Source organism: Arvicanthis niloticus, chromosome 3 (genome assembly GCF_011762505.2).
Source record: "Arvicanthis niloticus isolate mArvNil1 chromosome 3, mArvNil1.pat.X, whole genome shotgun sequence".
In the NCBI taxonomy this organism is placed as follows: Eukaryota; Metazoa; Chordata; class Mammalia; order Rodentia; family Muridae; genus Arvicanthis; species Arvicanthis niloticus.
In genome coordinates, this window is record NC_047660.1 from 77934180 (window position 1) to 78078358 (window position 144179).

At 46.2% G+C, this 144179-nt stretch overlaps 2 long non-coding RNA genes across 6 annotated transcripts; one reads left to right on the top strand and one right to left on the bottom strand.

The window, feature by feature from the left end:
- Positions 1–12204: 12204 nt before the first annotated feature.
- On the top strand, positions 12205–41356 carry LOC143441753 (uncharacterized). Of its 4 annotated transcripts, none has more exons than XR_013109418.1 (5): positions 12205–14373; positions 34310–34777; positions 35184–35881; positions 39137–39234; positions 40769–41356. It is a non-coding gene; the product is annotated as an uncharacterized LOC143441753 (long non-coding RNA). The 4 variants fall into 4 exon arrangements; XR_013109416.1 differs by having other exon boundaries at positions 34310–34436; positions 34628–35881; XR_013109417.1 differs by having other exon boundaries at positions 12205–12766; positions 13766–14373; positions 34310–35881.
- Positions 41357–43240: 1884 nt separating this feature from the next.
- LOC143441754 (uncharacterized) lies at positions 43241–112760 on the bottom strand. 2 transcript variants are annotated; one of them, XR_013109419.1, is made up of 5 exons: positions 112590–112760; positions 104656–104782; positions 99847–100313; positions 47293–47361; positions 43241–43856 (listed from the first exon to the last, which is right to left on the bottom strand). It is a non-coding gene; the product is annotated as an uncharacterized LOC143441754 (long non-coding RNA). The 2 variants fall into 2 exon arrangements; XR_013109420.1 differs by lacking the exons at positions 43241–43856; positions 47293–47361 and adding an exon at positions 74365–79644.
- Between the last annotated feature and the right edge of the window lie 31419 nt (positions 112761–144179).

A 144179-nucleotide genomic window follows, 5' to 3' on the forward strand; every position in this document is an offset into this window, starting at 1 on the left:
TGCTTGCCTGCTTGCTTGCTTACATTAGTCTGTAATTATAAATGCCCAGGCCTATTCAGAGAATGGCATTTTCCATCAGATTTGACCACTCAGTCACCAAGCATGCATGTCAATTTTGTGACTTTGAAGATTCTCTGGAACTGATTAAATGGGAAATTTTACCTGGTGAAGGCCACGAGGAGCTCTGCAAATCACTAACCCAGGAGTTTCTGGAAGTTTTCAAGATATCTAGGTCACCTCTGAACCCCATGCTTGCACTTGACAATTAATGACAGTATAACACTTGGAGATGAATTTTTATATTTTCCAGAACTTACTCTCTCAAGGAGGCTCACCGATTGGTTTCTGAAAATCTGAATCCCCCTCGCCTCAGCACTGAATGGCAGACCATTTTTCTTTTTTTTTCTGTGGAGAGGAAAAAAAGGGAAGTGTAATTTTCAACTCTCAGCACAACGTGCCTTTGATTAATGTATATTGTAATCATCACAGAATACACAGCTGTCTATTAACGATGGAACCAAATGAGTTGAATAGATTATCAAAGAGCAGCAGCCCCGGTTCCACTCGGAGGTACATGCTTGTCTTTAGAACATTAATCTCACAACAGCTTTGGGTTTGATTCTAATTTCCCTGATCATCTGCAAGAAGGAGAGATTGACCAGTGTAGGCAAACTTCCCAAGAGCAATGAGCGCTCATACTTCCATGGGGCCAAAGAATGACAAGGAGAAGGGTTTTCAAGTCACCTCAAGTCAAAGAACCCCCAGCAACCCCACGTATAATTCATAGTCCTCTTTCACATTAAAGCCACTCAGTGTATCAAGTATTCAAACTTCATTGTCCCCAACAGTGTCCCACTGTAATACTGTCAGTCACATCTGTTTGTACCCAGTGCATAAGAGTATGTAGTACAATTGATGGTCAACTTTTTCAGTGACTCATCTTCAGCGTTCTTTCCCGGTTTTCTCTGACTCTACTCACTTTACAGTTTAGACTAATTTTTTTTCTTTTGTCAATATAACAAAGTGCCCGAGACTGTGGGTGAGTTATAAAGAGATAAGATTGATTTAGCTCATGGTTCTAGAGATGGGAAAAACACAAGAGCACCACACTATATCTGTTGAGGGCCCTCTTGCTGCATCAGAATGAGGCAGAGACTATCACATGATTAGAGTAAACGTGCTAGCCTGAATCTCCCTTCCTTGTTTTATAAAGCCATTAATATCATCATGGGGGCCCATTCTCATGACCTTGCCTAATCCCAGGCACTTCCCAAAAGCCCACATTCAAATATATTGATATGTGAGTGTGGGGGTAAGTTTCTAACATGAACTTTTATGAACACATCCAGACCGTAATAGTCACTCTCCTTCCAAATCACACTTTTGTCTTCTGCCATGTCTATATGCAAACTTTCTTCTTAAAGTTCAGTTTAGATATCTTTCAGCAAGACTGTTTTTGATTTTTTGTTAGGCTTACCTATTGCATGTGTATGAATTTGCCTACACACATGTCTATGTACCACACACATGCCTGGTACCCGAGGAGATCAGAAGAGAGTGTCAGATCACCTGGAGGTGGAGTTAAGTATGGTTGTAAAGCACCATGTGGGTACTGAGAACTGAACCAGGGTCCTGTGTAAGAACAGCAACCACTCCTAAGCACTGAGCCATCTCTCCAGCTCCTGCAAGGCCTGTCTTCATTTGTGCAGTAAAGCCCCCACCAAGCCAGGAAGTTGGAGGTCTTTCTGACTGCCTTGCCTCCTTGTCTGCAAGAACACAGAGGGTGGGGACTATGACTTGCCCCTACTGCTTGTCCCACTACTTGCCTCACAGTGAGTTGTGGGAAAGAATTGAAGGTTATCCCCAGCTTCAAAATCATCCCAGGCAACCCCACCTGTCATTCTTATCCACTCTTGGGATGACAGAAAGGCCATCAGACTGAAATAACTATATCTCAGGACAGGCAATAGTATCCCCAAATCAAAGGGCTCAGGGATGTTGGAGATTTCAGCTTGAGCCTCAACTGTCCATGGTCCAACCTCAGGAATAGTCAACGTTCTCAGGCTATAATCCACATATATACACACATAAACATACATGCACACATACATACATACATACACACATACATACCACAGAAACACATGCATGTACACACACACACACACACACACACACACACACAAACAGAAGAACTCATTTTTAAAATAAGATTCCTGAGTAGCTGCTGGCCTGGCATTCTCATTGCCTTCAGGGTGAGCACATGCCTGAACTCTGGGTCTCAACACCCTGGTTCTGACCAAGACAAACACACACAAACATACACACACACACACACACACACACACACACACACACACACACATGGGGTGGGGTATAGTGGCCAAGGGAAGTTTGTCCCACAGATTTCAGAAATGTCTCCTGGTTCAAAGTGTCTCTGTGTTAACTCTGTGTCATGTATTTGGGGCAGAGGGCAAACGGAGAGTCACAGGAAGGTGAAAAGATTCTGAGTGAGGTAGTAGTTCTCAAAGTTAGCATATATACCCAGACCATCTATCCGTGGGCCATCATCAAAAGCAGGGTCCATGACCCTGAATGACAGGTTGTCAAGACTTCTGGGAGTTGCTGTGGTTAGCCAAGGAGAGATAGAGCTCCAGGCTCAGGAAACATCTGGGAAAAAGATAGAGGCAAGAAGACCATCACTCGCTCCGAGAGCCTTGTTTTAAGAAGGCAGGAGGGGGAAAGATGGCAGCAGAGACTGGTGCCAAACCAGTCCCTGTCAGCCTGGGGCAAACAGTGCCAACACTCTGTCTCTGGAGCAACATATGTCCCCAAGCCCAACCAGCCCCATGCCTGAGAGTGGAAATACCTCCCAGGTATCCTGTTCTTTTCTTGGTTTTGAAATGTGCTGGGCCACCCCTAAGGCTCATTTTCCAGCTCCTGTGTTCTGCTGAGGGTTCACAACCATGTCAGACATCGACAGGGGATTCTGGCGAGACACCCCAACTCATAACACCACAGCAGGGCAAGAACTGGCTTTGCAAGACAGTGGCTGGGAAAATCATCACGCAGGGTGGGGGCAGGATGGGCTGTGAACTCCCCCCTCCAGGTTCCTCTGCTCCATCCTCTGCTGTGACCCATAAATTCACCAAGATGAAGTCATTCCCCAGCCGTGGCTGTAAAAAGTCAGCTGCATAGCTGCAGAGTTTGCAGCCGAGTCAGATTATAAAATAAAACCAGGGATTCTAAAGGGGGCTTGGGGGGGGGCAAGCCAGCCAGGCCCTGGGGGGAGGGGAGATGGCTTTTCTGTTGTTTTTAACAAGCACCAGAAGGTTTCAGCTTTGTAAGGTTCCTCACCCTGCTCCCCTACCTTCCCACAACTCCTTTTAAAGTGGGGGATCATGCAACTTCAGGACTTCTTTGGTGTTACAAAAATAAAACCAAAATACAAACTTAAGGAAAAAAAAAAAAAAAAAAAAAAAAAACCAGCCCGAATGTTCCCTTTCCTGCTGTGTTTGAAGCAGACCTCAGACCCTATTCTTCTGAAGTCTCCTGAAATTTGACCAGAATCTGGGGAACTCAGAGAAGTCACAGACCCTGCATCTTTCATCCCCAAAGCTGGTGTGAAAGACAGAACCAGGAAGCAGAAGTGGCCTGGAAGCTGAGCATGCCACCTGCCCAACGCCAGTGGGGCCCAGTGGGGCCCAGTGGGGCAGCTTTCTGATCTACACAGCAGGCTCTTGTCAGTTGCCTGTGCGCCCTCCAGCTCAGCCTTCACCACTTCCTCCATCTGAGTACATTCTTTGTGCAGACACTAGGGATGTTCTGGGGATAAAGCAGTTGACAACACAGACAGAAGACACTTACTTGCCTTTGCTTTCTCTATCTGAGAAGGGCCAGTACCTTTAAAAAATGAGACCACTAATGTCCTTGTCATCCTCCTAGCAAGGATGGCCATGAAGCTCAGGCTGAGACCATCTCACATGTGCAGTAACCTCTTAGCTCACCCATCTAGTCTTTGTACATCATGAGGGAAGAAATGAGCTGTGTAACAAATGACTCCAAGCACACAGATCAGAACAATGAGCATGCATTGTCTGTCTCATGGGATCTCTGGATGCACAAAGTCAAGGATAAGGCTGTGGTGGATCTGCCGGCCTGACTGAGGCAGGTCCTCTCCTCTCCCAAGCATACATGGAGGCTGTTGCAAGGGCCTCTTGAGGAGCTTGTTGGACTGAAGGGCTCAGTTCCACTCTGTTGCCCTGGGAGGAGTCTTTCTCAGTTTGTGGCTACAGAGACCTTGGTGTAGAAGGGCTTCCACCGTGACAGCACCTTTTTTCAGCACGAGAAATGAGTGTGCCTAAGATGGACCATATATACTTTTAATAACATAATCTTTGGTATGGCACTCCTGTATAGCTCTGTGTTGGGTTTGTTAGGAACAAGTTGCTGGGTCCAGTCTATGCTCAAGGGAGAGCATTACACAGCGGCTGAATACTAGGAGGGAGAACAACTGGGGTCCATTTTGGAGGCTATCTAACATAGAATCTAAGCGGTGATTACCATGACTTCAATGTGAATTGAACACTCTCCATGCTCTGGGAGCTGTTTTGAGTGAATTCTATATGAAGTTTTAGTTCATCCTCATTCCAATTCAGGAGATAGTTCCCCCATCTTACAGACAAAAAGTCCGATCCCACGAGAGCTTCAGAAGTGATTAAAGACTACCAACCCATAAGTTAGAAAAGCAAAGTACCCAACAGTTGGTCTCTGCTAGAGCCTCGCACCGTGTCTTGAGGATATCTCTCCTGATAAGTCATCTGGAGGTCAGTTGGTACTCTCTCCTTTGCAAAGATGACAAGTGTAAAACCCAGAGACCCCAGATAACTGGCCAAGGTCACACAGCAAATGAAAAGCAGGGGGAAATGGGTCCTTGTGTCTCTTAGGGCCCTGATTTCTGAAGGGAGACAGATGAGAGAAGCAGCAGATTTGTAAGGTGATATATCACATGAAATGGCGTGTGACATGCAGCCGTGTGGGGTGGAAAACAGCATGTGGCATGAAGCAATGTGGGGTATGATGCCCTGTATAGTGTGAAGCTCCATATGGCATGGAGCAATGAGGGGCATTAAGCACTATATGACACACAGTGTGAAAGCAGTGTGGAGCATGAAGCAGTGTGAAGCATGATGTCATGTGTAGGTAGCATGAAGCCACGTGTAGCTTGAAGCAATGAAGGGCATGCTGCAGCGTGAGCTGTGAAGTAGCGTGGGACTTGCACCAGGATGGGTCATGGAGCAGTGCGTGAACTGACAATGTGCCTAGCTACCTTTCTCCTGACCAGGAAACTCTTGAGACACTCATCCCATCTTTGACCATCAGCTGACCATGAAGCTTGCAGCTTCCCTCTATCCCAGCGTAGACATGAAATCCCTGGTGTCTGCATGTACCTGTGGTTAATCCATGTCCCTTCTCAGGAATATTTCAGCTTGCTTTGGCTGGAAAAAAAATAGGCCCATCACAGACATGAGTGTAATGGACTGGTTTAAGTTTTCCTGGGGGTTTAATAAAAGGTGGTAGTTTGGGTAACAGCTCTGCCATAGGCCCTTCTGTTAATACTTATCTGGCTAATGCATCTTGCAAATGGCCTCATGCAGCTTTGGGGACATTAAGAAGACTTCACAATGTTGTTCTACATATGGTATTTCTGCCTTGGAGTTTTTTTTTTCCTTCTACTTGTATAAATTATTTTACGATGAAGGTGGCGGTGCTGGGGGAGAGGGGCCAGAGGAAGGGTTAGAATTTCACAGGATTCAGCCTGAGGCATATTTTGGAGCCCAGAGGGAGCTCTGCCCCGCATTCCTGAGCACAGGGACCAGGAGGAAAGGAAGCTAAGTGGCTGAGGAACACCAGCTGTGCTCACACGCATCCCATGCTAGCCGGGCAGGCATCTGTTGCTTCAAAATGGCACAGACTTTCAGTAGACTCACCCCAAAAGGACACACCACAAACAGATGAGTGGAATTCCTGCTCTTACACTGGGTCCCAAGACTGAAGCCATCTTCCCTGCCAGGATATCAGGCCAGCCAAGATAGCCAGAGGCAGGGCTATCTAAACACTGAACACAGGGCAAAATTCCACCTTACATATACCAGGCACAGATGTGGACCCAGCACTTGACTGATGTCCTCGTTCCACACAGCTGAAAGTTTCTCTGTGCCAGGAATCATGCCATGCACTCCAACTAGGATGAGTCCAGTCCAGTCAGAGCTGTAAAGAAAAGCCAACCTAATGAGAAGTATAGATCCACTACACTCACTACAAACAGACAGAGTGATGAATGAGTACACGGAAGACAGTGCAGGGAGCCCAGGAGGCTCACAGAACCAACTAGTCAGGAGGGTGGAGGAGATTAGTAGAGGATCCAGCTGCCAGGTATGCTCTGTGAGAAAAATGGAAGGTGGGAAACATGAGGAGAGCCAGAGGGCATGCAAAGTCACAGAGCTCAGATTGTCAGTGCACATGGGATGCTGTCTCTGAGGTTGCATACACTGCTGCATATTCTAAGGGAGGCACAGAGTAAATAGTGTGTGTGTGTGTGTGTGTGTGTGTGTGTGTGTGTGTGTGTGTTGTGTTATAGGCATATCATATGTGGGCACCTACTCTCACTGACCATAACCTGCTGTCTCATCTTCTTCTCTACCTTGTTTGGGACAGTCAGTGTCTCTCATTGAACCCAGAACACAGCAAATCAGAAAGGATGATGCTAGGATTTGCCTGTCTGTCCTCCCAGAGCTGGAGTTCACAAGCTCACAGTACCTGGGTTTTATGTGGATGCTGAACATCTAAACTCAGGTGCTTAGGCTTATATGCTTTACCACTGAGCCATCTTTCCAGCCCGATGACACACAATGTGTATACCTTAAATTCACAAACTAGTTCTAGTTGAATCCTCAAACAATTATAGCAGAGATTCCTGTAACTGTGCACCAGGCTCTCCATTTTTCTGTCCATCTTCTACTGCAGCTGATGTTCTCCAAGTTTCTAGTCAGTTGTGAATAAAGTGGTACCATACCCCCTTCTGCATGGTTTGCTTTCCTCACAGACTGAGCGTGTCTTCAGAGACCTCTTGGCTTTTGAGCCTTTGACAGCGGATTGTCTGTGCATAGCCCTCGTTCATCTCTGTTTTCCTTTATTTCCCTTTATGATCTGTAGGAGTTACATGAACAATTTACTTACTAATCATTTGCTGGTTTCAGATTTGGTTAGTCTGTCCAGATTGTCATGCCTCTGATAAAATTTATTTTGTTTTGGAAAATGGTTTTGTTTGTTTGTCTTTCTTCCTTCCTTCCTTTCTTCCTTCCTTTGTTCCTTCCTTCCTTCCTTCCTTTCTTTTTTTCTTTCTTTCTTTCTTGACAGGGTCTCAAGTATTCCAGACTGGCCTCAAACTTGTTATATAGCCAAGAACGCTACCTTAACTTCTGGTCCTCCTGCCTCTACTTCTCAAGCCCTGGGATTACAGGTATGCCCTGCCACATCTGGGTTTATGGGGTAATAAAATGGAACCTACGATCCTTCCATGTTTGGCAAGCACTCTGCTTACTGGGCTAGATCGCCAGCGTCTTGAATGCTACATTTTGATGAGCATAATTTTCCTTTAATTCTGATACAAACTCACTCATTCATTTTTTCCCCATTTGGTTTGTGCTTCATGGTGGGGAAGTCTTATTAAGAGATATTCCATGATAAGTATTGAGAGATCACTCCACAGTAAGAGCACTGGCTGCTCTTCCAGAGGACCCAAGTTCCATTCCCAACTCTCACAAGGAAGCTCACAAGCATCTGAAACTCCAGTTCCAGGGAATATGAAAACCTTCCTTTGGCCTCTGTGGGGACCAGACATACATGCAGTATGCAGACACATGTGCGGGCAAAACACCCACACGACCATACAACATACAATTGAAATATTTTAAAAATAATCCAAGATTCCACAGTAAAACTACAGCAACATATTTTACCATTGTTAGACGCAGCGTCCACATCCAAATGTTTAAACCATTTGGAGTTTATTACTGTAGCAAGAATAAGACAAAGACTTGACTTGAGTTTTCTCTACACATGAAGCCACTTTTTAAAAAACATGATTTACAGAGCAATCCATCCTTTTCTTACTAGTTTGTGATGGAGGCAGTACTGTATATTGGGGAGATAATTCTTACCTGTCTCTAGCTTTTTTGTACATCCTCAGAGCAGAGACTGTGACAAACAATTTGCAACTATCTTTTTGAAAGTGTACTGCATGGTAAATAGCTGTAGAAAGAGAGACAGTCCCCATGGAGAGAAAGGAGCAAATTCCCCTACTGACTTGTAGAGTATAAACAAAATAACTTTTTTTTTCCCTTGGGGACACAGGCCAATGCTATCATTTGGGAAGATTTAGGTTCCTTAAGCTGAGCGTGTTTAAGATAAAGCCTGTCAATCATTCTCCTTGCACACAGGTGCTGCCCAGAGTCCTCCAAGCCACCGTGTAGTGGCTGAGGCTTGTGGAGCAAATGCGGGCTATTCTGGCTACTGCTACTGTTAAGAGTAATAAACTTCCTTCTCAGATCCAGGAGGCCCATTGCTTTTGCCAGCAGCCATGAACTTGTAGCCTTACTTGGTAGCCTGCAGGTTATATAGTGTGTCAAGCAAGATCAGACAATCTTGAATTCTCATGTGTAAGTGGTACTCTTCTTTTGTAAAGACAACACCAAAGCTATTTTAATTGTCATGATTTTATTAAAATTCTTATGTCTAATAGGAAAAACTTTCAAATTTGGCCCCTGTCACTGTCTGACTCATAATTTAATTATTGACATTCATAATAAGTTAATTTTGGAATAGATTTGTTGAGATGTTCCTTAAAATGTATTTCAGTTTGTTTGGAATTATTTTGAATGTATAGGTTAAGTTGGGGGGGAACTGACATCTTTGTAGCATTCCTCAGTCACAGAAATGTATTACGTATCTTTTCCTTGGGTTAACATTTGTGCATTCATCAATGTCAACACGTTCATTGCTGTTTGTTGTCCTTGTTGTATCTAATTTTCCATCACAGTGTCTTAGTTAATGAAGGCATAGAAGAACATGGTTATCCTCTACATGTTGGTCTTATGCATAGCAAAGTTATTGTTTGTATCTTTTTAGTTCGTGGCATTTTCTGATTTTTGGATTTTCTATGCAAAACTCTGAGTCATCCATGAATGAGGAGAAAGGCATCTTTGTTCCCTCCCCATCTCCATTTTCCCTTTCTTTCTCATCAACACGAACCAGTAGAATCAGCATCACAATAATCAAGAAGCTAGCTCTGCTGTCATATTCCTGACCCGAAAGGAAATTGCTCTTAAGTACAATGCTTTCCTCGGCACACTTAGCATGCAACCTTTGCCGAAATTAAGGATCTTTGCATCTATGCCCCTTTATAAAACCAGTTTTTAACTAAAAATTAGCATTGGACTTTTGGTGGTATTTCAACACTGATAGGTGTGATGGTTTCCACCTCTCTGTCATTAATACTCTCAATCACGTGCGTCGATGTCCCTCACATTTCAGGAGCAAATCCTACATATTCATGATGCATTTTAAAAATACATAGCGTCGTGTTCAGTTGTCATATCACGGGTGTGGGAGGTTTGCATTCACGCAGACACAGGCATGGGTTCTGAATAAAGGAGAGAGCCATCGTAAGGTGGGATGACAGATGGTTCTAGAATGTCCATTCTGGCTGTGGTGTTGAGGCAAGGCAAGCAGACATGTACGAGCAGGAAGAAATATGTTTAGCCCAGAAGCACTGAGAACTCAGATCAGAAGAGAAGTTTTCAAGTTGGGTGTAGCAGGGTAGAGGAAGAGGAGGCAGGGTGCTGGGCTAGCAAGATGATCTGCCAGGTTGGATTTTACAGGGAGACAGGAGTGGGGCTCTGATTTGAGTAAGTGGAAGGTTAGAGTTGCTATTAGGACACCCTGAGGAGCGATGCAGGTGCAGTAGGTGTTGGGTGAAGCACAGGGGCTTACAGCAGCAGTGAAGGATGCTCTGGGAGATATGGCAAGGATACTGAGCATGTAACGAGCTTTTTACAAGCAGCAGAGAGCTTTCCTGGAGAGCAAGCCTTCTATCTGAAACCTTGTTTGAGAAGATGTTTGAGGCAAGAGAGGGGGTATCATACCATAAGTGGCTATCACCATCTTAAACAAGCTACAGTGGAGATTATTTTTGTCACTGACTACATACAGTTGCTATCCGTTCTGTAACCAAACACATCAGTGTCATCCCAACAGCTATTACAATCTAAGACCTCTGAGCCTCTGACCTTACCAGCTAGCAGGCCCCGTTCTGACTTCTTCCAACCAGTTCTGAAGATCTGTGTGAATCCAGTTTTCTCTAACAGGCACAACTGGTGGGTGAAGTCACATGACTGTGCCAAGCCCCAAAGGAGGCTGGGTAGATACATTATCCACTCATAGACAACAGGACTGATAAAACAATATATTTATGAAGCATAGCAAGGATGTTGTAAGGATTCTGAGCGCCTCAAAAACTTTAGATGCCAATAGAGTCCATCTTTTGTCTTTATTTCCCAAATGTCATTGCTTTCCTCTCTCATTTTGGACTTCTTTGTTCAAATCCTATTTTAATGGTTCATCCACCATTTGCCTGTCCTTTTTCGTTGCTGAGTACTGTTCCATTGCTCCACAACTTGGTTTGTGTATTTATGATTCATTTGATTATTTTCCAGTTTGGGGCTGTTATAAAAAAAAAAAGCTCTGTACACATCTCTGTGCAAGTCTTTATTTGGATCTAGTTTTCATATCTTAGAGATAAATAACTGAAAGTGGATGGACTGGGTTAGTCAATTGGTCCTTGTTCAGTTTCATAAGAAAGTCTACAGGCCAGGGAGATGGCTCAATTGGTAAACTGCAAATGGGCGTACTGGTGCTCCCCAGAGCCCACATAACAGCTGGACAAGAGCATTGGCCCTGCCTATCATCAGCCCGACATCCAGGCAGTGACGAGAGCAAGTTAGCTAGCTGCACTAGCTGGAAGGGTGAGTTCTGGGTTCAAAAAACTCTGCCTCAATATGTAAAGTGGAAAGTGATTAAGGAAGCCGCCCAGCCTTGATCTTGAGCCTCCACACACATCTGCACACCTGTGTGTCCCTCCATTTGCCCACATACATAGGAACACACACACATCTGCATGCCTGTGTGTCCCTTCATTTGCCCACATACATAGGAACACAAACACACACACAGCTGACAGACCTATGGAAAGAAAACAAGGGAGGGAGGGAAGGAGGGAGAGAGAGAGGGAGGAAGGGAGAAAAAACCAAGCTCCTTGTGTCATTGTCCCCTCACAGGATGTACAATTGCCTCAGCTGATTTTCTTTCTCCTAAACACTGCTGGTTCCAGATCACATGTATCTGAAGCTGCTACCCGCTCTTGGCCCTTCAAGTGACTCTGGAAAACCTCCTGTTCCTTGGGCCCCTTTCTGCAAACCAGAGGAAGTTTCCTGTGATGTTTCATCCATCCTGACCTCAGCCAAGTCCCTTCCAGTCCTTGCACAGTGTGTTCCCTTGATGACAAGAAGCCTGGAGAAGGTAATGGCTTTGCTTGCTTACAGTGCTAACATTTCTGCCTGAGACTTTCCATTCTTTGTTCTTTCCCGGTTCCCCTTTCCATCTGTCGCTTGACACCATGCGACTGATTACACTTCTTTAACTGCCTTGGAAAACAGCTTGTAGGTTTTTATTTTTATTTATTTATTTATTTATTTATTTATTTATTTATTATTTTTTTTTGCTTTTAAATAAAATAAAGCTCCATTTTTCTAACAAATTTGAGGAGGAAAGTGGAAGGGGGCGTGACAGCCACTGAACACCTACTATGAGCCCATTCCTTGAGGATCTCTTGGTGAGTCCTAGCATACAGCTTGTGGAGCTGTTGTCCTAAGCGATCCTTGGTTTTGGTTTTGGTTTTTTCCCTGTGTTCTATGTTCCTTCCAGTGCTAAATCAGACTGCTTTTCCCCAGGAAGTAGTGGCAAAGGGTTATCCAGAAACAGAAAGTTTTGTTCCTGGAACTGGTATGCATGACTAGGGAGGCCAAGAAGTCACATGACCCTCTGCTCCTCCACTCCCTCCCACCCCCTCACTCTGGAGAAGGGAAAGTGTGAAGATCCAAGGACCTGCTCACTTTGCGAGTCTGCCTCTGCCATGGGGGTCTAAAGCTAGCTTCCCTATACCCAAGGGCTGCTGCCACATGAAGCCTCTCTATGGCCCCCAGAATCAGGGTTGACAGCATTGCCAGCTGGGAACAAGGCAAGGAGTAAGCTCCTCTGAGCCATGAGGCCCTGAGTGTCCCTGGCATGGGGCAGCCACCTGGGAGGGACGTGCACCTCGCTCCTGCTGCACAGGAAGTGAGTGCCTGGGCCATCTGGGTTGTGTTTTCAAGAAAATCTTGAAAGCTGCTGCTCTGGCCAGGGGTAAACAGGATTTCATTAAGTCATGCCTGGCCTGAGGCTTGGGGAGGGCTCCGGTTTCACAAAGCAGCCAAGCTCTGTGTTCCTTTCTGCACTCTCTGTGAAGTAGTCCTGGCAGCCATGTTGGTAAATGCTGACCATCCACAAAGAAGACAAAAAAAAAGAAAGAAAGAAAGAAAGAAAGAAAGAAAGAAAGAAAGAAAGAAAGAAAGAAAAAGGAAAAAAAAGAAAAGACATCTTCAGGGTCAAGGTGAGCTCCTCATTTGATGCCACCCTGCTCTAGTGGGAGGGGGATCCACTGCTGTGCCTGCTGGGCTATTGTCTCCCTGCCATGTGAGCAGGTGAGGTATTTTAAACTTCTAAACTGAGCCACTGGGTGAAGTACTGTTGTGGACTATATGCTGCTGAGTTACAGGACAGTTGTCTCAGGTGGGCACCATCATGCCGTTTGCTCTCTGCCAGCAAGGAAACAGAAAACTAAGAAGGTCCTTTTGCTACTCAGAATCACACAGCTAGACTGTGAAGCCAGTGTTGTCATCAGAATCCAAGCTCAGTGGCTGCTCCTCCGAATTCTGTCACTGGAGAGAGTTCTTCAGCCCAGAGGTGACCATCTGTATCCTAAGTCTTCTTTACCCTCACCCTGTCGCTGAGGGATGAACAGACTTGGCAATGGGCCTCTGGTGCAGACCAGGAAAACAGGGTCAATGTTACTCTGTTACTAGCTCAGGGTCCTAGGAGAACCCCTCTAGCTGCCTGTCATAGACTATTCCCTCCCCCTTGGTGGTGATAGATTAACAGGGTCACATACTTGCCTCAGAAATGCTTCCACTAACTTTTAAACATTCATTCTCCAGTGAAAATTCCTGCTTTCAGACTTGTTGGCAAACACTGCTGTCTCCCTGTCAGACCTTCCCTTCCTGTTTGGGACTGTGGGCTCTGTAGGTAGGCTTCACAGAAGCCTGCGTAGTCCCTAGCCTGAAGCCCAGTCCAGGGGGGGGATCTCCTCATACTGGTAGACAAGACAACACTTCACTCCAGATTGCTTCACCAAGAATCTGTGGCTCTGGTGGCTTTGCTGCTGGCTGAGTGACATGGAGGTGGCCACAACTCCTAGAAAAGCCTCATGACCTTGGAACAGCTACCCCTCTTGCCCAGAAGTGGTAGCTCTGCTGTTAGGAGCAATGCGTGGGCATTACTCTGAACACCCACTGGTTAAGCTCAGGACTAAGATACTGCCTGTCATTTGCAGATTCACACTGCAGTTCTGACTAGCCGCACAAGCTAGCTCAAGTTGTGAAGCTTGGATGGGGTCCAGCAGGATTTGAACTCAGGGTTGTGACACCACAGCTCATGAAAACACCATGGCTCATGAAAACTCAGGCAGCCAGTGAAGAGAAATGATGTGATTTCCTGTTCTATTGTCCGAAGCTGAGCCAGGGAGGCTCCCAGGAGCTACTTCTTCAGCCCTGGAAGTCTGCTGTGAGAAAAGCACTGGGGGTCGTTGCCGAGTCCCTCCCTCTTACCTGTTAAAAGATGGCTGAAGCGTGAGCATGGAGCAGGATCAATCACTGTCACACACTGAGCTGGCTTTGCTCAGACTTTGTATGAACCTGACTGAAAGCTTGCACCTCTCTAAGAAATAACCAAGAAAGACAGAAGCCAGCAAGAGCCTGTGCACTGCCCTCAAGGGCTCTGGAAGGATATGTTCTCAGAAAGGAAGGTGCCACCGAGTCTAGAACACCAGGCTGCTCCTACTGGCATGCTGTCCATTCCCACATGATGCCCACACCTCTACCTGGTCCAGAGCTCCCACCTCCCTGTTGCATGTGGACTCCTCTTCTCTTGGCTCTACTTGAGGTATGGCCTGTTTCTCACTCCCTCCTCTGCTGAAACTCAGTAAAACGAGAAGCTATTTAAGACATCCCAGGGGAGCCGATAATTGAAAGAGTCATCTGATTTAAAAGCTGGGAGCCTGAACTCTACCATTTCAGTAACAGTGGACCCCTATGGTCTTCCTATCAGACCAGCTAGGCTCGGCAGACAGGATCTTTGAGTCTGGAACAAAGCTCTGTGTGGCTGCTCTGGCATCTCTGGAGCTGTGGTGTCACACACCTTCCCTGCTGATTACCAGGACCCTGCAAACTCCAGACTAAAGCATCAAGTGCCATAAGCACAATTGTGACTCCCAGTGTCTCCAGTGCCTCCAGAGCTTCCAGTGCCTCCGTTGGCTCCAGTGCCTCTGGTGTCTCCAGGGTTCCCTTCACAAGGCTCTGGCTGGCTCCATGTCTTCTTTAGCCCTATTTTGAATGTCTGGCAAGACATGGGAAAGATCATTCAAAAGCACTGTGGGCAGGGTGGAGTTGTGGCTCAGTCTGTAGAGTACTTGTCTAGCATGCATGAGGTCCCAGGTTCAAACCCCCAGTACCATACAAACAAGGTATAGTGGTGCATGCTTATAATCTCAGAACTTGGGTGGTAGAGGCAAGAAGATTAGAAATTCAGGATTTTCCTTGGCTATAGAGACTTTAAAGTCATCCTGGATGCTTGGATGAGCCCTGTCTCCAAAGTAGAAGGAAAAAAAAAAAAAAACATTATGAGCCAAGACCATTCCAGAATAGTGTGACAGGTGCACATGTCAGTATGACACCCTAAAAATGGCTGGAGGTGAAGGTCACCAAAGGTATTTGATGGTTCTCCAGCAAAGAATGAACACAGGATGGGCTATCATCTATGATGGCTCTAAGTTTGCTCATTTCTTTCAAGGAGCGTCTCCATGTGTCAGGCAGTGCCTAGGGCTGGGATGAGCACCCAGCAAGGTGCATAGGTACTCACTTGCAGGGAGCAAGCATGCTGAGGAACAAGGAAAAGCAAGGAAGGAGAACACAGGTTAACGGGGGCAAAGGAGGCGGATGGAGAAGCTAAGGGTGGGAAAGGTTGGCAGAGACTTGGAGAGCAGGAACTCTCTTGACAGAGAACATGACTGGGTCAAAGGCCGAGGGACAGGCAGAAGTGTGGTACATTTGGTGAGAAGTACAGGGAGTTGGAACACAGAGAGGTGAGCTGGGGGGTCTGGCACAGCTGGGGATGTACTCTTTCGAGAAGCAGAAGTCATCAGACAGCATGAGTCGGGGAGGACCTGTCTTGAATTTTAGGTAAAGGTCTCTGACAACCTTGTCAGGGGTCGTCAGGTGGGCACAGAGAATGAAGAAAGACCACACCGATTTGGGAAGATTGTCATCATTTATGACAACAGGAGAAAGTGGACACTTGTCCAAGGGATAATGAGCTCTCTTCCTGTTCCTCCTGTCCCCCCAGTGCCCCACACCCCTCTACTGCAGCTCCTGGAGCCATAGCAGGGATTATTTATGCTGGCTATCTAACTTCATCCTGCTTCTGACTCTCTGAAGACAGTCTTAGAGTTAGATCCATTTGGCAGGTGAGGGTTATTGACTGAATTCTCCTCAGTCATGTGACTTGGCTACAGACCCCCACATCTGACTGTCTCACTCACTCCTGAAGATGCAGTGTTTCTAGTCTGTATAATCACAACAACATGGAGTTCCAGTTGCTTCATGCAATCACTAGATTTTTTAATTTTAAGAAATTGTATGTATGTATGTATGTATGTATGTAGTTTATCTGTAATGGTTAGTTTGTCAACTAGACTTGACCTTAAATTACCTGTGTAGGGAGTCTCAGTAAAGAACTCTCTAGATCAGGTTGGCCTGTGGATACATCCTGGAGTGGGTAGAGCGGGCATTGTGTTGGTTACATGTTCACTGATCTGTACAGGCCCAGTCCAAAAGTGAGCAGCACCATTTCCTGGTCTTGGGCACTGGACTAGACAGAAGATTGGGCAAGCTGAGAGGTGCTTTCATGTCTCTCGGCTCTTGACCGTGTAAGCAGCTGTTTTTTTTGTTTGTTTGTTTTTTTGTTTTTTTTTTAAGTTCCTGCTTCCTTGACTTCCTACTATGATGAACTATAACCTTGAATTGAGAGCTAAAGTAACCTCTTCCTCCACTAGATTGCTTTTTGTTGGGGTATTTTATCACTGCAACAGAAAAGAAACCAGAACACCATTCTAACACTTTCTCAGGGAATCTTAAAATAGTTTATTCTGTTTTGAATTCCATGAACTTTATAACCTGTATATCTTTAAGGAAGCATCTGTTCAGATTGCTTTGCCCATTTGGCTATTAGGTTCTTTGATTTTCTTCTGTTGAATTTGAACAATTTTTGTCTGTATCAGACACTAGCACTTCATTGGGTGTGTGGTTAATAAACATTCTCTTTCAGGCCATGAACTGTCTTTCCATTCTCAGTGGTATTTCTCACGGGGAAACAGTTCTTATTCTGATATAGTTTCATCTATGGACTCGTTCTTCCTGTGAACCATGCCACAGCTGTGACATCTAAAAACCACTTGCCTCAAGATGCCTCGTGAATGTTTCACCATGTATATCCCATCAGTCGCTCCTGTTTATCCCACCAGTTGTACCTTTCCAGACAGATCTACAGTTGGTTTTGTGAAAGGTGTGAGAAGTTTTTATTTCCCATGTCTGATGTTATTTGGCTATAGATCTTTTATCATCTCAGGTGGTGTTTGGTAAAAAGATAATCTCATTTTCAATGAGTTTGCCAAAAATCATGCTATGCTGCCTTCTCTGCATCTGTCTGCATCTGGGAGTCTGTTGTGCCCCCACTCCCCACCCCCCAGTTGCCCACTTCACCAATTCCAACACTCTTGGATCCTGCATGCAGAAGCTTTAAAACCGGGTAGTGCAATGCCTCCAGATTCCTTAATCCCCAAATTGTTATGATCACCCCGATTTTGCTTCTTTCTTATACATGAATTGTAGAGCATTGGCTTTTTAAAATCCAGTTTAGTAACTTTATAAGTGTCTATTTGTGTTCATGAGAAATATTTGCTTAGAATTTCTGCTTCTTGTATGATTTTTTTTACATGGTTTTGACTTTGGGATAACAGTAGCCTTATAAGATGTGTTGTGAACTCTTCCCTCTTCCGTGTCTGGAAGCAGTTATACAGAATTGGTGTTATTTCTTCCTTCCATGTTTGACAGAATATGTCCATGCAACCATTGTGACCTAGAGTTTTCCTTTCTGGGAGATTTTCTTTTTAAACTCGAAGCTCTTTCTTTAATAAATGTAGAGCTATTCAGAGTGTCTATTATTTTCCTAAGAGAGTTTTTAATACGTTTCTAAAATAAGTGCTCTGTTTCATTTAAGTTATCAAATGTCTCTATACAAGAGCCATTTGCAGATTGTCCTCAGTGTCCTTTAATATCTACGGGCTCTGTGACTTTGGCATCTGGAGAGCTATTAACTGTGGTATCTCTTTTCACTCTCCTATGACTGGTGGAACAGGCCCCCAGACCTTAGCACAACTCATACCATGTTAGAGGCACCATTATGACCTTAAACTCCAGCATGCAGGCCCCAACACACGCCAACATTCCCTATGCATGGTGAATCTCAAAGCAAAATGAAGGAGGCCATTTTCTAGCTTGCCTTCTGTTGCTGTGGGAAATGCTATGACCAGAAGCAACTAGAGAAGAAATAGCTTTCTTTATTTCATAGCTTACAGTCCATCACTGAAGGAGGCCAAGGCAGGACCAAGGCAGGAGCTTAAAGCAGAAACCTCAGGGGATTTCTGCTTACTGGTGTGCTCTTCTAATTTGCTCAGCTGACTTTCTAAATACATCCCAGAACCACCTTCCTAAGGCTAACACTGCCCATGGCGGGCTGGACCCTTCTGTATCAATTATAAATCAAGAACACCCCCACCCCCCCCCCCACACACAGATGTGCCCACAGGCCAGTCTGATCTAGGCAATTCTTCAGTTGAGTTTCCCTCTTACAAGGTGACCCTATGTTTGTGACCAGTTGACAATGGAAACTAAACAATGCAAAGATTTAAGTCTTTGCACATCTCATTCCCCATTCCACACTGGATATGTAGGGTGGACATCACATAGGGACAGTGTACTGGCAGACGTCCCTCAGCCGAAAAGCAGGAAGCCAGAGAAAAGAGACTCACAGGGAGAATTTTTTTGGCAAGTACACATGAACTATATACTCCAGCAACTTAATAAATAATAGTGTGTGTGTATGTGTGTGTGTGTGTGTGTGTGTGTGTGTGTGTGTGTTCATGCACGTGCATGTTAGCCTTATGTCCTGAAGTGAGGGGTAGTAGCAAAAACCCAATCAATCTCTTATCCTAGCCCTAATGTCGTGCACTGTTAATGTATGACTTGGATGAGACTAACATAGCACATTAAATGCCAGATCCGACAACTACAACAGTGCCATGTTACGATATGGAGTACCAGTAAGGCTTCATGGAAAGATTATGCCTTGTAAAAGTAATGGATAGGGCACCAAGGAGACTGAGACTTGGGGGTCCTGGGTGGGAGGGAGTGGCAGGAGGAGAGAGATGAGTTGGAGTGAGAGGGAGAAGACTTCTGATGTTGGACTGAGATGTGCAGCTCTGCCATTTGGAAAGAGAAACTAGAAAATTATCCACACATCATACTGAGAACCAGGGTGCCACTCACAGGGCCTTTCAAGGCCTCAGCGACAGTGCCCACCTCTCTACCCACTCCAGTGTCCCAGTGCTGGGCCATGGGTAGAGGGAGATGCATGGTCCCTTGGCCCCTGCTTTGGTATTCATTCTGACACCTGTGTATCCTGGTTCTGTCTCTATAGATGAAGTCCAGAAAGTATTTCTCAATAGACAGAAGAACACTCTGGATAAAAGGAGGCCTCAGCCTACGTGAGGGCTGCACATTTGAGCTTTCTGCCTGCGGCCGGTTCATCTGACTGATGGCGGTTATCAGACCTCAGAGAATGGTCCTTGTTAGGATTTAGGAACAAGACCGTAGGATTTCTGTTTACAATAAAGAGAAGCCGCTCCTTGGACCTTGCACCCCCTTTATGTCAAATAAACATCTGTCAAGGAGGAACAAGACAGAATTCCTGTGATCAGATGCTCCGGCTTCTACAGACATTCATCAAAGCCCCACTCATCAATTAGAGAAATATTTGAAAAAGCACACAGCTCCCACCAGAACCTCATGCATAATTCACAGGAGTGCCCACAGTCGAGGGAGGCGGCCATAGGAGCCAGGGTGGGCTTTTGAAGGTAAACCTCCTTATTGTTCCTTTCATCCCCAGCCCAGGAAGAAACTCCGAGCCCTTCAAAAACTGCACAAGCCTTGGATGTGGGAGGTAGAGAGAGCTTGCTACTGAAACTTCCTTAGTCTTCCTTTGGGCCCTCAGTAAGAGCGACCATTTCTCCAGTCTTTGGTACTGGGTGTCCCTGTGAGCTCACGGTGGCAGGATATAGCCCCTCATCTCACTCCGTGTCCTACTTTTATCAGGGCACCCAATGCTGAGTGGTTCCGAAGGGACTGCAAATTAAAACAGGCTGACCGAAGAGATCAAAGGTACTTCAGAAAACACGGTCTTGCTTTGTTTCCTTTACCCCATAGTGTAGTGATGCTAGCCCTGCTCTATAGAGCGGATTGAACCGAGAGGTAGAAACACGTTTTCAGAGTCACACAGCAAATCTACCCTGAATACTTAACCTCAAGAAGCAGACACTCTTTAATAAGCATAAGTCCACGCCAATTTCCCTTCCATTATTCCATTTAAACAACAGAGAAAGTAACAAGTAGAAAATGAGTCGTTGTCAATATTTTTTTTTTATCGATAATTGGTTTGGAACCAAAGTTTCATTTGATAGCCAAATACTTTGTTAGTCATAACAATCGTGTCGCTTTTATCAGTGTATTCTATGCCTGACTTTCATTTCCAAGTTGCACTGCAACAAGATGCCACAGAGAGGAATACAAGGCAAACTCCACCGCACATTTCAACATCGACCTTGGATTCCACCCTAGTTTTTTTCCCTTCCTCTAACTCAGATGAAAGTTGTTTTTGCAAGACAAGGACATTCTTGTGGGGGCAGGATGAGCTCTACGGGGTCCCTGTGCCTGGCATTCAGGGGCAGGTAAATGGGCTCCTCAACTCTAGCATTGTACTGCAGCTAAATAGCAACAGGCATGTGATAGCATGAGTCCTGAGCTCTTCATTTTAGATTCTGAGCAGTGCCAGGCTCTGTACGGAGCATGGAGAGGCCCAAAGATTTGAGGCAACTAGAGGAGGGTCCAAGAGTCTGTATTGATCTAGGCAAAACATATAGGCCTGCACTGCACCACAGCGGCCTCCCTTGTGGTCTAGAGTGTGCAAGCACTCAGCTGGGCAGAAGGAACTCTCAGCATCATCTGCTGATAAAGCCCTCCAAGATATTCAGTGGGAGTAGGGGAGTGACTGCTTCTGAATTCCCATCATGCCTTGTACTTGCTCAGATACTCATATTATGGCATAACAATCTAGTTTCTGGCTTGTTTCCTCCAGGATTTCATTTGCATTCCCAGAATCCTCTGTAGGACATGATGCATATTTAATCCAAAGGAAGGAGGGAAGGAGGCACCGTGGCGAAAGCAATTCACAAATAACTGAGTAAAGACAAGAAACTGGACATTCCTAGCAGTTCCTGCCTTGTAACCCCCATGTTGCTGATGCTGCTGGCTGCTGTTGCATCTCTGAGCCCACACATAGTTTCCCTGCACAGGGCAACTCAGTCCTGCTGTTACTATAAGAACATGAGTGGAATCGCCTCAGAGCCTACCTCTGGCATCATGTTTAACCAGACACTAGCATGCAACATATTTCAGCAGCTTAATATAAACTGTGCAATTAATAAACATGTGAGTGGATGAGTGATTGGGCTATTTGTGGTTCTGTATGGAGGCTCTGGGTGGGAAGCCCACCTGCATGTGCTTCACATGTGTACCAGTCAGGTGGGTAGCCAGCACTGGCAGGAGAGGAATTTAGCCTTGCAGCCCCAGCAGCAGACAGGCTCCTCCCTCAAAGCATTCCACTTCAATGTTAAACAGCACAGGCTATCAGAGCAACGAAAAACCCCGTTGAACTCAGCAGCCTGATCACAGCCTGCCTTTAGAATAGATGTCAGTGCAAGACTGCAGAGAGATTGCCTTGGCATTTGTCATTTTTCCCCACCCATGGTTCCCAGGCTCTGGGACTTTGATAGTCGCACGCAATCTCTGAACTTGAAGGAGATGTGATCAGACGTGAGTTAGTACTTGGTCCCAGAAAAGCAGAGCAGAGACACGTGGTACACTGTCCCTTCTGGGGAGGGAGGCCTCCCTGCTCTGCATGGGATGAGGGAGACACAGCATGCCATACAACGATACCTGAATGAATATTTTCCTTAAGATACTTTGTAGGATGAAAATACACACTGTACTGGAGGCCAGAGAAAGCTGTACCTCCTCCCCCCACCCCCCAAGAAAACAGAAATGAGCTGACATTTACACTGGGTGTGGGTGTTCTTGAGGGTGATGTAGTCCATGGAGTACATTCTGAGGAAAGCCTCTTATTCTATCTAGAATAGAGCCATCCAGGAGGGAGAGCCCTGTCTTAGCAATAACTGGGATCTGCGCTCTGCAGTTCTGCCCTCCTTGCTCTGGATAGCCTTTATATTGCTATCTGTGAAATGGATGGCCAGGCGCCACAGGCCAGGGCTCAATGGCCCCACATATCCAGGTATGGATTAAGCTCAAGGCCATGGTCCTTACTTCCGTGCTTGGAATTAAGTGTGCTCTGAGGGGCGGGTGTCCCAAAGGAACCCAGGACAACTCTCACTCAGTGCCAGTGGCTCCTCCCTAGCACTTCTCACCCCACCCCTTACCCTAAACCTCTCCCCCCCCCCCAGTGGCTGGGCTTCTCTTCCCTCCCCCAACTTTTCGTTTCCTATATAATCTAGTCATTTTAGGCACAGGTTCTCCTGGTTTCCACATGCTCTCTTGGTACTCTTGCCCCACCCCTACCCCTCTTCTCTCCCTACCCCCCTCCCATGACCTGGTCTATTCTGCTGGCCCTGTTCAGTCTGGGCTCCTCTAGATGCCTCTGGCTCTTCTCCTCCCTGTATCTACAACAAAATTCTTCTCGTCAAACACACCTTGGAGCAGTCATGTCCTCATTTTCATTCAGAGGGCTACAGAGCGGAGTTACATCCTTCTCCAGGAACCGAGTTCTTAGGCCTGTAGAGTCCTCAAGTTTCTATAAAGTAACCCAGCCTGACTGTGTTCTATTGGACACGCTGGTAGGATGGAGTCTGGCAGGCCTCTTGTAAATATAAGAGGTGCTCAGACTCTCTCCCAGTTCTGTCTAAGGTGGAGGGATAGTGGGGATTGGGTTCCCATTGGCAATGGAGGCCCCACAAATGCTTCCTTTAAGCCTTTTACAGCGGGCCTTACAGAGACTGGAATTATAGCCTCTCCCACCCCTTTAATTTCTACCAGTTGGAGCCAGTGAGCTGTAACTGGCCTCAACTCTCCTGGCCAGATGCTCTATATGGTCCTGGAGATGGTCCATTATAGCTGTGCTTTTGGTTTTGAAGGAGTGAGTTTATTAAGTATATAGCAAACAAATATGAAAGACCAGATCACAAGCAGCAGGTAGAGAATAGCCATGGATAGACAGAGAGACATCATCAAATCCTGTGTTCAAAATATCCAGAGTTGGCTGGTGTCACCTGACAGGGGCAGCCAGCCAGAGTTACTGGTATACAGTCCCAAACAGAGCATTGTGTGGGTGGGTAAAAGAATAAATGGTAGCGGATAAAGGTAACATCATCAGGGCTGGAGATGTGCTCAGAGGTTAAGAGCACTGGCTGCTCTTCCAGAGGATGGGATTCAATTCCCAGCACCCACAATGACAGCTCACAACTGTCTGTAACTCCAGCTCCAGGGGATCTAGCGCCCTCACACGGACATGCATGCAGGCAAACCACCAAGGCACATAAAATAAATGACTCTTAAAAAAAACAAACAAAAAATCATTGTGTTACAAAAACTGATTAGGAAATCCTGCTAAAACTGCCTAGCTGTTCTAGGGAGAGCTTGGAGCCGGGCAGAGCATCCTGTCCAGGGACGAGCTTCTAGGTCGTCTTTCCCACAGTAGGCGTTTTATATTACAGTTTCCCATCTAGCTCTTCTCAAGGTCACAGTGGACTTGGTCACTTGTTTTTCTTTCTTTGTTAACAGGGGCAGTGGGGTGAGGAGCAGCTTGCCCCAGGACAGAAAGCTCCAGAGGACATAAATAGTCCCTGGGTTCTGATGCAGGAGTGGGCAAGCCCGATTCTAGAACCAGCTTCTCACAACAGCACAAGATTATTTGCCAACATAATGTACATTATATTCTACTAGGACTGAGGCTGACCTCCCATCTGTCAATGCAGCCCTGACAACAAGAGCCCATTCCTCCATCTTCCTCTTCTCTCCTCTGAATGACCCCTCGAGGAAAAGGGAAAAGGCCGTTCATGCAGTAGTGAGACTGAGAAGGACCTTGCCTGAGGTTCTCTGCTTGGTAGAACTTGCTGGTCCTCATGAGTGAGCACGCTCCATCCTTCTGCCCTCACTGGACTCCCTGAGTCTCCTCTTTGCCTTCACCACCCTCATTTCCCTTGCTCTGAGGACTGGAAGCTTCTACTGTAGCTTGCCAAGACGTACATTTGGTACTAGCGAGCCACCCAATTGCGTCAATTGCGCAAATGATCAATTCTGTCAGCCTTACAAGGTGACAGCAGTGCTCGTGGCTTCTGAGGACTAGGCTCCCTTACTCAGGGGCACCCCTGAAGCCTGCACATCCATTTCACCCTGTGTTCATCTTTTCTCCCCCAGAACTCGCAAAGTCTCTGAGGTGAGGCTCAAAGGGATGCAGAGACAGAATGTTAGGGCTAAGAAGTTTATTCAAAGAGTTATTAATGTCATGGACAGACAAACAGACAACAGCACAGAAGACAGAAGTTAGGGGCTCTTCTTCTGAGAGAAGGGGAGGAGGTGATTTCACAGCAGGTTTGTTGCCAGGCTCTCTGATGCCCAGGCCAGGAGGCAAGGATGGGAAAAGGAGGCAGGAAGTCCGTCCATCAATGCTCTTCTTTGATGTAAAGGTAACATCCCCAGGTGAGAAAGCCCTGCACCTGGAAATCTGTTAGCTGGTAGTGTTCAGGCAACAGCCTCAGTGGGGTGCCTGTTGGTGTCTGTCGAGGGAAGTGGGGCAGGCTGCAGCAGATACTGTGGCCCAAGCAGCTGTCTGGTTCAGATTCTAGTGTTTCATTATTACAGAAAGGCCCCCTCCATCCTCTCCACCCTTTTCCTCTGGGGAGTCTTTGTAGACCACCCAGGTGTAAGCCAGTGGGTCCTCCTCTCTCCTCCTGGGCTCCTTCCTCCCTCCTCCTATCTGCAGTCTTCCAAACTGGAGACTGTGGTGGCTGCTCCTGCAGATAGGCATCAGTATGTATGGCCAGTCCATTGGTGACCAGTCTGTGTGCAGGGGGGTGTGGCTACCTGGTTTGAAAAAACAGGCTTAGTGTCTGAGATCCAACAGGGCTCTGCTGTATTTCCCTGCTCAGCCCCCTGTCATGGTATTATTTGCCCTGAGTTGTGTGGGTGCTGTGGTTCTGGGGTCTCCCTTGGAATAGAGGCTGCTGAGCTCCTTGGCCGCCCCCTGGAGCTGTGCACAGAGAGGTCTGCTTAGCCAGTGTCTGAAGTATTGAAGAGCCTCTCTTCCCACACAGTGGTTGGCATTTTCCCTGTACCTAAAGCTGCAGTAATGAAATTTCCACCATATGCTGGGAAGGATTGAAATGTTGAAAATGTCACAACCCGGAGGAAAGCAAGGCTCTTAAAATGTATAAATAAAAGGAGGGCTGCCGGTTACTGAGCCCCTCCTGTGAGGCTGTGTGAGAATTTCTCTCTGGCCCCTGATGATCACCCTGGGAGTGGCTGTATATTCCAGAGGTGTCATGATCGTCACCATGGAGTCTGTGGCTGCCATCAGTTCTGACCCATTAGAGTAGCTACAAGATATCTTAATCCCAAGCCCTCCTAATAGGTCAGAAGATCTCATTACTGACAAGACCAGTCTCACAGGTAAGAGAGGGAAAGCTCAGAGGGAGCTGGACTTTCCCAAAGCTGTGCAGCTGGGTGTCATAGCCCAAGATCGAGGTCTCAGCGGGGACCTCTTAGCCAGCACACTGTTCTGTCAAACAGCCTGGCTCCCCAACCTTGACAAAGCTGTGGTCAGTGTTCACCTGGGCAGCGGGAAGCTGGCTCCTCTACAAAATAGGGAGCTCACTACAACAGTGTGCCTGCTTGACGCCTGTTTTTCCTGAGATGGGGAGAGGCATCCATGCTGTGTGCAGAGAACAGGGTGCCTTAAATGCCGGGTCTTAGGAGGTAAGGAGGGGCAGTAGTCTTGCAGTTAACATTGAAAAGAGAAGCCAGACTAGCTTCCTGGAGAAGCGAATTGTAGCTCATTTTTAGTCTGTACTGATGCCACACAAGGCTAGACCTGAATCTGGGCTGAGAAGCGTGGCTGCCGTGGTTGTATGTGATATTAGTTTTGACCTGGCCTCACCTCTTCATCTGTGACGTCCCCCATGCAGTGCTGTATGGCTGATGCCTCGCTCCCCCAGCCTCCTACTCTGGAGATTATGTGGACTCTGAGCCTAGAGCCAGCCATGGGACAGGGAGGGCTCCCTTGATCTTGTCTGTGTTTTGGCTTCTGCATCTGTCAAATGGGGCAATAACCATAGCAGCTGCCTCGGATGGACACTGCACACGCATGCTTTGATTCAAGCAGTGCATACCTCAAGGCCCAAGTGCTTGCTGGGTGCCTTCTCTGTGGGTATCATTCCCCCCATGCAGAGGTGAAGTAACTTATTCAAAGCCACATGTCAAACACAGGGCCTAGTTCTGGGTCTCCCTGCTATCACCTTCGACGCAGGAAAGATACCAATGAGACAAGTGCCCAGCAACTGAGAGCAGATCTTCTCTAAAGTTAAAATCAGAGCACTTTTCCATGTGGCATCAAGCAGCTTGACACCCACTGCCAGCATGGGGGCAGTGGGGTAGAGAGTGAACCCTCTGTTAGGCAGTGAGATTGTTTCCTTTGCTTACCACCTGTGTGACTTTGGGTAGGTCAGGCAACCTCTCTGGACCTTGCTGTCTCCATCTTTAAAATGAGGAAAATCTACCCTGCCTTTTCCACTCTCCCAGCTGTTATTAACATTAACCACAATACTTCTAAACAAAGCCTCAGTGTGTTCTAGTCCCCCTCAACCTCCCCCCCACCCCCAGGAGCCTCAGGAAACAGCTGGTCTGCTCAGACTTGTCAAGGAGGAGAAGTCCATAGGGGCTGTTGACAAGGGTGGACCCAAACCCTGGGGACAGTAGAGTGTGGAGTGACTGCAAGAACCCTATTATGAATACTGGGCGGGGTGTGATTATAAGGAGGAGAAGTCACATGACAGAGGTTTCAAAGTCTGCAGAGGGTGACCAGATTACAGCAGGAAGGCCAGCCCCTTCCTACCAAGTTTTACTTCATCTGAGCTAGGTAGGTGATAACGGGGTACACTGGAGTTCCTAGCATCATACCCAGCCTGTCAGGGGCTTATTGCAAGAGAAGATTTAACAACTTCTTCTTCTTCTTCTCCTCCTCCTCTTCCTCCTCCTCTTCCTTCTTCTTTTTGCAAGCAAAACAATGAAACCTCCATAATTGTTTCAGGAGAAATAAACATGCCAAAATATTTAAGTACTAATAAAACTTAAGAATTATCTCAGCATATTTAAATATAGATGTAATTTTACAGCAGGCAATGAAGGCAATTGCCAGCAGAAAGCATTTTATCCAGGCCAGTTAGCATCAAACCATCCACCCCTGCTTTGAGGCTCGGGTGAGGAGAGGGTCACGGAGGGGCAGAACCATGGAGGGGATGGAAGAGACTCCTGGGCAGAAATGCGGGTGCCTCCAGGTGTTGAGTGGTACCATCAGTCACAGGCATCTGGCAAGGAGCTAGGCCCTTGCTTGCCACTCCCTGGCTCCTCCCTGCAATTCCCAATACCAACAGAAGCATCTGTGCCCAATGTGGAGGAATCCAAGATGCACTGAGAGGAATTTGCTTGCCCCAGGCTGCACAACTGGCCACTTGCTGTGGCTGGAAAGAGACACATGACCAAGATACCCCTTTGGAACACCGCTCATTACTACCTGGCCCTAGGCTAGGAATGAGGGACGAGGGTTGACAGCAGGCAAAGTGCAGGGCCCTCTTAAGTTTTGCCAGGACATTTGGTACCTTCAGGCAAAAGGTCTCAGAGATGAGTCCCACGTGCCTGCCTACCACCACTACAACACTTTCTGCTGCTGCGATGCTTCTGCTTCAGACTGTATGTGCACTGTATATTTGTCCTTGTATGTACCTTTGTCTCTGAATCGAGTTTCTTCCTTAATACTGAATTTCAGGACAGGACCTGACAGTAGGTGCTTCAGGCAAGTGCAGTCCTGTGTGTGTACAAATGGAGGCCGGACGCCAGTGTCAGGTCCTCAGTCATTCTCTACCTTGGTTTTTAGGTGGGGGTCTTTCACTGAATCTGGAGCTCCCTAATTGACTGGACTGGCTGGCCATCCTGCCCCTAAGATACACTTTCTCATCATCAAGATCACAAGCCTGTGTTACCACACTCAGCTTCTTACTGGGTGCTGGGGAATCTGAACTCAGGTTCTCATGATTTTGCAGCAAGCTCTTTAACTACTAAGCCAGCTCCCTATCCCTCACTGTGTTTTTAATGTGTGTTTCTTCCGTGGTTAGTAGCAGTGAGAGTCTCAGCATGTCATTACTGACCCTTTGTCTCTCTTCCTTGGAAGAATGCCTATCAGAGCCTTCTTTGTCCACTTGTTAATGGAATTGTTTTTCTTTGTTACTGAGTTATAACCTGTGCCATATTTTAGCATCAGATGAGCCGATTCATCATCTTTTCATGAATGACACAGATGTGTGTGTTAATTTCTGGAACACAGGTACATGTGCTTCCTATTTAACTCTTACAGTAACTTAATGTCTATAAAGCTATGAGCTCAAGTGTGTGTGTGTGTGTGTGTGTGTGTGTGTGTGAGAGAGAGAGAGAGAGAGAGAGAGAGAGAGAGAGAGAGAGAGAGAGAGAATCAAGCATCTTACTCAAACTGATCCTGGCATGTCCCTCATGTCAGGCTCACCATGGTCCATCTCCAAACTGATGTAACTTATTTCCTAGGCTGCTTCTCTGCAGAAGCTGAGGCTCCTCGAGCAGAGCCTACAGCCCCTGTGAAGACCGATCCATTATTGTAATCTGTACTGAAGAGACACCCCAAGGTGAATGATGTCACCACGAAGCTCAGAGCAAGGCCCGCCATTAATCTCATGGTTACAAACAATATAGGAAGATTATGCTGGCCTCCAGCCCAGTTAAGTGGACATTTGGATTTCTTCCAAAACAAATGTGGAGACTGTAAATACAGGTCAGCTGGTTTGCAGGAAGCCAGCATGCAGTCGAAACTGCGCCTAACGAGGTTTTTCCAAAGTCCTACTTTAGAGAGCCTGGGAAGGGCCTTTTTTGGAGCGTGTCTCACTTTCTTTCATTGGTGACACACCTGCTGAGGACTGCCAGGTATCTGGTTAGACTCATGGGCTTAGGCTTACAGGTGGGATGCTGAGGGTGAAGGGGCCAGTGAATTATGACTTGGTTATCCAGAATAAAATCTGCCTTTCAATTGTTTTCATTCATTGACAATTTTATACATATATATAATACATTTTTTCATCATATGCATACACCTCCATTACCTACTGTCATCCCCTCCCAGTCTCGTCACCCCCTCTCCATGACCTACTGAGTTTGGTTATGGCTGTGTGCACGAATGTGAGTGTGGGGGTGTTCACTGGAGCATGGGTACCTTATCCATGGCTACACCTCCAAAGAAAAACTAACTTCCTCTCCAACAGCAGCCATCAACTGCTAAAGGAGTCCCTCAGCTTGAAGTATGGTGTTATGAATCTCCTCCCCCATCCATGCTTGAACAAATATGTCCTAATCTGGAAATCAGAACAAAGCAAGGTTTGGGATGGAGAGATGGCTCAGTGGTTAGGAGCACTGGGTGCTCTTATAGAAAACCGTGATTTGGTTCCCAGTACGCACATGGATGCTCACCACTGTCTTTAACTCCAGTTTCAGAAAATTCAAAGTTCTCTTATGGCTTCAAGGGCTCCTTCATGAACATGATCTGCAGTAACCCACACAGGCTACAGACATCCACTAAATGAACACATAGTTTTAAAAACTGCCAAAATGAACATAAATCTAACTGCTTCCTTCTGGATCTAAGCAGGTGGAGGCTACCACTGTACCACTGACCACGGACCCCAGGGAAGGTTAGGAAGCATAAGAGAGGAGCAGAAGTGAGTGCTGGTGGCTCTATTTGATGGAACACCTCAGGACAGGAGCAGACAATGAGTCCTTTTAATCTACTGTCATCTAGGCTGTGAGAGCAGACTTGTCCCTCTGCATTAGCATGACATCCAGGAGGGCTGAGACTTCACTCCAGATCTTCATGGAACTTATTTAAATGCTCCATGGTGTGGGTGTTTGGGGGGAGGGATGGCTTCCCTAGTTCCACCTATCCTGGGCAGTTGCACACCAGGATGGCTGCATTGGCTCTCCTCCTGATATGGCTCTGGTGAGAGATGGATGCCCCCTCCATATATTGGCTTTCTTGTCAAAGGAGCAATCAGACTTGTTTGCCTCAGCATCAACACAGGGGAAGCAGGAGAGTAAATACAGAAGGAGCTAGAAGCATTGTGTCAGCCTTGTTTGGCTACTGCTGACCTCACCTTTAAGCTCTGTCCAAGCCTCATGCTGGAAATTGGCTGTTCATGGCCTAGGACACCATTCTTGAGCTTGGTGTGCTGGGCACTGGGACATCCTCTTAGTAGGAGAAAGAGAGGAAGAAGGAAAATAGAAGGAAAGGGAAGGAAAAAAGAAGGAAGGGGAAGGAGAAGAAAAGGAAAGAAGAAAAGAAGAAAGGGAGAAAGGCAGGGAAGAAGGGAGGGTGGGAAGAAGGAAGACACAGAGTGGAATGCACATACAACTTCCTTTAACAAAACCTACCTTCTCTCTGGTATTTCTACGTGATTTGCCCAGGCTGCCATGGCTGCCAGTGGCTCCTGGCAGCCATAGGAGCTGTTAGTCCTGTTCGCTGAGTGAATGACTATAATGGAGATTCCCAACGTCTTTACTCGAGAGCAGACCTCTCCGGCAGCCTTGTGAATTACCACCACTAAGATCAATACGAAGACTCCAGCTTCAGCTTTAAGTCACAGGGTGACATTGTCACATAGGGAGGGCATTTTGAACTACAAGTAATACAGATTATTCTTGGAACCAAATTTGGTGAGTGTGACTTCTAGTTCACAGTCATCTGAGATTCTCTCCCCCAGGCAAGTGCTCAGTTCTTTGATTTCCAGGGAAAATGGCCTTCAATGAGCACAACTTATGACTTACCTCAATTCTCAACCCAGGACCCAGATTCATTTTAGTGAGCCAAACGGAGGTGAACAGTGGAGAAAGATGGAGGCTGGGGGAGAGCACACACTTATCTAGCTACTGAAAAATACAGGCTGATTCATGCAGGCACAAAAAACAGTTTTTCTCTCTCTCTCTCTCTCTCTCTCTCTCTCTCTCTCTCTCTCTCTCTCTTAGAAAATTTTAATTCAAAGTGATTTCATTCGATGATCTGGTTCTTCTAAATATGGCTTCAACCACCTCCTGAATAATTCTCCTTCCAGGAAATAAAGACCCTCATCCACCTCCCCAGTACCTCTCGGCTCCATGATTCAGAAAATGAGGCTTGAAGAAGATGCCTAAAAATAGCAAAGAGCCCAGCAGCCCAGCAGGGTGGGACCCAACATCTCGCCACATTAACCCTGCGAACTCAGCACAGTAAACGGGGCTGTAGCCATTAAAGCCTAATGATGTTGCATTGTCTTCCAATAACAAACCATCTTACCAGTTGGTTTTATAGGGGACCAGCTGTTGTTAATTGGGGAAGATAAGCATGAAATGGCAGCTTTCACACCTGACCAAGAGAGAGCTGTGGTGTTCTGGGCAAGATGGGTCTCATCTGCTATAAGCAGGAGATTCCTGAGCACTGCCAGGGTAAAAGGAAAAGACAGACCTCAGCTTTCCACCCTTCGTGTTGCCTTAGAAATGGAAAGGACAGAAGAGGGTGTCCAGTTCGCTTCTCATCCCACCATCACTTCCATCAGCCTGATGGGATCCACTTACCATGAGATAGCATCCGGATTATTCTGCCAATCGTGTCTCTGGAAGGCAAGGGTGGTTCAGAGCCAGGGCCTTATACTCCCATAGTCTTCTGCAGATGCTGCTGCTACCAGCTTTGCATTTGAAGTTCTAGCCAGGTTCTCTATCACAGACAGAGGTGAGAGAACCTGGGACAGACATCCAATCCCAGGGACATGGTCTTCAGGCCACCCATAATCGATGACACAAGAGCCTGTCCTCCACGGTGGCTACCTATGAAAGGCATAGGTAGAGGGAGCAGGGCCAGGACCAAGCCTATGGGAAGGATGGTGCACTAGGACAGGAGACTGACACTGAGACTCTTGGTTAAGAACAGAGAATACTTCAAGGCAGAGTGTAGGGTCTGTGAGCCACAGGACTGACTTCCTACCTCAGGACCTGTCTTTGCTATTCCAAGAGAGTTGGCTGTGCCTTACTCTAAAGTTTAGAGTTTAAAATTTAGGGAACTTAGAACTGTTGGCCTCTGTCCTTTGTGGCCCAAAGGATCTCCATAGTTCAAAAGGCAACTCCAAGGAGTCTTCTCAGTTAACCTCACAGCAGAGGTGTGTGTGCAGTGGGGAAAGGTGCTTGTGAGGGCCTCGCCAATGGAGCAGAAATGGCAGAGCTATGCTGTGCAGCGCCTCTGTTGCACGCTCATCAACCTTAGAGTCCCGTGGCTTCCCAAGACACCTGGAAAAATGTTACAATGGTCCCATTTCACAGATAAGGAAGACTCTATGTTTCAAGCAACTGGCTCACCTCTACAAAATGGAAGATCTGGGATCATATGATTCCTTTTGGGTACTCTTGACAGAACTGTACCAATACTGTGGACCCTGAGGGCCTTGGAAGGCCTTTCACACTGGTCACCAGAGGCCAGAAATTTTGTGTCATTCAGGGAGCCCTGCCAACTTGCCTCCATTCCTCCAGACGGGGAAAAGCACATGCCTCTCTCTGCGCCTATATTTGCCTTTCTTTTCAGCTTTGCTGTGGAAGACGGGAATGTGCGGCATTAAAACATGTACTGTAAATAAACCAAATTAAAGTAAAATTGACTCATTTAGCAACCAGCCTCCAATCTTGCATTAGAGGCAATTGAAGAGATTTCACAGATTTTAGTAACCAGATAAGATTATTATATAAACAGACTTCTGCATTAAGTGATGAGCCATATCTGAAGGAGAATATTTGAAATCAATAGCAATACAGGCTGAGAATTAAGTAATGTGGTTAAGCACCTCTGAATGATGCCATTTTTAAGAGCTGATTAGAAATAAATATGCCAATTGCAGCAGGGCTGATAGCTAAAACTGCCTGATGATTAATCAATTTGGGCTAGGGAACTAGGAAAGCCAATTTGGTGAGGATGATGCCAGACCCAGACTTGTGGGAGAAAGATGAGGGTTGATGTGCTGAGACCCAGTGGTGTGGCTTCAGCTCTGGGCGGAGGCTGGGACTCCCGAAGATGTAAAGGATAAGGAAGAAGACATCAGTGTCCTCATGCAGAAACCCAACTCTGCCCACTGAGGGGCTGGCAGCTGTGGTGGGTGAGGAGGGCTGAGGGCTGGAGCAGGATTACCCATAAGCAGATTAAGTCACTCTCCTGTGGTGAGCTAGCAGTGCAGAGGAAGCTGTGCTGGAAGATACCAAGGCCCTGGAGTCTGGAGTGTCCAATTACCATTCAGCTGGGAAGTGATTGGTCATTTGACTGCCCTGTAATCATGTCTCACCTGGATGATCATGAGACTTCCTGGTGAAGCCAGCAGATGCATTTCACACAGACACAGACACACATACCCATGTTCACAGACATACACATGGGGATGCACAGACACATGCTCAGAGACACACACTGACATACGTGGACACACTCATAAAGCTACACACAGAAACATACATACACAGAGATGCAGAATATATACACAACAGAGACACACAGAAAAAGACACACAAGCACAGACATACAAGCACAGACATACATACAGAGATGTGCATGCACACACAGAGCAAGAAAGAGAGAGAGAGAGAGAGAGAGAGAGAGAGAGAGAGAGAGAGAGAGAGAGAGAGATGCATTATCATCTATCATCATAGGGCATCACTTGAAACCAGCCACTCTCATAGAAACCCACTGCAGCCTCCCCTTGCCTTAGACCAATATACAGACACCTTTGCTTAGGGTTCAAGGCTTTTTGTGGTTCAACGGTCTCTAGTGGCTTCCTTTCTCCTTGTCCGCTATTCTTACCCTGAGATGGCAGCATGCAGGCTTGGGGGAGCACCTCCATTGTTTCATGTACATTGTCTATCATGGCTCTGCCTCTGCTCCTGTCAGCTCTCCCCACCTCCTGTCTCCGGAAACTTCACCCTTTCTCTCACCTAATTCCCCTTTCCTCAGGAAAGCCCCACCCCTAGAAGAACTGGCCATGTTGTCTATTGTCACCATACCGGGACATCTTCCTGTTCCACGTAAGTTCATTCATATTCCCCACAATGAAAAGACCCTTTTCACTATGTAGGCACCTTGGCTGTGGCTGGTCCTGAAGATGTAGGGGAGAACACAGATAGAATCACTGCCAACCTGGAGCAGAACTCAGTTTTACCCTACACCGGTTGTACACTATGGTGCCATTCCAGCTCTGAGAGGTAAGATGGGCTCCTATACCTCACTAGACACAGGCATGTGATCAAATGAATGAATAAACGAATAAATGAATGAATGACACAACAAATGAAAGGTAAGGTGTACGAGTGGAAGGTGGCTGCCACAAAGCAACATTTTGCAGAGTAGAAGGAGCTGGGTCTCTGCCCAGAAGCACAGAAGCTGCCTTCCACAGGGCCGGGCTCCCAGGAACTAGAAGCATTCATGCAGAGGGAAGCCATCTGTCAAAAAGGTTCCCGAAAAGACTTAGAATTGGCTGAGGCTCAGGCTGCAGTGCTATCGGCTGATGGCCCAGCCCCATCACCGACCTGATGTACAACCTCAGGTAGACCTTGGGGAGAGGACATAGTAGTCTCTTTGAACCTCAGTTTCCCCATCTGCCCCCTTCTCCCAGTTTCTCTATGAAGACAGTGGATCACAAACAGCCAGTCCTAGAGTGTTTTGTTAGTAGGAGGAAAACCAGCCCCTTCTTCCCGCATGCTGGCTACTGTCAACCATCCCCTCCCACAGCAGATCATGGCTAAAGTACGGATGCAGCCATGGAAGTGCAAAGAGAAGTAGGACACATTTCTGGAGGGGGATGAGAGAAAGCTGAGGGGAGGGGGAAAAGAAACTGGAGGGATAGATATGTGCTTTAGTGAAGGTTGGAGGTTTCCTGGAAGAGACAGTGTGGCAGGGAAGTCCTGGGCAGTTAAGTCCTTGGGAGAAAGGAGAAACTGCTTTGAGTCCAGGTCTGAGTCTGCAAGGCAAAGTCGCCACATCCCCAAGGATGCTTCAGCACAAGGATGCTTCAAGACACCACATGCTCTTCCCTAACCTGGACCAAATGCCTGTTGCTCTTTGGACGGTAAGTGTTCCTCAAATGCCTGTGAGTTGACAGGTTCGTTCCTAGTCTGTGCTATTATTAGGAGACTTTTAAAATGTAGGGACCCAACAGGAGAAGGTGAGGTCCCTAGGAAAGTATCTTTGAAGACATTGGAATCTGGCCTCTCCCTTCTCTTTGTTTTGTTTCTGAGAAGGAAGCAGGCCTCAGACCTCTTTGTCACCATGCTGGTCCTGTGACACCCCAGTCAAAAAGCAACAAGCATGTACCGAAATCTCAGATTTTTTACTCCTTTGAGTTGACTGTGTCAGGTAACTTGTCAGACAGGAAACTGCCTTATACAGCTAGAGACACCTTGGAGTGAGAGGCCACGCTTCCTCAGAGAGAACGGACAGGGGATGCATCCCTGTGGAGGAAGTGCTTTGCTGTTTCTATTCTGGTTTGTTTTCCTTATTTCCTGCCTTCTTTGAGCCTGTATCCTCCAGCTCCTTGGACTCAGAGCCACCCAGACTATGCACAGACATGGAAGCCATAGCTGGTTCCTGGACTGAAGACTGTTACCCTGCTCAGAAGACAAGGATCCCTAGATGGAGCGGATGTACCCAGGTGAGAAGGGAATAAGCGGAGAACACTACTATTTAGGTCATTAACCAGGCTCAGGATCTCCCAGTGGGAGTTTGGGGCAGGGGCTGCGGTTTCTCCAGCAACCATCTTTGCCTAAGCCACTCATCAGTGTGGGGCCACCTGCCTGCGAGCCTGCTTGTCACACTTCTGCTTGATTGTCCACAGGCAGCATTCACATCTCTGTGTCAGCTCTGAATTCTGTAGGACATGGGGACATGAGTGATGGGATCCATTGGCTCTCCCCATCAGCTGCTAAAGAGAAACTAGGTCAGAGAAGGAAACTCAGGGTAGCCTCCCCATAGTTATTTTCTCCCTCTGCCCTCCCTTCTCACCAGGGTAGTAGCCATACACAAACTCTTAAAGGTCAGTAGTGAAATAACTCATAAGAAGTGGGGAAACTGAGACTGGAAAAAGGAAAGAGACCTGCCTGAGACCCCAAGATAGACCATGTAAGGAGGACACACCAGTGTCCCAGTGCCTGTCTTATTAGTCATGCATTAAAGCATAGCATCCTAATGTCATCCTCTGTCCACAGGGCCTCCCTCTGTCAGATACTGATGTCTGGGAAATGGGCCTATGAAAGCTACAGGGAAACCAAGCCCTGCTTCCATGTTCCTTTTGCATAGCCTCTGCCTTCCCTTTCCTAGAGCCTCTCAGCTACACCTTCCAGTATCGTGCCCCTAGCCTGCCTTGATGCATCTCACCCTCCCTCAGCACCCATGGACCCTGAAGTTTTAGGCTGTCAATGAGGGTTTGCATTGAGATAAAGTTCTAAGCATGATCAACATGATCACACACTTATCTCTGCGCTCTCTCTTCTTTTGGTTTCATCCAACAAAAATTTCATCCTAACGTCCTTGTTTGCATCACAATCCTCACATGGGGTTGGAGGAAGAGGGCTACGGAGCACCCCAACCTTGCCACTCTGTCTAAGTCTTTATGGAGACTTCCAGAACTACAGGACAGCTTCTGCTCCATCTGTCACACTCTTCTTACAGGCCCAGAACAAGCAAGCGGCGGACTCCCTTGGAGGAGACGCTAAGCACCCTGAAGGGAGCCACAGATTCAATGTGTGCATCCAGATGCATCCATTGCTTCCATCTCTGCTTTGCCCCTGGGACTCTCTCAGGCTCAAGACTAGAGTCCTGTTAGCACAGCAGTGATGCTTTGAGGATGGCCGCCCTTATGAAAAGTTTGTCTGTGGCGTGATGAGTCCTGGGATTAACAAAAGTGAGCCCAGAGCTTTTCCCCATGGACCTCTATCCAAAGTCTAATTCAGCATGTGAGCTGGACCCTGAAGGACTTTGATGTGAGGATCGCATTGACTGTAATGCATCCAGGCTGTCCCTTTGGGGTGTGTGGTTACAGCTGTGACATGGAATGCAGAGGCATTTTCTGCTCCATTTCTAGCCTCATGAAAGAAGAAATTCAAGCCTGGGAATGTTGTTTAGTTTTGGTGTGTGTGTGTGTGTGTGTGTGTGTGTGTGTGTGTGTATCCATCTACATGTGTATATCAGTAGAAGTCACTGAACAATTTTATTCCCCAGGCACATTACACTCTTTGAGATGTCTCTCCTTGGCCTGAATGCCACCAAGTAGGCTAGGTTATTTGGCCAGTGAGCTTCCAGGAATCTGCCTTTTCCCACCTCTGGCCATAATGGAGATTATAAAAGGACACCACCATGTCAGATGTTTTACATGTACTCTGGATAATTTGGAGCTTGCAGAACAAGCACTTTACAGACCGAGCCACTCTCGCCAACCTGGAAAGCTCCAACTCCAAGAGACAGTTTGATTTTGTTTGTTTGTTTGTTTGTTTGTTTGTTGTATTGTGCTGTTTTACTTTGTTTTTATGGTTTGGATTTAAAACAAGATAGAAGATTTTCTAGCCCCTAGACAAGGCGTTTAGACTTGAAAGGAAAGGCCCATAAGACTGTTAGGACAGGAGATCACTAACCAGCTTTGCTGAATCAGTGAGCTTCACCTTCACAGGAGAAAAGTCTAGCTAAAAACTAATGTAGAAAGTAACTGAAGAAGACACTCAACTTCAACCTCTGGCCTCTATGTGTGTACTACATATGTATGTGCCCATCCTCATGTACATGGGAGCCAGCCCTCCCCATGCATACATGCATATACACATGAGCATGCATGCACACATATCACACACACACATATGTAAAGTAATTTTTTCATTTTTTAAAAATGTTAGTCTTCTACTAACAAACACTTTGCTTCAGGTCAAGTGTTTAGTACATTTCTATAGAGATGAATAAGATGTAGGCCTGTAAGCCCTAGGGAGAAAGGAGGTGCAGAAAGGAGAGAGCAAGAGAGAGAGAGAGAGAGAGGGGGGAGAGAGAGAGAGAGAGAGAGCATGAGAGAGAGAGAGCATGAGGGGGGAGAGGGAAAGAGGGGGAGAGGGGGAGAGGGGGAGAGGGAAAGAGGGGGAGAGGGGGAGAGGGAAAGAGGGGGAGAGGGAAAGAGGGGGAGAGGGGGAGAGGGAAAGAGGGGGAGAGGGGGAGAGGGAAAGAGGGGGGAGGGGGAGGGGGAGGGGGAGGGGGAGGGGGAGGGGGAGGGGGAGGGGGAGGGGGAGGGGGAGGGAGAGGGAGAGGGAGAGGGAGAGGGAGAGGGAGAGGGAGAGGGAGAGGGAGAGGGAGAGGGAGAGGGAGAGGGAGAGGGAGAGGGAGAGGGAGAGGGAGAGAGGGCACTGTGGAGCCAAAACAGGGGAGCCTGTTCTGTGTTGTGTGAGGGGAGGAAAGGATTCAGGATGGCTGGTATCTCTGAAAAGAGTATGTGGGGCCAAGTAAAAAGAACTCAGCTCCATGAAGGGACCTTCCCAGCCATCTATCTCTCCAAGGCTCTTCACAGTGCCTGTGGTTTCCCATCTCCTTTGCTAGCTTTCTTACCTTCCCCAACTGTGCAAACATTCTCCGGTGAGGTGACTGGGCGGAAGTCACCATTTCAGAAATTTACCAAAGTGAGGCCCAGGAGAGGCATTTTGAGTGATGCATATCACCTCAAGTGACAAGGGGCCCCTGTGAGCACTCAGCTGGTCCTCCAGGGGCCATTGCTCAGTAACAGTATGAGCCACACAAACAAAATCACCCTAAGTGATTTTGCCAGATGCTGGCTCTCAGCTATGGCTCACGATAAATAACTATGTCCACCCTCTAACTCAGTGGGGATGGATTAGTGAGTAAAATTACTGTTCAGAGACAGGGATTTTCTCCTTTCCAGAAGCTTCTGTCATCCCCTGAAGTTGCCCCATGAACATACTACAGAAGGCAAGTGGTTACCCAGGATCAAGCAGGCCTGTGTCCCACGCAAGACTACAGGTATGGGACTGAGAAGTCACAAGGGACAGATTCCATATAAGACACATGTCCCATACAAGTGTGAAGCTGAGAAGTCACATAGAACAGAGAACCAAGTGAGGGGTGCCTGCATCCTTTGAGCATTGACATTAGTCCCATATGCACATCTGAGTAGAGAAAGAGTGTTATTGTTTCCTGTTTACATGGTAGGAAGCTGAGGCTGGGGGAGAACCACTCTGCTGTAAGCAGTCAGAGAAAGCCTGAACCTCTAGTGGGACACATCTGTGTACTTCCTACTTGTCCATCACAATGAATCTGCCAAGGAGGCAAAGTCAAAGGTGCAAATGACCCCAAGGTGGGGTCATTTGAGGAAGGGCCTGTACCTCAGCAAAACTCTTCAAATGTCCTTTTTGCCTTTCTAAGCTGGAAATGGCTCCAGGATGTCATCTGGGCCTCCTGCATTGATCCAGGTCTCCTTGAAAGGTCCCCATTTAAGGACATTCTTTTTTTATTTTATTTTATTTTATTTTTTTTACTATTTTTTATTGGATATTTTCTTTATTTACATTTCAAATGTTAGCCCCTTTGCTGATTTCCACCTGGAAACTCCCTCTCCCATCCTCCTTCCCCTTGCTTCTATGAGGGTGTTCCCCCACCCACCCATCCACTCCTGCCTACCCGTCCTTGAATTCCCCTACACTGGGGCGTTGAGCCTTCACAGGACCAAGGGCCTCTCCTCCCACTGATGCCTGACAAGGCCATCCTCTGCTACATATGTGGCTGGATCCATGGGTTCCTCCATGTGTACTCCTTAGTTGGTGATTTAGTCCCTGGGAGCTCTGGATGTGTGTGTGTGTGGGGGGGTGTTGGTTGATATTGTTCTTCTTCCTATGGGGTTGTAAACCCCTTCAGCTCCTTCAGTCCTTTCTCTAACTCCTGTATTGGGGACCCAGTGCTCAGTCCAATGGTTAGCTGTGAGCATCTGCCTCTATACTTGTCAGGCTCTGGCAGAGCCTCACAGGAGACAGCTATACCAGGCTCCTGTCAGCATACACTTCTTGGAATCCACAACAGTGTCTGCGTTTAGTGACTGTATATGGGATGGATCCCCAGGTGAGGCAGTCTCTGTATGGCCTTTCCTTCAGTCTCTGCTCCACACTTTGTCTCCAGATTTCCTCCTGTGAGTATTTTGTTCCCCTTCTAAGTACGACGGAAGCACCCACACTTTGGTCTTCCTTCTTCTTGAGTTTCATATGGTCTGTGAGTTGTATCTTGGGTATTCTGAGCTTTTGGGCTAATATCTACTTATCAGTGAGTGCATACCATGTGTGTTCTTTTGTGATTGGGTTACCTCACTCAGGATGATATTTTCTAGTTCCATCCATTTGCCTAAGGACATTCTTGTGAAGTGTGCATGACCCTCAAGAGTAAATGAGGATCCAGTTCACAGTCATCCTTTGGCTGTTCCACATTCTTCCAGAAAACACAAAAATAAGTGTACACATAACCATGTCTTTACAAATGCAAGTCAACTGAATTTTTTTCTCTGTAACAGCATCCAGCAGTTCCACCTCTGTACAAGAGAAGTGCAATGATTGTTTCTTGCAACTTCTTCCCCTGTTTCCTGGTTCAGGGAGGCGTCATGGTGGAATGAAGACCATCCTACACATACTAAAGCCATGGATAGAGTCCCACCTCCTCATCTTTATGATTCTTCTTGCCCCAACCATGTCTGTCTTTGCCACAGATGAATCACATCCTTTCAGAAAAGGCTCAATCTGCAGGTTGCCTATCACATCTCACCTTCACCCCCTGACACCCTGGGTTAAAGGGCTGGCCCTCAGATCAGTGTATATGGTTCCAGGCCAAGTCTTCAACTCAGGGCTTCTAGCTTATGAAGAGAATTGATGGTCTAGTGTTCTTCTCAAGGCATTTGTCACCTCTCAGCTCAGCTCACTGCTACCTCCTTACAACCCACTCGTGGCAGACACTTTGGAGGCAGCACAAAGCTGATAGTGAGCCTAGGTGCAAGCCCTTCCTCTCCAGCCATGCTCTCTATGCAATGCTACCTGTGGGACGCCTCATAGTTCAGCACTGTGCTGCAGGGAGATGTCTTAGTTAGGGTTCTATTGCTGTGAAGAAACACCACAACCCTGGTAACTCTTATAAAAGAAAAGATTTAACTGGGGCTGGCTTACAGCTTCAGAGGTTTAGTCCATTATCATCATGATGAAAAGCATGGTGGCATGCAGGCAAACAAGGTGCTAGATGAGGAGCTGAGAGTTCTACAGCTTGTTCTGAGAGCAGCAGGAAGAAGGTGAGACACACTGGCCAGACTTGAGCTTCTGAGACCTCAAAGCTCACCCACAGTGACACAGTTCCTCCAACAAGGACACATCTACTCCAACAAGGCAACATCTCCTTATAGTGCCACTCCCTATGGCCAAGCATTCAAATCCATGAGTCTATCTATGAGAGACATTCTCATGCAAACCATGGGAAGCAGCATCTTGAGGATTACTATTGTGAAGGTTAATTTGTCAACTTGATCAGCTATGGAATCACCAAGGAAACAAGGGTCTGGACATGCCTGTGAGGGGTGATCTGCAGTGAGTTGACTGACTTAACTCTGAGCAGAAGCATCCCATGAACTAAAAGAAAAGGGAAAGGGAAGCTGAACGAACACCAGATTCACTTTGTTCTGCTTCCCGACCATGTACATCATGTGACCAGTAGCTTCATGTTCCTGCCTCCTTCCTTCACCACCACAATGCTCGATGTTCTTCCTGTGAACCAAAACAAAACCTTCAGCTCTTCCTCTGTATTTTGTTGCAGACATGAAGAAGCAGCTACCATAACTCTGTAAAAGAGAACACAAGTACACCGAGTGCATGTACCATTATACCATATGTTCTGAATACACATTTACATATGCAAATACACAGAGAAAGGTCTAGAACAGGGCTTCTTAAGCATCTTCTACTCTTAAACCCTTTTTATCCAAGAAATTTTTATACAACCCCAGTTATATGTGTAAAATAAGTATATAAATCAAACATTGGCTAATAAATCATAAATTTATTTTAATACAATTCTTTAATATGCATAAAATTTTACCCTTTATTAAAAATGAAAGCAAATTTGCATACTAATGAAATGAATGTATTTGTTTAGTTTTACATAAAAAATTAAATTGTAGCTAGATATTCAACATTTTTAGATTTAATTGACATTTCTATTATTGTGTTTATTTGTTTGTTTATTGAGTGTGTGTGTGTGTGTGTGTGTTGGGGTACTTCTGTGTCATACATAAATGTAGAAGTCAGAGAGAGGCTATCGTTGAAGACTGCCTCCTGTCCCCAGTTGGGTTCTTTTCTCCTCCTCCTGCTCTTCCTGTTCTTTATCCTCCTCTTCCTCCTGCTCTTCCTTCTCCTCCAAGAATGGAGTGAACAAACAGAAAAGAATACAAACAGGAGGTACTTTATTGTCAAATTGGAATTAACATTTTTAAAGAAGATTATAAAACAACAGAAACAAAAATAAAAATAACAAAAACTTAAAACCATGTGGGATTTGGTTAAAGCAGGTTTGAACTCTTGGTAGCAGCAGGATGCTAGCTGAGAGCTCATACAGCTCTGGTTATGACTCTAAGCTCTTGAAGACCTCAGAGTGTCAACCAAGTGCCATCCCTTGCAGAGAAACCCACATCTCTAAGAAGTACCGCAACTCTTACATACTTATGGAGCAGTAGGTATCTGACACAGCGGGTGGTTTTGATGTTTGGAGGCTGGAAACTGCCAAAAGAAGGAATTTCCCTTGGCAATAGAAGCCTGGAATCTTGAAGGCTGTAGTGGTTTAAATGAGAATGTCCCCCATGGGATCAGATGTCTGAACAGTTAGTCACTGCCTTTGTAAGAGGCCAGAGAGCTGACTCGACTTCATCTGAAGACCAAGAGAACCCTTTCGTGCCAAGGCCTTTGTATTAGTTACTCTTGCTGCTGTAATAAAACACCATGACCAAGGCAACTTACAGAAAGGAAAGTTTATTTGGGCGTATAGTTACAGGGGGATAGAGTCCATCACAGCAGAGAAACATAGCAGCAAGTTTCCAAGCATAGCAGCAGGTGGCGCTGTTTGGGAGAAGTTTAGAAAGTGTGGCCTTGCAGGAGGAACTATCTTACTGAGGTAGGCTTTGAGACTTTAAAGAATGTACACACTTCTAGTGCATCTTGTGCTTGGTGCTTGTGGTTGGGAATTTGCTTTCAGCTTCCTGCTCCTGCAGCTATGCCTGCCAAGGATTTTGTTTCCTTTGAGGTGGCTATAGCTCCCGGACCACAGGTATCAGCAATGGTCCACTGTGGATCCATTTGGGGCTTGCTTCTGAATTAGAGTTTGGTCATTGAGTACGCAGAAACCTTTATTGTCTCCTAGTTTTTTCTAAATTCTACATTTCTATATGGGCCCCATATAAGGTCTAAACCCAGTTTAAGAAACTGGAGGTCACTAGTCACTAGCTGGATAGATAACACAGTAGTTAAAAACACTCGAGGACCAGGTTTGGTTCTCAGCACCAATATTGCTCATATTTACTTCTGACTCCAGTTCCAGGAGATCCAGTATCCTCTTCTGGTCTCTGGGGATACCTACAAGAATATGGGAACGTACATAAACTCAACAGCACACACATGCATGTAAAATGATAAAGAAGCTGGGGTCTAAAAGCACTTGTTCCAGCTACTCCCTGGTAGTATCTCACAGCGGCCACTGGGTAAGAGGAGCAGCAGTAGGATGGCAGTTTCCCCTTAGTTACAATGTTTTATAAGAAGCAAGTGTCCAAAATTACATTTATTTGTGCAATTTGAATTACTTTTAAAGTGGATGCAAATGGCAAAAGGGGACCTAGGTGCTGTAACAATATTTGTAATTGTAGACCCCAGAGAGTGGCATCTTTCAGCTTCTAGCAGGCTTTGTTTACACTATAGCTCAGGGAGCAAGGTGGTTGCTGGGGAACTCACTTCTCTGGTCCATCAGCACAGAGATTAGAGGAAATTTTAAAGTGCGCATGTTTGCTTTCCTAACAAAAGTAACATATATTCACCATAGATGATTTGCAAAGGACAGGTCAGGACAAAAAGGAAACATTGTTGCCACCCACTCACACTCTGAACCAGACTCACAGTTAACACTTCGATTTAAACACACTGGTGTCACCATGCCTGCCTCTGTTCCTTGCTCATCCCTTGTTAACTTAGTCCTTGAGCCACGAGAGGGAAGTTACGCTTTCGTCACAGGACAAGGACTAATTAGCCAGGAATACTGGGCAGTGCATGCTGGCAGTGTTCAGAACATGCCTGCCCTCACTGCATTGTAGCTGGTATCAGTGTGTGTGTGTGTGTGTGTGTGTGTGTGTGTGTGTGTGTGTGTGTGTGTGTGTGCATTTCTGTGGATACTTTCAGCATGCAAACTTTGGGTATAGGCATCCTCTAGTCCTTGAGGGTGCCACCACTGTGCCAAGACACCAGAGACAGAAGTAACAATAAACTTCAGTGACACATCTCATCCCTACCCCAAAGCCTTCCATGACGCCCTACCATCTGATCTCTTAAAAACAATAGCAGCATACACGAATTATATATAATACTCGGTCTTATCACATTTCATAGTGCATATAAAGTATCGGGTAGTATTCACTGATTTCTCTTCCTAGCCAGTTTTCTTTCCCCTTTAATGTCTTCCTTTCTCTCCGTGTGTGGCCAATAAGTTTATTGAGGGTTTCTCATACAAGGGATGGTTTACAGGATCACAGGCAACTGGTACATCACTGAAGAAAATCTCCCTCTCCTTCTGCCAACAGCTGCTACCAGACTGCCTGTCTGGACTCAGCAGAGGCCAGACCTCATGAGCCCCTTCCTTTCCTTCCACTACAGAATGATGACGTCGCATCTGAGCACAGCTGCAATGCAGGCAAACACAACTGCATCGAGTTCAGGACTGGAACAACATGCTGTCCTAGAATCAGCATTCCACACGTTTCCTCACTTCCTCTGGCTTCCACAGTCTAACTTCCTCTCCTTCCATGATGTTCCTTGAGCTTTGGAGGGGACTGTATTTTGCCTGGAGCCTGCATTCTTTAGCATTGTTTCCTCTCATGGCCGCCCTGCCTGTCCTCTGTCTGCTCCTTGCTGCCACCATGATACTCCTCCCTGAGTCACCCTGACAACTGCCAACATCCAACCCCATGCCAGAACACCTGCCTTTCCTCCCTGTGTTTGTCCAAGCAGTTTCCCCACGGAGACATGTCCCTCTTTCCTTATTGTTTAGGACACTATAGTTCCTTCACTGCCAAGAGCATAGTAGGAGTCAAACCCCACACAGATCAAGCAGTAGACCCTGTGTTCTGGCTTCAATTTATCTCCTCACCTCTACTGCATGTCCCAATGGAGTCTCACTGTGTGCCACTTTTTTTTTTTCTTATGAGATTCATATATATATATATATATACTTTCTGTGTATGTGTCTGTACAACATGCTTGGTGATTGAGGAGGCAAGAAAAGGTGAGCAAATCCCCTGAAATTGGGATTAGAGATAGCTGTGAGCCACCATGTGGATACTGGAAACTGAAATCAGATCTTCTGCAAAAACAGCAAGTGCTTTTTCCCCTCGGCCACCCCTCCAGCCCCGCATAGTACCACTCTTAATATTATTCTTCTGTAAGTCACCTAGCACCTTGTTGAGCCCATGGGTGCCAGCCACTCACAATGTGCCACCTCACTATGAGCTGCCTGTTTTTCTATTCGTAGGTTTGTTTGGCTTCATGAATGTTTCCTGGCCAGGCCAGCTGCCAGACGGCAAGCCCAGGGACCTGTCTGCTGGTATGCACAGCTGTGGTTGTCTTTCCAGTAACTATTCCCCCCTCATTTCACAGCTTCCTTCTCTGCTGATGTATTAAGAAGTACTATGTGCACTGACCTAGGACTAGGCCTCCCTCCTGGCCATGGTGCGGTTGGTGCCTACTGAAAATGGAGAGGATATAGGACAATGGAGTCCAGCCTGGTACCTTTGTCGGATGAGAAATAAAAAAGGAAACAGAAAAGTCTCTTCTCACTAATCTCTTGATTTTAGGAACCAGGATAGGTGGGACATTTGTCTCAGTAGAATCATTATTTGGGAAGGTTTTGGACCCCTGGGTCCAACTGAACCTGTGACCCTACTATCCTCTGCTATCTACTTACTTGTGTTCTGGTTTGGGTGTGACTTTCCTTGTCTACAGACTCTTGTGCTGAAATCTGGGTCCTCAGTGCAGTGATGTTGAAAGGTTGTAGACCTTTTAGAGGTGGAGCCTAGTGAGAAGTGGTTAGGTTGCTGGAGGGTGCTGCTCTTGGAAGGGATTAAGGTTAGTCTCCTGCCATCCTGGTTACTTCCTGTAGTAGTAGGTTGTAAATGAAAGACTGAGCCCACAGCTGGGGAATGGCTCAGTAGGGAAAGTGCTTGGCACTCAAACATGAGGAACCAAGTTCAGATCCAGAGACTATGTAAACACTAAATGTTGTGATGTACAACTTTTATTCTTGCACTGGGAATTGAGAGCTCATTGGTCAGCCAGGCTAGATGAATTTGAAACCTCCAGATTCAGAAAAAGTCTCAAAAAAAATATAAGGCGGAGAACAATACTCACATATACTCACATGCATGTGTGCGCGTGCACACACACACACATAGACACTCTGACACACATAATCACACATACTCACATACTCATACACATTCACATACACATAAAAACTCACAGACACACACACATACATACATACACATACACTCTCACACACACATAGTCACACACTTACAAACACACACTTAAACATACATACATACTCACACATTCATGCATACACATGCTCTCACATACACATTCACATGCATTCACATGCACATACATACACACATTCACATATATACACTCATACACATTCACATACACACACTCACATACACATGCTCTCACACACACACATACACACACTCACATACACACACACACACACACACACGGTCTGAGTCCTCAACTTCTGTCTTACCATGTGACCTTGACTGTATCTTCTCCACCCCTGAGTTACATCCACCATTGTGATGCTCCAGGCATGAACCTGTCACGAGACAAATGGGTTTCCCCACTCTTGAGTTTCAGCCTCTAAAACACTGAGCCACATAACCGTTTGTTTATAGAATATTCCACCCCTGATTTATTGTGCTGTCATTATCACAGCCTGAAACAGACAGACAGGGAACTAAAATGTGTTTCCCTCCTGATCCAGTTTGGTTTAGGCTTTCTGTCATTCTGCTTACTATACTAAAACTACTAAATCTTCTCTTCTCCTTGGTCCCTTTCTACAAAAATTGAGCATTTTGGAGTCCAAGTCCACTTGGGTCTCACAATCACAATTTAGAGACAAGAAACAATGATCTTTTAAGAAGGTTCTAAATCTTCCCCGGACCCCACAGAGAGCTTCAGGCTGGGACCAACTGTCTCCTGGGGCTGTACTACTCTCCCAAGTCCCTAGAGAGTCCTGTAGGTGCTCTCCCACCTCCCTTACAGTTGCAGGTCTTGGAAGATAGTGGTTAGTGGTATCCCACGGGGACCTTGAAGCTACAAGCCTGCTTCCCATGTGCCCTCCATGAAGCCCAAGGGAACCACTCACACTGTGTATGCAAGTGCTATATAGATGTCAGAGGATCTGCAGCTGGGGCCTAGCACCCCAAGCCCAGAGAGAAAGCTTCAAGCATTGTGGCCTACCACTGCACAAATCTTTCCCAGTGGGAGATAGTCACTGAGTGTGGAATGGGAAGCAGACCGCTGGGCTTGTGTCTCTTACCTCTTGGAGAAGAGGACCAACCACGATTTGACCAAGCTTGCAAAAAGCCTTAGGATTTTTCTCCAGGCAGCTCTGGATAGCCACTCCCAGAAAGTTCTTATCTGCTACTGAACAGGCATTCAATTTAGAAATGCCATAGTATGTAAAATAGCCACGCATCACATGACAGCTTCTGTTTGCACTGAGGAAAGAGTTAATCCCAATGTGTGTATTATGACCCTAGTGACTCATAGACCAGGAAACTGAGGATCAGAGAAGCAAAGTGGTCAGACATAAGTCTTGCAGAGAATCACTACCAATCTAGATCTGAGTCTCATGGCTTCCTATAGGGCATTCTTCTCATTTCCCCTTAGATTCTCAAACCCTACACCTACATCTAATATATGTCTGAATAGATTGTTCCTCTATGTTGTGAGTTCTCGAATCATTTGAAACAGTCCAAGCTATGACAGACTATACCACATTGGTAGAGATGACTCTGCTCTCTTTCTATGATAGACTGAGTAGGGCAGCAATTACCAATTCGATGCTGTGTAATGACTAATCGCTGCCAACAGTAACAACTTTCAACTGCAGGGATGCAATCTTATGCTGACGGATCCACCGGTTAGAGAAGGTAAGGAGGGTGAGCATGGTTCCCTGTGGCTCAATGTGTCATTAGGAGCAGCAGCTTCCTGGGTGAAGCTTTTGAGTAGGGGTGTGGTGCCTTTGGAGGTCTCAGCTAGAAACAGCCTGTTTTGGCTTCCACCTATACAAACAGAGATGCAGATCCAATGGGCCAGGTAAATGCACTCATCTTTAGAAGGGAGAGACACACCTTCGTCACATGACAGGGTAGCATGTTCTCGTCCAGGGAGGTTGTGAAGAAGTGAGAGCCAGAATCCAATCTGCCAGGTAAAAGGTCAAATGTCTGCGTCTGTCTGTCTGTTTGTCTGTCTGTCTCCATTCTGGCTCGATGAGCTATCATCATTCCTAAACATTTACCTCTGCTTATCTTCTCAGAGATACTCAAATTACTTCCTGACAGTTGGTTTCAGTTAAAAATCATGCCCAGGCATTTAACTCTCCTTCCTAAGCAGAGTCAATGAAAGGGCTTCGGATAGCATTTAGCTTTCCTAGATCTAGCCCACTGCACCTCCAGAGCCTGAGGCATCTTTCTAAAGTCTTGCTTGTTCTTAGTCTGTACCACTGAATGGGCCTCCAGTGGCTTCAATGCCCACAACACTGAGCCATGACCCTCAGTCTGGCATTGCATTCTGAAAACATGACGTCACTCAGTCCAGCTATTAGCTACAGCAAGGGTTTCACTGACATGACTTAACTGGATGGAGTAAGCATCTTCACTTGCCTGTACTCTTAGGCCTGCCCTGTCTCCCATAATATACCCATGCCTTTTCTCACAGGATCCGGGGCATGGAGTTTGTAAAAGCCTAATGCAAATGCAGTATTTGGGATACACTCTTGCTCTAAGGAGAGAGCGGGGCATGTCACCTCAGCTCATGTGTCCTCTGTTGATTCAGAGGCATGAGGAGCCTAAGGTGGCCAGTTGGCAGTCTAACAACCAGCTCTGGCATGAAGGCCGTGTGTCCCAACTGAAATAATCTTCTTCCAGGACTGAGACCTCTAGGCTAGATGCTCCTGAGACTACAAGAGGCAAGCTCCTTGTGAGAAACCCCCTCCGGGTAGCCGTGCAGGTACCATCCCCACTTCTAGTCTTGATTTCAGGACCTATATCTTGACTGTGGCAGAAGTACCCCAGACTGGATGCTGCTGACTTAAAGCAGAGCTTCTTGAACATTCTATGCTCATAGTCCTTCTGCGCCTGAGAGATCTTACACAATCCTGAGAGTGTAGGCGGCTAACTAGATAGTAACTTCAAATCGAAACCTTCCATAAAGGTTTGGGAATGTAAGCCAAAAGTAGAAATCTCAGAAAGCTTCCTGAAACTTCACAAGGCTCCCTCCCAAGGTCACCCAAGCAGTAACAACTTCTGGGAGACGGAGCTGCCTGCAAGTCCCGACTGGAGCTCTAAGGGATGCAGCTTTCCCGAGTCATCACCGGTGCATCCTGAGGCACGCTCATTCGTGATATGCTTGCTGTCTTTAGACCTGCATGCTCCTGTGAGCAACCCCTCACTCTCCCAGAGGGAACCCCAATAAACTCTTTGGTTTACTAACCTTGCCTCACTTTCGTCTGTGGGAATGGACATTGATTCATTTCTCCCCAGGAAAAGTCACACAACATATATATATATATATATATATATATATATATATATATATATATATTAGCATTATATATATTGCTTATATATATATGTATACATATATATACATATATATACATATATATATAAGCATTCATTAAAGGATAAAGCAAATTTGCATACTAATGTAATAAAATGGATGTACTTGTTTAGTTAAAGAATCATATCTTGGCTGGACATTTGATACAGCAGCGTGTAGAGCATTGTCAACAGTTTTCAGGGTTGACTGATAGATTGATTTTCTAATCATCAATTCTGCAATGCCACTTGGCATAAACACACAGTACAAAATGGCAGAACTATGCCTAGGGTTACTCCAGAAATTGTTACAAGTTTTACCCTAATTCCAAAGTCAAAATTTATTTAAAGACTGTAGGATGAAGCTCTAGTTGACATCTAATTAAGAGAAAAAAAATCAAACATTGAAACAATGCAGAGATAATACTAATTTAATATTTGTGTACAGAAGTTTGGCAATAGGGAAACAGTGAGAGTGTTTTTGGTAATTAAACCATTCAATTTTTTTTTTCTTGCCTCAAGTTTATCTGTAAAAGCGGTATAGGACACTGGTCATCTGCAAATAGTATGTGGGTAGGCATGTCCCAGCAGTCCATCTGTCTTCACATTGGCAGCAGCCTTTTCTATGGGGCCTTCACAGGGGCCTGGATACCTTTGGGAACCTGAGCTGGAGCTGAAGCCTGGGCCTTAGCTGGAGGTTTGGCCTTTGCCTTGGTTTGAACCTTGGGCTTTGGTTGGCAGAGCCTATGACCCTTGGCCATGTAGCTTCGAATCTGCTTCCCAAACTTGGGCTGAGCAATGGAAGCCAGACAGCTGAGTTTGCAGCTGGGGCCTTTGGCATCTTGGGCTTGATGGTCTGAGGTGTCACCAGGGCCTTCATGGCCTCTGAGCAGGCACTTACTGCCTTATTGGCCTGCATCTTCTTCAGGCCTTTCTTGTTGTGCTTCTTGGCAAAGCTCATGTTCCTCAGGAACTTGGGATCAACCCCCTTAAGAGATTCACATCTTTGTGACTGGGGTTTCTTGATGCCATTTCTGTGCCATTTGCAGGACTGGTTGTGTGAGGTGTGGTCTTTGGACTTGGCCACATCTGCACGGTAACCCTCCCGCAGCACCTGGAACCAGAAGAAAACTATTCAGCTTCTCTAAGAGCAGAGCACTTTGTATGGACAGTAGAACCTTTACACTTCATGAGATCACCCCCAATCTGAGCTAGGTGTTTTGCGATGCTTTGCTTGGCACTGTGTGTTTGACAGCATGCTCGACTCCGAGTGGTGTGTCACGTAATCAAAACCCAAGGTCTGGTGAAGCCATTCAATGCAACGTAGGGTGGGGCTCCAGGAAAGCCTCACATTCATTAAGTGCTTGGCTTGGAATTAGGTTTTGGTCTTTGTACCTTCAGTAAACTACTGTTGACAAAATTTTCAATTCTGCCACATCAGTTACTTGACACTGGAGATAAGGTGTCGTGACCCCAAGTTTGAGAAGCTAGACTTTAGAAGACACATTACATTGTGGAAGCCACACCTGAACTCCACAAGGAACTGTCCGTTGCTTTTAGAAGAAACGTAATGAGACCAGAGTAGATTCCACTGGCCTGGCCCAAGCTGGCATAGCATTTCCTACAAGATGAGTCACCCAGTCAGCTGTCACGGCAGAATTCCACTGCACTGAAGAGAAAGCTGTCTGAGGTCCATGCATGGTGCTTTGTGCAGAAGTCCTAAGCAGGGAAGGCAAAGCTGTCTCCCAAGACACTAACCACCATGGACCCCAGCTCCATGTACCTCTCCCCACCCTAGTTCCCAGGAAGACCTCAGTAATGTTTCAGGCAAATCTATTACTTAGGTCTTCCACAAATATTTATTAAGTACCTTCTGTGGGCTAGACAGTCTGCTGGGTGCTGTGGAGAAACTCAAGTAGTGAAATGAAATAAACAAATCTGTTGCCTGGATCCTCCCAGCCCAGTGGACATTTGGTTCTCTTCATGGCTGAGGAGTCTTCTCTGCCTTGTCAGACTGTGGGTGTTGGAAGACCATATTCCATATTCCCACTCCCAACATGCAAAGGAGCAGAGATGTTCTGGAACCCATTGAGAGGGTCTGGGAAGCAAGAATCTATTGTTTCCCAGAAGAAACCATGACTGTGTGTGGCCCATGGGAGTTATGCCTTCTCTAGGAAGATAGTGAACGGGTAGGGTACCATGGAGAGAGAGCGCCACACTCCTGATACTTGCTGGTTCTAGCTGATGGGCCACCTTGGCATCTCAGTTCCTCCACTTTGGGCAACCTACCTCCTTCTCTACAGGATCACATCATTCCCAGCCAGCACACCCAACTGTAGCCATTCTACAAGAAGACAGAAGATGCCATGTGACCCTTTGGGGGACCAAAAAAACAGTGCATCCCATCTCACTCCTGGGGGATGGAGCCTTCATTGCCAGGCTCAGTCCCTGCTCCCTGGCCCATGCTGATGTTCTCCTGCAGAGCACACCTCATTCTTTATTGATTGACATTGGCATTACCAACCAGGAAGTCAATAGCTGGAATTGCATTCCTACCATACGCAGTCAGATGTGCCCAGAAGCCTCAGCGGCTATTTTGAGATTAACACACATGACATCTTTGGCCCCTGCAGCAGCTTCTCCTCAGAAGCCCAGCAAACCCTCTTGCCAAAAAGAAAAGGAACCCTCACTGGGAGACTAGATTTGAGCAGGCACACTGCACAAGTCACCTCCCCTTCTGGCCTCCCCTTCTGGTTCTCAGTATGAGATGTGAGATGATACTTGGGTTGGATGTTGCCTGGAACTCTTTTCTAAGTAAATTACAAGTTTATGCCATAAATACAAAGGGGTGAGCCTATGCCCAGCAAAGCTGTCCACACTGCCTGAGTACTGGCTTTCTACTTCTGGATCAACTTGTCTCAACCCAAAACACCTCCTTATCCACTAGAAAGCCTGCTGTCCTGCTCTATGGCTCCATGGCAGACAATATTCTTAGCCTCAGGTTTTTGCTCCTCCTTGCATCCCCAGGTTAGGCATGTTTATTTGCTGTTAGCCTAGGGACCTGAATGTTAAGCATAAGTCACCATGACCAACCCAAGGGCCACAACTTTCCCACTTGCAATATTGCTTCTCTGCAGTGAAGGTTGTTGCTATCTTTGTTCTAGAAGTGTGAGCTCTCTGGGAGTCACTGAACACTCACCCTGTGCTCTAGGTACCAACTCTCAGAGAGGGTGGCTTACATAGAGCAGCAGTACGGTGGGACATTTCTCAGATGTTCCTTGGTTCCTGTGAACGGAGGGTGGTGCCATGCTCTCTCCAGTTAGTTGAGCATCATTTGCCTCAGAGCCTCTTGTTCCTGGACTGATGGATCCTCTAAGGAACAGCTGTAGCTGACAGTTAAGCTGGGATGAGCCCACTACAGGGAAGAGCTTGCTTAGCACATCCCTGATATCCAGAACCTTGTCATCAATGACTTGGCCAGGAATCAGTAGCACTGACTGTAAATGTTTGTAGACTACAGACACCTAGAGATCCACAGAGTACTGGCGTGAGCCACTTGGCTTACAAGCTGAGCACAGCCTTGTTTATCAAAGCCACAGTCAGCATCTTTGTATAGTAGAAGCCTGTGTCCCAGTGGACCAGGGCCAGGATCCTAGTGACTGTCAAACTAAAATAGACCTGCCTGCCTAAGAAACAGGGAAGATCATTTCAAACCCTCCTCAGGGTAGCAGCTTTTACACCCATGATGCAGAGTTGATGGGGAAGGAGCACCCTCATCCACACACAAGCTTCTCTGACATGTTTCTTTGCCTGGAGTGGGGACAGCATGGGAAGATAATCCTCTCTAATGTAGACTTTTTTCCTGTGTCTGTCTCCCTTACATGTCTTCTGTCACAAGGAACTCATTACCTGTTCCAAACAGCTGACAATGAGCTGAAATCTACCTTGCTCTTATTTTCTGCTCCCATCTCTGTCTGCTACAGCTGCTTTTAAAGCCTCTTTCATAAAGAGCTCATTGGGAAAGACGCAGTCTCTGTCTCTGTCTCTTGTCTTCAAGCCAAATAGCCCTGACTTTGCAACTGTCTTCATGTAGCCAATTTCTGGTCCATCATATGCTCGACTTCCCTCTATGGCTGTTCAGGAGAAACCAACCCTTCTCAAGGCCCCACCAAACCTGGCATGGCATGCAGACTCCTGGACAAGATTGGGACAGACTGACACCCACAGCCACTCCACTCTAAAGCTTGTTCGCCACTGGGGAAATATGCAGTCCACTTACTCTGAGTGGCATGATGGCATTCAAGTGAGACCTGAACACTAGGTTGCATCTGATCACACATTAGTGATGACTGACACCAGTTCTTCACTGCTACAATTGAAAATGAGATGTATTTGCCCTTTGGGTAATACTGCCAAAAATGTGTGGCTCATGGGTCTATTGCCCCTTGGAGTCATGCTGCAACAGAAGAGCAGAAGAGAGGCCATCATTCAGCCGCCAGTGCCTTAGCGTTCTCAAGCTGAGCCAATAGCATGCGTGAGTAGAAATTTACATTAAGAAATTGTGATTTAAAAATCTGATTGAGAGCTGGAGAGATGTCTGTCAGTGAAGACCTTACCACAAAAGCCTGGAGACCTCAGGGTGATTACTAACACTCAATGTAAAAAAAATCTAGGCATGCTGGTACACACCTGTAATCCAAGTGCTATGAAGAAGAGACAGGGGATCCCAGGACTCACTGGCCAGTCAGTCTTGATGAATCTGTGAGCATCTGATCCAGTGAGAGACTCTGTCTCAAAACCAGGATGGAGAATGATTGAGCAAGACAACCAATGCTAACCTCTGGTCACCACAAGTACACATACATGGTGCACATGCACATATCACATATGTGTGAGTACAACCATACACATACACACACACATGTACACACACATGCACACACACACACACAGAGAGAGAGAGAGAGAGAGAGAGAGAGAGAGAGAGAGAGAGAGAGAGAGGAGGTTGATCAGACAGCCAGACAGTAGACATACTGGAGATTTGGGGTTGCGAAGAGAACCCAAAGTCAGTTTTTGTTCTGTTTGGTACCTTCAGTGCATTGGATAAGGACCACTCACACACAAAATGCTGTTTGCTTCAAGTCCACTAGTTTAAAGGTGATCATCATAGAAAATCATCCTCCCAGAAACATCTAAAATAATGTGTGGTCACACACGGGGGTCTGGCCAGGCTGACACATATGATTAATCCCACCAACAAGCAAGCTCTCCCATCTAGTGACAGAAAGGGATACTGAAGGTACTTGAGATTTACTTAAACTTGCGATGTTCTTCCAAAACACAAAATGACATCATCAGAAACCTTCCCATCACAGATTCTCATGTTCTTATTATCTAAGATAGTGACGGGATTCCTCACACCACGGACTACAATATGGAAGTCTACAAAGCAGGGTTCAGCCTCTGGCCATCCAGCCTACAAAAATGATACTGCCTTCAAGCTCTTAGTCAGGTGGTAAGACATTATTAAGTATATATGTCAGAATATGGTGTGATAAGCATTTATAATAAAACCAGCTTGTATCCGCCAAAATGTGCATAGCATTTCTCTCTAGACACGGAACCAAAATGAGCCTATTGGTTTGTGTTTCTCTTGAAGTGTTATGTAACATCTTTGCTAAGATCCCCTACCAATCACCAAGGGAGGTAATAAATAAGTTTCTCTTCTAAACAGAATGGTTTTAGAAAATCATTCCCATACATAAAACTCCAAAACAGTTATATCATTTCTCTGAGTTATGTTCCAGGTAAGTCTAACTAAATTCCCACCACCCCCCAGCCTGAGGGCTTTGTGGTTGTGACTGTTCAGTTAGAAAGTGTTTCTATAAGTTCTGATTAGACTGGGGAAAGTACTTTATAGACACTATTAATTATTTTTAGGAGAAATTTCATCTGTGGATGCTGGGCTGTCCTGGTACTTGCCTGCTGCTATAACAGAATATCATAGACTTGGTAATTTATAAAGAACAGAAGTCCATTGCTCACGGTTTAGAGACTAGCAAAGCCAAGCTCCAGGCTCTAACAGGCTAAGTCCAATGGGAGCTGGTCTTCTTCCAAGATGGAAACTCAGCTCATTGCTGTCTTCTCGAGAGACAACGTAATGCATTCTCACACAATGTAAGGCATGAAAGGGTGTCCAGTTCCCTCGACCTCTCCTCTAAGGTCATTAATCCCATTCATGAAGTAATTGCCTTCCATGCCCTTCATGAGGAAGGGCCCTCCCTCTGAAGACTACACTGATAATTAATCATCAGTGTGGGCTTTGGACACACATGGAGACATCAACACTGGCCATAATTAATCCCTTCTCAGCTTTACAAGTAACTGTCACCCTTTCTGCTCTCACTGCTACTTTGGCAGAGCTGGGGGACTTCACTGTTTTGTTAGCAGTCCTCATTCTGAAGGGAGAAAAAGCCTCACCGCCAGTCTGTAGTCACACGAGGTCTTACTGCATGTTCTGCCTCTGTGCTCTGAGTGCCCAGGTTGCTCAGCTTCCTCAACTAGCATTAGAGATTGGTGATTCCACGGGGAGATTTGGGTGCATCCATTGCAATATAGGATGCTGTCTTCGGGTTTTCATTGCTGTGAAGAGACACCATGAACAAGACAACTCTTATGAAGGCAAACATTTAGTTTAACTGGGGCTGGCTTACAGTTTCAGAGGTTTAGTCCATAATGCATTTTCAGAGGTTTAGTCCTGCATGCATGGCAGCATGCAGGCAGACATGGTGCTGGAGAAGAAGCTGAGAATTCTACATCTTGGTCCACAAGCAGCAAGAAGGAGACTATATACCACACTAAGCATGGCTTGAGCATAGGAGACCTCAAAGCCCTCCCCTCCACCAAGGGACACACTCCTCCAGCAAGGCAACACCTACTTCAGCAAGGCCACAGCTCCTAATAATGTCATTCCCTATAGGCCAAGCATTCAAACACAGGAGTCCATGGGGGCCATACTTATTCTAACCATCACACATGGCTGATGTTATCCCTGGTTCCTATCCAATGAATTTCAGTAGCAAACAGCTAACAATGTCTCTGGGCATTGTTGTTATTGCTGCTGCTGCTGCTGCTGCTGCTGCTGCTGCTGCTGCTGGTGGTGGTGGTGGTGGTTTTTGTTTTGATTATTTGTTCGTTTGTTGTATCACATTGTCACATTGGCTGGAACTCACTGCTATATTTCCCCCAAGGACCCACAAACTGTGGAATAACAAACATTAGAGGATAAGGAATATTAGAGGAATATTCTTCAAATATTCATTTGAAGAATCCAAAGGAGCTTGCCCATGGGAGCCTCCCACATCGTTCTCTGTGTGGGTTCATGTCTGACTGGCCTCGTGTTCTCACTCTGGAATCTAGAGTCATGCTCTCTCTCTTGCATCAGTCATCACTGGTGTGAGCAGGGATAGTCACTCACAGGAGCATTGTCTTGAGACAGGTTAGAACCAGAACAAAGAAGTTACAACAGTAAAACAACAACAAAACCATAGGTGGTCGAGCTCGGTGTGTGGGTACATCTATGTCTTCAGGTCATTAACAAATTCCGGAAAGTTCAAGCAATATTAAGGCAGCTAAAAAATGTACAGACTTCCTGCTGCTCGGTGCCTCAGCCTGCCCCAGTTCCCACTAGCCCTTGTCCCCTCAGGCACCTGCTCTCAGGGACTCCCTTACACCTGTTCCCAGAGAGCAGGGCATGCTGTTAAGGATGTAGTTTCAGCTCTTCAGAGGCTGAGGGAAAAAGGAAGGAAAATGCCTAGCTTCTGGCTTGCCTTTACATCTATTCTTCAATATTTACACTATTTTTTTTTCAGCCTTGGCACTAAAACTCTAGGTCTTGGTCTGGAGAGACGACAGGATGTCACCAGGCTTTATGGCTCTGAGACTCCAACTCATTCAAATTCTGAGAGACATCTACCACACACCTACTCTGAAAGTCTGCCTCTATCAGCCTGGAATTCAGGTACCTTCCATGGCTCCCCACTTTCTACAAAACAAAGTTCACTGCATAGCATGGGACATGTGTTCATTTCTGGGGACCGCTGTGACAACTTACAGTAAACTAGGTAGTTTAAAAGGTAGAAATGTGTCTTTCTGCAGTCCAGGGGCCGCAAGGCTGTGTGATCAAGGCATCAGCAATGCCTACTGTACTTGTGGATCCAAGAGAGCATTGCTCAGGACCTCTCTTGACCTCTCTGGCAATTGTTGGCATCCTTCACTGGCAACTTTGAACTCTTGTCTCTTCTTCCTGCTTCTGTGTATCTGTGTCTTGTCCCCATTCTTTTTCTTATAAGAACATCTGTCAAGCTTTTCAGGAGAGCCTAAAGAGCCTTACCTGGATCAATTACATTGGCAAATATTCTTACTTCCCAGAAGGCCAAGGTCACAGATTAGCACACAAGATGTGTACAGTAAGAACCAGAACCACACTCAGTGCAGTGCCGAAGGTAGCTGTCTAATGATGAGCATCCTGGCTCTGTTCTTTTGCTCATTCATCAGGGAGTTAAGTGGTGAGCCATACTTGGCCATTGCCATCTGGGCCAACATTTCTACCTGACTCCCCAGGGTCCTCTTTCTTCTACCTTTTTGTCCATGTGACCAAATTCAGAGCTTCTAATAACATTCCCACCTCCTCAAGAAGTCTTCTTGGCCTTCCTTGGGCTCACCAACCTCTCTTTCAGAAACACATCCCAAAGTATCCTCAACTGCCTCACTGAAGACAGGTGTGGACTCTCTGGCTGAGCCCCTGCAAGGCACTTACCAATCATATGCTGACCATCAAGTTAGCAAGAACCAGTTCTGTATGGCTCTGTGATCCTGTGATGGCTAATAATGGTTGCCCTTGACAGCACCTTGAATCCCCCAGGAGACAGGTTTCTGAGTATGTTTATGAGGGACTTTTTAGATTAGGTTAATGGAGGGTTAAAGACTCCTCCTTACTGTGGGTGACTCTAGTCTGTGTTTGAGGCTCCTGACTCCAAGAAGAAGAAAGGCCTGAACACCAAAATCCATCTCCCTTTGCTTCCTGGCTGGGAACACAAAGTGACCAGCTGCCTCACACTCCTGGCTCCTGTCACTGTAACTTCTCACTATGGTGGACTGTATGCTCTCAAACCATGAGACAAAACAACCCCTCCTCCCCCTTTTTTTGAGTTGCTTTTATTGGGTGTTTTGTCATAGAATCATGGAAAGTAGCTAACACTGTTTCTTACCAAGGTGTAGGGCAGGAGAAGAGAAGCTGGCCACCAGGAACTTTGCCACACAGTGCCACCACTAGGTTTTTAATCCTTATCATGCTCCCATCCAAGAACCTGAGGTCTCTGCAGTGCCTTGACTTCAAGTTCAAAGTCATAACACAAGCTGAGGCTGGGGACAGCTTCTGTGGAACTTCTTGGAGAGAGTTTCTACAGGTGGCTGGGACAGAAGACCACTGGACTCAGACTCCAATTTGGACATTCACTACTGTTTGCTCTGCAAATGCTTTACAACCTGTGCGTTGTCAGTGCCCAGGGAAATGAGTGCCAAGGACAAGAGAGACTGCCTGTGAAGCCTTGAGTGGCCCTGGCAATGTGGCTCAACAGGGAGGCCTCCAGTGTAGGAAAGGCTCCTCATATGCACCAGCAGAGGGACCTCTCATCACCAGGGTCTACACCATCAGTCCTGGAATCCCTTTCCCCATTTGTACCCCATCTACTTTCCAGCCAGCCACCCCACATCTCTCACCAAGGTCTACCATCACATGGTTTGCTGCCCTGGGGTATGTGGTCTACTGCAGTGCGCCCTCCCCTAAGCCTGGTTAGCCCTTTATCAAGCCCTCCCCCAAATAACTCACCACCCGAGCATCTCCATGGATTTTGACGGAGACCAGCTTTGCTTTGAGCACACCTCCGTTGCTGGCATTGTGTGAAGACTGTTTAGGAGGACTGAGCCTTGAGTCATACTGCACACCTCGTATTAAATCAGCACAGTGAGCTCTGCGACTAACCAGTATGCCCAAGTGCCCGACACACTGGACAGCAACCTCCCCTTGCATTCTGCAGTGTGCACAGGCTCCAGACTCTTCCTCCGTGGCCAACTCCTTTTTTTTACCTAAATCCTCCTGCATTGTCTGCTACACAGTCTCCGAATGAGCCCACCCTGCGGGCTTCTCCCTTGTTCCTCTTTCTGAGTGTGGCTGAAAGCCAGAAGGTTGAAGGACAAATGTGGAAAACATCTGTGGTATGATAATTTTACAATTTTGCCAATCGATGAGCGCACGTGCACGCCCGTGTGAACCCAGGGACTCACGTAGACTATCACCGAGCCATTAACATACCCTGGTCCAACCCAGACACAGATTCCACCAACAAAGTCAAGAAGCTCTTGGCCAGTGTCACGAAAGACCAATCCTGCCTCTGGACTCTAGCTCTACGAACAGTTTCTTACTTTCAGGAGGAGGGGGCAGGGTAGAGAACAGAAGAAATGTGATCAGAGGCATTTGCTCACTGCTTTATTTATCTGTCTGTTGATCTAATAATAGCTCTTTATGAGACAAGCTAGCACACAGCAGACTATATATTCAAACCACACAATTTCATGCCGTTCATCAGATAACCTCCCGATACCACACAACTGAGCAAGCCTGTGCCTGCCCCCAAAGCTCTCCAGTTGATAGTTCTTCCCTCTACTGCTCTGAAGCTCTGGGTCCCAGCCCCAGTTACTACTCTGCTTTCTATGACTGTGCACTCACTTGCATGTCCTGGCTCCCAAGAAAAAGGAATCACTCAGCTTGCACACTGTGGTCTAGTTTTTTGCCCTCTTTAGCAGTTTAGATCCGTCCATGTTGTAGTATATAGTACTTGCTTATCCCTTTTTGTGGCTGAGTAATATTCTTTTGGAAGGATATACTACAGACTGTTTCCTCCTTCTCAGTTAATAGGCATTTGGGCTGTTTCCTGTTTGAGCAGAGCTGCTCTGAAGCAGCTATACTGAGGCGTGTTTTCTTTTGCTTCTGGGTGAATAGTAAGCATGGAAAGGTTCCGTCATACGGGAAGAAGAGAGTTAACTTTTTAAGAAACAGTATTTACCGGTGTAGCTGGGTTCTTTCACACAGCCAGCAGCTACGTGAGAGTTCTGCTTCCTTCCCAGCCTCACCAACAGTGCTTTAAGTTTTACCTGCTCTGACAATCCTGTGCTATTGTGCTTCTCATTTGCATTTCCCTAATTACTAATGCGGACGAGAGTCTTTTCATGTGGTTTCCTATCCAAATACCACCTTTTGTAAAGCTTCTATTCAAGTCTTTTGCTCACTTTTTTTTATTGTGCTGTTTTCTTAAGATTGATTTTTTTGAAAGTTCCTTAAATATTTGGATATGAGTTCTTTATTTTCTCACAGAATGTAGTTTGTGTTTTCATTCTGTCAGTGGTGCCTTTTGAAAAGCAGAAGACGACGTTCGCTTGTGTGGTGGTCAGGACATCCATTGGTTGTCTCATGAGGATTCACTGAAACATTGAAAACAAAACAAAATAAAAAAGCTTCTGATGACCATCAGTCAGTATTCATAAAGGACCTACTGTGTGTTGGGAGCCAAGAACCTATTATGCACCAAGAACTGAGTACTTACTGTGTGCCAGGGACTGAGAGCTTGCTATGTCCAAGAAGTAAGAACCCACTATGAATTGAAAACCTACTGTGTGCCAGAAACTAAGAAACTACTATGTGCCAAGAATTAAGAACATACTATGTGTTGGGGAATTCAAACCTACTGTGTGCCAAGGAAAGCAAGCCTATGGTGTGCCAGGAAATATATGGCCACAAGGAGACAAAAACATGAAATCCGGTGTCTGATTTCAGTCCTCAGACAGTAGACAAGAGGACAAGGGAGACCTCGCGAACATTATAAATGCTGTCGGAGAAGCAGAGGGTGACAGGGCTCTCACAGAAAGAAAAAAAAAAAGGTTATATGACTAAAAACCTATTCTTTCAGGGTTTTGTTTTATTTGTGGGAAACTGTGATATCTGGGTTTAAAATACCTCCTCTGGCCACACACTGAAGGCTCCATTGTCAACCTATGGTCCTATGAGGAGCTGAAGGAAGCTTCGGGAGGTGGGCCCAGTGGAAGGCTGTTAGGCCATTAGGGCTGTGCCTTTGCAGAGGCTAACGAGAGCCCAGCCCCCGGCTCTCTTTCTCCTTTACTTCTCAGACATCATGACTTCTGCACATAAAGTCCAGTCATAGCTCAGGGAGATACCACAGGGCCTAGGCACCATGGACTAAAATCTCTAAAACTATGAGCTTAAAGAAACCTATCTTCTTTTAAAGTCATTTTATTTACTTACTTCTTTCTTTCCTTTTTTTTTTCATGTGATTTATGTGTGTGATGAAGACTGCACATGAATAAGTGTACGGAGCCCAGCGCTTGTTCAGTTTTTACACGAGTGTGAGAGTTCCAAACTCAGGACCCCCTGCTTCTGCAGCAAGCACTTTAACAGCTGCTCTGTCTCCCTGGCTTTGTTCTTCCGCAGACTGATCGCCTCAGGTATTTTGTCACAGCCACAGAGAGCTGCCCTGATGATTATTTCCCTATTCACAGAAGTCAGAATGTCAGAACACAAGCCTCACTGAAGACAAAGGGGGATTTGGATAAAAAACCAAGAGGAGGTGGCTAAGAGAAAATGCCAAGAAGGAGGAGGGGTTAAGAAGAGGAGGAAAATGACTAGAGCAAAAAGAAAAAAAAATACCAAGGGAAGTTTCTAGTCGTAAAATAGAAATTAATGGATTATAGAGCAAGGACATTAAGAAAGATCTTTAAGGGGTTGCCGGAAATGGGAGAGCCAGGGCAACTCTGAGCTGTCATGTGGAGCGTTTTATATAACAAACTGCTGGGGAAAGCTAATATAGGCTTTATCTTACAAAGGGTAAGAGGCAGTGCAAGTTGGGGAGATGAAAGGAGAGGGGAGGTGCGGGAGAGCCTGCACCGGGACACTCATGCAGCTGGCTACACGGGAACCCAGGGCTGCTTCAGGCTAAGCTGTTGTCCCCTGTACCTTGTTCATGTAGGAGACCCAGGACAGAGCTTTCAACCCAGTTTGATGTGGGGACAGAGGACAGTGATGTTCTTCTGCAGATTGAGGAACACTCTTCAGGTTCCATTTTCCCCTGGAAGCCACTTGAAAGGGAATATGGGAAACCAGCCAGGTACAAAATGCTTCTTCCTCCATAGTATGCTTTAGAGGGACAAAGAGGTCAAGTGTCCAGAGTACAGTTGCTGCTCAGCTAGAGAAAGCCTGAGGTACACAATGGAATCTGCTCTTCTTGCTTTCAGCATCTACCAGTCAGCACAAGCTGACTGGCAAGAACAGGGAAGGCAAAGAAAGAGACATCAGATAGGAAGTGTTTGCTTTCACCATAAGCTGTAAAATCTCAGGTAAAGATCCATCTGTACTTCAGTAAAATCCCAGAGTGAGCATTCCAGTGCCAAGCAGCAGGACCATGGGATAACGGGGACCAAAGACAAGGAAATGATGCCAAACCAAGGCCAGAAAGCTGACAGTTCCATGGCCAGCTGAGGCCTTTTGTTCCTCCATCTCTGAAGTGTTTACACCAAAACCAAGTCATGCTAGCACTTTGTGAATGAGATTGAGCCCAGCTAACATGTGGAGGGGAAAAGAAGGGGAGAGAGGGGGGTGGAGGTAGGGAGAGAGGGTACATATTTGTCTCTTCGTGAAAGGCCTCGGACCTGTTCTACGTAAACACTTCTGCTCAGGCAACTGGACAGGGCTTAGTCAGCTATGACACATGGCCATGTGCTCAGCTATGTTACTTGGATTCAAAAGTGTCTGAGTAACAGTCAAAATACAGCAGTAGTTTAAAGGCATGGTCTCAAGGAAGGCCAGCCATATACTCCAACACTCTGCTCCTATAGAAGAGGGAATGGGTATTAAAGACTGCTAATAACCACAGCCACATTGATGAACCTCTCACATTAAGTCCTAAATTAAGGGAAATATAAAGACACTATTGTGCTTTTGGATCAGCAATTTCAGGTAAGATTCTGGCACAAAAAAAAAAACCATAGTAGCCCATCACAGGGTCTTGGGGAAGCAAATGGACAGGTGGTGTGTGTGTGTATGTGTGTATGTGTGTGTGTATGTGTGTATATGTGTGTGTTTGCATGTGTATGTGTGTACATACGTATGTTCCTATATATACAAGTACATTTGTGCATGGGAGAGGAATAAAAGACAATCCCAGATCTCATTCCTCTGGTATAGCTCTCCACTGTTTTGTTGTTATTGTTCATTATGAAGTAAGGTCTCTCTCACTCTTCTGGAACCCTCTAGGTAAGTTAGGCCAGCTGGTCTGCAAGCTCCAGCTATCCACCCATCTCCACATCACTTAGAATTACAGGTACACACTGCCCACTATGTCCAGACACCACCCCCCAACTCTTCTAAGGTAGGTTCTGAAGATCAAACTCATGTCCTCTTGTTTGTAAAGTAAGCACTTTACTGACAGGCCTGCCCTAATGGGCAGCTTTGACTTGAACAAAATAAGACAGACAGACAGACACATACACACACAGAGAGAGAGAGACAGAGAGAGAGAGAGAGAGAGAGAGAGAGAGAGAGAGAGAAAGAAGAAGAGGAAGAGGAAGAAGAAGAAGAAGAAGAAGAAGAAGAAGAAGAAGAAGAAGAAGAAGAAGAAGAAGAAGAAGAAGAAGAAGAAGAAGGAAGAAGAAGAAGAAGAAGAAGAAGAAGAAGAAGAAGAAGAAGAAGAAGAAGAAGAAGAAGAAGAAGAAGAAGAAGAAGAAGAAGAAGAAGACTCTTTGGGTCACCTGCTCCCTGCTCTGAGGTCACAGGAAAGTTATGGACCTGGGGATGAGAGCAGGAGACCTGCAGTCTGATGGTGTCAATGGAGGATGTAAACAACTAGAATGAAATGAGGTACATGGAAAACCAAGTTATCCCTTAACTGGTTTGTGTCCTTTGATGGTGAGACAGGCTTCACCCTGAGGCTCTTCCTGAAAACTTTCCCTGTAAAAACTTGTCCTAAGAGTAGGAAGATGAAGGAAGAGAAATATGATGGAGTCATTGTTCTCTGGGGAAGGGATGGAGATTCCAGCCTTACAGTATCCACTGTGTACCTTACACCACTAAGGGGCACGTTTAAATAGACCACTTCAAACTCTGTACCCTGTGTGTAAGCACCATAGCTGAAATCTTTGCTAAAACTAAACAGGTACCCAATGGTATTTAATAGCAGAAGCTCATTTGCACAGTGACTTTACCAGTATTGCCACTGGAATTCTTCTAACCCAGACAAATGGCCTACTAGTCACTGATGTGTGTGTGTGTGTGTGTGTGTGTGTGTGTGTGTGTGTGTGTGTGTGTGTGTGTGTGTGTGTCTGTGTGTGTGTATGTATGTGTCTCTGTGTGTGTGTCTGTGTGTGTGTATGTATGTGTCTCTGTGTGTGTGTGTCTGTGTGTGTCTGCGTGTGTCTATGTGTGTGTTTGTGTGTGTTTGTATACATATATATGCTTCACATTCTATAGTGGAGATACAGGTTATGTGTATGTTTGAAGCTGTAAAACGGGGATAATCATTTTGAGCTTTAATCATTGCTGCACATATTTCCAGGGAACACATGTATAGCTCTCTACAAGACTCCTGGGCTCTATCACTGATCAGAGCATTCCTCCGTGGTACTAGTAGAATCCTTTGTGATCTAATGGCTTCCTGTCTGCTTTTCTGCATTCTCTTACGTGGAAACCACATGCTCTAGTTGAAGTAGCTGCACCTGAGTCTCTGTGATATTTTGTGATGTGTTTCTACTGAATAGCAAGAAACTACTGTTGTAGGGAAATTCTCCTTTCAAATTAAATAGAGAGTTTGTTTTGGCATGGAGCTCCGATTTCTGGCCTTTCATCTCCTTTGTAGACTGATCCCATCACCCCATTATTGAGTCTCTGAGATGAGACTGTGCTGTGTACATCCACATAAAGCAATTGTCTGAGTCGTTACAGCATTTACTTTTAAATCCCCATTTTAGGTATTGGAATGGTAGAGACTGTTGAAGGTTACTGGTTTTATTTGTTCCTTCTTTCAAGCATATTTAAGTGTGCTATTATTGACCAATCAAGCAATACATCAGAGGCTGGATATGGGGAACGAAAAGTCATAATCTCTGCCCTCTAGAAACTCACTTGGGGAGCATGCATGGAAGTGGTAATATGGCTACATTCCAAGCACCTAGAGTGGACCAGCAGCAAACAGACAGTCCCCATGAGATGGGCCTTAGGAAGCTAGGACTTGAGCTGTGTTAGTGTACATGCACAGTAATCAGGTTGGAAGTCTTCGCCAAGCCTCAGTAGACTAACAGAAGCATTGAATAAGCTCCCTTCCGTGACCCAGGAAGAAAGGGACAGTCTTAGGTAGAGGGAGACCATGGGTAAAGTCCAGGGCTATTTCAGGTCATGATGAAACTCTGGTGAGAAAGTGGGGTGAACACTATGTTTCTAAGCTCACAAATATTACAAATATTTCAAGATGCCGACTCTGTCCTAGGAATGCTTCTGGCTTAAATGGGAAAATAAGATGTATGCCTGGGGTCTGGGGGGATACAGCTCAGAGAAAGAGAGAGAGTGTTTGTCTAGCTGGGGCTCTAGATATGGTGTGTGTGTGTGGGGGGAAGAGATGTATGTGTAACCAACCAGGACAGGTTATCTGTTACAGAATGAAGATCTGCGTCCCCGCTCTTGCTCACCCTTAGAAAAAGCTGATTGTCAAAGCCCTAGCCTTCAATGGAGTTGTGTTTGGAGACAAATCCTCTAAGGTTCCAGAATTTAAAGAGGTCATAAGGGTGGAGACTCTGCTTCTGTAGGGTTAGTGAACTTGAGAAAGTGAGAGTTCTCCACAGCCCCCTCCCTCAGAACACACCAAAGAAAGGTTATCAAGACATAGTGATAATCCAGGAGCTGAACTAATCATAACCTTGATCTTGGACTTCTAACTGCCAGGATGGTGAGGAAACCAGTATCTTATATTGGAGCACCTCCCCCCCCCCACCCCTGTAACATTTGCTGCAGCAGCCTTTGCAATCTTGCCACGGGGGAGAACACAGGGGTTCTGATGATGGAAGACACTGCCTGTCAGCCGCCGAGCTAGAACAACTTGCAGAAGGCAGCGACCCTGGAAACATCTGGAAACACTTAGATTTAAGGGAGATTCATAGTGGGGGAACATTCCAGCTTAAGGAAATACCAGGGGCCATTGGGCAGTAGAAAAGCAAGCCTGAGGCCCACTGGGCTCATGCCTTAACAGACTGTGAAAGTCGGGGTACAAACGTGGAGTTGTGGCCCATGTTACTGGTTTCCTTGAGTCTTGTGCTTTGGCAGAGAGACCAGTGGATGTTGGGAGAGGCTCAGCTGTAGGGTGGCTGCAGCAATATAGGGGAACTACAGCCACTACAAAAACTAGGGTGCAGCCCAGAACAATGGGGAAGGAGAGGTGGCAAGAGAGATCCAGGAGTGAAGGTCCACTGAATTCTGTAGCCATTGGATAGTGGGGGAGAGTGGGAAATAGGTGTTAGTTGTGACAAGGTACACTCCCCAAATCATTTTATTACTGTCAACTTCTAAACCTCTCACTGCTAAACAGTCCCACCTTGGGCATGGGGATGTGTACTTGGAAGGGATAGTTAACATTGCACTCAAGACTCCGTTGCTTTCTGACATTCAAGGCTGCTACTCAATCTTAGCTCAAGGGATGAGGTCATTAGTAGTAGAATAGAGTATGTTTGGAACAAAGATGAAATAGTCCTTCCAAATTTCTTGAATGCAGAGTAACACCATCCAGTCGGTAAGACATCTGTGTCTGTCAGAGAGATGAAAGTAAGTGGGTGGATGTGGGATCTCAAGAAACTCACTGTCACCAGAAAACAGAGCTGTGGACACAGAAACACCTAGAATGTGAGCAAAGGAAGAAATTCACAAGGAAACCAAAGGTTTTAGAAAAATGGGGACTCAAGCCATGCTGATGCCAGATGGGGGATCACGGAAAACCTCGGTGTCAGGAGAGAAGTGCGATCAATCGTATCAATGAGTGTGGATTCTAGAAAGCTAGAATGGAAAAGCTCACTATACTATGAGAAGAGGAAGTCTTTCCTCCTTCTACTCTGGACAACAGAACCCTTATCTGACCAAGGGAGAGCTTTGGACCAGGCAGGTGTCACAAGCATATGATGGGTCTGAGCATGTGATTGTCTGCACCCCAGGGACCTTTATTACCTATCGTGATTTAACGGGAGGTGCATAGGGAGGCACAATGAGCAACCTGTCCTTAGGAAGAATGCCACAGAACATCCCAGAAGATGTCACAATCCTGAGCATTTGGCCCCCAAGTTGACATTTTCTTAGCATATATGGGAACTGCCTGTATATAATTCAGGAGTGCAGGTCAGGTCCTGAGCATCATTTCCAAGAACTAACAAGCAGTGTCAAAGTTATTATCCAGCCACAGGTCATCCATACAAGGGCCTCTAGCACAGAACATGAACTGATGGTCCCTGGAATCTTCTAGAAAGGTGTTATATCATTTTTGGCTTTCTGTTTGTTTAACTAGAACCAAGTCCTAGAACATTAGAATTAGCTGACCAAATTTGAAAAATCTAAAACGTTGATTTTGACAGGATTCCATGTTCTGTCGTCTTTCAAGTACCCCCAAGGTTTCAGTGGTTGCATCTGCCAGGCAGAAGAGAAGCTACACAAAGACCACATCCACAGCAGCCCATCTAAAACATGGGAAAAGCCTTCCATTCATTCTGCGAAGAACTCAGCCGCAGGCCAACGCCACCTCCTCACCGATTCAACTACAGGCTATGTGCTCTCCCAGAACATTCCATTCCTTCCTTCAGTTAGCTCTCAATGGACAAAGGAGACAAGACGAAGAGAGGGTGTGAGCTGGGATGCAGGTGCTGATCTATACATCTGTCCTGGCTTTATTCCTGTGGCTGGGATCAAATATTCAAAGGAAATGCAACTTAGGCAAGAAAGAGTTTATTCTCCTTATAATTCCAGGTTATAGTGCATCGTTAGGAAAATGGCATCATCAAGGCAGGAACATGAAACCAGTCATACCACATCCAGTCAAGACCAAAGGAGAAATGAGTGAGTACGTGCTCACTTGTTCACTTGCTTGTGCTCAGCCCCATCTCTCCACTCTTACACAGTTCAGGAATCCTTACCTAGGGAATGGTACCCACTTGGTGGTCTGAGTCTTCCCGCATCAGTCAACTTAGTTAAGACAATCTCCATAGACACGTCCATAGTCTAACCCAAGGTAGACCAACCCTCACTGAACCCTCTTCCCAGAAAAGTCTAAGTGTCGAGTTGACAATTAAAGCTAGCCATCACAATACTTTTGGGTGCTTAGAAATTACCCTCTAAAGATCCAGATACCCTTTGCCCAATCCATGCTGGAATTAGGACAGGATGCTGGACTCCTCCCTCACCAGGGGGCCCTGAATACAGCACGCCTTCCTATAGTCATCTCTGGTACAAAACCATCCAAGTAGGAACATGGAAGACTAAAGCACTCATTTCTTTGTCCTCCTTTCCTTCTGGTGCTTTCTTTTGTTTCTTAGGGAGAGGCTGAGACACACCAACTCAAAAAATGTGCTTCAACTGAAGGAGAACCTGGAGTTTGTCTAATGGGCAGGTTGGGAAAAATGAAAACGCTAATTACTTCAGCGGAAGCATGGAGAATGAGTCAGCTGATTGGGCCACAGGGCAGCCAGTAGGAGCTGATTTTTTTTTCCCCCTATTAGAGGATAATGACTTATTCTCGGGGATTTTAGCTGTGCACACACAACAAAAAATCATTCCAAGTGTCTGCTAGCAAAATCCCAGGCTGCCGAAAGTCGCGTTTGAAAATTAATGTGACAAGCTGGAGGCCTGTTTGCCCCAAGATCAGAAGACAATGAAAGCTTCCTCCCCAGGAAGTGTCTCAAGGTAGAAGAAGAGACCTGGAACTGGGGAAGCAAGGGGGCAGGGCCCCACCCCGGGACCTGGACAAGAGTCAGCCGAGAACCTGGCAGCTGCCTTTGTCTTCACAGTCAGGCCCGGCCTCCTCAGTTACTGAACCTCCACACGGAGGCTAGTGGGACTGTTCATCAATCGCCTTATTCATCTCATCATTAAAATGATAGGTCTTGCTATCTGAGCAGCGCTGGCTGGCTGTAAATCAGGCAAACTGCCTGACAGAAAGGTCTCCTGGCAGGACCCTATACAAGGACTTAGGGTTCACCTGAACACCACTAGACTCCAGGAGCTGAGGACCCCAAACTCCAGGCTCCTACTTCCCAGCTGGCCATGGAATTAATGAAGCTGGGCAGCCCTGGATGCGAGGCACACTCTGGTCCTTTACAGCTCTTTGTCTGCAGTCAGGCTCTTGTCTTTCAGAGCTAGCTGCCGCTGTCTCTGGGGCTGGTGTAGCAGTCAGATAATGAACAGTATATCAGCGCAGTGGAGAGGGGGGCAAGGGGGAGAGGGGTGAGTGAGCGCCTGAGCCAGCCAGCCTGACTTATTATTCCTTCACTCTCAAACAAAACAAAATCATTGGCCTGCCAGGGTCATTAAGGACCCCGAGGTTGTCATAGAAACGACCTTTGGGGCCGGGTGGTTGTTAATGCATGAGTGACTGCCTGCATTGTGTGTTCCCAGAGAGGTCAGAGTCTTGTTGGTGGCTTAAGAAAGAAAGAAAAAGAGAGAGGAAGAAAGAGAGCCAGCACAAAGCCCAGAATTGGACAGCTGACATCCAGGAGGAAGGCTGTGTAAGACGGTCCTGATTGGCTGTCTCGGATGGTGACTTTCTGCTGCCTGGCACCTAGTAGGTGCTTGCTAAATGTCTGAGAAGGTGAGAGGGTGCACTTCTCTGTTTTAAAATGCCCTTTTCTCTCCTCTTAATCCCACTCCTATAGAAGCTGCCACGCCAGTGTCCTCCCTGAGGGTTAGGCAGCTAGTTGAACTTCAGTGGTTCTAGTTAAGATTAGCAAACTCACAGACCAGTTCTAGGACTTGATCAGCCTTCTTCTTGAACCCCATCACTGAGGGAGGCTGTTGCAAAAATACAGCAGACCAGGACCAAGTTTCCAGCCTTGGACTGTATGTGCCTTTCCTAAGTTACCTCCTGGTCAAGGGAAGAAATTCGATTAGTAGAATTTTAGGGCCAAGCCCCCGCAGCCAAATCCTAATGAGCTGGGGGCCTGGCCACAGGACCACAGTGCAATAGGTAAAGATCTAAGAGATGGTGAAAACAGAAGTTTAATCAACACAGTCACAAGGGGTGGGTCTCAGTGGTCCCCAAGTCCATCTTTGGAGTACTAACAAGCTCTGGATTTACATAGGGCAATTGAAGTGTCTATGTGGGGGAGGACCGGGATATTTAGAATCAGGTGTCAAAGTGTGGTCTGGGTGATCTTATCACAGGTTCATAGAAGGCCTTATGGCTCAAGGGGACAATCCGGTTCCCACGAAATGATGACTGTAGCTGGAAGATGACATCATGGTGAAGCGGCCTGTCGAGAGGCTTCTCCTTCCGGTCCAACTTGACCCTTGATTTAGGACAATGGGTATGGAAAGGCTGCCGAGAAAGCTGACAGTAAGGTGGCTCAATCACTCTTTGTTCCTTCAGACTTGAAGGCAGAGAAGGGAGCCTCTGCGGCTCCAGTTGTTGAACCTCGAGTCAGTAACATGTTTGTGCAATTAAACAGCCAAGGAACCCGAAGGAAAGGACATAAATACAAGATGAAGGCGGAGACCCCCGACCTTTATATTATTTTGGTTTCCTTGAGGATTCAAAGTGAGGAATTAATGCCAGAACATTCTCTGACCCCCTCTGTATGTCAGAGTGCCCCCTACCAGCTGCTGCATAGAACAAGCTTAGCCTAGGTTGATCATCCCCAGGCTGCCACCCCAGAGTCCAGAAAGAACTTATATTTTTGAATCTACTCTGCTATTAACTGCACATCTTCTTGAAAGCCTCCTGCACCACTTTATCTGTCTGTAACATCAGGGATGGTCCAGATGATCACTGAGACCCACACTTGCTGTGCCGGGGTCTTCTCGCTACTTAAGATTTTACCAAACACTTGTTAGGTATTCTCTGGGTGGCATTGAAATCATTTGAGCTCTGAGAAGGCCACCTCTGGTCGATTTCTGTGGTGCAACCACAGAAGTGAGGTAGTTAGGGCATTTTTCAATCCACCCAATAGGCTAGGTGCATCACTCAATGATGCCCGTGTTAATTCTGGCACAGCTTTAACCCAGTGGGTTACCTGAAGTCTCCAGGTCAGTTGGAGACCTACTGGGAGACACACCCATTTATACATATGGCACAAGCAAACACATAGCCAGGGAGCAGAAGAAACAGGAGACTCCAGAGCCACAGTGACAGTCTGCCCTTGTCCCATCTGCAATGCTGCCGAGGCTACTCCCTGAATCAGTACTAGAAAGCCTTACCATTCTAAGTCCTCACCGGCTAAAATGCACATTCAGAGAGGTTTAGTGCCCTTTGTTGTTGTTTTTACAATCTGCATACCTGATTTGCATAACTGTCAGGGCTGTGGTCTGGCACCTGCTCCCCCAGGGAACAAGGCAGAAGGAGGCTAGCTCTTGGAGTCCAGCATTTTCTCTTCCTTCTTGACTGCTTTTGAAAAAGCAAGCCCAGCATGGACTGAGCTCAGCCTGATGGTTGATGGTTTACTTTTTTTCTCTTCAGCAAACAACATCTTCCCAGACCACTGAGGAGACAGAAGTTTTAGGGAGTTTCCAAGGTTTACCAAGGCATAATGACTCCACAATAAAACACTTTATCATGTTGGGTCTAAACATCCAAGAAAAGTGTTAAAGGGTCACGGGTGGGAAGGGAAGACTGAAGCTGGAAGGATCCAGCTTCTCTGGGACCAGAACTACTACGAAGTCTTCTGAAAACTTTGGGTACATTGCCTCCCCTCCTGGGGCATAATTCATTTCTCTAACATGTAAAGGACAGTCCAGTGCAATGGATCAATCTGTAAAGAACCTCCATACAAGTGGGAAGAACTGAGTTTCAGCCTCAGACCCCACATAAAAGCTAAATACAATGATGCATGCCTGCAAGAGCCCAGCTCTGACGAGGCAGACAGGAGGATCCCAGGAATTTGCTGACCATTCTGTCTAGTGGAAGCAGTGAGCTGCAAGTCTAGTGAGAGACCCTGCCTCAAAAATATATGATGGGAAAGGATTGTAAAACATACCCAGCATTGATCTCTGGCGCACACACACACACACACACACACACACACACACACACACACACACACAAATATGCAGTGCTCTAATTCTGAAGCCTGGGTTGTTCTAAATAATAATAAACTCCAGAGCATTTGTTCTTAATGAAATTAACACCAAGTTATACAATCGATGAGCTTGCTGGGAGGTTGGTACACCAGCAGGATAGAATAGAATGATTCTTATGTTCAGTATGTTTCCTTAGAAATGAGACTAAAACCCAAACTATAGAAAATGCCACGTGTATTTGCATATCCTGCAAAGAATATTTGCATATAATTAGTTGTATAAAGCAGGGTGCATGTTTCTCAGGGTGGGACTCTAGCTAGCTGACAATTCTCTATGTGACTCTGGTGTGCCAAGTGCTTGTCAAGTAGAGCTGAGTCCTCAGCATCACAGATGCTTAGTACTTGTTGAACACGTCTCAAAACTGAGGGCCACAGCCGGAACTGGCTGACAGTCACACCATGGTGTGTAGGGACATTATTGTTCCTGGTACTGCTTTTCTCTACTACAGCATCCCAGTATACAGTGAAAGAGTTGTGTCTGCAGTGACACCCACAAGGTGGATTAAGGTTATTGGGATTCAGTCACAGTCTTCTGTTGCATGAAAGGTTCAGACAAAGCAACCTCTACAATCCAGTTTATTTTTGAAGTTTAAACCTTTAAGGCACGTACTTAAGTAGCAGTTACTCAAAACAAACTCTGAAATGCAATCTACCCAGGATTCCCAGGGAAAGCATGCTTTCTGATCAAATGTGTTTGGAAAATATTTCTAATTGTGTTCTCAATTAGACTTACAACACATGTCACAAACATCAAACTCTCCAATAAAGTGTACAGTAAAAGCCCAAGTAGTTTTTTAATCTCCTTCCCAGACTTGCTGAATTATCAAACCCCTTTCTTTCTCCCCACATAACATGCAGAGGCATTTGTTGAGGGTCTTAGAATAACAGAAACGGCTGTAGTTCACAACTTCTCACCAGGCAAAGCACCAGCGGTTCTGGGGTCAGAAGTGGGGGCTGGAGAAAGAACCTGATTAAGACTGACTGATGCTTACACCCGGCTTCTGCTTCCAGAAGCTCTTAAAGCTTGCACATGGTTTACTCATGGAAAGTAAGAGCCTGGACTCCTGTACGAGCCCTTCTAGAGGAAACTAATACCACTGAAGCCGCTTCTTAAATCTCGACACTAGAGTATTTCAATGCTCTCTGTGTATTTGTATAAAAAACCCTCTTATGGATGAGCTCAAAGCATAGTTGTTTTCTGGTTCAATCTTCCTTCTCCCTCTTTACTGAAAGCCAGTAAACACCACTTTCACCAAAACTGGTGAGTCATCTCATGTTGTTCCTCAGCTCCAGCAAGTTAGTCCATTCCATGTCTGCATAGGGACTTCCTTACTGCTTGGCAACGCTTTTCTCTGTATTACAGATCCGTTGTCACTTGTTCAAATACAGCCTCCCTGACTGCCAGATCTGGTTCTATGGCCATGTTGCTTAATCTGCCAGCACTTGTCACCCACCTTTGGGTTTCTGAAAGGCCTGATCCTCCTACTAGACCACAAACCTCCCAAGGAGAGGGATCACACTGTGTGACCAGCAGCTGTCTGGTGCTGAAGAGCACTTTGTTGAATAAGTAAAGGAAAAACTTGTTATGTGAAGTAGCCTTGTCATCTGGGCCCTCACTGAAGTCCAGCTCCTTTGTAAGCAACTGTAACCTTTCTCTTCACTTAAATTTGATCTTCCTCCCATAGCCTGACCTCAGCTCCCTGCTGACTCCAAGCCACTAGATAAGGCTCACCCATACTCCTCTTCCACTCCCACAGGCTCAGTCATGTTTCCTGCCAAAGAGAAGACCACAGGAGGGAGGATTTGTAAGCTACAAATAATTGACTTTTTTATATCAAAGGAAATTTGCTCAGTTTTATCTTTTGTTCCATAAAGAAAGTACTAGTGTTGATTTCAAAATGGTACTCACTTGGTTGGAATTTGTATCTTATGAAAATTTCAAATGAATGCATGGTTGACTTTTGAAAAGCACAAATGAATTCTAAAATTCTATGAAGACAATGTTTATAATGTTGCTCATTTGTATTCTCACTTCCTCCCATTTTACAGATAAAGAAACTGAGATTTGCAACGATTGTGAAGTTCAGAAGTGGAGATGCCAAGGTTTAAGCTCAGTCCTTTTGTTTGCCTTACTGAGTTCAGGTCATCAGCTCAGGCTATGATGGCCTTCTGTCTCCTCTGCAAGATCATGAGCTACTTAAAAGCAAAGACCACAACTTCTCTTTGGCAAGTCCAGTTTCTGGCCCAGTGCAATGGCACATAATAGCCCTAAATAAACATTTAAAGAGTAACTAGATAAATGGCAGAAATATTAAAGCCTGGCATAGCAGTCAGCTCAGTATGAATCCCATGAAAGATGTGTGACATGAAATCAGAGGGTCTTGAAGTTCTGAGGAGTCACAAGTTCAAGAGCAGCCTGAGCTACGAAGTGAGTTCAAGGTCAACCTGGGCAACTTACTTAGCCTGTGTTAGACCTTGAGAGCAATCTGGAAGGAAGGAAAAGGAAGGAAGGAAGGAAGGAAGGAAGGAAGGAAGGAAGGAAGGAAGGAAGGAAGGAAGGGGAAGAAGGGAGGAAAGGAAGAAGGAAGGAAGGAAGAAAGGGAGGAAGGGAGGAAGAAAAGAAGGGAGGAAGGGAGGGAGGGAGAGAGGGATGGAGGGAGAGAGGAAGGGAGGGAAAGAGGGAGGAAGAAAGGGAAGGATTTGTTATTCTTTAAATGAATATCTAGGAGCAATGGTAGGAATCACAGAAAGACAGTGACCCTCTGCTTATCTTCAGCTTAACATAAGATTGCTGTGTGTGCACACACGTGTGTACATATAGCACTAACCAAATGACTCAAGACACTTGCGTGCAAGGGTAGATGGTGGAGAACCAGCATGGGTGAACTTGAAAAGAAAGGAAGGACTGCTATTTTAAGGCTTTTTGAGTATATATCTTAACCCGCTCTTAGAGGTTTTGAGAAGTAGTTTCAATAAAATTAAATTCCCTTGTAATTAACACAGTGCTTCCCAAGTGGCCTCCTTGTCCTTTTTCAAAAAGAAATAGCTTTAAGCCATCCACTGTCATGACATTTGTCACTTGCTGAACAATCCACCATCTCTGTTTTGCCACAAAGGTGATCCTTACCCCAAACCCAGCCCTATGAAACCCACAAACTCAAAAGCGAGCAGATGCTTCAAGCTAAGGATGCTCTACCCAGCAAAGGAGGCAAAGGGCCAGCAAGGCTGTAAGCACTAAGAATACTGAAGCAGAGTGAGCACCAGCATCTTGCTGGGCACAGGGTACAGGCTCGGATCCCAGGGACTACTGACTGAAGCCCTGTGGAGTGGGGATGGACCCCAGCCATACGTGGAAGAAGGCAGGGAGGAGAGGCAGGAAATGCACCCCCTTCCCCAGGGTCTCAGGATTGTTTTGGTAATTACCCCAGCTTCTTCAACAGCTTGTGATTTGTCCGGTGCCTGGGAACCTGTATTTGCCTCACACAATGCATAATTCATAGGGCATGGACAGCAATTATGAGCTAATTGAGGGGTGTAATGTTTAAAGAAAGGATCCATTATGAGGCACATAAGGGATGCTGAAGTGAACACACTCGAGTCCACGGAGGCTCGGTGCCCCTAATTCAGCCTTCCTTGAGATGACTCTAATTGTCTCCTGAAGGGCACTGAAGCTGGGCACAAGAGTGCTCCTGCTAGAGGATGCTCAAAGGGTCCCAGAGTGACTTCCCCACTCTCATGAGCTTGGTCTTCCACTTGTCACGCAGACACTGTCACCTGGATTCATACAATTTGAAAGACGCGATGTTTTGACCCCAACCATATTTGCAAAAGGAGTGAGGATCTCTTCTTTTGAGGTGTGGAGGATGCTATAGTCTTCGAGACAGTGCAGTAAAGAATTTATGCCATTTACATAATAAAATTACCTCTTAAAGGCGTTGCAAGAAAAAAAAAATCCTTAGATGGTACATCAGTAGAAAATAGGGAGCTAGCTGTCTTCCTAAGAAGCCCCTGGGCTGGCGTCCTGTATGTGACTAGTTTTTCCTCTTGCTAAGGGCCACTGAAACACAATCACTCATCTGTGATTTCTGTTTACCATGTGAACTAAGGAATGCAGGTTAAAGGGACAGCCTTCAGACCCTCCTGGCCCTGATGCATCATTTCTGTGTACCCAGACTCATCTTTCCGACTGAAAAAGAAAATGTTTTGAGAATGAGTACCTCTCTGTCCTCAAATTTGTGGGGAGATCCACCTGCCTCTTCCTACTGAGTACTGGAACTGCAGGTTTACATTGCATGTTTCACTCTGATTGGAAAGTTTAATTCACCTCCACAGGCAAGTCTTGCTTCCCTTGGGACCTACTCTGTACACTGTGACTCCCACAGGAGACCTCCAATGTGACTGCCACACAAGGTGATCACATGGCAATACATCAAGAAACGTATTTTCCCCTTCAGTTCCACTGCCAAGCCAGCTGCATGTCTCACAGCAGTTTATCAAGGATACTTTGTAAAATAAGAGTTCTGCTAACGCCTGATCTTTGTGTAACTGGGAGGGTGTGCTAGTTGTATACCACACATGGGTTACCACCTTTCTGGAACCCTGTAGGCCTCAGCGTATACCTCACTTGAATTGTTCTAGCATGGCCCTTTAGAACCTGAATTTCCTCTTCATATACAATCAAGTGCTTCCATGACAGTGTGTTGATACCATAGGAAGCCCTCCTTAACAAGCCTGTTCTGATTATAGTACTACAGCTACTCAAGCTGGGCTGCAGTATCCCATGTCACCAGTAGAGTCCGCTTTTTGAAGTGTGTTACACACAACCCCAAGAGTCAAGCCATCATGGTGGTCATCCATGAGTGCTAGAGGTCTTATTGACCACTTTGTCCAAACAGGCCTTGGACAGATGTCGCTGCTTTGTCCTATACAGAACTTACGCTGTCTGCAAAGGAATCCTCAGCTGCGGCACCCCATTGACTGTCCAGCAGCAAAGTGTGTCTCGTTTAAGCAGAACGCCTGGCCAGTTTGTACGGCTGATGAGTTGGCCCCTTAGAACACAGGGACTGATGGCCTCTGCTTCTCAGGCCCTGGGGAGAGAGTAACTATTCCTGAAAGGCTTTTAATCGTTATTTTGAGGCTTTCAAGGTGAGACATTGAAGGAAAGCAAAATGAGCCTGTTTGCTCCAAGACTTAATCACCCAAGGCCCAGAACAAACTGTCTCCCTCTTTCTGTTTCAGCTCTGTGAGTTTTATCTATGTGGCTGTTGGTTTCTGACAAGCAGAGTAAGACAAACAGGAGTGTGGGTGGGCTGACCCTTTCCCCTTCTGATAGGGGTGGCGGTGTTGAGGGATTTCTGGCAGAAACTCTTTGTAGACACAAACACACTCACCCAATTCCCCTCTTCTCTCTCTCTCTCTCTCTCCTCCTAGATCTGACCAAAGATCTTCCTGCAATGTGAGCCACTGAACTCTTCCTCACTGAGTCATCCAAACTCCTTCAAAACCTCTTTCTTCCTTTTCGCCTCTCTCCTCTGAGGTTGTAGCTAATTCCAAACCCTTCAACTCCTGCGGTTGCTTTAAACTGTTTCTTCTGTCCCCCACCAATTCATCTTTCGTCATGTTACTCAATGGCTCGGTTTTCCAAACTTCTTCTTGGTTTCTTCATCAAACTCCTTGCCTGTGGCCATCTATCTCCGCACTGTTGCAGGGCCAGGCTGTGGCTGAGTAAGTTAGTTGAACTCTACAGAACAATCTCTGCCTCCCACTTTGATGTCTCCTTCATTCAGGTACTCCTTCAATCTGAACGCCCATCAGTCACGGGTCAGGTACAAGGACGAGATCTGAGTGACAAATAGTAAAGAGCTGTCTTCAGTGAGCTTGTGGTTTTAGTGACAGCAAGCTTATCTCACTGTCACCATCTAGGCTGAGGGCTGTGACAGAGATGGCAAGGGGCAGATGAAGCACGGGTAAGGGTATAACCAGTGGTCTGTCCTGGGAAGACTTTCCATTCCTGACTAGGCTGATTAGATTTTTTTTTTGGCAACTTGACACAGCTATGAGCATCTGAGAAGAGGGACTCCTCAGTAGAGAAAACGCCTCCATCAGATTGGCCTGCAGGCAAGCATGTGGGCCATTTTCTTGATGAATGCTTGATGGAGGAAGGCTCAGCCCACTATGGGTGGTGCCACCCTTAGGCAGGGAGTCCTGAAGTATATAAGAAAATAGAATGAGCAGGCCATAGAGATCCAGTAAGTAAGCAGAGTTCTTCCATATTCTCTGCTCCAGTTCCTGCCTCCAGGTTCCTGCCCTTCTTGAGTCCCTCAAGGATGGACCGTAACATGAGAGATAAAACAAACCTTTTCCTCCTCAAGTTGCCTTTGATTGTGATGTTTTATCACCACAGCAGAAAGCAAACTAACGCACTGCCCTATGTTCTCCCCCTTTTCCCTCAATCGTATTTTCCCCTGACATCCAGAGTGCCGACTGAATGCCAAGCTTTCTCAGAAAGGCAGTCATTCAACCTGCTTCCCTTAGCGTGAATGCTGGGAGGGTGAATAATAAATCCTCTCCTTTGGACCACCCACTAGTATCCATCTTGGGAATTCAGATCATCTTTCAGCTTTGCACATACAAGGGCTTGTTTCCCATAGTGTGGCTTTTAGGAAATCCTGGTATGGACAGAAGAGATGGACGTGTGGCTGCTTCTCTTGAGGGATTTTTCCCAGGCATCCTTATCCTAGATTTAAGTTTCAATTTACACAGCAAATCATTCACGGTTTTGCAGCTTTTTAAGAGTGCTAGCATGATGTTCAAACCCCATAACTGGCCATGATTCATTGGCCTTAGTCTCATCTTCAAGATGCCGATGAAGGCCTTGGCTGGGCCCAAGCAGTAGTCAAGTAGTACTAGACTTGAAGCCAAGCCGTCTGATCACTTAGCAAAGCCTGACTCCCAACTGTGTCTTCTGAGCTACTCTCTGAGATAGATAGATAGATAGATAGATAGATAGATAGATAGATAGATAGATGGATGGATGGATGGATAGATAGATAGATAGATAGATAGATAGATAGATAGATAGATAGATAGATAGATAGATGGATAAAATGCTCACCAAAGACTGCAATTCACAGGGACTGGTGATTGGCCAGAGGCCACAGGTAACAAGTGAGGTGACAGTGGATCCAAGTCTCAGTCTGAGTCTACCCCATGGGCATGTCTCCTACTGAGACTCTAGATGCACTCTCTAGATATTCATATCATTGAAGTTGTTGGCTCCTGAAATGGAGTCTCTTGAGCAGATACAGCAGGGCATCTATGAGGGACGCTACTTTCTGTGCTCACTCATGACCCATCAGACTTAGGAACTGCAGGGGTGGGTCGTCTGTGTTTGGCCCTTCCACATTCACCTCAGACTTCTGATGCAATCTCATGTTTGCAAGGCTGGCTTAGATCATGGTTTCTCCACACTCCCACACCTTGGATTTAGCTTCATGGGTCTGAGGTGGACCTGGGTATGGACATTTTTCACACTTCCTTATGAGATCCCAGTGGACGACAGAGGATGAAGACTGTGAGACTAACTGCTACTTTTTCTCACAGTGGTCACATGGTCAGACATCCTGCTGGTCTTATAGGCATGCCACAGGCCTACAGGCAGAGGCAAGTTCAGCCATGTTGGCCCTCATCAGGTGAGACCCTATTGGCATGTCTGCACATGTATGAGTGGATGCTGTTAAAGTCCCAGAGGAGAGACATAATGGAAAATTGTCAAATCCTATTGTCACAGTGGAGCTGTGCCATGCCAGCTGTCATCCTATGAGTATTACAGGTGTAAATCTGCACACAGCAAAGGCAGCGTCGTACCACTGATGTGGTGGGGCACATTCGCTTTGCCAGCTAAGCCTCATGTTTAAATCCACAGTGACGACTGGAGATGTTCAGGTGGTAGAGTACTTGCCTATATGCAGGGGGTTCTGGGTTTGACTCCCACAGCCATATAAACTGCATGGAGTACTGCAAGCTCATAATCCCAGCATTGGGGAGGTGGAGGTAGGAGGATCAGAAGTTCATGGTGAAAGACAGCCTGGTGTACTTGAGACTGTGTCTCAAAAGCAAACCAACAATACATCTGCAGTGGTGCTTTGACATCTCATAAGAGCAATGTAAGCAGAGGTCTAGGTGTAACGTTGTATAAATTTAAACAATATACGATGGTGCTCCCATCCTGGAAATCCACACTAGGGAGCCGTGGGAACATTTTCTTCTGTTAAGTCTTGAGGTTTGAGGGCTGTCCCACCATGCTTTCTGGAGAAGGTGACTTGTGCTTCATCCACATGCCCACAGATTCCCTTCCTAACACATAGGCATTCAAAGGTTATCTGTTGGAGGGATCCTGGCAAGCCCAGGGCCCCCAGACCCTCTAGAGGGCACCCAAGGACTCTAGCATGTCCTCTGCACCTTGGGTTGAAGCAAGAGCTATCTTTGAAGATTTCCAGGCAATAATTAAATGTAATTTCAGGGGGAAGAGAATCTGGTCAGTTTCGATGCGGGACAAATTGGCTTCGCCTATCTGTCTTGGAGGAAGCTTTGTGTGCCAGTCTGCTATCGGCCGTTCTCCTGGAAGCATTGTTTCCCATTTCAATATAATTGCTTCAAAATAATGTGGAGAGATCAATTGCCACTTGTCAGCTGTAATTTTCTGTCACCGGGGGAAAATAATGCGGGGAGGAGAACAAAATATGAGGTAGCTTATTAGCCAAGATGGAGGGAAAGGCTGCCTCCGCACGGGACAGTGGGTCTATCCAGCCAAGATGGAGGGAGTGTGGAAAGGCTGCCTCCGCACGGGACAGTGGGTCTGTCCAGAAGACAACATACTATTATGGCTCCTGTTCTTGTCCCTTTTGCTCCCAGTTGCCTTCCCTGCCCACAATTAGAAAAATCCGACCTCCTACCCGGTTCCAACACCGTTTCTACTCTTCCCATGAAAGCCTTCCTGGCATCTAGCCATGGAGACCTGGCCTCCCTTCCAGCTTTGTGGCTTAGCCAATAAATACAGATCACACACCCAGGTTTATGTAGGAAATCTTTAGGCTTCGAAGAACTAGAGGCCTCACTGACAGCGATGTCAACATCCAGCTCGTTTTCTTCCTGTCAGGAAGGTGACTTCAGGTTGGGTTTAGAATCCACTCCGTGAGGACTCATTTGTTCTTTGAGATGGTTAAATGGCCACTCAGGCTGCAGATAGCCACCTGCCTCCCTGTGGGAGAGGAGGCCGGTGCAGGCACCTCCCACAGAGGGGTCTGCTCTTGCTAGGAAAGTCAATCTCTCCCAGGAACCCCTGGCAATGTTTAGAAACATCTCTGAGGTAGAAGTGACGTATAACAAATTGCACCTATTTAAAGTGCACCATCTGATCAACCTTGATTAAGTCCTCAGTCAAGACAGTCCAGAGATCAATTATCCTCACAAAACTCCCTTCCAGAAGTATACCTCCTTACCCTGCAGATTGGAAAAAGAAACTATCTGTGCCCCATTGTTCAAACTTGCTCCAGTAACCACCTAGAACTTGGAAAATACCTGGGAAAGCCAGGACTTTGATCTCCAAGACACATGGGAGAAAGAAGCTTAGAAGTAAACGTTGGCCAGCTTATGAGTGTGTCTGCTCTGCTTATTGCCCTGGTACCAGCAAGAGGCAAGAACTGAGCAACAGGCTCTCTGGCTGTGCATTTGGTGGTAGCGCCTGTATTGGCGTAACTGGGTCACAACAGAAATTCTGTTGCTGTCAGCCAGTGGGTGGGCTGGGAGGTAATGACGCCTTTCAGAGGTTGGGGCTAGTGAGATCTGGGTCATTGAGGTCATACCCTTCCAGGGAATCAGACCTCCCAGCTATGAGGTGGACAGCTTGCTGTGTCATGCAGCTCCACCATGATGAACTGCCTCCCTATAGGCTTGGAATAATAGGACCAACCTATCATGGGCTGAAAGCACCAAAACCATGAGCCAAATTAGGTTTCTCTTTATAGACTAGTGTAGCAAGTGTTTTGTGACAAGTACACAAAGCTGATTCATAGATTCCATAGCTGCTCAGGAGCTAAAGAAGGAAAAGAACTGAATCCCTGCACTTATTGCACATATCACACTCCTGTTGCTGAGTGTCTCCTGTGTGTCCAGTCATGACAAAGCCCCTGGGAGGTAGGTTAGACATGTATGTCTTAGCCTTTCTTCAGTGAGGCTCACAGAGGTGACATGGTTGGCCTAGAGCGACAGAGATGTAAGATAAAAAAGTAGGATTCTTGACCAGCCTGAGACTAGCACCTAGGCTCTTTTGTCTTAAGAAATCATGGTACCAGGGCTTGCAATAATGGTAGGAGATGCAGGCTCATGATTGACTCCAAAAGGCTTTTATAGATGACAAGACCTGCCCAAAGCTTGGCATGCAGAGGACACAAGGCCTGAGTCAAAACATCACCTCTAGGTACTTGCCATTCTTCATTTCCCGTGCTCAGAATGTGAAGGAGAGTCATAGGAAACAGATGCATAGAAAATCTTGGAAAAAGACTAACACATCTGGCAAAATCTGGAGCTATTGCCAGCTGCAGGACCTCGGGGCTTCTATGACACATGAGTATATAGAAGGGCCCTCAATTTCTCCCACAAGATTTCCTCAGAGGTCTAGGGGCAAGCTGTGGTCCTATAATTAATGACACTGTTTCTGCCCATATAGGGATAAAGATCCAGAATAGAGTTTCTGAACTGAAAGACTGACCAGCTGTATGGCCGCCCTTTTCCTATGTGTAGGAACAGGTTTTCTGTTTCCTTGGTGAGATGCTGTTCTAGAGGAGGCAATATCTTCCTAGTATGTCTTCTAGACTCAGTACAAATAGGCGTGGTAGAAAGAACTCCCCAGGTGAATTTGAGAATGGATCATCAAGAGCTAGATCTTACTGGGAAATAAGATGCCACCGTTTGACACAGGTAATGAGATCTGCATAGCCAGGTATTCTCAGGACACCTTCCTGAGGATCTTCCTTTGATGTCACAAACCCCTACTGTCACTAAAGTACTTGCTGTGTAAGCATAAGGACCTGAGTTTGGACCCCTAGCACCCATGTGAAAAGGTTATGGTGGCATGACCTCGTAATTTCAACACTGGGGAGGGAGAGACAGGCAGATCCCTGGGGCCTCCATGGCCAGTCGGCATAGCTGAAATCATAAAGCTTCAAGTACAAGGAAGAGGCTGTTTCAAAGAAACAAGGTAGAAGGCTCCTATACAAACGATGCTGTAAGTTAACCTCTGACCTCCACAGGCACATGCACCTCTCTTCTACAGACAAATGTAAACCTTGTGGTTTTGTTTTGTTTTGGTTTTTGGTTTTTGTTTTTGTTTTTTTTTTTTTAACCTATACAGAACCCTACCCCATCCAGGAAAGTCTTCTGGCCATGGCTAGCAGGTACCACGTTCCTGCTTGCCTTGGCCTCAACCTAAGGACTACGTTTGAGGCTTTGAAGTTCTGTAGCAGTGGGTCACTAACATCAGAAGGCCTCTGGACAGTGTCTCCACAAGCTACAAGCCAGAGATTTATTGCCACACTATGCTTTAACATCGATAGTGTGCTTTTTCCTCATCCCAGAGCCCCTGGAGGGAGGCAGAGGGCCCCATTGAACTCTGAGCTGCCTGTGGAGGGAGGGAATCATCCACAGTCCTTGCATTGAACTACTTTCCAATGGTGAAAATGCTCCCAAGCTGACCCGCCTTGAAACAAGCCATCCAAGGTCAGAACGATCTTGAATAGATCCTTGCTTTCTCAGAGCCTTGTCTGCTCTAGTATGCCTGTGGGACTCAGCACTGTACATGAGGGAAGGGTGGGTGGAAGATACAGCTATACTTTTAGGGAATCATCTCTATGGCAGAGTTTGGAAGACAGGGACCTTACTAGTTCCTGGCTCCTAGCCAACCAGCTGCCAGAGGAGGCTAATGAAGCCCTATCAGTTCTTTGCCTTGCCCTTCCCTCTGGTTAATGGGGGTGGTCTTCATGGTGGCCGAATTGAGCCCAGGAGCCTGGAGCAGAGCCCTTAATGAGGGCAGCTTGGTGATGAAAGGCCCCTTAAGCTTCAGCCACCATTACTACACGATGAAATAAATGCAGTCGGGCTCAGAGCTGCACACGAATAAATTTGAATAGCAAGACACAAATGCAGCCCTTAACTCTGACGCGCAAATAGAGTTTAATACCGAGGTAAACTGAGACCGCTTTTATTTATTGCTGTGTAAATGTATTTAAAAAGTATTGGCTTTGTGCAGCTACAGAGGCCGGGCTCCTCCACAGCCTGGCACTTTCATGCCCGCCGCTGTTATTAGAGCCGTAATGAATGGGCCGCTGTGAGTGTGCTCTTCAGAAGGGCTGCAGAGGTACAAGATTAATGGGGTGACAGCATCGAAAGGTACAGACAGCCCCTGTTTCCCAGCCGTGGTGCACTGTCTACAGCAGTACCTCTGCCTTTGTTTGCTCTGCAGTAGCTGTGAGCCTGCTGTAGATAAATGTTGGCAGGAGCTGGGCTTAGGGATGGAAGTTGCAAAGCAGAGGCATCCCTGAAATCCCAAACCGGGAACCAGGAGTGTGCATGTCCCACTGGCCTTCACCCTGGGGTCCAGCACCTTCCCCTTGCCGGGGGTGATCCCTCATTAGCCACCAAAAACTAGCTGTTTCAGCTACTGCCCCCACCCCAGCCTGCACTGCGTCTGCAGCCCAAAATAAGTCCACACTTGTTTTTGTGTCTGACCATCTGTCCATTGCCTCCCCACTCTTTCTTTTTGGGGGATCCTCCCTTTGCTCCTGAAACCCAGTGGCCACATTTAGATGGGGAGTTGAGTGTACTGTAGAACTGCTTCTTAGAAAAGGGCATGGTACGTTTAGTATCCTGCTGTGTACAGGTCTGCAGGGCAGGGTGGTCAGATACTAATGCCAAGAGTGAGCTTGGGCAGGGTTTCAAAGGGAATGAACTGTCCTGGGCTGGGAATCCGCAAATCACTTACAGAAAAATTACTTAGAGGGTTGGAAAAACTTAACTAGTATATCACATCCCTAGAGGGAGAGTACCAAACACATTTTATAGATATAGACCACAGAGGCAGAAAGAGAAACATGTATACCCAATGTTACACGGCAGAGGTGAAAATGGCCTTCTTTGGTGTGTCAGGGTGGTGACATGCCATGGCTGGCTAGCAGGGCCTCTTTCCTATTGTTCACACTTCAGTAAAGGCCTGGGTAGATTGTGAAGAACTGATGCTGGCTAAGGAAAAAGGATCTCAGGTCTAGGCTCACGGGTGGGGATCTGGCAAAAGCACAGCAAGTAGAGGCTTTGGGCCAGGGAAGTTATTCTGCTTCTGTGAGCCTCGGCTTGCTCATCTTTCTGATGTCCACTGCTGTGTGCTTTGCATAGCAACACATAAATCTAAAATACTCAAACAACACATGGCAAGGGGCTGAGGAGATGGCTAGGTCAGAAGGCACATGTGCAAGCAGGAGGACCTGAGTTCAAACTCCAGCACACGTGTAAAGAGCCATGTGCTGTGCATGTGCACCTGTAATCCCAGCACAGGGAAGTGGAGACAGGAGGATCCCTGGAGCTCACTGGCCTTGGGCAAGTGGTGAACAGTTCAGTGAAATTATGTAGGGAGCAATACTGAGGACACCTGACTTTTATTGCTGGCCTCCACATGCTCTCCCTCTGCCTCTCCCCACATATGTATACACACATATACATCCCCACACATACACATGCACGCATACATGCACATATGTACACATGTGTGACTGCATGTACTTCCCCACAAAATGAGACACATAGCAAATCCTTAAAAACTTATTATTGTTATTATTAATATAAACCTTTGAGAATATGATTCTGAGTCTATATGCAATATATTTAGACAGCAAAGCAAGGATAATTCCTACATTGGAGAAGTGAGATACACTGTTTATGATAATAGTTAACAATAATATTGCATATCACAAAAATCACCACAAGAGAGGTCTTTGAATATTCTACCTCTAACAAATTGGTCAGTATCTAAGGGGATAGAAATGTTATTATCTTTGTTTGATTATTATACAATGGATTCACAAACATTGCATTCATAAAAATGAATACTTATTGTCATGGTTTGGGGGCCAGGGGAGGCCAGGTTTCACTATGTAACCCTGGCTGTCCTAGAACTCATTCTATAGACCAGGCTAGTCTACAGAATCCCATAGAAATCCACCTGCCTCTGCCTCCTTAGTGCTGGGATATAAACCATGCACCACTACACTCGGCTCACCTAGTATGGTTTTAATCCTAGCACATGAAAGGCAGAGAAATGACCTGGTAAGGGGTGGGACATAGACATGTGTCTCCCTAGTTTATTTTTTAGTAGACAGTAGTGGGGTGACTTCCCCACACATATACAAGAGATACACCATGGACCTCAGACCGAGCACATGTCTTTCTACAACTAAGTGACTAAGGACCACCAAAAGGGGTAATAGGGTGGGCCAGGGACTTAGTGGAGGATGGCCAGGCCTGGTCTCACTGGAGGGACATCTCAAAACATCTTAGGAAGGTTGAAAACGAGTTATTCATGGGTCTGATGAGAAACTTCCTAGACAAAATCTCCAACCCTCAGCACCAAGCTGAACAACTATGGCCCAATTCTGCAAGCTGCAGGTAGTCTCAAATGCTTCAGTACTGACAGAGATAGAGAGGGCAATTTAGGGTCATCGTGGACTCAAGAGACATATGGTGGCCTGGACATGAGCTAGGGCAGTGCCAGGGACAAATAACATGCTGGTGGGTAGACTCATACCTGAGCCAGGAGGAGGCAGCAGGTGGGTAGAGCTGGGGTCCCAGAGGCAGAGGTAGAGCTGACCCAGCTGCTGCCCGAGCCTGAGCCTACCCTCGGCCCTCCTGGCCACACATTAGTACTCATTAGCACATCTCCTAACTTACCAAGAAATTCAATTTTCTACAAAATAACCCGCCAAGTCCCCAGGGAACTGAAACCCTATTCATCAGAGCCAGCCTCTCGGAGGACCTCACTGTCCGCCCTGCGGATCCCCTCCTGGAGGGAGGCTGGCCCACCGTGGGAAGAGAAGCTAATTGGCACCACAGCAGGCTGGGGTGTTTTTTCCACTGGATCTGCAGTTTCTGAGTAAACAGGCATCAAATGAGCAGAACGCAGGAGCCAGGGGAAAGTCTGCACACCGGCCATGTGGCTTAAATTAAAGCACCCCACAGTCACCAAGGCCTGTGTGCTAAAAAACAAACTTCCAGGATGGCAGGATGGGGCTGGTTTTCTTGCGGCCTTTTAAGAGAGGCAGATGTCAATTTTTTAAAAATTCCAAATAAAAATGTCCCTGGCACTATTTCTGACAGCATTTCACAAACATCAGCCAATGCAAGCTTCAGTGTGCATACTGACATGGATATGAATATAGATGACAGGGTGCATGAGAGAGGACCTAAAAAGTGTTTGGACACACACATGTACCACAGTGGGTAAAACACGTAAGTCTGTGAAAATCTGCATGTGTGTGAACATAGGCTGCATGGACGTGTGAGTGTATGTGGTTATGTGTGGATGCATGTGTGTGAGCACGTTCATGTGTGTGTGTGTGTGTGTGTGTGAGTGCTGTACATGGGAAGGCATGAGTGAATCTGTACATTTGTGTGTGTGTGTGTGTGTGTGTGTGTGTGTGAGTGCTGTACATGGGAAGGCATGAGTGAATCTGTACATTTGTGTGTGTGTGTGTGTGTGTGTGTGTGTGTGTGCACGTGTGCATGTGTGTGTGCGCTTGCACAGATGACCCTATGTATGTGTGCACATGGGTGGGTTGAGTGTGAAGTACACTTCATATGTGTTTCATGTGTGGACAAACAGGTATTGAGTGTATGAGGGGACTGAGTACCTGTGTCTCCCTCCTGCATTCTTCAGTGGGGGCAGGGGATCAGGCTCCAAGGCTTCAGCTAAGAAAGCAATCAGAACTCCCATTTGTCTCTTGTCTGTCACCCACAGGGGCTGTTGGTGTGGCAGGTTGGGAGTTTGGGGGTGGGGAGGTGCAGCCCCACTCCTCACATGCAGGACTCCCTACAGCAGAAGATCAGCGAGCCAGCTGGGGGCAGGGTGCAGGTTTCCACCGAGCTCCCAATTACTGGCACCTCTGAGCAGCTTCTGGAAAAGGACTCGTTGCCAGGAGGAAGATATTCCACTGAAGCATTCTCGTCCCCACAAAAAGAGCCTTCCACATATTAGCCACATTTTTCAATGTAATTATCCCCAGCCCACACACACAGCTTGGAGGATTAAAACATAAAATACAGTCTGCTCCCCACACATGAGACCAACGCTACAACTGGCATCATAATAAATAAATGAGTGGCCTCTCTCCTCCTTCTCCCTGCTCTGCTTCCTCCCCCTCCTTTTTCTCCTTACCCTCCCCTCCCCCTTCACTCAGCTTGGCACTGGGCTCCTTGTGCATCTTGTCTTCTGGTTCCAATCCATCCCTCCCGCCCTCTCCCAGTGCAGCCCAGGGTGAGCAGCATCACCATCAAGAAAGTCACCCTACACCGAAGCCGCTGCCATGGATCTAGGGCTTTGTTTGACAAGCCACTCGGGGTTCCGGTTCCATTCGGAGCTCCGCTGCTGCAGTGTTCACTGTGCTAGGAGCTGGCTGATGAGGTGGGGGTGGGAGAAGAGAGGAAAACGGGAGGAGGGAGATTTTCTAAGCAAATGGCTTCTTGGATCATTGGAGGGACATTAAGAAGCCACCCGGAGCACCTCGGAGCACCTAAAACCAGTATCTCCTGCAAATGGATGGAAGGGCATCAGCTGTGGACCTGCAGCTGTGGCCAGCAGCTCGGGTTGCTAGGGAACAGCCCTGATATTGTTTTGTCTTCCTGCTTCTGATCTGGATACACCTGGGATTTCCAAGTCTAGGGCCACTGCCAGCCAGTTGTTCCAGCAACAAGGGCTGGTGGAAGCAGGAAATACAGTCGAGTTCCAGGGCATCCTATAGACATCAGACACTTCTGGGTGAGATGAGCTGTCAATCATCTGAAGATAGCCCATTTGGACCCTGAAGCTGATTGGTCCTGAGCCTAGTACTTCCTGCCCCATGGCCCCTCCTCATTCTTCTCAGAGTTTCTCTCTACTCTGCCACCCCCTAGGAGCATCTTCTGCTGACTGCGCCCATACTCTTTGGGGGACAGCGGTGGGGCATCCACCCTTACCTATCCCGCTATACATTAGAAAAACTGACATATCAGCTAAAGATTGGGTGTGGCTCTCCACAGCCCAGATGAATAGAAGTTTAGGGGGAGGGTCATGCCTGGTTCAGTTTATGTCACACCCCTAACTAAATATGGGTTGTCTTAGGTTTGAGCTCATTGCCGAGACTATTAGAGGGCTAAGAAAATATTGAGTGGGTGGGGCCAAAGTTGAGTGGCAGGAAGAAGTGGTCAACTTGGGTTCTCATCATACCTCTGCTACTTGGTGGTGTTAGACAAGACAGTGACGCCACTAAGCCTCAGTTTCCTAATCTATAAAATGGGCCTAAAATAATCAGGCAAACTAGTGTGCTGAATGTTCAGAGTCCAGGTGATATTCCCAGCCCTCAGACCTGGGCTTGGTGTAGCTATAAACCCAGTATAGCTATAAACCCAGTATAGCTATAAACCCAGTGTAGCTATAAACCCAGTGTATTTATAAGCCAATTCCTCTTCTACCTCCTACTTCTCAACTCACCCTACCTCCACTCCTTCACTATTCTATGAGTCAAATTGCCTCTCCATGCCCACATAAGTCTATCTGTGAGTCCTGATGCTGTGATTTTGCTCACCTACCTTCTGCCCTACTGCCCCTCCCTGCCCCTAGCCTGCTACCCTGGAACTTGCCTGAACTTTCCATTCTGAGCTGGCTGAAGGCTCAGACTTTCAAGGAATCTGTGGCCGTTTTCCTGCCTTATTACTACCCAACAACTGGCTGCTGAGCTTGGAGTCTCACTCCTACCCCAGGATGCCACACCGAACCACACAGCCCTAAGGCTTGCTCTGCACACTTGTTCTTGCAATAGCCACACCAAAGTCTAGCCACAACAACCCTGCAGCGCCACCCAGAAGAAATCCAGGCTCCTTCCCAGGGCCTCCAACATCTCTTTGGATGAAAGGAATGGGGACAGGAAACTCAGATACAAAGGAAGGACCTACTGTGCTCCTGTACCCAGGCCTAGCACACAGGACCATGAAAAACACCTCTTGAATGACAGACAGAGTGGGTATCCTAAAGGCTGTCCTTCTACACAGGACTCAGCAAAGCTCGGAGATGGGTATCAATCCCACTTTGCAGGTAGCAAAACTGAGGCTTGGAGAAGTAAAAGGTTTCACCTGTGGCTGCCCCAACAGTACCCCAGGCTGAGATCTAATCCACCCTGACACTTGAGTATCTGTTCCCTGTGCAGGAGTTCACTTATCCCACTAGGATGCTTTGACAATACAGAAGTTAACACAAGGATTCAGGTGATATGGCTTTTGGAATCAGGCAGATTGCCCAGACTAAGATCTGGTCAGGGCCAGGAGTCCCACAGCTTTCTCCTGCTTCAAGGCCAAGGATGGCACCCAAGCAGGCATGGCAAGTGCAAGACAGTGCTGAAGCAAGAAGTGGGGAGAAGAGAGGAGATAGAGCCTCTGGAATGATTCAGGTGTCCAATCAGCAAAGATGCAATCACTGTAGGACTGGCTGGAGGGTCGCTGAATAGCAGTGTAGAGTGCACATGTCTGTCTGTCTGTCTGTCTGTCTGTCTATGTGCATATGCCCCTCTGTATATGTGTCTCTTTGTGTATGTCTATCTCTGTATGTTTGTTTGTGTTTGTTTGTGTGTGTGTGTGTGTGTTTATCCCTTTTGTGTATCTATGCCTGTGTAGGACCGTGTGTCTGTCCCTCCCCATGTGTGTTCCTGTGTGTATGTGTACCCCTGTGTATATCCATTTGCATGTATCTATCTGTGTATGTGTCTGTGTGACTCTTTGTATATGTGTGGGGGGGGAGAGTGTCTGCATCTGTCTATTTGTAGGTTTATATGTCCCTCTTGCATGTCTTTCTGTGTGTCAGTTCCTGTCTATGTCTGGGTTGTCCCCCCCCCCATGTATGTATGTGTGGGAGATCCCTAGAAACCCAGAGAGGTATAGCAGGCCTATACCCTGGGTGTCCCAGGTTCAGAAGACAACTTAAAAGCTTCTAAGAGTAGAGGTGATTGAGCTCAAAGAGCCCAAAGTGGGTGTCATTCTCCTCCCTTGCCTCCTTAGGAGACAGCACATCACTGGCCACTCAGATCTCTGATGGATGTATGGAGCATGGGAGTCTGAGTCAGACTCTTATGTAGGGACAGGAGTTCCCTAGAGACAAGGAAGCCAGTGTCTCCTGGGCTCTACATTCTTTCCTGTCTCCCCAGAGCTGGTCTTGACTCTCAATTCCCTGAGTTGCTTGAAAATCTACAGTTGAAATTAAATGCCATGCCTTGGGGCTAGCTCACCAGCAACCCCCACTGCCAGGCCCAGCTCTACTCTGTTGCCCAGTCGAGGTGCAGGGAACACTTTCCTGAATGTTGCAGCCAGTGAGGGACATGGCCAATTCTCCCACTCTCATGACCCTGTGTCAGCTTTCCTGCATGCCTTAGGTGGTGAGGGACAAGGAAGGGGGAGAGTATCTCTCCCTCATCTGTGCCACCTCCCATCAGACAGGAGGCAGGGCTGTCTCTCCCACACTTACACCTTCAGGCTGTGTGCAAGCCTCATATCCAGGGCCAGTTCTACTGTACTGCCCAGCTGAGGTACAGTACCTCCTTTCCTGAGTACTGCAGCAGGTAAAGACCTAGAGTCCAGCTCTCCTGCTTGCTGTAGGTGGCAAGGGACAGGTATGGAGGTCATCTCTCCCTTGTCCATGTCACCACAAGGCAGGCAAGGTGTAGGGCCAAGTCTCCCACACTCACACCCTTGGAGCCTGCTCACTTGTGCCCCCACCACTAGGGTCAGCTCTACTGTGCTGCCCAGTGGAAGAATCAGCAGGCTGACTAGCTCAGATGCCTCTTAGTCCCAGATCTAGCTAAGACTTTGAATTGGCTTGCCCCAACATCTACCCCATTTATAAACTACTGGAGTTCATGAAGGAGCCTACCCTACATATCCAAAACTATAGCATCTCCAAGACATAGGGTAACAACAGGATACCCAGGAGCAGTCCCAGTGAGGTTCCAGTATCAATAGAATAGCAGGAGCTAGAGGCTTCATAACAGACCTGCAACTCATTGCAACAAACATTTGCAAGCAAAGAAATGTGAGGGAAAAAAGCTATACTGTGGCACACACAACAACACACCACAGCTTCCACAATGAGATTTGCCTTTTCTTTTTTGAGGAGGGAGGATGCAAGGGTGGATACAAGGAGATACAAGGAGATGGGGAGATGGGTGGGATTGGGGTGCATGATGTGAAATTCACAAAGAGCCAGTAAAAAGTTTTTTTTTTTTTTTTTTTTTTTTTAAAGAAGTTAAATTCCATTGAAGTCACTTGGGGGTCTGGCCTGCTCAATTTTCCACATGTGAGAGACCCAGGGTTGTGCAGGGCTGTGCTTATCCAGAAATAGCAGCTGAAAGACAGAGGTATTTCTGGCCAGCCTTGGGGCCTCCTCCTCTACAGGGTCTCCCAGTACTGATTACCCCAACCCCTACCCTCCATCTCTCAGTTCAATAGATACAGTGACAGGGCATGTGATTCATCACCAGTACTAGGACATGTTAGCCAGGACTTTGTGGACTCAAACCTTCTGCTTTTAGGTGGGGAAGTTGGGATGGGAAGTGGCAGGTCCTTTTCTCAAATCTTATTGTATATAGTAGTTTACCAAGTCCTCTAGCTCCTGTTGGTCTTGGGTATTTGTCTATCTGAAATGCATTGCTTTGTCTGTGTGGAAGGCTCCTATGGGGCCAAAAAAAAATCCATTTTAACAGTCCCCTCGTCTGGGAAGCCTTTACTGACTTCTATCCCTCCAGAGTGATTGTCACTCCTAGAGCTCACCTTTGTAGCTGCCCCTGTGCCCTGAGTTGAAATATTGTTTTCATGTCTGCATCTCACAGGGCATTCTCTCAGTTCAGGACTGCATGTGTCCCTGGACAAAAGGCCCTGCAACTGTGAGATAGGATTCAGCAGAGGAAGCTGAACTTCAAAATCCTAGGTGCAAGAATAGATATGCCTTTCCGGCTAATGTCCCCAAACACTTCCATGCCTCGAAGGCCCATGCAGAAGGGAGTTTGACTGCTGTCCGTCTGTCCAGGATGCTTCCAGTTGGGATCTAGAATTAGGATCCACCTGAAAGCATACTTTATGATCTCTTTGGTTTAATCTTTTATGAGTATTATAGAGGTTAAATTGTAGGGTTATGGGGGGAGACGCTGATAATTTGTATGTCGTGAAAATTAAAACTTACCAACAAAAATCATGAAAAACCGTAAAAGCAGACAACAGAACAAGAATACATTCCCAGTCAGTGTGTCTGACAAAGGAAATCTACCCAGAATATATGAAGAACCTTCCAAATCAATAAGACATGACAGTTCACAGGAAGACAGACAAAAAGCTTGAATAGTCACTTTACAGAGACACGTATCTGAGTAGCCAACAGACAGAAAGAATTCTTAAGTCTGTGATAAGATACTATCATGCACTTTTTAGAATGGTTAAACTCCAAGGGCTGACAAAACCAAGTGTTGGCAAGAGTACAGAACAACAGGAATGCTTCAGCATTGCTGATGAAAGTTTTTTGTTTTGCTTTTTAAAGGCCCAATCAATCCGGGATGTTGTCAGGATCCACTGACATGAGATGCTAACATTGCATGCTAAACAAGCTAACAGTTACATGTCTATGAGCCAACACAGAAACATGCATGTATGTTTCCTGCTACAGTGTTAAAAAAGAGGAAACAACCCATAGGCATTGAGTAGGTTCAGGAACAACAGAATGCTACTCAACCATGAAAATGAGCAAACTACTTCTCTATCCAGTGATATGCATGAATGTCGGAATTGCATGCTAAGTCAAGAAATACACTCTGTAAGGTTCCAGTTAACGTCCCCAAATGGGCACACCTGTAAAGGACCAGAAGAACGGTGGTAGCTTTATCACCTTGATATAATAACAGAGCTGAAACATAGTCTTTTCATCTTTTTCTGTCCCACCATGTGTCTGTGTTTTTACACATCATGCCCACACACGCGTATTTCAGAAAAAATGAAGTATACATGATCATAAAATATCAGCACATGTGTATAATAGACTTTGAATTAATATAGTAGTTCAAAAATGTTTCATATTTGGACGTAATTATATGTACTCTAGAATTGTTGAAGTATTTGAGAATTTGAAGTCCCCGTTTTCTGTAAATATTTTAGCATGAGTCCACGTCTTCTGTGCCGATGTATACTTTCTAAGACCGGAGGCGTTCGCTAATGTAAGCATAGATCAGTGATGTAAGCGTAGAGCAGTGCTCTGAATTAAAAGCTAAAACAACAATATACTGCCATATCTAGACTGCAGACCCTATTCCAGTTTTATCCATTGTCCAAGTAATTTGGTTGTGTTCATTTTCCCAGTCCCGGCCTGATCAACTGGCCCAGCTTTATGTGTTCTGTTCAGGTGTCCTGTCTCTGTGCTCTCCTCTAGTCTGTGGCTTTCTTCAGCCTTTCCCTCCGTCCCTTCACTGGCCATTCCCTGTACAGACAGGTGTTCTGCAGCTGCCCCCTCTTCTATTTCCCAGGTTGTAGTTTCTGACAGGAATCTCTTAGCACAAACTACATCCCTCTGGGTCCAGTACAACAAGGAGCTTGTGGTCTGGGCTGGTCCTCAGGTTGCTCTTGTTTGAATCAGCCCTGATTAATTATGCCAACTTTCTTTCATCCCTCCTCATGTGCTGGGCAAGTAATTTGTGAGGAGACACTCTTAGGCCCTGTACACATCCTGCCAAGTACCTGCCTTATACAACAGCTTGCAAAGCAGGCCCACCTCCATCCCTGCATTCAGGAAGAACCCAGAGACAACTTTTTAATTTTAATCCTTTTTTTCAGATCTGAGAAGGGCTCTAGGTCCTCACATGCACCAGGCAAATGCTCTGGCACTGGTCATTGCACCAGCCCCAATTTTGTTTTCATATATATAGAACTAACATGGCGCCTGGAACTTCATTAAGTGGACCCAATGTAGTATCTCAGCTAAGTTTTTTGGCTTACCTGAGGGGAGGAAGATTTATGGCTCGAGCACAGCCACATTCTTCTGGTATAGTAGCTACAATGTGGATGTTGCTTGCCTGCTGTCACGTATTTTAGAAAAAATAATACTAATACTGGCTGTCATCATTTTAGCACTAAGGACAAGACTTCCGGGCCCTAGGATATATAAGTTTGGAATGGGAATTAACCCGCCACACTTACTCCACTGGCCCCGAGGATTTCCATCCAGGAAATCAGATCCCTGTTCACATCCGTAACATCTAGTCCATCTAACCCCCATTTGGGGGTGCACAGTCACTTCTCTGACTACTTCCCATGTGTTTCTTCTTTACCCTCAGAGGAATTTTTCTCGCAACCAATTGAGTCCATGCTGCCTCGTGGGAGGAAGGTGTTTACCCGCACCATCCACCAGACAGTAGGACAAAGGTAAGAATTAAAATACAGCCTGAGCAGTAGGAAGAAAAACTCATCCAGCCAGAGGACACCTGCAGCCCTCTCCACAACATACCTATGCCACCTGGGTTCCCAACCCCACAGCTGCCATACAAGAAACACTACCTTGGGCCTCAGGGAGTCCTTGTGGTGCATGAAGTATGGGGCTCTCTGACAAGTTCTTGGGTTTGCACCAAAAGCCCATGGGCCTAATTGCTCTGCCAGATTCTGCAGCATGCACCCTGGCCTGCTGGCATTGCTGGTGTCCGTAGCCCTCCTGTGCCATCCCAAGACTTCCTGGTTGTGGCATATGAACATCATTATGCTGAGCTGAGGGAGGCAGTGTTTACAGCTTGGCATGGGAGAAGAACACACAGATCTTTGTTGCCAGGCTACAAATGACTCTTTTTTCCTCTCCCCAGAAGAGAGAAACAATGATTAAAAACTCCTCAGTAGTTTGGCAGGCTTCTGGGTGGTTTGCTGTGAATGTTCCGAGACCAGGAGAGACCTTGTCTTTCACAGAGCCTCTGCCTCACTGGCTCCCGTGATTTTGGATCTGTACTTGATCTGTCTTTAGAAGAAAGAGGGGTATTGACTCATGATTGATACAAACAATGTTATTCTCCTTTTATTTTTTACTTTTTCTAGAAAGACTCGGTGTCTTAATGGTTTGGTCCAGAGTGGCAGGAAGAGCCCTCAGAGGACCAGAGGTGATGATGGCTCAACGTGAAGACTGAGATCAAGGTTGATTAAGGACTCCCAAATGCGTGCACAAATCAGAAGATCCTGATACAGCTGCCATGAAGCTGGGAGACAGCGGAGGAAAGACTTATCTGGAGCCTAGGGTCCAGACTGAACTGTAGCCCTGCCATGTCTGGGATCTCTTCCCTGCAGCCAGTGGCTTTTCCCTGTCCAGGTTCTGGCTCTTCTGCAGAGGACACAACACTAGAACTTTCAGACTCTGCATGGCCTGGATGATGGGATTCTTTATGCAATTCCACAATTTTTAATAATACTAGCAAGTGCATCTGGTTGCATCTCTGTAGGATTCCCCATGTTAACATTGGCAACAATTTAAGAGTCTCTACAAGACACACCCTAGCCCATATCTGCTACTGTGATAGAACACTACAGACCAGGTAAAGTAGGAGGAACAGAAGTCTGTTTCTTAAGCTCATGGAAGCCAGCAAGCCTGGAGATGGAGGGCTGCATCTGGTAAGGCCCCACTGCTGCACTTGAATATGGTACAGGGCACCACATAGTGAGAGGTAGCTAGTGATCTGCCTTGTGCACTCAAATCCCTTTAGAATGGGTTTAAACCCACCCACAGTGGTGGAGTGTAAATTTCACAAGCTGGTCACCCTCCATGGTTGTGTGGCGTAATCACATTTCCAACACAGGAGCCTGGGACCATGCTCACATCACAGCAGGACCACACTGCCCTTTGGCACTATTGATGGGGTTTAGCCAATGAGGAAATGTGGTGCCATTCATCCAAAACCCACTAAGGAACCCCATCATATTCTACAGAGTTTCTGTGAACAACACCCCCCCCCCAAAAAAAGGCCACAAAGCACTTATAGCCTCATCTTCAAGAACCAATAAGCAGTAGAGTGTCAAACAGGGACACAAAGAGAGCCCACAGGTTCCATGCTTACCTTTCCACCGTGATGCCAAATCTAATGGTCAAAGAACTGTCATTCCAACACTTAGGAGGGTCACAAGTTAGAAAACAGCCTAGACTAGCTAGTGAGATTTTTGTCTAAAAAGACCTCCCTTAAAAGCAAAGCACAAAGGCTGGTCTCTGGGTTTTCTGACTCCTGAGACTCCCTGGGAAGTAAAATTCCCTGTGCGTCTGTCATTTTTGTTTCACAAAGAGTGTCCCTATCCTAAGAGTCCTCACAGGGGATTCTGCCTCTGCTTTGAGTTCACCTGCACAGGCAGGAGACACAGAATGACTCTCCAGGCAGATTTCCTTCCTGGGGCTATCCTCCCACACAGATTGGAACAGCCTGATTAATCAGAAGGGATGCTGTGGCGAATGCCATCAGACATCTTCCACCCCCCTTCCAGCAGGGGAGGAAGCCCAGCCTCTAGTCACTCTCTGGCTGCAATCAGAGCTTCCTGCATGAGCATGAAGGTGAGCTGGTAATCAGCACCATCGCTGCCTGGAGAACTCCCCCTATGAGCTGGCTTCATGAGGGCTACTGAGTAAATCACACAGGCTCCAGAGCCAGCACAGGCCCTGCACCCCCATGCGTGGGGGTTAGAAAACCAGCCGAGTCTATACTGATCCTCACCTGTGGGTTGATTGCAGTAGTTATGGCTTAATTCACTCTCAGACTTGGAGGAGTCATGTGCACGATGTTCTTGGCCGTTACTGTAAATGTGAGTCACTTCACCTTCACGGCCCAGGCATGTAAGAAGACCGTTGATCGAAGCAAACAGAATCACCCTGGGCTCCAGTGGTGCTTTGTGGAAATGTACTTTCAAAGAGATGAGTTCACTTTGATATTAGAGTTAAGTTTCCCCTGAGTCAAGGGCTTATTCCCTCATCCTCTGAACAAATATTTAGCAAGTATCATGTACTATCTGAGAGAGGATCTCTAGACCTGGCGGTGTGGCCATGAACAAGGCATGACTTCGGCTTCTGCTCTAGTAGGGCTGACGTTTGGGTTCCATTTGGGATCTGAAGAGCCTGTTTCTTTCATTCTCAGGAGGACATCCAGAGCTCGGGAGCTAGCAGATCATCCTTACAAAACAGATCCTAGCACCAAGACAGGAGAATCACATTTTAGAAGCCAGCCTCATAACTTGGCATTTCTCAATCAGGGGAACAACAAAATGTCTCGGCAAACAGGAATCAAGGATCCTGAAATAGGCAGAACATTGCTGAGCAGATCAACTGGCTGGGAGGCATAGCAGGTCTGTCTAAACTCCAGCTTCATCCTCAGCTTCCTGGTGCTCTGACATTAGACTAAAGCCTGGAAACAGATCTCCCTTGGGGACTTAGGCTGAGAGTATAAATTGGAAGACATCCTGTGGTCGGCAGACAAGAGACCTACCACTGTGTGAGGCAAAAGACTTAGAATGCAGGCTACAGTATGCCTGACAGGGTGGGGCTGCTGATTGAGTGTGGCACCCACCTATGTGTCCCTCTAACTCCTGAAGCTTTAACTCCACAGGGTGTCTGACCTAGCACCAAAGGAAGTAGAAACAAACATGTATGGATCAAATACATACATGTTCATGTAAATACCCAAATCATTCATTCACTCTGAAACTCATATATACTGTGTTCAAACACATACATAGTTGCCCACATACTCACATTTATGGTTATACACTTGCACATACACAAATACATAGTTACATATGCCCCAACAAGTGATCAGATATATCGACACATATCCATATGGCTACATGCACATGTAAACATGTATCCTCCCAAGTCCACATACCCCAAATCATACCTATACACATATCCATGTAAATGTATACATGCAGAAACATGCAGTCCATATGTGTATACACACATTCCCATAGACAAGAACATACATATATACCTACATACATTCATACATATCTACAAGGACATATACACACACTAGTGTGCACCTCCCTATTCACACACAATCTCATCCCAAACCAGGTCAGCAGAGCCGGGAGGGGGGGGGGGGGCACAGAGCTGGTTGCTATTGTGCAGAACAGAAAGGCAGGTGAGAATCCATCAAAGGCAGCCCCGTTTCCAGCCACTTATTATCAAACAAGCAGTTACTGTGGTTTCTGAGAAAATTCCAAATGCTTCCCCAGCACACAGGGTACATAAACTGAAAATATGGCTTCCCCCTTCAGAAGCCTAACATCACCTAGCCCTCGCTCCCTAGCTAGCAAGGTTTCTGCTGCCCTCAGTCCTATCCCAGAACACACCAGGCCACCCTAGCAGGGAGATGTACCAGCTGAGGAACCAGGCAGCTCCATCACTATCTCTCTAAAAGCCCAGAAGAAATTTAGTCATCGAAAATCCCTTCCCTCTTTGCTAATAAAACTTATCAGTGCAGGGCAGGAGGCCGGGAGGAGAGGGACTGCAGACACTTGCCTTACTAAATTGCTCAGAGGAATGGCCGTCATCAGCCATCTAGCAGCAGAAAGAACGGAAGCAATGTAACATTTATGGAGTGAGATTAGCCCACCTAGAGTCACCTCCCCAGGTCTCTGAAGCTCTGTAATGTGTCTACTTCATCTCGCAGATGAAGAACACCAGGCTCAGTTATATACGGGAGGGAACCAAAGAGAGCCGAGGCTCCTGCCCGGCTGTACACGCCATATGGCACAGCCTGGGTTCTTCCTCTCTGTGTATGCTCCTCCCCGTAGAACCCCAACTCTTAAAGGCAACGATAATACAAAGTTAGATCTGGACAAGTCAGCAGCACCGAGCCCAGGCTCAGAAGACACTTGACCAAGCTCCATCAGTCTCCTCTGAGTCACACACAGACACACCTGGGCTCTCCCCAGAGTAACCTGTGAACCCTCCTTAGCCCTGGAGATGCTCAGAGCTTGCCAAGCAGTCCCCTGAGCTGATGTGTAACACTTTCCCCTTCTTACTAGAGCCTGGGAAAAATCTATATTCCTGACCTCATTCCCTTTAACATAAAGGGATGCAAGTCATTTATTCCAAACTACAGAGAAGCCCCTCCAAGTTTTTAACATGGAGCCTCTTGGATTCAGTGTTTGCTTGTACAGGCCATTTTTGAACCCTCAAGAGCATAAGAACACATGGGCAGCTCTTGCCAAAAGTCTCCTTAGCAAGCCTTCATTGGTGATACCCAGAGTTTGCTCAACAACTCGGAGACAGATTGGCTCTGAGGCTGTGAAACATGGGAGCTCCAAGCAGGCAGATCCATCCAGAGTGGTGTGGTCTTGAGGAAACAGTGGGTCTGGACGTGGAAAGAAATGTGGCTAAGTAAGAGAGAAAATTCCCCCAGGAAGATCTATTAGGCTGTGAAATAGTATTCCACAGGAAGTGGTGGAGGGGGTGCCCGGAGGTATTTAAAGCTGTGCTGGACTAAGTAATAGAAGCCTCGTGGTGTGTGGAGTGGCTGAGAACTGGCCCCGGGGGAGCTGCTGTTGTGCCCTAATAGGTCGTCTCCAATAGAAGTAATTTCCGAGCCCGCCCTAGTGTTCCACGGAGCTACACTGCTTTTGCCAGGCAAAGAAGGAGCTCACTTACAGCTCAGAAAAAGCCCCAGGGTTTGATACCCTCATAGCCATCATTTGTTAACAGGCTGGCAGTCCCCAGCAAACAGATGTCTACATTCAGCAAACCCCTCTCAAAATCGCATCTGCCTTTTAGGATGGAAATTGACAAGCTGATCTTCAAGTTCTTATAGAATCACAAGGCACCCAACGGAGCCAAAAAGGATCTCTAGACAGAATCAAGTAGGAAAATTCCCACTTCCTGATCTCAAGATTTACTACCGAGACTGTGTAGTACTAACACAAAAATCAACCCTTAGATCCATAGCACAGAGCTCAGGGTCCATAAATAAAATTTATATATGTATAGTCAGTTAATGGGTTTTTTGTTTGTTTGTTTTCTCCTCTTTCTTTTTTCCATGTGTTTGTGTATGTGGTCCATGCATGTTTATGCATGTTTATGTCTGTATTCGCATGTGTGCTGGCACGCATGGATGTGAGTGCTCGTACGTATGTGTGTGCCTGTGTTCATGTGTGTGCATACATTTAGATGCCAGAGGTTGATGTCAGGAATCCTCAACTGCTTTTCCATGTTATTACTTCTGAGGTGGCGTGTCTTACTCAATGAACCCATAACTCACTAATACAGCTGATCTCACCAGAGAACTTGACCCGGGATTTCCTTTTTCCACCTTCAGAGGATGGAACTATAGACTGGTTACTGCATGCATGCAGTATATACATGGTTTCTGGAGATCTGAACTCTGGGCCCCCTGCTTGCATGACCAGCTAATTTATCACTAAACCATATTCCCACTTGGGGTCAGTTGCTTTCTGACAAGCTTGCCAAGACAATGCAGTAAGAAAGAGCAGGCTAATCAAACGTTGCTAGAACAGTTGCATATCCACAAACAAAAGAACGAAATCAGATTCCTACCATCACGCCCCATGCAAAGCAATGTCCTAACATGTAAAAATACTTAAAGGAAAGCATTAGAGTTCACCAATCTCAGATTTGGCAATGATTCTTATATCTGGCGCCAAAGTACAAGCACCAAAAAGAAAAACAGGCTAGATTTCATCACAATAAGATTCTATAATCCTCCCTTTTTCTCTGTATATTCTGAACCTCTTACAATTCAGTAACAGAGAAACTGTACACACTTTAGAATGGGCAAGGAATCTGATAAATGTTTCTCCAGAGAAGATACACCGTAGCAAACAGAAAGTAATCAGAATGGTTCGTTAGTAGAAAGCACAAATCAAAGTCGTAACAAAATATCAGTTCACATCTGCCATTGTAGTTTAAATAAAGAAGAAAGCTGATGAGAGAGAGCTGTTAGGATGTGGACAAACAGGACCCTTCCTGCATCACCTGAAGGAGGAGAGCGCTCAAGCACTTTAGCAGCCATTCAGAATGTTACAGTGTCAACAGCAACAATCTCACTTTTCATCATAGACCCAGAGGATTGGATGCATGCTTTTCATTAATGTTTGCATTAGTAATATTCATTATAGGGCCAGAGTCATGGCTCGTTGGGTGAAGATGCCTGCTGACAAGCCTGATGATATGAGTTCAATTCCCAGGACTCACCTGGAAGGACTGACTCCTACAAAGCCATAGAATTGAATACTAGTCCATTGAACAATGAATGGCATGCATTGTGACATCTATCTATCTATCTATCTATCTATCTATCCATCCATTATCTATCTATTTATCTATCATCTCTGCCTATGTGTCTGTCTGTCTATCATTTTATATTTATAGACATTTGATTTTTGTATATCAAGAATACCAAGACACAGGAAAGCACAGACAGGTCAGCGAATGCTTCCAGCAGAACTGGTATCCACAGGCAGTGAAGCTGCATCCCTCCCTCACACTGCATGCAAACGGATTAAAGACTCACGTGTAAGATCTGAACCTATGAAGCCCTCAGAGGAAAGCACGTCTATAAATCTTCTCCATCTTGGATTTTAAGTCGAGGAAGCCAGTCACAAAAAGCTGCATATCATGAAGCCATTTATATGAAGTGTCTGTAATAGGCAGATTTATAAAGACAGAAATGTATTCATGTTCACCAGGGGCTGGGGGAGGGGAGAGAGATGAGATTATGAAATTTTCATCAGATAGTGATAATGACTATACAATTCTTGGAATACACTAAATCATAAATATTACACAACGAAGGGGTGAATATCTTGGTATACGAAGTACATCTTTAGAAGCTGTAAAAACCCACCTGTGAACCTACCACACACAGACTGGTTCTGTCTCTTGTATAAATATTATTTCCCTTACATGAGTTTTTACCATATACACAAATTTGAACCTGGTCTTGCTGTGCCCCACCATTTAAGCTCTGCTATGTTAACATCTCTTCCTCATGGTTGCTATTTCCACACGGATAAGGCTGCAGCTTTCTTGTTTAGTATTATGTTAGAATATGTTGGAGTTTGTTCCTTGGGTTTTGCTGTTATAAATATTATCATGGTTGAACATTTCTGTGTATAAACTCTTCTTTGGGAGAGGGTATGATTTTTTTTTTTTTTAGGCTAAACTTTTGTAGTTGAGATGGCTTGAGGAAAGTAATAAGCTTTATGATTCTGTTGCTAATGGCACCAAATCACCCTCTTTCAGAGTTTTAATGTAGGCTGTTTTGTTCAGAATACAAGTCACAGCCACAAGAACAGTCCCCTGGTACACAGGGAGTTTATTGTCCTTAAAGTCAGACTTTTCCAGAGTGGTATCCCAGCTCTGTCCCCTTGAGGCTGAGAGTGATTTTAGCCAAGAAACCCAGGGATGTACCCTAATTTCACTTGTTTTTTTTCCTGCTGCAAAAGGGCATAGTTATATCTACTTATTGTAAAAATGATAACGTGCATAGTGTGCTAAATCAGGCTTCAGAATCAGACAATCACTGAATCTGTGTTTCTCCTCTTCCTTCACTGCCCATTCTTAGCCCATCAAGGACACGTCCTTTTGAGTACTTGTGACATACATACATTCTGTGATGTATCTTTTGAGTCCTGCATAGGCCTGGGTCTTAGTCCCTGTTCTATTGCTCTGAAGAGACACCATGACCAAGGCAATTCTTATAAAGCAAAACATTCATGGGGGCTTACTAACAGTTCCAGAGTTCATTATCGTCATAGCAGGAGGCACGATGGCATAGAGTGTGGCAGCAGGCCGACATGGTACTGGACTGAGAACTATATACTGATCCACAAACAAGGAAGACTAGACCTGGAGTGGTCTTTCAAAACCCTGAAACCCATCCTCCAGTGGCAAACCTTCTCCAATGAGGCCACACCTACTCTAATATGTCCACGCCTCTTAATCCTTCTATTCTTTCAAATAGCACCACCCCCTGGTAACAAAGCATTCAAATATATGAGTCTGTGGGAGCCATTCTTACTCAAACCACCATACTTTGAATCCATACATAGGAAGCGACTTCTCCTCCTGTGATGTATCTGTGATTTTGCAAACCCATAGCAAGTGTATGCACAGCAGTAAATTTGTCTGAGCAACCCCTTTCAGATATACCAGGCTCAGGCCGGGGGTTGCCACTCAGTGGGCAGAGCACTTACCTAGCATACAAAGAGACCTAGTTTCATTCTTGACACTAGACAGGTGGTACACCCTTATAATCCTGGCACTCAGGAGATTGGAGACAGGAAGATAAAGAGGTCAAAGTCATTGTGAGATTCATAATCCCAGTCTCCCAAATAAATAACACTCCCCTGCAAAGGGCCAGCAAGCTGGCTCAGTGGGTAAAGGCCCTTTCTGACCCAAGTTTGACTCTCAAGGAGGAGAGAACCAATTCTCATGAGCTGTTCTCTGTTCTCCATATATACTTCATGGTATGCACAATATATACCCCACCCCATCCCAACATACACACACACACACACACACCACATGTGTGCATGCATGTGCAGCAATAAAAAATTAAGCAATAGAATTTTTAGAATAAAAGATGTGTATGTGTATGAATGTGTAACAGACTTGTTTCTTAATACTGAGTTCATTTCTTTTCTGCCAGTAGATTATAGAGCCACAGACTGCCTGGGTAAGCCCTAGATCACCACATACTAGAGTAATTACTAATTACATGTTTCCCCATTCTGTAGCTTATTAGTAAATTGTATGTAGAGGGATCTGAAAGTAATTGCACTTCTCCTGTAACTTCAGCAGCTTGCAGAAATCAAAAGGAATTACCTTATTTACCTCCTAAGTGATTCCCAGTGGTGGTTTGTCAAATACACAGAACAGGAAAAAACCATACACTCACCAAATCCTCTCCTGCTCATTAATGGTGTCTGAGGGTCACAAGAAATCTTCAGTGGGAAAAGACTGCTAAAGAGACACTGACAAATTTATGCAAATATCCCCAAGTGGCTGATAGATTAATTTTGATCATTGTCCAGGAGAATGGGCCCTTTAAATTATTAATAGTGTCACCTACAAGCAAATGTTTAACTGGAAACTTAGAAGAAGAGAGCTTGATGCTTCTGAACAATACTGTCTTTATGAGCCTTGTGTGTGGAGAAGAAAGGCAAGAAGAAAGAAAGAAGAAAAAACTCAGCAAGCAGAAAACCTGTTCCTTGTTTTGATGGTTTATGGGTAAATAATTTTACTACCCTGAGCACTGGCTAGGGCTCCCTTAATTATCTAATAAACCGTAGCTATACTAAGTTCCTTTCGCGCGCACGCGCGCGCGCGTGTGTGTGTGTGTGTGTGTGTGTGTGTGTGTGTGTGTACAAGTGTATGTTTCTGGTTCCTGGAGGACAGAGGACAACATCAGTTGTTATTTTTCAGGTCCCTTGTATCTTTTGTTTGAAGCAAACAGCTTGGAATTTGACCAAGTGGCTGGACTAGCTGGCCTCACTTGCAGGGATCTGTCTCCACCAGGAGATAGAAATCTCACCGCCTCTGGGATTACAAGTGCATATCACCATTCCTGACTTTTATATGGCTTCTGGGGATCCAAACTTAGGTCCACTCATTGTGAGACCAGTGCTTTGCCAACTGCATCATCTCCTTGGCCTTTTTTTTTTTTTTAATTAAGAAATTTAAAATGGTAAAAGAAACTTTTTTTCTCCTATTTCTCCTCTTCTTTTTTCTCCTCTTCCTCTTCTTCCTCCTCCTCTTTCTTTTTTTAAAAGAAAATCTGATCTCAAACAAGCTCAAAGCTTCTGGAATACACCTGGCTTGAATACCAACCTCTACCTTTGCTGACAAAGAAAGAATTCCACACCAACAAATAGACAGTCTTCCTGTTTGGTTGGCTTGGTCTGCAAGATGGTGCATGCTTCTGGCCTTTGGGGTATTTTAATAATGTTAAAGAAAAGGGTGGGGCCAAAGGACTGGGGTTGGTTCAGTGATCAATCTAAGACATTTGATCCTGGTATTCCCTCTTCCTTCTCTGCAGACCTGCAGGACAAAGAGCTGACAGGACCAAACACCACAATCATCAGGCTTTGCCTCCTGCTGGTTACACAGTGTTATGAGTGCATTGCTGACACAGGGCAGGAGTCATAAGAAAAGTGGTAATTAGGAATGACAGGCTATCACCCCAGGCCACCACAAGAAGACACTGGAGCCATGGCTTATTCTGTGAGTATGCTCATGGTTCTCTAATGATGACCTGGCTCTAGTCACATGTATGGTGGCAGAACCAGATGCCTCTTTTACACAGAGCCTAGAGCATCTTGGCAGAAGCAAGAAGCTAAAGCCCATGATCTCATGTTCTGTTCACTCTTGTTGGCTACTTTCATAGCTATAAATTCACTCAATCCACTTATCCTCACCAATCTCCTTGACCCACAGGCCTCCTATCCTCTATCCAGTGCTGAAGGCAGGATTGATGAATCTAGAACCAAGGCAGTTGTCGTCGTCATCATCATCATCATCATCATCATCATCATTCATCTCCTTGACAATAGGGTCATATGTGGGAAGGAAGGAATTCCTCCAAAGAAATAGAGTTCCCCAGAGAAGGTGAGAAAGCAGTGGCTGGGCATCCCTTGTGTGCCAGGCCCTGGGTTAGGCTTCGGAGCACCTAATATAGTGTTGGTAGCAGATATCCACCATGAAACACCCCCTACTGGGAGGGGACAACATCTGGAACAAAAACAAGAAACAGTGGTGACGTGGAAGCCAAGTGTTTTCTTTAGGTATATGGGCATCTTCTGCCATTTTAAGGGTAGAGAGGACCTTGTCAAACAGAAAGCAACCTCCTAGAAAAGTATTTGCTCCTTGGTAGGTGACTGCCTTTCCCAGCCTATGCATGGAAATGTCCCTACAGCAAAGATGGCACTAGCTAACAATTTTTGTACTAGGATCTGGTTGGTCAGGGAAGGCAGGGTCAAGGCAGCCTTAGGCCAAATTGCCTGATCCCCACCCCCTATGAAATGTTCACCCAGTCCTGGAAAGGAGATCTCCCCAAGAGAACACCCATCCAAAATGTTTGTAATACTCAGCAGATGATGCTAAACAGTAGGCGCTGGTGGGCTGGAGACCAGCTGTACAGCAACTGCAGAGTCTCACGCACTAGGTACCTTCCCTCAAGTTAAGGTGATCACAGTAGTGCTCACAAAATTCTTTTTTTAAACAGATGGGCCGGCTTGGTGACATTAGATAATCCATCCAATGGCACAGCTCGCCCCTAGGCAAAGCCAGGAGCAAGCAATGCTTTGGTGAGCCCATTGAAAACCTTGGCCTTGTGCTCCCTAGTGGCCACTCAGCATACAGCACTTTGCATGGAGGGTTTAGGACGTTTTGTGCTCTGGAAGGGCATGGGAAGAGATTACCAGAAGGGACATGTGTCTATCCCAAAAGCTGAGTTCAGGGCAGGGAGACTCACCATGGTGCCATAAAAGAGTCTACACAGTTTAGGGATTCACAAGGGAGACAGAGAACAGGGGGATGTAGTGGACTTCTTGGGAGACATTTGCCATCAAGGATGAATGGATGGGAAAGATGCAAGTACTCAGAGCCTTAAAACTGCTCAATTTGGCTTCCATGGGACCAGAGAGAAAGCTTCACTTGGGAGGCCAGAGAAAAAGGGGAGCTGAGAGACAGCTGTTCCTGGAGAGACCCTTGGAAGAAGGCAAAAGTCTTCTGCATAAATTTTAATTCATCTTGCCTTTCATTTTAATTAATTAATTAATTGTGTGTATATTTTTGTGAGTGTGCAAGAGACAGATGTGTGTGAATGAGAGAGAGAGAGAGAAAGAGAGAGAGAAAGAGAGAGAGAGAGAAAGAGAGAGAGAGAGAAAGAGAGACTGCAGCATAAGTTCATATGTACCATGGTGTACATATGGAGGTGAGAAGAAACTTCTGAGTGTCAGGTCTCACCTTTCACAACCTTGAGGCAGTGTCTCTCTTGTTTCTGCAGCTGCATACTCCAGGCTAGTCCAGTAAATTTACCTGTCTTCACCTCTGATGTCCCCTAGGAGTGCTGGGATTACAGGTGTAAACCACAATGTTCATCTTTTTGCACTTCCAGGGATTTAACTGAGTCTGTCAGGCCCACTGACCCATGTCTCTCCTTGGTCCTTGCTGAGCTTTTAAAACCAAGTTCTAGAATCACCATCCTGGGCCTTTTGTTTGTTCGCTTGAAAGGCTCATGGACTTGAACCTGATTCAGAACCCCCATGGAAAGGCTTGTTTGAACTTAGATTAGGGCTCAACCCCAGAAATTCTGATTCAGCAGGAATGGAGAGGGGGTGTTGTTGGTCCATGGGCACTAGCAGAAAATGAGGTCTGACATGGACTTCCTACTTCCATCTCCGGTCGTGAGGTTGAGGTGGACCTGAGCAGTATGGGGCTTCTGTGGGAAAGTCCCTTTGTATTATAGATGAGAGACAAGAAGAGAGGTGCCTGCCTCTATCTGGTGCTGTCCTGTGTGAAGCTTGTTTCTGCTGAAGTGAGTTTACAGCAAGATGAAATGAACTCACTGATCAGAAAGACGGAAAAACTCCTGATACCTGGTGGAGTGATTGAGCTATAAAGTCCACCAAGCTGGGAGTTTTCAGCCCTTGAACTAAGTGTAGAAGTCTGAGGTGGGATTTCATGGTCAAGTCCATTCTGATCTGGCTTCCTCTTTCCAATCTCTGCTGTCACACCTAACCCGTACAGTACCCATCCTTGACTTGTTCCTTTGATGTATAAGCCGCAACTCTTTCTCTTGGACCTCTCTTTTCCTGGCCCCTCACACAGCTCTGCCTTTGAAAGGCTGCCGTCATTTGTCTTTCTGTCCCAGCTTCTCTTCCTGTCTCCCATGTGCCTACCACACAACTGCACAGAGGCACCAGGTCTTTCCTTCCATACATACCACTGAGCTCACTCCCACAGACTGCTCTAGTTAGTCCCTCACAGCTCCTTATTTCTAGTCCCTCCCCTTTCTTGTGGGAGGAGGGAGCCACTTTTATTTACTTTTTCTGCCTCTATAGCCAATCCATTGACAAGTCTCCCTGCCTCTGCCCCTGAGATACTGATCCTCCCATTGTCCTTCTGTCCAGTCCCAGGGTCACCACCCCTGTTTGCTGCTTCTCTCCTCACATTAAGTCTTGTGAAGATGGCCTTTTACCTGGTCTTTTCAGTTGTGGCATCCTCCCTCCCTCTCCACAGTCCCTTCTGGCACCAGCAGCCCCTGCACTGCCTGCCAGTCCATAAGGAGACCTGAGCACCCGGAGTTTGAGAACCTGTTGTTTGTATCATCCAGGATGCTCTCCATCCCAGGAATCATCTGTCCTACAGCTTGGATCTCTGGATCTCTCCAAGTTGGGTTTTACTTAAGAAAGGAGAATGACTCTTTGAGATGCCATCAGTAAGGACATCTAAGAAAGGTGGGCATGTAAACATGTCACAGATACCAGATTTTTAGACCAAAGATTTATGAAGTCGCTGTTCTAAGGTAGGCATCCTCTAACCCAGAAGGTCTTCTGGATACTGCTTTCTGAATTCAGCAAGCATTCTCTTCTTTCTGTAACCTTAGGTATTCCTTGGGAAACCTGCTGAAACCCAGTTCTGGTGTCAGGTGCAGCTGGCCCTAGACCCAGATCTGGGAATAGATGCATCAGAGAATAACCTTGCCTTGCAGTGGTGATTAGCTCGAGACTATGCATGGGACCCAAACCAAGGCTAACCTTTCTGAGCTAACCCAGGCACTCTGTCTTCACAATTCTTTATGTATTCCTCAGCAGTGAAGACTATGAACACACCTCAGAGATAAAAACCTGCATTTCCACAGCACAATATTAAAGCAAATGTCCCAACACAATAAGCCATAGGGATGTTCTGAATACCCAGTACATGTAGGAATCGTATTCGCACCATACCTGGCTAACTGTGCAAAAGCATTATAACTAAAATAAATCTACCCATGACTGCTGATCATGATTGTAACTTGATTGAATGGAGAATGACCTGGAAATCAGGAAAGCACACCCTTGGGTATACTGCGAGGCTTTTCCAGACACAGTCAACTACAGAAAAGAGAAGGAAATCTGCTCTGAATATAAGCAGTGCCATGCTATAGGCTGGAGGTCCTGGATAGAATGAAAGGGGAAAGAAGAGGAAAACCAACTTGGAGCCCCAGCTTAGATCTCTCTCTCTCTCTCTCTCTCTCTCTCTCTCTCTCTCTCTCTCTCTCTCTCTCTCTGCATCCTGGCTGCCATGATGTGAGATGCCCTCTCACTACAATAAAGAAAATCCCTGAAGGCATGATCAAAAATTACCCTTCCTTTCTTAAGGTGTTCAGTCTGGTATTTCATCAGAGTAACACTAAGTCTAAGTAGCATAATGCCCAAATTCTCTTAAAGTACCACTTACCATCTGAGCCAATGGGAGAATGGCCCCACAGACTTTCCTAGCAGGAAGTTGTTACTCAATGAATTGCCTTAAAGCCTGTATAAGCCTTGAGCTTGTTTGAGGACAGAGATGCCCTTCAGTGTCTAACTGAGGAGACCTCAGAGAAAGAGCGAACAGTTTAAGGCTGGTGACAATGTGGGCATGCCTGAACAGAACAGCATGTGCTGCTCTCCAACTTAGCAACTAACAGACAGACCGCCTGTTTGGCTTCAGCTTGTTTACAGTTGATTCTCTATCACCATGAAGACAGGATTCCTGACACACAGCAGCGGGGCCACCTTGGAAGTCTGGGGTCAATGAATTCTAAGTCCTTACTCAGAGCAAGGTGAGGAAGGGGCTGAGGAGATGGTTCTATTGATAAAGTGTTTACTTCACAGGTAACCTGTAAGGGCCTGGGGTTAAGTCTCAGAAACCATATAAAAAGCCAAGTACAAAAGGTGCCTGTAATCTCAAAGATGGAGAGATGGGAGCAGAGGAGAATCCTGTGAAGCTCACTGCCCTACATGATGGAGTTCCAGGCTACAGAGAGATCCTAACTCAAACAGAAAACAGAAGATGTCTGAAAAGCTGTCTGATATTGTTTTCTGGGCTCCACAGACATTTAAACACATGTGCACTGTGAAGGTCTGAAATCGCTGAAGGAAGACCCCAGACTCAGATAGTATGCAAAGACAAAGAGTGTTTATTCTGCGGAAACATCTGGCATGTAAGGGTTACCACTGTTCAGGATGGTAACAGAAGACAAAAATATTCGAGTGCACATGCACTGGTGCGTGCGTGCATACACACACACACACACACAGTCACACACACACATACACACACACTCACACACACACACTCACACACACTCACACACACACACTCACATACACACAGAGTGGAAGATATGGAGCTACTGCCCATTGTCAACACAGGGTGAAGCAGTGATAGTAGAGCCACCTTTGTTCTCCTTCCTCTAAGGCTCCTGGGACTCCAGAAAGGGAAGAGAAACCTCCTAGGTTTCAGGAGGAGTTCAGATGCATTCAAGGCTTCTGGCTACTGGGCAGAAAGACTCCTTGGCTGTCAATATTGAGGATTTGAGAAATGGAGAGGCAAAGACATTGTGCATCTTAGATGTCAGTATCCCCACCTTCTATGCCTGGCTGCTGGCCCAGTGACCAGCTGAGAGCAAGCTCCTGACAAAATCCAAGAGATGAATGAAGATGAGCAAGTGTTTGGGATGGACCCGAGCCACTCTCTACCAAAAACCCAGGACAGCTTGGCATTCTCTGGGAAGTTACTCTGCAGCTTATGCTGGCAACTGGGGTGTCTACTCAAACACTAGTCCTTGTAAAGGAATCTGATTTTCTTTTCATCCTCCCCCACCTCTCTCCTTCTGCCTTCCTTCCCCTCTCTCTCTCTTTTCCTCCTGTCTTCTTTCCTTCCTTCTCTGTCCTTTCTTTTTATCCTTCCCTAACTTCCCCTCCCCCTCCCCTGTCTCTTTCTTCCTTCCCCTTTATTCCTCCTTTTCCCCTACCTCTTCATGGTGTGTGACTATGCAGTTGAGTACAATGCATTGACCTCAGGAGGTGCACTCTGAAGTCTTCGCACTACCTTCTAGGGTAGCAGGGAGAGCTCTAGCTGAGGTTATGCACAGCCAGGAAGGTGGACATATAGTCACTTCAAGAGCCATGCTCCAAGCATGCTGATTAATTCATTGCCGTTGAGCTTGTCAGTTCTGCTGCTCTCCAGAGCCTGAGATAAGCCTTTGTCCTTGACTCTCTCCTGTTCAAACAAATTCTGTGAACACTTGAATGGAGGCATAGAAAGCTCCTTATCAAACCCATGGATTCCAGTGAGCTCAGAGGGGCTGACAAACAAGTCAGAGGGAGGAGGGCCAGGCCACATCACTGAGTGGGCAATGCAACAAGCTCCTCCAGCCTTGCAAAGCTGGATGCAGGCATATTAAGTGCACATGCCCAGGGTGAGGGAGCAAGAGCTAAGCCTTAGAACTCCTGGGACAGAGAAGTCACTGGCTCCTCAGTGGGTATCAGCATGCTTTCTGTCTGTCCCTGGCAACTCAAGGGTGCACATGGAAGTAGAGGATGGGAACAAAGAATCTCCTGGTCTCACTCAAGGGTTTCCTGGTCGGACTCTATACAAATCGTAGAGCCAATTCTTAGCTTTAATATTGAAGAAGAAAACTGACCTTCTCTTTTTTCTTTTTAAACATGTTTATTTTTTTTTATTTCATTTGCAATGGTGTCTATATGAGGGTGTCAGATCACCCGTAACTGGAGTTAGACAGTTGTGAGCTGTCCTGTGGGTGCTGGGAATTGAACTTGGGGCTTCTAGAAGAGCAGCCAGTGCTCTTAATGACTGAGCCATCCATTTTTTTTTTTTTTTTTTTTTTTTTTTTTTAGCCAGAAAAATTGACCCTTTTCAACAAGCTCAAACATCAACTTCAGAGTGAAAATAGGTTGAAAGTTCCTATTTTCAACTCTTCTTTCCTGTGTGCCAGGAGAGAGGGCACACAGTATCCCATGCCTATGGGTCTCTCATCAGGAAGTAGATACCTTCCTTCTTTAGGGGCCCTCAAATATTTTGAGTTTGAAGAAACCAGTATCAGTACTCACAGTTGAAGCTACGTATTGGTTGAGTTTGGTAAGGAAGTGAGTTCTCCACCCAGAGAGACATCCAAACAAAAGCTGAACTGGCCACCAGAAGTTTTTGCACAGTTTGAGCACTCACAGAGAGATGATAGTGACAACAAGACCATGATCCTTTGTCTCCTACCACTGGGTCCATAAGTGCAAGAGGAAGAAGAATTCTCCAGGTCAGCTGCCCAGACCCACAGTAGTCACAGATAGTCTGTAGGGGAGCAGTGGTGTGTTTTCTCTTTTCTCGGAGTCTCCACGGGGATGTGGACAAATACTTCCAGCATGAACCTTTCATAGAAAGAGTGCGTGCAGAGCAGGAGATGAGATGTCTTCTTTTATTACTTTCTGCCTTGTTGCCTTTTGACTGGGTAGCAGTGATCCAGAAACACACCATTTTTTTTTTATTTTTTTTTTTTTTTTTTTTTTTTTTTTTTTTTTTTTTTTTTTTTTTGGAGAGGCACGTTGGCTAGCGAGTTCTTAGGATCTGCCCATCTCTGCACTCCCCTACTGCTGGTGTTACAGGTTAGACCAGCCCCCAGCAGCTTTTTCTGTGACTTGAAACTCAGGCTTTATGCTGATATAGCAAGGACATGTCCCAAACCACTTTAGTGGCAAATGGACCCATGAATCACATATGCCATCGCAGACACATGCAGGGAATGATGTCACATTTTCCAGTAATTACAAAATACACATTGTGGTTTAGATAGTACTGGGGGCCAGGTAGTCATTGTGGGGCTCAGAGCAAACAAACTCAGCAATCTACAGAAACCTGCCCCTCACTCAGTGCCCTTCACTGTAGTATGCTGTTTAATCGTGACCCTACCACATACCTGTCTTCAAACTTAGAGGAAACTCCCTCACCTCTCTGAGCCCCAGTTTCCTGATCTATGAAAAGACTGCTGATATGGGGCTAAGGGAGGCATTCACAAGAATGACTTTCTGTACAGGTAAAGTCAAGAAAAAGAAGGAAGGGAGCAGAAAGGGAAGAGGAGCATCAGTGAGTGACGCCACTTTGTACAGAGAGAGCCACTTGCTCAGTTCTCCTGGGTCTCCTGAGCACAACTGCGCATGTCTGACCACAGACAGCTTAATGTCAGAATCATCCAATGGGCCCACCCGTCAGCCTTGCCCTTGTCACGCATGCACTTCAAGTGGGCATTTCCAGCTATTTTTAAACTGGAATGAGATGGCTGCTTTTCCTCTGTGATTGCTGAGCTCGTGGCTGACAGGGTGAAAGTCTCCCACCTACAGTGAGGGGGTTGTCATCTGTTTTGATCCACACTTGTAGCCCTCGAGAATGGCTAATGATCGAAGTGTTCGGCAAGTCAATCACAGTTCTGTCTGGTTCATGCTTGTTTAGCAAGGCAGTTGGAGTGTACAAGAAAGACGCCAGGCTGGGCGTCAGCAGAGAGGCACCCGCCCCCTGCCTGCATCTCCCAGAAGATGTGAGTTCAGATGGTTCCCTCATCCTGACCCGCAGTGTCTGATCCTCAAGATGGTCCTCTCAGACATGTGCTATTACTGTCTTGTGTAGAAAATAGCATTTTATCAAAGTCTTTCAACCGTCTCTTCATACACATTTGCATGCAAATACCATAGCAGGTGTGCCGGTTTGCTTTGGATGACTTCCCTCGTGGATGGATAACTTCCTCTCCCCACTCTGCTCCTTTCCTTCCACTCACAACCTCACTTTGCTAGCCATCTCCACAATGTCCAGGCCACCAGCAGACCCCATATACTGTCTTCCATGCTCACATGACCATCTGTAAAATCACTGTCTGATTCTTTTACTCTCACGCGGTGGGATTGTTGATTGTTTGCTTTCTTGCATTAGGAGTAGAACCCTCTGGGTGAGAGCACATTTGTGTCACATATCTGATGTCCCTCACCTGAGAGAGGACTTGTGCTTATGCCCACTCCTCTCCTGATGAGCAACCACCTTGTCATCTCAGCTAAGCCCATCCAGACAGACAGGCTACAAGAAGCATCTCTGAACCACACACAGAGAGAGAGAGAGAGAGAGAGAGAGAGAGAGAGAGAGAGAGAGAGAGAGACAGAGACAGAGACAGAGACAGAGACAGAGACAGAGAGACAGAGAGAGAGACAGAGAGGGAAACATACACACATAAGCAAACATAACAGGCACACAGACACACAAACATATTCAGACACAGACAAACATAAACACAGATGCACATACAAACATGCAGAGATATGTACACATGTAAACACTGAGATAAACATATACACAGAGACACAAATACAGAAATGCTCACAGAGACAAATATATACAGATACACACAGGCACACAAGCATATGACACATATAAAGACACACAAACATTTACACAGAATCAAACACACTGAGACATACAAAAAATATTCATAAATAAGCAGACATACTGACACATATACACAGTCACACAAATACATCAAAACAGGAACAGACACACAGAAATACACACAGGGACACACACACACACACTTTTTTCACACTTTTTTCACACTTCCTTGTCTGAACAGTCTAGATACTTCCATCACTGTTACTTGGAGAATCAAGCTAGACTTACAGATATTGGGGCTATGTTTAATATCCCATGGCCAGTAAGTGCCATCAACAATGGAAGACACTGGCTACCATATTGGATACAATTTAGTATCTGATGCCTTCCTCCACCTTCCAACCTCCCAAGCAAATGAGTGTCTATTCTGCTAGATCTAGGCTTGCCCTGGGGTCCTACCTACTGATAATGTGATGAGGCTTCGGACTCTCAGAGAGAGTCCTAGGGACTCAGGGCAGAGAAGTCTTTGGGAAGCAGTAATTCAGTGGCCCATACCAGCATGTGGCAAGGATTTAGGGAAGGCAAACTAAAATGACATCATTCAACCAGGAAGTCTGTGTCAAACATTAGCAATGCTCCAGACCAGCAGAGAGCATGCTTATACAGCCCTCTCTGAAGGTGCTGTGAACATCCCTGGACCTAGTCCATTTCCCCACTGAGGGACTGGTCCAGTGGAGATGGACCTCCTGGTATACTGTGCAGAGCTTTTCTGGTCCTTATGACTGAATAGACAGATGGTTATACAGTCATTTCCATACCATGTAGCTCTTCTCTGGGAATAGGGAAAAGAGACATTCTTAAGGAATCTTGCCATTTAGCAAGCTAGAAAACTGGTGTTCAGAGCAGTAAGGAGCACTTCCTGCGAGTGTCACGGTGGTGGGATGGGAATGGAATGTGAGCCCTGGGCTTCTTGGCCTCTTCATGCTGATGCTTTGATTATGTGTCTGTGTGTAAGCTTGTGTTCTCTCCAGGACACCCAAGGACCTGCAAAAAAACTAAAACCGTGAGCTCTGAGGCCCAGATAGGCCCAGGTTTGAGTCTCAAATGTGTCACCTGTTTTGTGAGCTTGGAAAGAGTTTTAAACCCATGGAGGTTTCTGGGAGCATTAGCCCCTTGGAATTCCAAGGACAAAGAAATATTTTAAAAGGTTTCATGGGTGCGAAAGCACCCCACAGTACGCAGTCAAAGAAACAGCAATAGTGCATGTGATGTTTGTGGATGACTTCTTGAAAACCTCAGCACAGTGCCTGAGACACCAGTGTGATGCCTTTTCCACAAAGGGGCTCATCATCCTGGCTGCTGATGGCTCATTGGCTCACGGGCAGGGAAGGGCTGGGGATGTGCCCTGAGAACCTTCTCCAAGTACAAAGGCCATGTTTTTATAAGACTGTTTTCACTAGTCTCAGGGAAAGAGCCATTTCATTTAAATTTTCCCTTCCACCATGGAGTAAATTCTGGAGGCCATTAGGCTAGTCTACTTTCTTAATAAAAAGAGTCACCTTCCGGTGAGTTTCAGACAGAAATTGCATATTCTCTCTCATATGCATATCATAACTTTTAATGTGTGTGTACATGTAAATAAGGGTGTGTGAGAGTAAGTATAGATAATGAAATTGGATAGGAGACCACAGAGGGGAATAAGAGTTTTGAGAAGGGGTGAGCACAAAGGTTATTGTCACATGAAAGTGGAAAGTAGCCTACAGGGAGTGGGCAAGCAGGAGGAGGGGAATGTCGGAGGAGGGACAGAGAGAAACAACAAATTTTACTTGGAAAAATGTCATAATAATATACAATCCTCTGAAAGCAAATAGAATAAAACAAAAGTCACCTTCCACAATAGAGAGAATGGAACTTTCTGAGTGGCCCCCACGGGCAATGACCAGTGTGTGGGGAGGCATCAGATCACCTCCCCTTACCTCTGAAATGTTCACTCTTATGGAACATTTATTTCCATAAACACATAAAAACACTCTTATTTCCACATTACTGGAAAATGTGGACTCCGCATTCAACATAACAGTAGACTGATTTATAACAAACGTAATAATGTCACACAACTACATTTCAGAGTGAACACCCGTCCCAGCCTTTCTTTAGGAGGGGAGGGCAAACCTCATTGCCTCTTTTGAATATACAGAAGCCAGCTCCTCCTTACAAGGACATGTGCCCCCATCCAAGTGTGATGTCTGTTAATCCTACAGACAGAATACATTCATTTGCGGTAACCCACAAAGTCATCATCTTCTTAATGACCATGGGGACCTGCTCAGTAGTTCTGTTGTCACAAGTCCCATCAAGGTAAGAGCAGAGTTCCTGTCCTGTTCAAGATTGCAGCTGCACATTCTGTTTCTGTCACCCAGAAAGACATCCAAAGTTGAGTCACATCAGGTATGCCCTCCCTGAATACCCCATACCCTTGCTTTGCCCCTCTGAGGAAAAAGGGGAAGACTGTTACTAACCCAGTGTTTGTCACAGTCCTCCAAGGATTGCTCTCTAATGCCCCAGTTCAACAAAGAAAAAGGTGAGCTGGACTGGAGAAGGTGGAAAGTGTACAGCTCTCATCTGGTCACCTGTGGGATCTCACAGGCCGGCTAGTTACAAGGATCCTCACCTGTACCATGAGCTTTGAGAAGATCTGGGATCCAGAAGTCAAGCATAGCTGTCCTTGTGGGGCAGAGGAGCATTTGGGATTGCCACACAGCAATGGGCTTAGAATTAGTCTCCTCACCTAGCTGACCCCTTGATCTACAGCTCACCCAACCAAGCAGATGCCGAGCAACTCTCTTGCTCCGTAACTGTGGTCTAGGTTAGAGACAGGCTACAGTGGTTTACCTCCACTGTCAACCTGGCTACCTTTAGAAACTCCTAGAACATGAAAACAGACCTCTGGGGTGTCTGAAGATGTTTTCAGAAAGGATTAACTAGCTACAGGTAAGATCTACCAGAATTTAGACTATACCACTCTTTATGGGTACAAGGGGAGAGATGGGAGCCTCTAAGTACGGAGATTCTCTTGTTCATAGCCCTTATGTTGTGAGCTCTTCCACCTCTCTATACTCCCCCATCATGGTGGACAGAACTCTCTGAAACCAAAATACAATGACCCCTCAAAGATAGTTGTACCAGGCATTTTGGTCGCAGTGACAAACAGGTGATTAATACATAAAACAATGCTCACAGCTTGGAGGTGACTCATTTGGGTTATTGTGCTTTGACAAAGAGCCTTCATTCTCAAGCTGGCTGGGACACCTGTCCTGGTCTTAGTGATAACAGAGCTACATGAAATGATGGACACGGTGCTAAGAGACACCAGGGAATAACTGCAGTGGGCCAACCTTTGTACCCTTGTTCATCTCTCTTTCTGTCACTGTACTGGAACCACGGTGGTCATGGCCATCCCTTCCCTGGTTCACCTGACCCGATCTCTTCACCTATCTTCTTCAAGTCCTTCCCCTTTGTCTCATGTCCTGATGCTCTGTTGGCCTTTACTTCTCAAAAGGACCTGTCACAACATATCATACCTGCTTATGATCTATGGGGACATCTTGTCTGACTCGTACACCATCGCAGCCCATTCGTAGTGCCATTCCACATGCTAGAATAAAAGTGGGGAGAGAGAGCTGCAGCACAGACCCTCGTATCCCAGCCCGTTCTCTGCTTCCCAGCTGCTTCCTTAAATGAAAGAATAAATAAATGATCACAAGACAGAGCCTGGGGGAGGTCAATGAAAGTTGAAACCAAAGAGGCCTGGGGAGGCCAAGGCATCTCATCAGTCCTGCATGGAGACTTTTGAGGGCTTCCTGGAGGAAGCAGAATTAAAGGAGTCTCTGGTTGTGAACCACAGGCTGCCCTCCTACGTTCTTTATATGCTCAAAGATGACTGTGTATTAATTCATGATGGCAGACAGGATCCCACAACCACCAGATTGTCTGTTTACATTACCCAGCTATGTATTTGATCTTTGAACTAAAGTCCATGTTTATTGGAGGAAGCTTTGAGGGACAGATGGACACAGGCCATGGCAGAGTTAGGTAACACTCTCTGTTCCCAAGAGCATCTTTTGGAGACCACATCCTTGGATATTGCCAGATACCGGCCCAGGCTCTTTTATCTGGGCTGTGCCGACACAGCTTGGCCTTCTGCTTTCTTTATATGCACACAGTCACCCCACACTCTCTTCAGACCCTTGACAGCTAGGAAGGGCACAGCCTCTGGAGCCCTGTGTGCACATGCTCCATTTGAGGATTTGAGTATCCTACCCACAGCCCTACAAAGATAGGCTGGACTTATAATTGGACACAACAGCCAAGGAGCAGGCTTTGAGGTTGCTTGTACATTAAGCGTTTAGGAATATTGTTTCTAGTGTTTGGGGGGCAGTGTTTTTCTGCTCAGCAATTTCATCACCGCTCAAGGGTGAAGTGTGATCTGCAAGATGTGTTTGTCTGGTACCCAACCTCAGCTCTACCACATCTTTTCGAACTGCTCTGACACTCAGCATCTTCCTCTGTGGAACCTCCCTGAAATGACTGCTGTGCTTTCCCAAGAAACTGATATTTTACATTTTTTTGGTTAACCAACATTTCTTAGAAACTAAGAGAAATCATCAAAACCAGGGTGGCGTCTAGGGACCAGAGGGCACACAACCTATAGACTAGAGGGTCTGCCAGCTGGTCCAATTTAGAGAAGTGAGAGCTAAGAAGGAATACTCAAGATGCTGACAGGAAATGGAAGGCATTGGTGTGACATGAAACACTGTGGCCCTGAGGTGAGATAACAGGCATGGCCGTATGGAAGATGTTGGCATCAAAGTGAAACAGCATTTTAGTCAAAAATGTAAATTGCTAAAATTAATTTCAAAAGTAGACACCCCAAATCAGATGAAACCCCAAAACACTTAGAAGGAAATTTAAAGGATTATATTGCTAAACATTTTGCATTTAAAAAACAAGCTTATATAGCTTTGTAGAGTAGGTCTTCAAAGAATTTTTTTAAATAATTTCAAGAAACTAAACTGTTTCTGAGGCCCATACACTTTTCTAGGGTGTCTAAAAATGATATCTAATTTATTTTTATTAGTTAGAATACTTTTCATTTGTGTGTGTGTGTGCATGTGTGTGTGTGTGTACACATACACACAACATTATACAGTAGACAGTGGAGTCCAGAAGATGGCTTTAGATCTTGTAACTGATTTTACAGGTGGCTGTGAGTCACCATGTGGGTATTGGGAATTAAATCCATGTCCTTTGCAGAATCAATAAAAGCTCTTAACCACTGAGCTACCTCTCCAGCCCCCACCCCCACTCTGCCACCAAATTTACTGAGACACAGTCTCTTCATTGAACCTACAGTGTGCTGCTTTAACTAGACTGGCTGATCAATGAGACCCCGGGACCCTCCTGCCTCTGCCTTCCCCAGGACTAAGCTGTAGTCATAGATGTAACCCATTACTCATATCATACCTTGGGTGCTGTGTACTTCAGCCCGGGGCTCATGCTTCTGCAGTGAGCATTTTACTCTCTGAGTCATCTCCCCTGCCCCAAGTTGAAATAATTTTAATACCTATGCCTGACAAACACAATATACAAAAAAAACCCACAAATCCATAAAGTAACATCACAAGGGGATTTATATGTAAAAATTATTCAAATAAATATGTATATGTATCAGATTTCAGAAGGGTGTTAAAAGAATAATGATGTATGATTAGGCAAAATATAGTCTGGGAACATTAGGTTCAAAGTCAATTGACATACACAGTTAAAAATAGTGAGAGAAAGCATGATTGTGCCTTTGTGATCTTATTCAAATGTATTTACACAGAAAGTTCTGTGAAAGGGGAAATTGTTAGACTGGATTTGATCAAAATAAAATGCCTTTGCCCTTCTCTAGGCCATTGAAAATATGAAAATATGATCCACAGACGGGGGAAATAATTGTAAGCTATGCATCTGCTAGAGAAAGAGCGTGTGTCTAGAATATATCAGAAACTCCTACACCCCAACAAAAAAGGAAACAACACACAGTCTTGAAAATAGGTAGAGTATTTGAGCAGACCTCCACCAGGGACTACACATCAGCAGGCACCAGACACTGGAGAAGAGACACCCCTCCGTTGGTCAGAAGGACATACCTTTAGTGTAAGATCAAAGTGATGCCTAGTACATATCTGTCCAATGGCTCTAAGCCACAGGGGTAGACAAGCCAAGGTAGGAGCAGGAGATGAAGAACATGAGTGATCACGAGCCACCATGAGGGAGACTGATAACAACATGAAGACAGGAGCAGGTGTCGGGACAGTAGGCGAGCTATAAGGCTTGATGCTGTGGAATTTCCCATCGTAGACATTGCTAAATTCACCCAACTGTGCCCCTAAAGTGAGCCAGTTTTACAGTTGTGTTGCACCCAACAGTACTGATCTCAAATGGTTCTGGAAAACTCTTTAGCATTCTGACTCACTGCTACCTCTGACGGTCAGAGAAGTGATGTGTTTGGCTTGTTTGGGATTCTCCAGGCTTTCCCTGTCGATGAGTGTTTACTATGTGTGTAGACGATTCTTTAATTCTCCCAAGGAGGACCCTGTAAGAATAGTGGAAGACACCATCTCTAACACACAACATCTCTAACATGACCTCTTGTGTGCAATGCATATTCAATAAACAGAAGGATCGCTCTCTATTTGTTTTAACCCCCTTAATTCTTCCTTGGCCCAGCTATGAATTCTTCATATTCAAGGACTATAAAGCACTTACTCCCAACCCTTACCCCAGGAGAGATCAACCCCTGGGCCAGGTTCTTGGGAAGGAAACTCCCTGTCCCATGCCACCCTATCTGCAGGATGCATTACCTGCCATTCTTTTCCTCTGTCTAGTGGATTCCATGTTCCCAGTGGGAAGAAGTACATTGAGACACGTGGGTTCAGTAAGTAAGTGGGTTCAGTAAGTAAGTAGAACACTGCCTGTGAAGAGTTTAGCTAAGAGTCACTGTGCATCCTCTGTCTAACACAAATCCCCCTGAAGAACAGGGTGAAAGGTCAGAACCAGGGGTCATTAGGTCCTTCATGACTCCAGAATTGGCAGGTCCCCTGAAAACTCCTGGAACAGACTCTAGGCACCCCTGAATGGTGTTTCTTGGGCACCTTGCAACATTTTGTGAAGATGACTTTGAGTAAGCATCTGTAATAATCATGTGTTCCTGCCAGTGTGGAACCCTAAGAAGCAGGCTGTAGCTGGACTGGCTACAACTCACCAAGAAAGGGAGGTGCCCCCACCCCCACCCCCCGAGAAGTGTCACGCTTTTGCAGGAGCTGTCTTAGGTAAGTTTTCTATTACTGTGATAAAGCACCATGACCATAATGAACCTGGGAAGAATAGTCTTCCCAGGTCACCATCCATCATAGAGGGGAATCAGGGCAGGAACCTGGAGTCAGGGCCTGAAGCAGAGGCCGTGGAGGAATGCTAGTTCCTTGTGGTTTGCTTGGCCTGCTTATCTATGTATTTTGCTTTTGAATCTTTTCCTTTTATTGAAAATGATTCTTTTCTCATATAATGTATCCCGAGAGTGGTTCCCCCCCACCTCTACTCCTTCCAGTTTCCCCTCCCCACCCCTCCCATGCAGATCCATTCCTTTCTGTCTTGCACTAGAAAAGAACAGGTTTCTAAATGATAATAAAATATAACAAAATAAAATAGAATAACATGAAATAAAACACCACAAATTGAAGAATGAGAGCCCAAGGGACAGGAATCAGAGACGCACTCATTTGCACACTCTGGAATCCCATAAATATACTAAACTGTATAATATATATACAGTGAACCTGGTGCAGATCTGTGCAGGCCCTGGTCAGCTTGCCTTCTTAGAGGCTCCCAGAACCCCGAGCACAGGGATAGGACCATCCAGAGTAAGCTGGATCCTTCCACATCAATCAATCAAGAGAATACACTGCAGACTTGCCTACAAGGCAATCTGGTGGAAGTATCTTTTCTCAATTGAGGTTCCCTCTTCCGCAGTGACTCTAGCTAGTGTCAGGTTAACATAAAAATAGCCAACATAGGCATTGAAAGAGACTAGAGAGACAAGAGGGAGGATCCACAGGGAGGACCTAGCTGGGAAAAGCACTGTCACTTTAGTGTCACTTTATTTGCCATTGTAGGCAGATGTGGCAACAGGAGGGAAAACTTCCCCTGGAGCTGCTCACATATGGGACAGCAGGCAATTCAGGGCAGGGGACTCAGAGAAGGACAAGGACAAGGCTAGCCCATTCTCACCAGTCTTTAGCCTGGCATCACCCTGTTTTCTGCCTGTGGACCTAAAGAGTCAGAAGCCAAGCTGACATCATAGTCTGGCTGAGGCATAAAGGATGGACATCTGGGAGGCAGAAGTAGCTATATGGAGCAAGACCAACTTCTGAATCAATAAAACTATGCAAAATGACCTCCAGGAACCTGCAGAATGCCTCGGTGGGCCTTTGATGAATACTAGGCAGTGCTTTCTTAGCATAAAATGCCACAAAACTGGACAGCCAGCAACTGGAAGATTATACAATGCCTGTTGCCAAAGAGCCCAGGCAGGGAAATGTTTACACTGTACAAGGAGATTGAAGCATTCTCAAGGTCTGCTGTACACTGAATGGAAGGGGCCCCCAGAGATCATTCTGACTCTTTCTGGTGTACACTATTCCAGACATACCCAGAAATTCTCAGAAACCAGCTAGAACTGACCAAACAAGCCACAGGTAACAACTAGCTTCCAGAGCCAAATCCACTTCTGTTAAAGCAATGGGCCTCAACCTTCCTAAGGGACCTTCTAATACAGTTCCTCATATTGTAGTGATCCCACCAAACCATAAAATTATTGTCTTTGCTACTTCATAACTGTAATCTTACTACTGCTATGAATTGTAAGGTAAATATCTGTGTTTTCCAACGGTCTTAAGCGAGACCCACAGGTTGAAAAGTACTGCTTTAAAGGAAGCTAATAAAACCCCAAAACATGGTTATACCCAAGGTGCCCCATTCATTATACCCTACAAAAACCATCAGATGCTCCAAGAAGTAGGAAAGAGTGGACTGCACACAAACAGGACGTCTGTCAGGAGATGGAGATGAAAAACAGCAGAAACAGTGGTGGGGTTGACAGATGCTTCAACAGCTACTAGGAAGTGCACCCAAAACAGGGTAGAAGGAGAGCAGGGAGGGGGAAGGAAGGGGAAACAAGGAGGGAGGGAGGAAGTAAAGGAGGGAGGAAGAGGTAGGAGGGAGGGAGGGAGGGAGGGAGGGAGAGAGAGAGAGAGAGAGAGAGAGAGAGAGAGAGATCATAGAGAGAAGGGCCAAAGAAGAAAAACAACACATTTGACAGAAATGTTTGAGTGCACAGGATTAGCAAGGGATTAGATGCTCCAGGGAGAGGAGAGCACTGAACCTGAAGACAGAGAATGGGTTGATCCTTCAGGAAGAGAAATACTGAAGAGCTGGCGGGGCCTCTGAGCCCTGGGGACAATACCGAACCACCAAGCTGAAGCAGAAAGGGAAGGGAAGCAAAATAAATTATTGTACTAAATAATGGCTAAACATTTCCAAACTTGATGAAATTTATAAACTCCCTGATTCAGAGAGTCAACAACCCCAGGCAGGATCCACATACGTATGCATGCGTGCACTCGCGAGTGCACACGCGCATACACACACACACACACACACACACACACACACACACACTGAATACAATACATCAAATTGCTAGCACCAATGATTTAAAAAAAAAAAAAAAAAAGCAGAGCAAGCAGAGAAGAAAAGACAAAACCCTTGAGATTCTTCTGGGAGCCAGATTGCAGTTTCCCAGAGGAGAAAGAGCAGTTCCTTCCAGTCAAGGTAGAGATCCCAGGGACATAGGACTCCAAGGAGGACTTGGTCAGGAAGACAGACCCTCAGATCCACATGGAAGGAAAGAAAATCCGGCCTCAGTGTGGATGGCTATCAGGATGCTCAGATGAGACTAAGAGATGGTGGTATAGTCACAGCGGGGACAGTTACATGTGAACCAGCCAAGTGACATGTAGTAATTTGGATTCCCAGACTTGGGCATGGGGAGCCAGGATAGGGAGGAATGGCTTTGATTTAGTCTTTAGCAACAGAACAAGGTCCAGCCTTGAAATCAAGAACACAGAGAATGGAGTGATTGGACAGAGTGACAAAGTCATCAGTACCTGAAGTCCCCACTGGAGGTTCCTGACACAAGGCCAGGGAACTAGAAGCACAGGTATGTGCCCCATCCCCCAGCTGCCAGAGACAAGGGCTTCCCCATTGGAAGTTCACAGTGCCCATATCATCATCCAAAGACCTTAGGAGAGGCTGAGACACATTTCCAGGCAGATTCTATGATGCTGATGGCTGGAATCCTGTACAAAACAGAGGCACAAACACACCCAGATATAATGGTGTTTTGATGTGTTTCTCATGCCCTCACTCCAGTATGCCTTTTCAGGAGAAGTATGCTGTCTCAAAAGAAAAAAAAAATAATGATAAAACCTTCTATCCTCCCCACCCTCCCTGTCAGCCCAGGCTCCTCTCCACAGACAAGTGTCAGGGAATTGGCTGCTCTCCAAATCTGCCTGGCTCACTCACTCTTAAAATACCCTCAACCATAGATGCTTCTAGAATGTGAACTGACCTGGAACACTTTTTGTCAAGGGCAGCACAGCTTTCAAGTAGTTTCTTGGAACAGAAGCAGAGACAGGGGGACCATTGCTGAAAAGGAGACTTAGCAGATCACACAGGCGGCAAAAACAGAGTGGCCCAGCAGGATGCTGGGAAGGCCTGCTGCCCAAGCTGCCCCAGAAGATCAACCTTTTACAGAAGACACGGGGTCTCAGCAGCCACTTCAGTGAGTGCTACGAGGAGACAGTAAGATGCCTTATGTTAATTAGAGGGTAGGTCAGGGAAGGAGAGCCTACGGAGCATTCTGGAGCCTGACTGCAGAGTTGTGTGGTCTCAGGGTCATTGGTACCTCAGCTTGAACTCTAATCTCAACACTTACATAGGTGCAGGGCTTAAATGTCTTTCTAAATCTCTCGCCAGGCCATCTATCTGCTAAAGATATGGAAATCACCACACAAGTGTATGCAGTAGACAGAAAAATCGTGCTGTAAGTTTGCACGGGACCCAGCCCACGGTCTACACAGCACAAGGTACAGTCTGTGCTATCCCTTCCTCTGCCTTCCGCCACTGGAAGCATTTGCTAGGGAGGTCACACAGACCCCTGCATGTCCCTCCAGTTATCTTTAAACACACATACCCAGCTTGCCTTTCTGTCTTGCTCCACCTCTCCCAGGTCCTCTTTGACAAGCCTTCCACATTCCACCCACCTTCCAGCCTAGAATTCAAAAGGCAACAGTTATCCTCGGTGGAGATTGGCAAATGGCAACAAAAAACAATGTCATCCTCTCACCAGGTGATCTTGAGGGTACTGAAGCTACAATTGGCTGTCTCCTGCCCACTGCCTTTCTCGGTGTCCAGCATGTCCTCTGCCAAGGTACCCAATTAGATGGCCCATTTCCAGAGTCTGCTCACTTGGTAACTTGGATCTCAGGCCAGTCGATCTCCCACTTTTTGAGAAAGAAAACTTGAGCTGTGTCCACAAGTTACCAGATGATCTTAGCTCACCCTTGTCCCTGAAGGCAGGAACGTCTGTTAGAAGTGACCTCAAGTCCAGAACCACATATGCCTGCCTCAGTAGCTGCATTTCTGTAGAGCAAGCAAGTTTCCAGCCCAACCCTGGTCTTGATGGGAGGATATATCCCTCAACAGGCTGCTCCTAAGATTCAGGTGTGTGGGAAGCAAGCAACAGGATAGAAATAGGGCATAAGAGTCTAGGGAGCCACAGAATGTTCTAGAACTTGATTTCCGAGTAGCCTAGCCTAAGGATCAGTCGTGTCTTGTCTTCAGTCTTGGTACCATCACTTATTACAGACCTCATGCTTACACATCCTCCTTAACAATGAGGGGGGAGGTGGCATCTTTGAGAGATGGAGGCATGAGGTGTGGAGCCCTGTTGAAAAGACAGCTGCTGCTCATCTCGTGGAAGGTGGAAAGCAAGATGCAGAGCCCTAGGAGACAGACTGGGAATCATCACGTGGACATCAGAGCTGTTCCAAACACCCTCATAGGAATAGGCACACAGGCAGCGATTATCCAAAGGACTTTGCACAAGGATTCCTCTTCCAACAAATGACCTCCTCTGAGCAGTGTCAAGCTGCAATATAGGGAAAGAGAAGCCCTAAGGTAGCAGTGACCCAGGAGATTGTTATACCCCCATGCTGTGTTTGACCATCACAGGGGACTCAAACATGGTACTGTTACCTACTCCTCAACCTTCCTGAACCTGCAGATCAAACTTTCTATCCATCTTCCAAGCCAGTAGTAGGTCACTGTCCCAAAGTTGTCGCTGCACAATACGTAATCCCATAGTGGCCTTACAAGGATGGGAAGCAGGGTTCATCACCCTGGGCAACTGTGTTCTCCCAGCATGAGCTTTGTTAAAGAACTGAGCCATACGTCCTCTTCCAAGGCCAACATCAGCATGTATAAATATCTAGAAGTGTATACTCTGTCCAAGAGTCAGGGGAACAAAGCGCCTCTGTAGTCTTTCCTATCCATACCTCAAGTTCTTTATCTGGCTAGTAAATCTTGCACACAGAAAACTGAGCAAAATCTTGAAAGGGGCATAAAGTATCCCATCCAGGCCAGCCAGAGTCCAATCAGTGACTCACCTGTCTCTCAGCCTCTTCATCATGGTAAGGAGCCATGAAGCCTGTGTAAAGAGAGGTGCAGAGATTCACTGCCCGCCAGGTACATCCTTAAGATCCGGGTACGGGACAATGCAAAAGAGGGTCCTCGGAGTGTCTCAGAAGTCTTGGGAAGTCTGCCTGAAGCAGTGGTGTCACCAGAGCCCCTGCTATTGGATTTCCCTTCCCCTTCTCCCTCACCCTCCTCCACCTGCTCCTTGACATCACTTCCTGGTAAGTCCCCCAAAGCCCCCATTCACAGTTCAGCACTATCCTTCTGGAGAATCTACACTGGAATAACATTTAACATTCCCTGTGAACATTCTGGAGCTCCACTGTGTACAGTGCGTGCTGTACACAGGATGGCTCTGGAGTCGATGTCCAGGAGCCTAACTTTGTCTCTTGAGGCTTGAACTGATCCAAGATCCCTGCCACCCCTGCAGCTCATTGTTTTAGGAGCTGGTGTACTAGACTGACTAAAGAATGTCCCCTTCGGCCTTCTCTCTCAGATGTCACTCTACAGCCATGCCCCTCTCCAACTGTGAAAAACTCACCTGCCAAATCATTTCTTTGTAGCTCTGCCCAGGGGCAATATGGTGACATATGGCTCCCTGTGCCTGAGTTAATTATGTATGGTGCTCACAACCCACGAAGATCCCAGAAACATAAGCAGAGACTGTACTTTGCAGACCAGCTTCCAGGAACCTCACCTTCAGACTAGGTTTGGTTTGGGGGTGGTGATAAGCCTGGGTTACAGCTTGTACATGTGACAAACTTGCTCTCATAGCCCTAGAAGTTTAAGTGACTACCTCATCCATCCATCCATCCATCCATCCATCCATCCATCCATCAATCTATTCATTCAGCTAGCATTTTTATCAAAACCCAGTGTCTTCCAGTTACTCTGGATCCCAATGGGGTCTGGTTTATAACAGAGAATACTGGATTCAGCTCATGAATTCGCAGTGTGGTCTAGGAGTGTGATGCAAAACAGGAGCAATGAGAGTTGAGGATGCTGGAATTCTGGACCCAGAATCCCTTGTGATTCTCTCCTGAGCATCTTCCTTATCACCGACCCACTTCCCCTGCACATTGTCTCTTCCAACCTTTGCACTGACAACAGCTTGTCACTCAACTTCCTGTTCCCCCTCGGGCCTCTCCTGACCTCAACCTGTCCACGTCTACCCACTTAGGCCCGACTCCATGAGGCTTTCACTGCACTCATTCCTACCTACAGCCACTGTTCCTCTTTCTTGTTCTCCTCCCTCACCCTGCAACTAGAACTCAAATACATTCTGATCTCACCTACAACACTGTGCAGTATCTGCATAGGTCACCTCAAGACTCCAAATAGGTGCTGGAGTTCCAACCATTAAATATCCATTGCATATATCAGAAAATATAAACAAAAGTAGTATCTGTGATAGCACTTGTTAAAAGAGACGCACAAACATAGGTGTACACACACGCACACACACACACACTGAGGAAACTGAAAGCAATGTCTTCACTGGAGTTGTGGCTGCTCTGAAGGCAAGTGTTTACCTGGGAGAAGACAAATAAAAAGATATTCCAGAAAGACCCTGCAGCCTTTGCCATTCGACATCTGCGTCACTTCCTGAGGGGAAAGATACACCCATCAGCTCCTGAGAATGAAAGCAGTTAGCCTTGGGAACCCTCAGGACTTGTCACTGAGATTCTATCTGCTGGACCCCAGCGTTCACCCATGGAAACAGACCAGGCACTAGGTTGGGTACTGACTACAATCCTCCTCAGTGGGACCTCCTATTGGTGCTCAATCAGAGTCCACTTGACAGGACCTATTAAAGGGACTCCCTAAGATTCCCCAGTCAGCCTGGGGTCAGGTCTTCAGCACCACCCGACATTCACAAGAGAAATAAGAAGACTGGCCAGCAGCTTTCTCCTGGCACACTGAGCACTGCGAAGAGTGGTTCCTCAGTGTGAAAGCCAATGTCACTGTGGACATGAACTCCACAGTGGGGTGCACACACTGTTAGAAGAGAACGAAATGCCCCCTCCTTTCAGTGGAAAGCTGGTGGAACCAGGAGCCAGTGCATGTTACCTGGAATAGTTGGCTCAAAGCAGTACAGCCTTCAATGGAGAGATGACCACTGATGCCCTGTCACCCCATAGGACAATGCACAGCAATTATGCTCAGATGCTCTGAGTGGGACCCCTCCTTTTTGGCTATGGGTTTCCTTCCTCAGTACCAAAGATTGTACTTTTGGGCCTGGTGGTGACACCTACCTCTCTGTGGTAAAGAGAGCATGACCCATGAGTCATCTTTTCTGTAAGGAGACACACACATCTGGACAGGAGAGGACTGAAGTCATCACCTGCTCCCACCAGAACTTTAAGTCTACAGATGGTGGTGAAACTGGGGTCTGTCTGCCCTGTATCCACAGAGGAAATGTGACCAAGACAAGTTAACTCGGAAGGGAAGACTACTCCCAGGCAACCCATATCACCTCTGTCCTTTGAGGGACTAATAAGGAGTCAGCCTACACTTGGTTTTCCTCTCCTTGGAGGCCATGGTGTCCTCCTGGCTTGAGGGTTAGCCACACCATCCAGCCTCAGGCTCAAGAGTGGAAACATTCCATTTCCACTCCACGGAAGTAAGGACATGTACCACTTTGTACTAGCCAGCCTCAACCTTTGTCTGTAACTCTTTGTCATATCTACAGGCTGACCTGTAATCAATGTTGGGCTGGTACTAAGAGCAAGATTGATGGTAATAAAGCTTGTCCTGGCCTTCCTGTACAAAGAAGGTGGCTCCCTGGCCTGCAGTCTCTGACTAGTGCAGACCGACACCCACAGTTCCCTGTCTGTGGTTTCAGGTTCTCAGAGCCTTCTTGACACAAATTTCTCATGAGAGTTGGGCTGAAATGAAGTGTAGACGTCTGCACCCCCATTATAAAGTCAGTACGAAAGCACTTCCCTTCCTCTGAAGGGGTTTTGAGGAGCAAAGGATGAAGAAAGAATTTTCAGTACACAGATGGCACTACTCTAGACCTTTAAGACAGAGATCATAAATCTGAAAAGTGAGTAGGTAGGAAAATCCGTGGGTCTGGACCAAAGAACGACACATGAGACATGGAGCTGCTAGTCCTCCGTGGGCCATCCTGCCCCAGTCTACCCCCAATGACCCCTGCTGTCACCAGGCTATCTGTCCATGGAGTCTCTAGAGCAGGGACCTCCTGTGTGTGACTCTAGTGAATAGACAGGGATAGGATCCGGGAATGTGCCTTGGGGAAAGTCAGAGAGAAAGATGACAGAAGCCCTTAAATGCTTACCAAGGAATCTCTAGTCACCTTGTAACCACCCTTGCCCAATAATTCCCAGACTGTTTACCAAGATTGCATAGATTGATTTAATCTGAAATGTTGACCATAATGACCCAGTATGCAAACAGGGAAAACGGGGCTCGGGGTAGATGGAATAGTAAGTAAATGTTAGACCAGATCCTGGTTTCCATGAATCTTGCAAAGAAAGACAGCTGGGTTCCAAGAGACCATACATTTGTGGAGAGAGTGTGGGAAAAAATCGTTTACCAAACGATGCAGGCCATGTGTGCATATGTATAAAGAGAAAGAAACTGACCCTGGCCGTGGGGTGTGAGGGGTGGTCGAAAGTTCCTGTATGTGTGGAAAGAGAGAGAATGTCTTGGCTTTAGCTGGAAACTTTGTTACAGTCCTATGTACGTCTATCTGTTTTCCTCGTTGTCTTTCGTATTTCTTACAATGTTACTTCTGTAATTAGATATTTTAAAAACAATGTTTTTCAGGCAAGAAAACTCCTTCAGGCAGTCAGGCCTGAGGACTTTATGGATTCACCAGAACCCATAGAGTAGAAGGAGAGGACACACCCCATGCTCACCCCAGGTTGTTCTCTGACCTCCATGTCTGTGTTTCAATGAACACACAGACGATAAATACATAAACAATATAATTTTAAAAGGATTTTAAAAACCATTGTTTTTTTGTAAACCCATGTAAGTTTAAATGGGACCAAGGGAGCTGGGTAATGAGGAAACCAGAATGGATCTGGGGTAAGGAAACTTGGCTCCCCTCCCAGCAATGGGATCTTTCCCTGGCCTGCTGTGTGGCCTTGGCCTGTTCCCCTTCCCTCTCTGAGCTCTGTTTCTCTCATCTATAACTGGAGCTTTAGGCTGAAAGTGCTTGCAGATCTTTTCCTTCTGTCCTTTGTAGGTCACAGTCACTCTAAAGAAGAAAGCAGCCCAGGGACTCCCAGACTCCATCCAACCTTAGGCTCTGGGCTTTCAAACCCAACCTTCCTCCCTCGGAATGGAAGTCACAGCCATGGCTACTCTGGCCTTTGGAAAGAGTGAGTAGCGGGTCTCTGTGAACCTGACAAGCTGTTTCCAGCATGCTGTGTCATCAGCAAGGTTTTCCTAACTTTCCATAGTCTCCCACAGGAGGCACAGTGACTTTCTTGTCCTTTTGCCCAGCTGTCCAGACCTCTGTGCCCTCGGGAGATGGATACACACTCTCCTTTCTGCTCACAACAGGGTCTTTCCTATCAAGTCCCAGGCAGGTGACAGCTTAGAACCTCCTGGAGTTGTCTGGACCTGCTGATCTCTGCTTTCACTCTTGGGGCTCTCTCTACTCTGTCCAGATGTTTACACAGCTGGCTGGATTACTTAACTACACTGACATCATATACCTTGATATTTCCTCCATGCAGAAATGGCTCAGATGGGAGAGGAGTAAGCTACTAAGAATCGGTGTTCTTCGGGACTGACCCACAGAACAGTGCCACATACTGAGAAAGCTTTGGACTTGCCCACTTGCAAGCACTGCTCCTGGCCTCAAGAGTCTCTGTTTCCCTATCTGTAAAGCAAAGGGGTCAGTTTGGTCTGCCCCACAGTATCTTTGGGTGCAGAATTTATCTGAAGGATCACTTCCCTCTTCGTGCAGATTTGAGGCCCAGAATGGGAGCTGATTCTAAGTGACCTGTAACTTGTGATGGAGATCAGCCAAGAGACAGGGGTGGGAATTTCTTCCCTGTCCCCTCTGAACCCCCATGGTACATGTTTTCAATGCAAGACTGGGGAGGGGAAACTGAGGTTCAAAAAGAAGTCCCTGGTCCCTGTTCTTTATTGATGTGTATCCCTGGACCCCCTTCCCCCCCCACCCCATTACACTGAATACACGCTGCTGGGTTTCTTTCAGGGAGAGATTGGCATTTTTTTTTCAAGCATCAAGTCCAACAGATCTGACTTTTCTTTTGGATTTTGATATTAAGGTTCAGAGAATCACAAGCTTACAAAAAAAAAAAAAAAAAAAAAAAAAAAAAAAAAAAAAAAAAAAAAAAAAAAAAACAACAACCAAACAACCTGGTGCCTTCAGGATCCCACCCACATGGGACTGGATACATACATCCGTAAATGTTTCCAGCACTCATGCCTGACATTCCTTGTGCTTGAGTTTAAACTGTGACAAAAGTCAAGTCAAAAACTGATGTTAACATACTCAGAACCAAGGTCTGTAGTAGGTCCTGGGAGGACCCTGCCTTGCTGATAAGTGACCTAGAGAGAGTGGCATTTAGACTGGTCTTTGAAGATCAAGCAAGAGCCTGCAGGCAGCCTCTGTAGATATGTACTGTGTGTGGCTGATGACCCTGGCCACTGCTCATTCTGGCTGCCCCTGCTTTCAAAGCCTTCTCATCAGAGGAAGGACCCAAGAGGATTTGGATCTGAAAGATAACTCTATAGGCAAGGATGACCTGCTGGCCCAGGTCAGCTCCTCAAGTTCTATCCTGTTTGTGCCCCCAACATCTGGCACAGAGAAAAACACAGCTTGTAGAACAAACAAACACCACATCTGCACGAATCCTCTTCAGTGGCAGAAAAACCGGGGAGCCTTGTTGACCATATGTGTGGACAGTGAGCTGGCTCCCTGTCATCTCTATGGTCATATGACACCAAAACCATACTCCAAGCAGGGCACAGTTAAGTTCCCTACTGACTTATGACATAAAATACCTTTGTCCAAAGTCACCTGATTAGCAAGTTGCAGAGGTAGGATCCATACACAGGCCATGGGGACCTCAAAATCCATGCCTCTTTATGGTGCTCCTCAGTACCCTCTTAGCTCCTGGAAGAATAACTGTGGCCTCAGGCCTGAGATGCCACAGCCCTTGAGACATATTCTGGGCCTCCTTCTCCTCCCATATCTGGTTGTCACTCCCCTTCTGGGCCAGTTAGACCCTGCCTCCTGCTTGCTGTAACTTGGATCTAAGGGAAGCTGGAGCCAGGGCCTGTGGTCCAAGCAGTCTACCCAGCCAGGGAAGGATGTATGGCGTACTTAGAGTATGGCTTGTTAGCCTGCAGTGGGAGTTTTTAGAGGCAGATTCTTCTACACCGTTAGAGGTATAGACTTTCCCTGCTTCTCAAGTCTCCAGACCACATACTCAGCAAGGTTCCAGCTCTGAAAGGAAATAGAACTCTGCCTCCCGCCCCTCCCTGCATCCCACACTGCACACTTCGTTTCTCCTATTCTGCTGCAAGCCCCACCAGGATGGTAGGCCTCTTTCTCTCTTGATCAAGAACAGGGTTGTTTTAAAACAGTGTTTCCTTTCAAGGCATGCTCTGCGACTACTGGCCCTAAGTGACACCTGAGAAAGAAAGAGACCCCGGTGCCACAATATATGGTCATGCTATGTGTTCTGCCTGTGGGTTCCCATAGTACACTGCACTATGTCCCAAAAGCTCTCTGTACCCTCATATTACGTGTTTCCATGCAAGACGGGGGAGAAACCGGCTCAAAAAGGAGTGCCCCTTCTCTACAGACGTGTGCCCCTGGAGCCTTCTCTCAACACACTGAATAAATGCTGTGCTTCTTTTGGGGAAGAGGAAACCTCCTGTCCACAGAAAGGGCTTTCCCTGCTAACTCCAGGAGCAAGAGGTAAAGTTAAGAGGGACAGCTCCAAGGAGCATGGAAGTACTCCAGGCAGGTTCCTGAACTACTTGGACACATGCGTATACCATGACAGTACCCAGACCATGGTACAGCATTTCAGAAAAGACTAGGCTTAACCCCTTGCATCTCCAGAATCCTGGGCTACACTTGGGAGAACTGGAAGGTGGGTGCTTAGGCTTCTAGGAACTGATTCCCGTGAGTACAGATTCCCGCTTTCCAGTAAGGAGAGGTCAAGTGAGGGTTCCTGTGCCCTGTACATGTCAGCTAGGGAAGAGTTGGGGAAAATTATTTGATTAGTGACTACTGTCATCGGTTACCCTGAAGCTTGAGTTCTGTCCAAGGGTCACTGGCTCTGAGCAGGAAGATCAGTAGAAGGAACATCGACTAGGTTTTCTTTTTTCTATATATTTCTAGATGTGTGTGTGTGTGTGTGTGTGTGTGTGTGTGTGTGTGTGTGTGTGTATTCTAGGATATATAGAACATATATACATATATATTTTCTAGGATTTACAGAATATATATACTCTGCATACATACATACGCACATATGTCTATTATCTTTGGCTGAATATTCAACAGTCAGCTATTCTTAGCACTTTTACAAGTAATTAATTCTACAGTAACCGCTGGCCCCTGCAAAGGCAAGCTTCTTTGACCAAAGTTTTGATGCACCAGTCTATGGATAGAAACATAAATATTTAGAAAGAAGTTTGATACTACAGCGTATGCACTTAACAAAACAACCATAGATGCTTCTTCACTCGCTCATATGACCTCCTCAGCTCACTGCTTTTGACTGGGTTCACAGTACCAAGCACAAAGCCCCTCCTGTGGTGCAGGCCTCAGATCTAATCAGAAAGTGGTTGGTCACCCCCATGATCGTCAGGTCACTATTTTAGAGGTAGGCACATCTTGCCTGCCATATCAATAGTGAGTCCACAGCTGGTTAAGAGCACTGATGACTTTTCTTCTTCAGTAGCTTCTATAACATCTGGCATTTTGCTAGTCAGTAAGAAAGACTCTTCCAGCTCAGTACTAGCGTTATCTGTTTTGTGTCCTGCAACCAAAGCATGCAGTGTCTTCAGCAATAGGGTTATACCATCTAGTTCTGATGGCCAACTAAGAGCGGTAGCAATATATTCACTCTGCTACCTTGGAAGCCTTAAGGACCTCCCTGCCCAACAACTCGCAGGTAGCCCACACCAGGAACTACATCCATAGGTAAAGGGAGACACTGGCCTGGGACAGCATCTCAGTAAGGCAGTTGATAGCCTCTGGATTTCTGGTTCAAGCATCCTGGACTTAAATGACAAACCTTCATTCAGATTCTTAGATATGTTTTAAACTCCAGTTATTCTGTAAATTGAAATGGATGAACCTATCTAAATGTCTGTGAGGCAAATGGTTGAGAAATGGGGTAGAAGCTGCTACTATAAATACCCAGTCGAGGACAGGACAGGTCTTGAGTACATCCATTATCCAGTGGTTAAGATACAGGAGCTGGGGATATAGCTCAGGTAATAGAGTACTTACCCAGCATATGTGAAGCCTTGAGTCTGATTCCTGACATCACATAAAACAGGCATGGTAGTATATACCTGTAATCCCAGAACTCATGAGGTAGGGGCTAGAGGATCTGAAGTTCATCTCAAAGTCATCCTGTGCTTAGAACCTCCTGGAGTTGTCTGGACCTGATGATCTCTGCTTTCACTCTTATTAAGGATTCTGACAGAGAGTTTGTGGGTTCACAGTAAGAGGCAAGGTACCAACTTGGTCCAGAAAAGTCCACTAATAAGTCCTGGGAACCCCAGGAGCTGAAGGAAGAATGAGATCACATGGTAGCACAGGTGGAGGGGACCTTCATGTCATCACATCCTTAAAAGTCTTTCAGGAGCTGGCCCTAGCCCTGCTAGGCTCTTCATCCCCCTTCAACACTGTCCTTCAACAACGGAACCTCTGAGTCCTCCTAGATGGTAGCAAGATTTCCCTACTTTCAGCATCAGGGAAAATCCACCTCTCTTGGCTTTCAATGCCAGACTCATCCTACCCTTCCCAAAGCTTCCACCTAAATATCCACTCCAGAAAAAGAAAACTCCACCCACTTGCTCCACCTCCCTGTCACCCTATTCTATCTCAGCATTTTGCTTCATCTTCATTATCCTTTAGGTCATTAACTTGGTCTCTTCAGGAGCTCATCTACTTATTGTCTGGCTCTTACATTTGAAAACTCCTTCAAGAGATTATTGCCTTCAGCCGTTGGCAACTACTATTCCTGCTAGTCTGTGACTGTCGTGGTGGTCATCGCAAAGGCGTGTGATGAGTATTGTGTGAATGCTGAGTTGAGAATGGAGTCTCACTTGCTTGGCCTCCTGAAACTTGGAGGCCCTGTCCCTGTGACACTGCCCATTAGTCCCTCCTTAGTGGTGGAAGCCCTCCCCCGGTTCCCACACACCTCTCTCAGGCTTGTCCAGTTGCTAGAGTCACCCATGTGATCCCCCAGCACAGACACTGCCACCTACTCACCGTGAACTGTATTTAAAATGTAAATAAAAAAAGGCTTTTAGGAGATTTAAGTGTTTCCCTTGGTATTTAAATTATTCAATTATAACTAAAGCTATTAAAATACAGTTAATTAAAATTGTTAGATTGTTTTCCTTCGCACTGATCGCGGCATCGCCGACTTCTCCCTCTAGCTGTTTAATTCCTATTAAAAATGATAATGCCCTGCTTTATTCATAAATGCAGCAACCTTCCCGTACATTCTTCAAGCTCTCTCCCTTCCCCAAGCCACACCGTCGTCTTTGCTCCTAGCAGTGAAGCAGAAACTCTGCCTTAGTCTTCAGAGGTTTAATCAGCAGTAAAAGAGACTCAAAATTTAAACATTAGCATGACTTACAACAAATAATACAGCACCATGTTTTAAAAAAAAATAGCCTTCTAATTCTGATGCAACATAATGTCATTAGAGACCAAACAGGACCCCAAGGTTTAATGAAAGGTGGGTCCCAGATAAAGGCTTTGTAACTCACAACATAAAATTACCAGATCGTACACTAAATATTTGAAAGGTTCTGCAGCATTTCTGGTGGGAATAGCTCAGTGCACTGTGCAGACAGGTTTGTGTTTCAAGACCAGGAAGAAAAAATATGCAGGCAAAGCCAGTGCCTGCATCTCTAAACTGGTACCTTCTGAGAATCTAACAGTTACAATGTTCCAATGCCTGAGCTGTGTTACATGGCAATAATGGCTCTCCTAGGTGATAATGGGCCAGGCAGCGATGGGTTTAGCTTTCTCAGAAGGGCCAGGTACCACCTTTAGCATTGGGGGTGATTAGTGAACACATCTGAATGGTGCCTCCCCACATGTCTCCAAATGTCACTGCAAAGGGCATGGCTACAAAGTGACTCAGTTACTAAAAGGTGTGGCTGTCCTCGGGGAACTTGCACCCACCAGCCATGCAAGCTGCACGTGGGGTGTGAGGTCGGACAGTACTGTCACTGAGGGTTTTCTGTGTGGATATGAAAGATTGCACAGGAGAGGTACTTCTTTGGCTGTCTGAAGATGAAAGAGAGGAGAGAAGAATGAGGTGGTGGGTCTGGGACACTGAGACCCTACTGTAGCTGGAACATAGATTAGGTGGAAGTGTATAGCAGAACTTAGAGACCTGGTCATGAGAAACCCTAGACGTGCTTTCTCTGGAGGTTGCCCACGCGTGAGGGACTGACTGTGGCTCTTCAATGACCTGTGCAGCTCTCAGAGCTGAGCTGCAGGTGGTTGGTGAATGACCTGATGAATGACTGCAGTCAGCACCTGTTGTGATTGGAAATGCCCCTAGGACTGGCTGCTGAGCTGCTGGGAACCCAATCTAAAGCTCGAGCTAAACAATCTGAGCTCTTGGACCTTGTTCTGCAGTATCCTGAGTACTCACACTGGGACCGCAGACTTTCTTCCAAGGCCCACCTCCATCAAAGCCTCACCAGCTGCTCCAAGTGTAGCTCTTGCCCACAGTGTCCCATGGAAGTAGAGAGGGACTATGAACTTCACTGCTGGTTACAGGGGAGTGTAAATCTAAACTACACTGACATGCCACTATGCAACGAGCAAGATGACTACAGCCAAGAAGAGAAAAAGGTCAGTTCAATCCATCATGGGGCAGAGATGAGGGAAAATGAACTAAGAACATACCACTGGTGGACATTCACTTTGCAGAACAGGAAGCAGCTTCTGCATTTCTAGGGAGAGAAAAGAAAGCATATGTCCACTCTGAAATTTGGATGCAGCTGTTGGCAACAGCTTTACTTGATAACTGCCTAAGAATGGAAACAACCTAAAAGTCCACTCATAGGGGATTGGTTAAAGAAACTGTGGTATATCCATTCAAGTGAATATGACTCAGCTATGAAAAAGAACATGCTGCTGAAACGTGATACAGCATTAGTGAATTTCTGCATAATTACTCAGAGTAAAAGAAAGCAGGCACAAGGGGGAGGGGTCTGCTACCAATCCACAGGAGCAGAGGGCATGGACAGTGGGGTGCCTGGGCATGGACAGTGGGGTGCCTGGGCATGGACAGTGGGGTGCCTGGGCATGGACAGTGGGGTGCCTGGGCATGAACAGTGGGGTGCCTGGGCATGGACAGTGGGGCACCTGGGCATGGACAGTGGGGCGCCTGGGCATGGACAGTGGGGTGCCTGGGCATGGAGAGTGGGGCGCCTGGGCATGGAGAGTGGGGCACCTGGGCATGGACAGTGGGGCGCCTGGGCATGGACAGTGGGGTAGGTTGACAGACAGGAGGCATAAGGAAGCAGAAAGAAAGATTTGGGTGTGATGGTTACATTCACTCTTGACTGCAGTGATAGATTCCTGCCTACAGACATGTGTCAAAACATATCAAATCACACACTTTTAGTTTATTGTATGTCAAACACACTTTAATAAGTGGCTTTAAAAAATTAAAAGCCCAGACTTTAGAGGTTTCTTTTTTATATTTTGACTGTGACATGGTTTTGAGTGTATAAAGTAGCAAGAACTGTTGAGAATCTATTAAATAGATTTTTCTCAATCAGCCCCCATCTCCCTTCCTCTCCCCCTCTTCCCCTTCTTCCTGAACTACTTGAGAGGTGAATCCAAGATGTTGTCTCTCTTTAACCCAATACCTCAGGGTATATTTCCTAAAACATGGTATTCTCCTGCTGTCCACAGTTCAGCTCTTGAAATAGAGAACTTTGTCATGGACTCATAAGTGAATGTCAACAGTGGTTTTGTAACGTGCATGACAGCTATCTCTGCACTGAGACATCCTTTCAGGATCTCCCAGCGATAGGCTCCAACACCTCTGGCTCCTCTGACCTGAGTTCAAATGCTGACCCCCACTCACTAGTAGTCCTGTGACCTTGAGCCTTCATCTCTAGACCCCTATCCATGCAGCAAGAATAAAACAAGCCAGCCTGGGGATGGAGGAAGATGGATGAGAGGATGACTGTGTGTGTCATCTGTGTTATAGGGACTGAGGTTAGAGTGAGCAGACATAGGCACTTAGGGCCGTCATCCTGCATGGTCTAAACACTGGATATTCAGGCAGGATATCCTGAGTCACACTGACCCAGCTCAGTGAGCCCCTCTGAGCCACTTGTCAGGGGCATCCTCTGCTTAGTGTGATGACCCCCCCTCAAGAGTTTGGGGCTGCAAATTTCCCTTCTATGTTTTAAAATACACCCTACCATGGGAAGGAAGGATGGAAGGATTCTAGAAGCCAGAAGGTTGAATATCCCATGAGAACACAGCTGGCAGAATCAACTAGGCAGGGTTCACAGGGCTCACAGTGATTGAAGTGACAACCATGGTCTCTGTATGAATCTGAGGTACGTCCTCTGCATATACCTTGTGAATGCATAGTTTGGTGTTCTTGTGGTAACCCTAACAGCAGGAGTGGGGCTGTCTCTGATTCTTTGGCCTGTGCTTGGGACCCTTTTTCTCCTCCTACTGGGTCACCCAGCCTTGATATGAGGATTTATTTATTTATTTTGCCTTGTATTATTGTGATTTGTTATTCCATGTTCAGTTGCTATCCCTGAAAGGCCTGCTCTTTTTTTAAAAAAAAGGGAAACCAAGGTCTATGGGGAGGGGAGGGAGAATGTGGAGGAGTAGAGGCAGAGGAAGGTGTGGTTGGGAAGTAATATATGGTGAAGAATAAATATTAAGTTAAATACACTCCATTCTTCCTTCCACACTTCCTCCCCTATTCCCCACTTCCTCCCCTCCTAACATTGTTCAAGTCCAGAGAAAATGAGCCTCAGCCGTGGTTGCTACTGCCCTGGCAGGATGTATCCTGCCTTTTTACATTTCTTTCTGATGATGCTGGAATACAAGGCTTGCGCCTATGACACGAGGTCTCTGTCTCTGCCAGGGGACCTATGACCAGGATGAGCAGGAATAGGACCTGCTGCCTAGAAACCTCCAACTGAAGGTGTTGCCTATCAGGCTGACTTCTGTAACATTAGCTCTTGGTGGCTTCAGGGTGGTGAGAGGTTGTCTGGCTGATACGAGAAGGGCTACCAAACATTAGGGAGCTTGGAATGTGGTGCCACATGTGCTCTAAATGCAGACACACATGAGGAGAGGAGCAAGGGAAGCTGGGAGCAGCTCGGGCTGAGGGAGAGCATGGACTGAAAGGAGCTATGGTCCCAAAGTGGGAAGCAAGGTGGAGAAGGCCCACCCACGTTGGCAAAGGCAGGAGGAGATCCTCATGCAGTCTGTCCCCACAGTCCTTCAGGCCCTGCCGAGACTTTCACACTGCCTGACTCTGTTTGTTTCCTAGT